The sequence below is a fragment of the Theobroma cacao genome, chromosome 8 (genome assembly GCF_053813885.1).
Source record: "Theobroma cacao isolate CCN51 chromosome 8, ASM5381388v1, whole genome shotgun sequence".
Lineage (NCBI taxonomy): Eukaryota > Viridiplantae > Streptophyta > Magnoliopsida > Malvales > Malvaceae > Theobroma > Theobroma cacao.
In genome coordinates this window covers 13,759,062-13,903,240 of record NC_142646.1, presented here as the reverse complement: position 1 = coordinate 13,903,240, position 144,179 = coordinate 13,759,062, and the positions used below count along the sequence as shown (strand labels likewise).

At 34.6% G+C, this 144,179-nt stretch overlaps 2 long non-coding RNA genes across 2 annotated transcripts in view; one reads left to right on the top strand and one right to left on the bottom strand.

The window, feature by feature from the left end:
* Positions 1 to 1,550, top strand: part of LOC148761225 (uncharacterized) — a 1,733-nt gene extending 183 nt beyond the window's left edge. Inside the window, exons 2-3 of the long non-coding RNA XR_016027819.1 lie at positions 545 to 624; positions 1,480 to 1,550. This is a non-coding gene — a long non-coding RNA (uncharacterized LOC148761225). The remainder of the gene's footprint in view (positions 1 to 544; positions 625 to 1,479) is intronic.
* A 36,842-nt stretch (positions 1,551 to 38,392) lies between these two features.
* Positions 38,393 to 121,968, bottom strand: LOC148761224 (uncharacterized). The gene is made up of 3 exons (XR_016028033.1): positions 121,861 to 121,968; positions 39,455 to 39,534; positions 38,393 to 38,586 (listed from the first exon to the last, which is right to left on the bottom strand). It is a non-coding gene; the product is annotated as an uncharacterized LOC148761224 (long non-coding RNA).
* Positions 121,969 to 144,179: the final 22,211 nt, after the last annotated feature.

Genomic DNA, 144,179 nt, shown 5'->3' with positions numbered 1-144,179 from the left:
AATTCAATTCTGAAAAAATGGGTTAGGAGAGAGAAAGTTGTTAGATTAATTTGATTTTAAGTTATGTTAGTGTGTTAAGTTAGTTTAGCATATTTAGGAACAAAACAACAAGAAAAGAATTTATTTTCCTCCATTACCATTATTGGCCAAATTTTCTAGGGGAATATTGGCTTATGATCTTGATGTTTATTTGAGGAATTATGATGAATAATGATGAATTATGAGCCTAGAAAAATAATGGAAAATTTTGGAGCAAAAATACAATTTTTACCCACTAGGGGTGTTTTAGTAATTTGCTACTGAGACTGATAAATTGAATCTCATTCACAGTCATGGAGGTAATTTAGTTATAATTGGAGTGTAGAAAGTAAGAAGAATTGATTTGGAGTTAAATTGGAGATAATAGGCCGAATTAGGTCAACACCGCATTTAAGCGGTTGTCGGATAAGTTGTATATCATATCATGCATTTATACCGAGCCTGAATTGATTTTATAATGGTCAAGTATTGATGTGGTAAATTATGTATTGTACATTGTGGATAGGTGGTGAACAAAGTACACTGGTAAAAGTACAGAGATTGTGCTTGGAGACTGAGATTAGGAGTACATCGACTCCTAGAACTGTGAGTGAACTTATTATCGTCTTAATTATCTAGAGTAGTTTTATACAACTGTGTGATTTTATGAAAAATGAGTTTAAATGGTAAATTGCTATGTTTTAAGAGAAATTATGATTTTATAAATTTTCTGGAAAATCGAATATTGGTTTTGAAAATAGAGTAATTGGAGACTGCTAGTTTGTGTTGCAAATTTATGGTTTTGAATTGAATGGCTTATGATAATAAATGAGCATGAATGGCTAAACTGATTTTGGTGTTAGAATTATTTATACTGTGTATTCAGCCTTGAGAGGCTAGGTTGCAATAAATTGCCATGTCATGCTAGAATGAATTTTATTGATTGGTGGATTATATATTAATTATTTACTGCAGAGGGGGTTCCGTGGACCAGCCTATTAGAGGGACACGGTAAACTCCATTATATTATTACCTCGAACGGAGAGGCGCGTAGGGTATCTCTTGGGGTATAGCTTAGGGTTCACTTCACGCCAAACCACCACGTGAAGGGGAACTCAGCCAACGTCAAGCAACAGCTGTATTTTTCTCAAACTAAAATATGTTTTAAGTGTATATAAGATTTTAACAGCCTTGGCGGACTCGGTTAGATGCCCTGCGTAAGGTATCACCGAGTATGAGTTTTGGCACGAGCCAAAGTTTTAAGAAATTCATAAGCCAAGTTGATTTCTCGATTTTTATGGATTGATTTTATTTGGTTGAAATGAGTTGAAAGGTAATGAAATTACAGTATGATGATTTATTTTAATTGTCTCCATTTACTCGACTTTAGATAGTTTAGATGGTATCTATTTACTCACTGGGATTTTATAATCTCACCACCCTCATTTCCTCACATTTCAGGCTCAGGGAATTCCATAGTTAGCTGACTTTGACAAGGACTTTCATTTGGACTCGAATCGGTAAAAGCTGTAGGTTTTCAGCTTCCGATGCATTTTGGTTAAATGTAGGCCCACGTGTCACTGTAAAATAAATTTTATGCTTTGGTTATTTGCTTTATAGTATATATAAATATAATTAACTTTTACGCTATAAGAATTATGTACCGATAGTTTTATGAAAATTATTTTATAAGAAAATAGTTTATTTTATTGAATATTTTTATTATATTCAAATGGTCAAATTTTCACTTCAAATGAACGTTTTAGATATTTAATTTGTTTTTAAATCATTAAATATATATTTTCAGCTTACTTACTACATTTTTAGCAAGTTTCGAGGTTTTCGAAAAAAATAACGAAAATGCCCCTATGAGCTAGAAAAAAAAATATGTTATGTTATAATTTGAAAATGATTTGTAATCCTTCGTATTTTGATATTTGATAACTATTGCTCACTAGGAAAGTACGAAAGCTTATACGAGAGCCTTGCGAGGTTTCGATCGACATTCGGGGTGAAGAATGTTTGTCGAGGCTTCGCGGCGGTTGTCACGGGCTCGATGGGGAGTTTCGGGTCGTGACAATTTAGATTGGTATCAGAGCATTGTTTAAAGATCAGAGATTTTGATTTTAAAGTTTTGGATTTTAAAGTTTTTGATTTTAAGGTTGTTTTAAGGAATCTACACTAACACTGCGTGGCCCCAAGTCCAGTTAAGTTAAGATAAGTTAAGTTAAGTTAAGTTAGGTTAAATTGAATAGAATGCATGCATCTACATATAGAAACCTACCTACTTTTGGAATACATGAATGATTAAGCAATTATTATTTGATTGCATATAGGTTTTGAGGTGCACTGGTGATATACACACCATGTCTAGAAGACGTGGTAGTCCCGATACCTCTCATAGTGATAGCGAGGGATATCTAGATTCTACGGCTAAAAGCAAATGATGCCCTGATCTAGGTGATTCGGAAGGTGGTCCGTCTCGAATTCCTGATAATAGAATTCCTCCGAACTTAGCAGAGCGGGTTCATAATAAGGAAAGTTTTGAGAATAGCGAGAATTTTGAAAGTGATAGTAGCTCCAATATTTCGAAAACTAAAAGAGATTTTCTTTTGAAACAATCTGAAGAGTACCATAGAGAACATACGAGGAAGGCAATTGCAAGGAGAGATATTCGTCTTAAGAAGGGGGTAAACGTTGTACGCCATTTTCCTCCTGGATGTGGAAGAAATGCTGCATCGGTGAGTGCCGAGAAAATTAGGAGAAGACAACAAGCTTGGATTGAAAAGCAAAGAAAAAAATCTCAAGAGGAGGAAAACCCGGAAGAGGATCTTTAGGAGGACTCAGAGTAGAATCTTTCGATAAGATCAGATTAAGATGATGATCCCAAGGACATGTAATATTTTCATAGGATTTTACACTACCTTAACTCTAAGTAGATGTTGTGTAAAAGAGATAATAATTATCTGTACAAAGAAGTAAAAATAGTTTGGCTTTTAAAGTATAGGACTAGAATGTATTATAAAATGGCTATTTAAGTAACTGAAGGTATATGGGAATCTTTAGTATGATAGGGATAAATTGGTAATATAATTATTGAGGAAGGTTATAGAAGGAAGCAATAAGGTTATAAATGACATTCGAAATGGATAATGTGATTACGTTAATAATTGTAATTTAAGCATGAAGGGGATTATTCAGTGATGTTATGACACTATGAGGTAATAGTTGGGCACAAATATAACCCAATGAAGTTAAATTATGGAATATGGGGAATATAAAATTTTGATTCAGTAAAGATTGCGAGAATAAAGTGAGGAGAAAGCTGGGCTATTTTCATAGTTAATTATACCGAAAGTCAATAAAATTATTGGAGTATAAGACAAAGAAGATAATTGGATAGGGATGACAATAAATTTGAAGAAAGTTGTAGATAGTAGGCAACTTATGTGTGGAGTGGTATATGTATTTTGAATTTATTACACTGTATGGAAAGGATGTTTTGAGGTGGAATTTTATGAATGTTGATAAACGTCAAAAGATGACATGAGATGAAAGTATTAATCTGGCTTAGTGTGTATGACAAGAAAATAGAAGGTACCTATACTTATGGAACTCATGATATATATCTAGAAGGGAAACCACTGGTTGAAAATGATTGATGTGGTGACTTTGAATGCAGACAAATAGCTTTGATGAGAAAATTTCCAATAGCTACAGTACTTTAGCATTGACTGTTCAACACTGTAATGCTTCGAATACCTGACGCTTATGATGCATGAGTAAGATGGGAGTGACACGATAATGAGCTTACAAATTGAATTTTGGTTGTTGGTCATTATGTTTTGTTATCTGGGAGTCTTAAATATTTTGGAGAATGTTTACCCAAATGAATTAAAAAACTTCTTTATTGCCTTATATATAGGCATATAATTAAAAGAAAAAAATTTGAAAGATTCTTGAGATGACTATATTGGGATGAGATACCAAGTAATGAAAGTGTGAAGGAAGAATTACGAGACTGGTACAGAAAATCAGTTTATATAGAATATCATTACGAGAATTTGTAATATCTGTTTTGATACAGTAAAATGACAAGAGTTAGGAACAACATGAGGCTAATTGTGTGACACCCTAGAAACGTATGAAGATGAGTTAGGGATTGAATGGATGAGTACGTATTTATATATCTTTAAGAGTAAGTGTTTTAGGAATACATAAACATCTTTGAGAAGAGATTCTAATCATACACAGCAAGTATGAAACGTAAAATTTTTAAAACTTGCTGAGAAGCCTAACGGCTAAATCACAAGTTAAGGGATCACATGTTGTGAGACATAAGTTTAAGATAGATATTCCCAAGGAAATACTCAAGAGAAGTTTTGCTCTGGATCTCGTTAAAGCAAGCTCTAAGTTATGTGATTATAAAAAAGAAGCTGTAAGCTGAGAGTGATATTAGTATTAATATTGAAAAATACTTGAGGAGAATCTAGTTTTAAGTTTTACAATTTCAAGTACAATTTATAAATTAGTTAAGGAAGAATGATGTTATGTTCATATGAAGGAGTGGAACAAAGGATGATAGAAGTTGACCTTGAAAATGAAGTCAGATAATGAAACTTTCCTAATATATTATGGAAATTAGAATTTGAAAATGCTTAAGGTATACATGATTCAAATGGGTTCGAGTCTTAAGTGACAAATCATTATCGTATTGCAAGAAAGATACAAGGTAATATAGAGGCATGAAAGATGATTAAGGACAAAAGGATGACTCTTAGGAATTGTGGTATTGCATGAGATGCAATGATCAAGTTGAGATAAATCTTTGAGGCATCAATAGGATTATAAAGCATACACGCATAATAGATTATAATTCAATGGAGATGACATTGTGATGAATGATATATAGTATAAGGAAAATCAAACATATGGTTGGAAATGATATGAATGATATGAAGTTATACACAAGTATAATAAGAAGGTTGACATGCACTATAAGAATTATTATATTGAAACTAGGATTGGGATGCAGATGAATAAAGGGGGAATGTAGTCCAAAACATGTGGATTCCTATATATATAAAGAGAGATGTTGACATTTGAAAATGCATGTATATATGTATATATGAAATTGATAATTTTACTAACTGAAGTGAAGAATGGTTCTCGGTAATTGGGAGATTTTGAAATAGTGTCCAGAGAGGTTAGTGAGCTAAAGTGTTAACGGACATGTAATGAACGATTAAAGTTATGAATGACTTTGAAGGTAAACCTTGAATTGTTTAAGTTCTTAATGGAACACTATTAAAGGAAGGGTATGGACCAATATAAGATGGATGAATCAAGGTTGAGAAATTTGGTACGAAGCGAATTAATAAAATGATGATTAGGTATACATAAGTAAGTATGATATGTGATCGAAATCAGTATAATTGAGGTGCAGTTATGGTTCAAATTTAATAATGGTGATAAAGGCATGCTTAGTGTCTCGATATAAGAGATCATGGTTGTGAAAAGTATTACTAATTCAGTTCCAAAGGATGATAATTGCCATAAATAAAGCATTTAATTGAACTGAAGGTGAACGAGGGAAATAAATTGAATATCCCTATAGAAGGAACAAGGAGTAGGATCACAGAAGGAGATTGATAACGCAACATCAACGAGAATTCGAGGACGAATTCTATTTAAGTGGGGGAGATTGAAATACCCCATACTTTGATATGGTGATAAATAAAGTTGATCGAATGCAAATTGAGGTCAATTAAAATATTTAGAACTGATAAAAGACGAAAGGAGTAGTTTAGGATAAAATATTCCGTAAGTGAGAAAATAACAATAAAATAATAATAATTTTATCGGAGGAGAATTTGTGAGATAAAAGGCGATTTGGAAGTCAAGTGAGGCATAATAAGGTATTTTGGGTACCAAGGAGACAAGATAAAATTTTTAGAATAAAATAATATTTTATTAATAAAATAATATTAAAATATTAATATTTAGTCGGATGTCGAAGTCAATCAAGAAGAAGGATCATATGGTTGATCCAAGTGGGGAAGAAGATGACAAGCCCGACTCTATAAAAATATTTATCGTGACATACATGTGATGGATAGCATGTTTGCATGCTAGGAGAGTCCCAAAAAATTTACAAAAGTCGGTATTGTAGCTAGAAGTACAATAAAGTTGATTTAAGCCTCGAACTAGATCAAATAGAGAATTTACGATGAAATTAAGAATTTTAAAGTCGCAGAATGGTTTAATATGGTGATTCGGAGTTCCAGAATCAATTTGGAGTCAAATCGAAATTTTCGCTATCTAGGGGCAAAATGGTCATTTGCCACCTGGGGACAAAATGGGAATTTTAGAAAAGATTTTTTTGGCCCCATTTGACTTATTGGAGTATAATTTGACTTATTGGAGTAAGATTTGAGGTTTAGAAGTGAAAAATTTTAATTTCGCTATAATTTGGAGTAAAAGGGTAAAATGGTAATTTTGCCACCTCAGGGGCAAAATTGTAATTTTGCACCACCAGGACATTTTTCCAGCACATGGTCTTCCTTTATCCTCATTTTGACCATTGACTAATTGTGTGGTGGAGATAAAAAAGATTAAAATTTTAAAAATTTTAAAAACGGGCCAATGACATGATGCCATGTGTCATACCTTTATTATTTTATTATTTCTTTATAAAAAGGCATAAAATCAGCCCATCTTCCACCCCATGGCCGGCCAAACCAGCAAGAAGAGAGAGAAAACAAAAACAAAACCCTAGAGAGAGAAAATCAAAGAAAAAGTGTGAATTTTCAAGGAAATTAAGTGAAAAAGGTGAGATTTTTCTATTAAGCTTGAGTTTTCTTATTCCCAAGCATTTCTCTTTATTTTCCATGATTAAATTACATGTTTTCATGATGAATTCAATTCTGAAAAAATGGGTTAGGAGAGAGAAAGTTGTTAGATTAATTTGATTTTAAGTTATGTTAGTGTTTTAAGTTAGTTTAGCATATTTAGGAACAAAACAACAAGAAAAGAATTTATTTTCCTCCATTACCATTATTGGCCAAATTTTCTAGGGGAATATTGGCTACTGATCTTGATGTTTATTTGAGGAATTATGATGAATAATGATGAATTATGAGCCTAGAAAAATAATGGAAATTTTTGGAGCAAAAATACAATTTTTACCCACTAGGGGTGTTTTAGTAATTTGCTACTGAGACTGATAAATTGAATCTCATTCACAGTCATGGAGGTAATTTAGTTATAATTGGAGTGTAGAAAGTGAGAAGAATTGATTTGGAGTTAAATTGGAGATAATAGGCCGAATTAGGTCAACACCGCATTTAAGCGGTTGTCGGATAAGTTGTATATCATATCATGCATATATACCGAGCCTGAATTGATTTTATAATAGTCAAGTATTGATGTGGTAAATTATGTATTGTACATTGTGGATAGGTGGTGAACAAAGTACACTGGTAAAAGTACAGAGATTGTGCTTGGAGACTGAGATTAGGAGTACATCGACTCCTAGAACTGTGAGTGAACTTATTATCGTCTTAATTATCTAGAGTAGTTTTATACAACTGTGTGATTTTATGAAAAATGAGTCTAAATGGTAAATTGCTATGTTTTAAGAGAAATTTTGATTTTAAAAAATGATTTTATAAATTTTCTGGAAAATCGAATATTGGTTTTGAAAACAGAGTAATTGGGGACTACTAGTTTGTGTTGCAAATTTATGGTTTTTGTCACGACCCGGAACCTCCCTCAAGCCCATGACAATCGCCGCGATGTCCCGATTGACACTCATTATCCGGAATGCCAACCGGAACCCCGCAAGGCTTACATATCAGTTTCTTTCCTTTCCTGTGAGCAATCATTGTTAAATATCGAGTTTTTAGAGAATATATACTATTTTAGATCAAAAACAATCAAAATAAAATTTTCGCCGCACAGGGGTATTTTGGTCATTTTTTTCTCAAAAATTTCGAAACTGGCTAAAACGTAATATACAAGTACAAAACACATAATTCATATTCAAAATGAGTTTAAAAGTCTAAAATCTTCATTTAAAACGAAATTACGGTTATTTGAATATAATAAGAAAATAAAAGAAATATTAAGGAAAATATTCTATTTTCTTATAAAACAATATTTATAGAGTTATACGTGAATAATTTTTATAGCGTAAAAGCTAAATAAATTTATACATACTAAAATACAGTAAGCCAAAATATTTAATTTAATTTACAATAACAAGAGGGCCCCCGAATAAACAGAAGTAAAGAGGACTGTGAACCTACGATTTGGAAAATGCAGATCCAATGGTAGTCCTCGATGAGATCAGCTATCTACAGTCTATACTGAACCTGAAATGGGTGGAAAGAAGTTGGGTGAGATTTTGCAATCCCAATGAGTAAACAGACATTATCATAAATATCTAAAGGCGAGTAAAATGGAGGCAAGTTTAAACAATAAATTTCAACCCATTTCATAATGTTTTCAATTTATTTCTTAAACAATAAAATATTTGTAATTTACCAAAACAATTGTTAAGGCTTATGTCTTTTATGAAAACAAGGCTCAAGCCAAAACTAATCCTCGGGGATACCTTGGCCGAGGCATCTAACCGAGTCCGCCAAGGGTGTTAAAATATTCACACGTGAAACACATTTTTTTTTTTTTTAAAACCAGCCGTTCTTTGGCGTTGGCCGAGTTACACATTCACGTGGGGGTTCGACGTGAAGTGAGCTCTAATACTACCCCAGGAGTTACCCTCCTCGCCTCTACAACCGGAGTAACTATATAACTGGGTTTACCGTGCCCCTCTAATAGGCAGTCCACGGAAACCCGTCACTGTAGTGACTAACCCACCAATTTTAATAAAATTTCGATAGTATAACGTGGCTTTTATTTATTTATCCAGCCTGCATAGTAAAACAACTTACATAAATTTGCCAATGTATTCACAAAATATAGCCACATATACTCATTTCTCATAAGCCATTCCTAGGAAAATATATATTTTTCAAGTCAATTTGTAGCCTCCAATTACTCAATTTCATAATCAATACAATATATTTTTATTTGTCACATTTATTCCTAAAACATCAAAAATCCTGTTTTAATCTCGTTCTCATTTCATAAAATACATAAAGGGCATTTAAAATAAACTCTAGATAATTTACAATAATAATAAGTTTACTCACCGTTTGTACAAACTAAAAGCTTTCTAAGCGCCCCGATCACTACTCGTCGGGTACGACTTCTTTGCCTTTTCCGGAAGGCTCTCCTCCTAGACATATTACAAAAATTTACACAATTCATCACATTGATGCTAAATCACTATATAATTAACTTAAATCCTATACTAATGCATGGTATGAAATGCAATAGCCTAAAACGGCTTAAACACGGTATTAACCTATTTTTGGCACTTTGCTCGATAAATTGCTAACGTGCTCCATTTTAGCTCTACATCATCCCATTCTCTCTCCAACATTTCTAACCATTAAATATCAGCCAATAACCTTCTAAAAACAACAAAATCAGCTCACTCCCTTCCTTGAAAAATTCGGCCAAAAATTGGACATTAACTCGGTTAATTTTCTACTTTGTTTTTCTATCACGTTTAATCGTTTTTCATCATTTTCTCTTCATTTTCCTTAGAATAAAATCAATTCATCATCATTGTACAGCATTGAGCATCCAGCCAAGAGTGGGTATTGTGAAAATTTACTGATTTCTTGCCCAATTTAATTTCTAAACACATTTAACTAACTAAAACTATCAATTTAACTAAAAATCAAAACCTAAAAATTCCAAAATTCCCCCCCTTGAATTTCGACCAGCACATGGTGTCACTCTTGGATCTCTCTCCTCAAGCATGCCCAATTGAAATAAAGGCATAGGAAAGGTAGAAATCAAGCTAAAATCAAAAAATCTTACCGTTAGACGCGTAAACGGTCAAGATTCACGATTTCCCCTTTGAATTTTCTTGTTTCTCTTTGGTTTTTCTTTTTTTCTTCCTTTCCTCTCTATTTCCTCTCTTGTTCTTCCTTATGGCCAGCCAGCACTTAAAATGGGGTTTAAATGGGCTGCCTTTTCATTAAAATAATATTATATCATTAAAAAATACCACGTGTCACTTTCCCATTGGCCCATTTTTAAAATTTCATCCATTTGTTTCCAAATTTTCACCATACACTTGTCCCATATATTCATAGCTTAGATAAAATTCTCAGACTTATCCAAAGTCTCGGTGGAGTAATTTTTGAAATTTACATTTTTGCCCCCATAAAAGTGAAAAATTACATTTTTGCCCAAAAAACTGAAAAATTGCCCATAGATATATTTTTCATCCCTTATACTCATACCATTCTCCAATTTGTCAAATTTGATCTAAATTCTCTCAAAATCTCAAATTTTATCCTCGGGGTGATAAAATTACGATTTTTGCCCCTATACTCCAGAAATCACCAGAATTAAACTTTTTCACTTCCTATCATTAAATTATACTCCAAATAGTTAATCTTGGTCAAAAATTTCACTCCCTGATCAAATTATTATCTTAGGTGGCAAAATGACGACTTTTGCCCCTAAACATCAAAATTTTCGATTTTACCCCAAATGAACCATCGAATTCCGAACAATCATTTTTAGTCATTCCTTGACTATAAAATATTAAATTTCATCCTACAATTCCTATTTGAACTAGTTCGAGGTTAAATCAACTCAAGTGTACCATTAGGTACAATACCGAGTTTCGTCTATTCTTAGGTGCTTTTCCTAGCATAATAACATGCTACTAGTGCATGTATGTCATGACATGTGTTTATAGTGTCAGGTTTTACACTATGTGCTTGGGGTGATTTGAGCTTATACATTATCCCATATCATACATTACAAGCTAATTAAAGTCCTATTGATCCTGGATTTAGTGATAGTCTACATTAGTGGAGAAAGAGATGAAAAGCAAACTTATGGAATTTAATTACTTATTTGAATTTTGCATGAATAGAAACTTATCCGGATTCTACAATGTCTAGGTGAGAAAATTGCACGCACACACAAAAATTCACTTAATGATAAGCTTGCATTTGAATTGAGACATAAACTTGAATAATATTTGTATGTGGATTAGAGTTATGAATATGGAGTAACTTTTAAGGATACTAAAGGTAATTAATGAAATGGTGCAATTGAACTCTAGTTAAATGTTTTCATGTTTAGGTTATTGCATTTAGTTCCTTGTTTTGCTCAAGGACTAGCAAAATTTTAAGTTTGCAGGTGTGATAACTATGTTATATAGAGTTATTTCAACACATTTTGGGGGCTTAAGTAACTAGATCTTTGAGTTTTAGGTTCAGATTTGAGAATTATAGTTGTTTTTCTAAGTTCACTTAGATTACATGTTAAACAGTTAAATTAAGTTATTCTAGTTTAATTTCACTTTATTTTGCTTTAATTTACTTTAAGAAGAGTTAATGTCGATTTCTCTCATGGTTTTGTGCAGGACATGTGATGAGCAAGGTGAAATTGAGTTATGATAGCATATGTGAAGTTGTCACTCATACATATTGTAGTAATTTAAAGATAACTTGAGTTGCAAAAGTCCAATTGATCTAATTTTTTATTCAATGGAAAGCTAAGAGAATGGGATACAACTTTTATGTTTAACACTTTGCCCAGTTCAAACTAGATCAAGGTGAAAATCACGCCCAAAAATGATAGATAGATGTAGTTCTACACAAAAGGCAACATGGAGACTAAGGTCGCAGCGGTGAGTTACTCATGGCCGTGGTGCTGAAGGAACCACCACTGTAGCACTGGAAGATTATGGTCACTGTGCTGGGATGGAAAGGTGCACCATACTAATGGCTGAGAGCAAGCCACTACGGTGCCACCAAGGCATGTCATGGCACTAAGAAGTTAAGGCCATGATGCCACCCCGGTTTCCAAAATTAAAAAGTATGACAGGTAATTGGAAAGTAAGGCACCTTACGCATATTTAAAGGACTTTTTGAGAGTATTCAGAGGGGAGAGATGGTAGTAGCTTTTCTGGAGAAAGAGAGCTAAGAATCAAGCAAGAATTCAAGAGCAATAGAGAGCATTTCAAGATCAACCAAGCTTCGACATTAGTTTATTTCTCTCTTTTGTGTTATTCTTATTTTCTTGTTCTGAATTCATAGCTAAATTTCTTTGGATAGTGTTTTATTTAGATATTATGAACTAATTTGCTTATCTAGGATTATGGTGGATTTCAACATGTAGTTTGAATACTTGCTTTTCTACTATTTATCATGAATGGGTATCATTTTACATACACAAATCTATTCTTAATGCCTTTAATTGCCTGATCAATAATTAATTGATTTGTGAATCTAATTGAAACTTGACAGAGATATTTTAGGTTAGACTAAGATTTAAATAGTGTATGTTCACGTCACTTAGGTGATTTGATATTCAAGTAGACATACACCAATTGCCATACATAGCCAAATTAGGACACTTGCTTAATGAACTTAATTTAATTGATTCCTATAAACATATAGTGAACTAATTAAGTTAGGTATTTGTGCAAGCATCTCGACGGAGACTTGTCCATAGCTTTGGATTCTAAGTTAGTAAAACAACCCAAGAAAGATAAATAACAAGGAAAACTGGTATCATATGAAATGTTGAATGAGCCCATAATCTCGAGTCTTTAATGTACTTTTTTTTACAACATATTTAATTTTTGCTAATTAATTTAGTGTTGATTTTTTAATTTTTTTATTAGCTTTTCAATTTTCGGTTAGCTTAAATAAGATTAATTTGCTATATAATTTTAGTACTTACTGAAACTTTAGAAACAAATCCTTGTGCGAACGATAATCTAAATTTACTGTCTATGTTACTTGTTCGACGCGTACACATGCGTCTGTAAAATGACAACATTTAGTGAAAATGTTAGGTAATTGGTCTTTTGTACCTACATATTTAAGAACAATATCCTTTTTTTGAACATGGTCTCTAATGAAATGGTGTCTTATCTCTATGCCTTTTGTTCAAGAGTGATGGATGGGGTTCTTTGTAAGATGTATGGCACTAGTGTTATCATATTTAACGAGAATTCTTTTCATACCTAGTCCATATTCTTCTAATTGTTGCTTCATCCGTAGTACTTAAGCACAACAACTTCCTGTAGCCATATACTCAGCTTCGATTGTGGATTGATGTGACACCCAGTACCCTCGTATAGAAGTCAATATGACCTTATCAACGAGACAAACGATCAACGGATGCTAATTTAATTGCCAAAGGATGGAGACAGGTGAAAAGAGTATTTTAAGATAAAATATTTCGCATGCAAAAAAATAATAATATTTTTATCAAGGAAGAATTTGCGAGATAAAAGATGATTTTGATGTGAATCAAGGCAAAGTAGGATGTTTTGGAGCCCTAGAAGGCTAGTGGAAAATTTTGGGATAAACTAATATTAAAATATTAGTATCTTATTCGGTGTCGAAATTTTCCATGAAGGAGAAATACATGATCAATCTAAAGGGGGGGGGGGGGGGAAAGAAGAACGAGGAAATTTCAGAAAAAAATGACGTTAATGGGGCCTACTTGTCTTTATTAAATAAAGATAGCGCGGGTAAATAAATATTTAAATATTAAGGAGATACCGCGTTGAAGTGAAAACTTTATATTTTGTTTTCACACATGTAAAGGAAGAGAAATAGAAGGAAATTAAAATTAAAAGATTGTGGGAGGATACAATTAAAAAGGGTGAAAACCTTGGAGGGCAAAATAGTAATTTTGCCATTAGTTTGGTCAAAGCTTGGTGGTCAAAATCTTCATCGAAGTTGAAATTAGTGTACAACTAATTTTGAGTTCATTTTTTTTTAATTCCATGTATGGAAACAGTTTTCCATATATGAAAAGTCTTTACTAATCAGTATTAGTAATATTATCCATTCCTAATCTCATTAGGATTAGAATTAAAACATTATTACAAATTAAAATTTTTTTAATTTGTAATCTTTAAACGTTTTAAGTAACTTTTACTAATCCTTTTAAATTAAAGATTATGTGTCTTCAATTATCTAATCTCATTAGATAATTTAAATATAATATTTAAGACAACATTATCTTTAATTATATTTAAGTGTCCTATTCAAATTTCACTTCTAAATGAAGGAAATTAATTCATGATATTTATCTTGTCCATATTTATCACACTCACACATTTGTAGGAATCAAATTCCTAAATTTATGGATGTGATTAATTAAATCCTAATATCCTTATTTTAAGGAATCAAATTCCCTAATTTAAATATATCAACATTTATCTTTGTGGAACTTTTCCATAAGATATTATTTAGTAAATTAGAGTTTTTAATTGCACCAATTTAGGCTGCAAATATGGACACTAAAATCCCAAAAACCATGACTTTACAAAATTCTGGCAGCAGTGTACCAGTCACAGTTTTATGGCTTGATGCGGCATCAAATCAGGGAATTTAATTCCCAAATTTTAAACATGGTCAGCTAACATATGGAACCTTTCCATATTAAAATTTCATAATTTTTGGACTTGATTTAGCTGGTCAAAACCCCAAAAAAACGCAGCCTATGTATCCTGTACATAGCTGCAGTTTTTGGGTTGCATATGTGGCATTATGATGGCATAAATCAAGCGATTAAATCCCTTAATTTTAGTGATCTTTCCAGGCATCTTTTGAACATATTCAAACTTAAAAATTTATCCAAAAAGGTACAACAATTGCACAATTTTAGGACTCTTTGAAGATGATTTTCTCAGCAAAATCATGACCTGAAACTATTGCTGGCAGCAATGGTTTCAGCCATGATTTCATGGCCTTTCCTTCACCATTTTCAGCTGGTAATTAATCATATTGAAATAATTTCAATGTAGATTACTTCCAAATTTTTTCAGAATTTTTGGAGGCTTTTAGACCCCTGTTAAAAACTGAAAATCAAACCACATACAAATCTGGACAGAATCAAATTCTATCACCAAACCGCATGTTGTTTTCCATGAATTCAAATCCTTTTCTTGCCAAACTCGTTTGTGCATCTCATGCACATATTGTTCTGCAAAATTGAGACACTTAAACAATATTAGTTGCTGAAACAAATAAGTATTAAAAATCAAAACTCGAATATGTGATAAACTACTTTAAAACATAATCAAAATTTAACACTTACTTGCTCTCTTCCAAATCCCTCACATCCGATCAGAATTGAAATTAACAATAACAAGACGTACCTTTGCATTAAAACAAGCCAAGGGAGGCTCTGATACCACTACTAGGAACGGCATGATTAGAGCATCAGTGCAGCGAAAAAAAATTGAAATAAAATAAAAAACCATGCCTCCTATCTTTGGATCACCTTGGTTGTTTAATGTAAAGTTAAGTACCACATAAAATAAAAAAAAAAGTTTTACCTTTCCAAATGATATCGTAATCAAATGGATTCCTTTTGGTGACAAAACGTGAACACCTTTTGTGTGAAAGACTCCCAGCCACTAAATCACTTGGCCTCCAATGATGCACACACGATTACAAAGGATCCTTCTCAAAGAGAGAGCTTTATGCCACGGGCTTGTGCTAGTAAGTGGACAACGATTTGTCCTCTTTTCTTCTTTGATTTCCAGCAAAGAATCAAAGGAGAAGTTTTCAAAAGAAAATAAACTTCTCAAAAGTGGCAGCACTCAAGAGAAAATCCCTTTTTTTTTTGTTTCCTTCTCCTTAAAAAAAAGAGTGGCTATAATGTGATATTTATATCTAGGTTTAACTTATTGAAATTTGCAAAATAAGTCCTTAATATTATAACAATTATAATATTTAACCAATACCTAATTAAATTCTTTTAATTAGGTCCTTAGTAGTTACAACCTAGAATTTGATTTAAGTCTAACTTAAATCATCACACTCTCAATTTAATCCAAATTGCAACCTTTGTGTGTGACCCATTAGGTTCCTAACATGCTGACAATGGAATTGAATTATAATATTATTAATTAATTAATTTAAATGAATCATATTCAATTTTAAATTAACTAATTCAATTCCATAGACCATGATTGGTATCTAGCAATGCATCATGGCCACCCAATTGTTAGGAGAGTCAAAGGATTCTTTAACAACCTTTCAGTGTAATTCATTCCCTCATCATATATCTTGAAGATGATAAGAGCTTGATGTAGTGCCTACTTTTATTGATCTCCATATTTGTTCTTACAGTTAGATCATTAGCTTTATGGAGACTTAAGAAACTCATTTCATAATCTCCTAATCACCTTGGCCAAGGATTTGATTAAGCTAATATCAACCAAGAAGTAATGAGATAAGAATCTTTTTATAAACAAAGCAAGCAATCCAACTACACAAGCGTAAACACACATTATTATTATTGCAAGCAATATAATCATATCAAAAATAAAATAAGAACCTATTAAGTAAGAAAAACCATACATTTATTTTGAGATTCTTATTTCGGACACCACCACACCAATGAATGATTTCTCGACCAAAAAAGTTTACCACTTATTCTTCAAAAATACTTTCAACTTGAACCTTGAGTGGACAAGGTGTGGAATGCAAGGCTACATGATGGCAACCGATTTTATTCTCTTTTCTTTGGAAAAGCTTAGAGGAGGAAAAGAGAAGAGATGGCTGAAACTTTTTTTTTTTTAAGAAAAAGTGCGTTCTCTGTATTTTCTTCCAATCTTTTCTCTTTTTATTAAAACTCTTGCTTCAAAGGTTTAATCAAAATGAAACACCTTTGAATCAATCTTGACCATCCATTTAGAGTTATGGAAGCATCAAACATGCTCCATAATTATCAAAATAAAAATTAAAGAATAAATAATTTAATTTTTTAATTATCATTTAGAGTTCTTGATAAAATAAAACTCTTTATTGAATAATAACTCTTATTTTATTATTATCCATCTTTATTTAAAAAGAATTAATAATAAATAAAAGAGTAATAATCAAACATAGAGTCTTCTTTTATCAACATGGATGTCTAGATTCATTTTGCAAGAATCCTCCTAAAATTATCTTAATTTAAGACAACTCTTGTATGTAATTAAGACAAAAAAATATTTTATCTTGTTTAAACTGAGACAAATATGTTTTCTTGTCTAAATTGAGACAAATATGTTTTCTTGTCTAAATGAAGCCAAAAATGTTAAAGCTGTCATTTTGTACACAATTTAATTAAACAAATTAAAAAATGCATTCCAACTTAAACAAGTTGAATTCTACGAAGCTAAGTGGGGAATCTATTTGGACATAGATATTCCAAGCTCCAATAAACTTAGAATTATTCTTAATCTCATTAAAAATAATTCAAGCTTATTAAGCTGAAATCACTCCACAATAGATTCATGGTTGCACTCTTGGATTAACTATAATTACAACAATTCAATACTTGATATTAATTGTTAGTTGTCCAATTGCAAATCTTATATTGTGAACCCTCATAACCATCTAATGACAAAAAGTGAAATTACCATTTTACCCTTTATGTCAATTTTGTCCCCTAGTCTCAAATTTCATCCAATTAGTGATTCAATACTCTAGATCTAATCTTTTGAGTATCTAGATGTGATGAGTAGCTAATTCATCAATCCATTGGCCCAGATTAATCACCAATATTCTTGAAATCACTAGAAGTGATGTTAATGCTATGAACTCCATTATCTGGATATATGTTCCCAAATGTTTATCTCGATTATAATCCCAAACTACGGAGTCTAGATCAACACTTTATGATGATCATGCTCATGGTAAATCAAAGATTATAAGGAGATTAAACACGAGTCCACTATCCATCAGGATTTCGGTTTTACTATAAGCAAATGCATAAGTGTGAGATCAAGACTTAGGTAACGGTAAAACTTAAATTTGATTCTCACATTGTAAAGCCCGATCTTATAAACTACTATTCATGACATACATGTGATGATAGCATGATTACATGCTAGGAGAGTCCCGAAAAATTTACAAAAGTCGGTATTGTACCTAAAGGTACAACAAAGTTTATTTAATCCTTGAACTAGATCAAATAGGAATTTTAAGGTGACATTATGAGTTTCACAGTTCATGGATGACTTAAAATGGCAATTTGGAGTTTGAGGATTAATTTGGAGTCAAATCGGAATTTTCACTAATCAGGGGTAAAATGGTCATTTGCCACCTAGAAACAAAATGGAAATTTTAGAAAAGAATTTTTTTGGCCCCATTTGATTATTGGAGTATAATTTGACTTATTGTAGTATGATTTGAGGTTTAGAAGTGAAAAATTTTAATTTCGGTATAATTTGGAGTATAGGGGTAAAATGGTAATTTTGTCACCTCAGGGGCAAAATTGTAATTTTCCACCACCAGGATATTTTTTCCAGCACATGGTCTTCCTTTATCTTCATCTTTGACCCTTGACAAAACATGTGGTGGAGATAAAATGTTTAAATTTTTAAAATTTTAAATATAGATCAATTAGAAAATGCCATGTGTCAAGCTTCAGATATTTTATTATTTAACTTAAAAATCAGCACAAATCAGCCCATTATTCCCTAAATATTCGGCCAATCAAGGAAGAGAGGGAAAGAAAGGAAAAACAAAACCTAGGTGAGGAATTTCAAGAGAAAAAGTGTGGAAAATCAAGGAAAACAAGTGAAAAAGGTAGAATTTTTGAACTTAAGCTTGAAATCTATTTTCCTTAAGCATTTCTCTTCATTTTCCATGCTCAAATTGCATGTTTTTATGATGAATTGTTGGCTGATCAAAATGGGTTAGGAGAGAGAAAGTTGTTGGATTTATTTGATTTTAATTTATGTTAGTGTTTTTAGTTAGTTTAGCATATTTAGAAACAAAACAACAAGAAAAGAATTTATTTTCTCCCACAACCATTAATGGCTGAATTTACCATGTATTGAGTGAGGATGAGTTTGATTTTTATTCTAGTAGAATTGGTTAAGAAATGATGAATTATGAGCCGAGAAAAATAATGAGAATTTTCGGGGCAAAAATATGAATTTTTACCCACTAAGGGTATTTTCATAATTTAGTATCGACACTGATAATTTGCACCACACTGAGGGACATTAAGTTAATTTGGGTGCAATTGAGGTATAGAAACTGAAAAGAATTAAATTGAAGTTTAAACGGATGCGTTAGCAATTTAATCGATTGATAAGACGAATTAGGCCAATACTGAGTTTAGATAGTTACCAGTGCATTTTTGCATTCCATATCATGCATTGGTAGTCGAAATTAGTTTAATTTTGATTTAGTACCAACTTGGTGAAATTCTCGATTTTGTACTGTGTCAAGGTGGTGAGTCCTCCGATAAAGGTAAGAAAATTGCATCCGAGGACCAGTAGACAGAGTGCTTCGAAAGTCTGCATTCTAGACATTGTGAGTAAACTTACTGTCATTTTAATTATCTAGGGTGGTTTTTAGATGCTTTCATGAATTGTATGGAAAAAGGAATTTAAAAAGGTAAATTTTCATGTTTTATGAATAAATGAGTTTCAATGAAATTAATTTATAAATTGTTTTGGAATTAATAATGATTTTGAAAAATAGAGCACACAGAGACTGTTAATTGTGGCAATTTGATTGTTTAAATTGACTGGCTTATGATAAATCGAGCATGATTGGCTAGTTGGCAATTGTATTGAAATGCGAATTGTTTGGTTGCCTTGAAAAATTGCGAATTATAAAATTGCCATATCATGTTATTGAGTTTTATTATATGGTGGATTATATATTAATTAATCACTGCAGTAGGGGGTTTCTGTGGACCAGCCTTTTAGAAGGGCACAGTAAACCCCATTATATTCTTACCTCGAATGGAGAAGGCCGTAGGGTATCTCCTGGGGTAAAGTTTAGGGTTCACTTCACGCTAAACCACCACGTGAGGGGGAACTCAGCTAACGCCAAGGAACGGCTATGTTTTCAAAACAAAAACATGATTTATGTGAAATATGAATTTTAATAGTCTTGGCGGTCTCGGTAGGATGCCTCGGCCAAGGTGTCCTCGAGAATGGATTTATGGCACAAGCCTAGATTTTTATGAGATTCATAAGCCTTTTTACGTGTTTTGAACAAAATGTGTTCTAATGCTATAACCCAGTTTATGATGATTTACTTTATTGTCTCCATGTACTCAACTCTAGATGTTTATGATGATGTCTGTTTACTCATTGGGATTTTATAATCTCACCACCCTCCTTTCCACCCATTTCAGGTTCAGTATAAACTGTAGATAGCTGATCTCATCGAGGACTACCGTTGGATCTGTATTTTTCCAAACCGTAGGTTCACAGTCCTCTTTACTTTTGTTTATTCGAGGACCCCTTTGTTATTGTAAATTAAATTAAATATTTTGGCTTACTGTATTTAAGTATGTATAAATTTATTTAGCTTTTACGCTATAAAAATTATTCACGTATAACTCTATAAATATTGTTTTATAAGAAAATAGAATATTTTCCTTAATATTTCTTTTATTTTCTTATTATATTCAAATAACCGTAATTTCGTTTTAAATGAAGATTTTAGACTTTTAAACTCATTTTGAATATGAATTATGTGTTTTGTACTTGTATATTACGTTTTAGCCAGTTTCAAAATTTTTGTAAAAAAATGACAAAAATACCCCTGTGTGGCGAAAATTTTATTTTGATTGTTTTTGATCTAAAATAGTGTATATTCTCTAAAAACGTGATATTTAACAACAATTGCTCATAGGAAAGGAAAGAAACTGATATGTAAGCCTTGCGGGGTTCCGGTTGGCATTTCTGATAATGAGTGTCAATCGGGAAGTCGCGGCGATTGTCATGGGCCTGAGGGAGGTTTCGGGTCGTGACACACATGATTCCAACTCATGTTATAGTGTCATTACTCGAAGTTAACCATTTCGATGATTTGAGACTCATCATTCCTTTGAATTGATTCACATTCATTTTATTGGAAGTAATCTGGACACTACAGCCTTAACATAATAAAGTGACTAGCTTTATTATATGGCTGTGAACAATTTTTTAGATTCAATTAAAATACATGTCTTCTATGTATGACTCTTCATACAAATGTATTTTAATATCTCAATAGAATCTTGGTACCTTAATAACTAGATAATGAATGCTTACTAAAACAAACTCTTCGTCTTGTTATCGAAATGTACTTTCATTACAAATAAATTTAATGAATTTAAGCATGAGAATATACTTGCTTTCCAGGGCACCATATTCTCAAAATTCCTAACAATCTCCCACTTTTATATTTTTATTTTTATTGAGGATGAATTAGCAAGATAAAAAGTGATTCGGAAGTGAATTGGGGCATAATAAGACATATTTTGGTTCTAAGGAAACAAGTGGAAAATCTTGGAATAAAATAATATTTTATTAATAAACTAATATTAAAATATTAATATTTTCTTTGATGTCAAAATTAGTCATGAAGGAAGAGTATATGGTCAATCTAAGTGGGGGAGAAGAAGAACAAGGGAAATTCAGAGAAAAACGACATTAGTGGTGCTCGCGTGTCTCTATTAAATAAAGCTAGCACATGTAAGTATATATATAAATATTATGGTGATACCGCGTTGAAGTGCAAACTTTATATTTTATTTTTACAAGTGTAAAGGAAGAAAAATAGAAGAAATTGGAATTAAAAGATTGTTGGGAGGACTAAATTAAAAAGGGGAAAAACATGGAGGGCTAAATGGTAATTTTCCATTAACTTGGTCTAAGCTTCCAAAGGAAGCTTTGACTTTTTTCTTCTTTTTCCATGGCTGATCCCTATCTCCCCAAAAGGCATTTTTCTTCTTCATCTTCTTCCTCCAACAACATTTTCCTATCTCTACCATAAAAATCAATTTTTTTTCATTTTCTTTTCCTTTCGTTTCTTTTCTTACTTCTTCCTTTTCCTATCTCCTTATGCACCAAACCCACAACTTTCAACCCCATTTTTTAGCACAACCAAGCCCTAGGAGAGAGAAACTCTTAAAACTAGCTCAAAAGCTCTTGAAGAAATTCTTCTCATTTTAATCCTGACCAAGGAAAATTAACTACGAGTCCGCCAAGGTGAGTAATGGGTTAAGGCTAATTTTTAAGTTTGTTAATAATAGCTAATAATTAGATCTATGGGCTGTTTTATTGTTAATGGTTATATTGTGGTGAAAATGTGATTATTTATTACTAGTGTGATTAGAATAGTGTAAATAAATGGCTAGCTAATGACTTGAATGTTAGCTTTGTAACTTTACAAGTAAATTAATACTTGGAATGGGAATTAGGGCCTGTTTTGATGGGTGGAGATTGTTGGAGGGAGAAATGATTAATAATTGTGGTAATTCATGGTTTAACTAGTGGTAGGGATGACTAGTTTAATAAAGTGCATCGTGTTGGTGTGAGATGTCACTAAGGGAATTAGTTAAGTTTGGAATTATGAATTTTAAGGATGATATAGGTGTTGGAAAATGGAAGTGATAAAGGAAGTGTTATGAAATTTGTTGTAGTTAGTATTAGGTTGTCTAGTCAAATGCTAATTGAAAAACTAGTTAGGAAAAACTAGTAAAGTTGATTTAGGAAATAGCCTTTGGATTTATATTCATGCAAATTGGGTTGCTTGTGATGCTATTGTGTGTGATAGGTTCCAACGAGACCCCACATCTCCACTTGGAGCATTAGTTGAAGTTAGAGTCGATCAAAAGAATCAACAAAGACAAGTGAGTGACCTTGCATTTAAAATGTTTTGAACAAATGTGCATACATTTGAATAAAGTATTTGAATATTCTCGGTTGACTCTTTTAAAAAAATTATGCACGGGAACAAGCCTTTCACAAGTGATATTTCTATATTGTTAAACGTAATGTGACGAATCACATGTTTGAAATATTATGTTGAATTGTCAATTGAATTTTGGCACGTGATGCATTGGAAATTTTGTGATGTTTTATACCAATGGCATAGTAGTTAATATTATTCTCTTGAATATCGGACTGTGCAACTATGTGTATAACCAATATAATAATGAACTTTGTGGAATGTATTATTCTGCAAAGATTATTGTTATATGTTGTTTTGTCAAGCCCGACCTTATAAAATACTTGTCATGTCATTCATATGATTGACAATATGCTTGCATACTTGAAAAGCCCCGAAAGAAAAATCGTTAAAAGACGACAATGTACCAAATGGTACAATTAAGTTAATTTAAGCCTCGAACTAGATCAAATAGAGAATTTAAAATGAAATTAAGAATATTAAAGTCCCAGAATGGTTTAATATGGTGATTTGGAGTTTGAGAATCAATTTGGAGTCAAACCGAAATTTTTACTGTCCAAGGGTAAAATGGTCATTTGCCACCTAGGGACACAATGGGAATTTTTAGACAAGAATTTTTTTTTTGAGCCCCATTTGACTTATTGGAGTATAATTTGAGAGTTTGGCAGTGAAAAAGTTTAATTCCAGTGATTTCTAAAGTGTAGGGGTAAAATCGTAATTTTACCACCCGCGGAAAAAATTTGAGATTTTGAGAGAATTTAGATCAAATTTGACAAATTGGAGAATGGTATGAGTATAAGGGATGAAAAATATGTCTATGGGCAATTTTTCAGTTTTTGGGGCAAAAATGTAATTTTTGACTTTTACGGGGGCAAAAGTGTAAATTTTAAAAATTACTCCACCAAGACTTTGGATAAGTCTGAGAATTTTATCTAAGCTATGGATATGTGGGACAAGTGTATGGTGAAAATTTGGAAACAAATGGATGGCTAAAATTTAAGGAATTAATAAAACATTAAAAAAATGAATAAAATAATATTATATTATTTTAGCCTTTAAAAAGGTAAAAATTCCAGAATTCTCATCTTCTTCAGCTGTCCAAACCAGGGGAGAAAAGGGGGAAAAAAACAAATAAGAACCCTACCTGAAAATTTGGGAAAAATCAAGAGAAATCAAGAAATCAAGCGTTGAAAAGGTAAATTTCATTGATTTTCCTTGTGATTTTCACTACCCATGCATTTTTTTTCTCATTTTCATGCAAAATTAGAAAGTGGGTATGGACACCCATGCTGGCCAAACCTCCATGGATGAGTTTTGAGCTTGATTTTTGGTTGATTATAATTGAATTAAGTGATTTTAGTTAAGTTATATTGAAATATAGCAAAAATAAGCTAGAGATATAATTTTCTCCCACTGAAACCCATTATGCTGAATTTTATAGGGGAATATTGGCTGCTGATCTTGATGTTTATTTGAGGAATTATGATGAATAATGATGAATTATGAGCCTAGAAAAATAATGGAAATTTTCAGAGCAAAAATACAAATTTTTACCCACTAGGGGTATTTTCGTAATTTTCTATCGAGACTGATAATTTGCACCCCACTGAGGGACATTAAGTCAATTTGGGTGCAATTGAGGTATAGAAACTGAAAAAAATTAATTTGGAGTTTAAACGGACGCGTATATCGATTTATCGGGTAAAAGACCGAAATAGACTAACATCGCATTTAGGCAAAATTTTAGACATTTTTGCATTCCATATCAAGCATTAGTAGTCTAAATTAGTTTAATTCCAATTTAGTACCAATGTGGTGAATTTCGCTGATTTTGTACTGTGTCAAGGTGGTGAGTCCTCCGATAAAGGCAAAGGAATTGCACCCGAGGACCAGTAGTCTGAGTATTTCGAAAATCCCCACTCTAGACATGGTGAGTAACCTTACCATCATTTTAATTATCTAAAGTATGTTTTTATTCGGTTTTGGTGAATTTTATGAAAATGAGTTGAAATGGTAAATTTTTATGTTTTGTAAACAAAATGAGTTTAAATGAAAATATTTTATAAATTGTCTTAAAACGAAATAACGATTTTGAAAATAGAGTAATTGGAGATCATTGATATGTTGTAAATTTAAAATTGAATTAATGGCTTATGTTATTATATTGGCATGACTGGCTGGGCTGTGTTTTTTATGAATTGTATGAATTGCTTTATTTTACCCTTGCAGGCTGGGTAGTGATATATTAGCCCTGTCATGCTGTCAAAATTTTATTGTATGGTGGGTTTGACCTGCTGCAATGGGCTGGATTTTGTGGACTAGCCTATTAGAGGGGCACAGAATCCTGTTATATTTTTACCTCGGTTGGAGAGGCGAGTAGGGTAACTCCCGAGGTATAACTTTTAGAGTTCACTTCACGCCAAACCACCACGTGAAGGGGAACTCGGCCAACGCAAAGGAATGGCTATGTTTTGAAAATAAAAACATGACTTTCTAATAGCCTTGGCGGACTCAGTTGGGATAGCCTTCGGCCAAGGTATCCCAGATAATTGAGTATGATAATAATTTTTGGCATGAGCCAAGCTTTTTAAGAAATTCATAAGCCATACTGATTACTTGCTTTAAATAAATTGATTTGATTTGGTTGAAATAAGTTGAAGGATGATAAATCATAGTTTGATGAAATGTTTTAATAGTCTCCTTTTACTCGATTGTAGATATTTTGAGTGATGTTTGTTTACTCACTGGGATTTTATAATCTCACCACCCTCATTTCCACCCATTTCAGGCTCAGAATAGATTGTAGATAACTGATATCGGCGATGATTACAGTTGAACTTGCCACATCCAAAGACTGTAGGTTCATTTCTTTTGATACTTTTGGTCATTCGTGGGCTCACGTGTCACTGTAAATTAAATTCTATACTTTGGTTATCTGTATTACAGTATGTAAGAATTTATTTTGCTTTTACGCTATAAAAATTATTTATGCATTGTTCTTAAAATATCGTTTTATGTGAAAATTGAATATTTTATTTAATATTTTTATTTTATTATGACAGTCATAATTCCATTTTAAATGAATGTTTTAGACATCCAAAATTATTTTTGATTATGAAATATGTGTTTTCCACTTACATATTATATTTTTAGATGATTTTGAGATTTTTGGGATAAATTACCAAAATACCCCTATGAGACGGAAATTATTATTTTATTTGTTTAAGTTGGAAGCAGTTTAAAATGTTTTAGAATGTGGTATTTGGAAACAGTTACCCACAGGGGAAATGAGAAGCTGATATTAAAGCCTTGCGGGGTTCTGGTTGACATTCCGGGTAATGAATGTCGATCGAGACGTCGCAACGGTTGTCACGGGCTCGATGGGAGTTTCAGGTCGTGACATGTTTTGTGTGATATGCTTTAAAAGATAATATTGAATGATAATTATAGCCATACGTGTGCGGTATGGGAGTGCACATAACAATGACGGTGGTGTGTGGTGTGGGAGTGCACACGATGATGATATTGTCGTGTGCTGTGTGGGAGTGCACATAATAGGGACGTGGTGTGCGGTGCAGGAGTGCACACGATGATGATGATATTTACCATGTGCGGTGTATGAGTGCACATGAGCTGAGTTGAGGTTTGTGGGTGTATGTGCGGAGCTGTGGTGGTTAGTGTGGGGATGACCTTGAGGTATGTTTGAATTATCTAGATAGTTATATATACATAATGTATACATGAATTCTTACATGCATGTGCACCTGTCTTGTAGAGTAGAGATGTTTGGAAATATAATGTGATTGAATTGTATATTGAAAGTTGATATTCTTAAATGTTTCCAAAATGAGTTAAATGATATCAGAGCATCGAGTTGGTTTTCGAAGAATAAATGGTATTGTTTTTAACATAAATGCATCGTGTTTTCTTTAAACCTTTCGTATCGTTGCTTGTTCCCTTCCTATGTTCACTCACTAGATTTATACTCATTCTTTTCAACTTCATGTTTTAGTTTTCAAGTCCAAAGGTAATTGGATTCCTAGGTAAAGGGACTTCCTCATATTCATCCTTTAGTAGGTTTACTATGTCACTCGATGATAGTACCCATGTTCAGAGTCACTCCACTGACGGTCAGGGTCTTTGTATTTGTACGTGCATACTTGATGTGAATAGCTAAGATTTATTTGGCAAACTATCTATGTAAATTTTGATTGATGATGCCGTTATGAGCGTATACTTGGGTTTCCTTAATTGTTTCCGAAGAAATTATCATTTGAACAATATGAATTATAGATCTTAAAAAAATATGGACGGTAGATGGACTGATGTGCAGGTTCACATAGAAAGGCTTGCTTGGGCCTAATGGGGTGTGCCTATTGGGCCCTTGCACCAGTCATGGCCTGGAAACTAGGTTGTGACAACCTTTTTGGGTAATTTTTGATGTTTGGATATGTTAAAAAGATGCTTAGAAAGATTACTAAAATTAAGGGATTTAATCCCTTGATGTATGCCACCATAATGCCATATATGCAACTAAAAAACTGCAGCTATGTATAGAATACATAGGCTACAGTTTTTTGGGGTTTTGACCAACTAAATGAAATCCAAAAATTATGAAATTTTAATACGAAAAGGTTCCATATGTTGGCTGACCATGGTTAAAATTTGGGAATTAAATTCCTTGATTTGGTGCTGCATCAAGCCACAACAATGCTGCCAAAATTTTGTAAAGTCATGGTTTTTGGGATTTTAGTTTCCATATTTGCAACCTAAATTGGTGCAATTAAAAATACTAATTCACTAATCAATATCTTATAGAAAAGTTCCAGAAAGATAAATTTTGATATATTTAATTAGGGAATTTGATTCCTTAAAATAAGGATATCAAAATTTAATTAATCACATCCATAAATTTAGGAATTTGATTCCTACAAATATAGGAGTGTGATAAATATGGACAAGCTAAATATCATTAATTAATTTCTTTCTTTTAAGAAGTGAAATTCAAACAGGACACTTAAATATAATTAAAGATAATGTTGTCTTAAATATTATATTTAAATGATCTAATGAGATTAAATAATTGAAGACACAATCTTTAATTTAAAAAGATTAGTAAAAGTTACTTAAAACATTAAAGATTGCAAATTAAAAATGTTTTAATTTGTAATAATATTTTAATTCTAATCCTTGTAAGATTAGTAATGGATAATATTACAAATACTAATTAGCAAAGACTTTCTATATATGGAAAATTGTTTCCGTACATGGAATTAAAAATGAACTCTAAATTAGTTGCACACTAATTTCGGATGCCTCATATGATTAACAATTACAGTAAGACATAGTTTTAATTTTATGTTCATGTGGATGGATGAATGTGGATGATTATGGACTAGGCCAAATATAATTGTGGATGTATGGTTAAATTTTATCATGGTATTTATTTATTAAATAGGGTCTACGTACCTTACCTTTCTCTTGATTTTCAAGGATTATAAAATTCTTTTCTCTCTTAAATCCCCTCGGATGTACCACAAGGTTTCTTTACTAAAATGTAATTAGTTACATATAAGTGTAGAATTAGGATTAGTTTAGGAGTTATTTTACAATTCAAAGATGAAGACCTAAAGGCACAATGAAGATACAAGGAGGAAGATTACAATATGTTGTATGTTATCACCTAGGTTTGACCAAGCTAATTTCCTTTGATGGCTCAAGGAAATTAGTATAGATAAAGTCCATAATCGTCGAAAGTAGAATGCATGCGATATATTTATTTTATGCCATTTAATAAATGCTATGTGATGCAAAGTAGTATGCATGAGATAGATTTATTTTACATAATTAATAAATACCATGGATGCAAAGATGAGACCTTAACTAAGTCAAAAATAAAAAATCCCTCAATAAATATTGAGTCACATGCCACGCATGATTAAGTTGCCTTCCACCATATACCAAGATAACTCGGCTGCTCTTTTAATTGAAGACTTGTTGAGCACAAATAAGGTCACACTTTTACACGAGTATGTTTGAGTTATTGGTGGATTTTATTCAACTAGTTTCATAAAATTCAGATGCTTGGAAACTTGATTGTTATGGAAACTAGAGGCAATGGCTAAGTGAAACATATATGATATGTTTAGGCAATGTATTGTCACTTAGCTGATCTAGGAGTTGTATAGAGATACAATTGGTAAGCTCAATTACCTAGCTAATCCACCTATCATGGTTTGTTGAGCACACTCAATGTCATGATTAGAATGGATAGGGATCCTGCCCACTAATAGAATCCTTGTATAGATCTCTTGAGGTGATATGGAGGGTTATCATCTTGAAGAAAATAATGGGAGCAATCAATTTAAGATTTACTATTTCATCTTAATTGATTATAATACATGATTACTCATAAACGTTCTTTAAATGTCTAGGTTGTTAGAAGGCAAATACACATTACTTTGCTCGACATACTTGATGTCATCATGAAATTTGGGCCAAAATATTTAGACTAATATATCAGGTTGAGAAACTATAAAGCCCGACCTTATAAAATACTATTCATGACATACATGTGATGATAGCATGATTGCATGCTAGGAGAGTCTCAAAAAATTTACTAAAGTCAGTATTGTACCTAGAGGTACAACAAAGTTTATTTAATCCTCGAACTAGATCAAATAGGAATTTTAAGGTGAGATTAAGAGTTTCACAGTTCATGGATGACTTAAAATGGTAATTTGGTGTTTGAGGATCAATTTGGAGTCAAATCGGAATTTTCACTAATTAGGGGCAAAATGGTCATTTGTCACTTGGGGACAAAATGGGAATTTTAGAAAAGATTTTTTGACCCCATTTGACTTATTGGAGTATAATTTGACTTATTGGAGTATGATTTGAGGTTTAGAACTGAAAAATTTTACTTTCGGTATAATTTGGAGTAAAAAGGTAAAATGGTAATTTTGCCACCCTAGGGGCAAAATTGTAATTTTCTATCATCAGGATATTTTTTCCACCACATGGTCTTCCTTTATCTTCATCTTTGACCCTTGACTAAACATGTGGTGGAGATAAAATGTTTAAATTTTTAAAATTTTAAAAATGGACTAATTAGAAAATGCCATGTGTCAAGCTTAGGATATGTTATTATTTAACTTAAAAATCAGCACAAATCAGCCCATTATTCCCCAAATATTCGGCCAATCAAGGAATAGAGGGAAAGAAAGGAAAAACAAAACCTAGGTGAGGAATTTCAAGAGAAAATGTGTGGAAAATCAACGAAAACAAGTGAAAAAGGTAGGATTTTTCAACTTAAGCTTGAAATCTATTTTCCTTAAGCATTTCTCTTCATTTTCCATGCTCAAATTGCATGTTTTTATGATGAATTGTTGGCTGATCAAAATGGGTTAGGAGAGACAAAGTTGTTGGATTTATTTGATTTTAATTTATGTTAGTGTTTTTAGTTAGTTGAGCATATTTAGAAATAAAACAACAAGAAAAGAATTTATTTTCTCCCACAACCATTAATGGCTGAATTTACCATGTATTGAGTGAGGATGAGTTTGATTTTTATTCTAGTAGAATTGGTTAAGAAATGATGAATTATGAGCCTAGAAAAATAATGGAAATTTTCGGAGCAAAAATGTGAATTTTTACCCACTAGGGGTATTTTCATAATTTGCTATTAGGACTGATAATTTGCACCACACTGAGGGACATTAAGTTAATTTGGGTGCAATTGAGGTATAGAAACTGAAAAGAATTAAATTGGAGTTTAAACGGACGCGTTAGGAATTTAATCGGGTGATAAGACGAATTAGGCCAATACCGGGTTTAGATAGTTACCAGTGCATTTTTGCATTCCATATCATGCATTGGTAGTCTAAATTAGTTTAATTTTGATTTAGTACCAACTTGGTGAAATTCTCGATTTTGTACTGTGTCAAGGTGGTGAGTCTTCCGATAAAGGCAAGGAAATTGCATTCGAGGACCAGTAGACAAAGTGCTTCGAAAGTCTGCATTCTAGACATTGTGAGTAAACTTACTGTCATTTTAATTATCTAGGGTGGTTTTTAGATGCTTTCATGAATTCTATGGAAAAAGGAATTTAAAAAGGTAAATTTTCATGTTTTATGAATAAATGAGTTTCAATGAAATTAATTTATAAATTGTTTTGGAATTAATAATCATTTTAAAAAATAAAGTACACGGAGACTGTTAATTGTGACAATTTGATTATTTAAATTGACTGGCTTGTGATAATCGAGCATGATTGGCTAGTTGGCAATTGTATTGAAATGCGAATTGTTTGGTTGCCTTGAAAAACTGCGAATTACAAAATTGCCATATCATGTTATTGAGTTTTATTCTATGGTGGATTATATATTAATTAATCACTACAGTAGGGGGTTTCTGTGGATCAGCCTTTAGAGGGGCACGGTAAACCCCATTATATTCTTACCTCGAACGGAGAGGCGCGTAGAGTATCTCCTGAGGTAAAGTTTAGGGTTCACTTCACGTTAAACCACCACGTGAGGGGAAACTCAGCCAACGCCAAGGAACGGCTATGTTTTCAAAACAAAAACATGATTTATGTGAAATGTAAATTTTAATAGCCTTGGTGGTCTCGGTAGGATGCCTCGGCCAAGGTGTCCCCGAGAATGGATTTATGACACAAGCCTAGATTTTTATGAGATTCATAAGCCTCTTTACGTGTTTTGAACAAAATGTGTTCTAATGCTATAACCCAATTTATGATGATTTACTTTATTGTCTCCATGTACTCAACTCTAGATGTTTATGATGATGTTTATTTACTCATTGGGATTTTATAATCTCACCACCCTCATTTTAACCCATTTCAAGTTCAGTATAGACTGTAGATAGCTGATCTCATCGAGGACTACAGTGGGATCTGCATTTTCCAAACCGTAGGTTCATAGTTGTCAAACCCTGCTTTGTAAAATAATTATAATGTCATTCACATGCTCGATAGAATGTTTGTATATTTAGGAAGTTCGAGAAATCGTTAAAAGACAATATTGCCCCTAATGGTACCATTAAGTCGATTAAGCCTCGAACTAGTTCACATAGGAATTTTAAGGTCAAATTAAGAGTTTCACAGTTCAGGGATGACTCAAAATGGTAATTAGGAGTTCGAGGATCAATTCGGAGTCAAACTAGAATTTTCACTATCTAGGGGTAAAATTGTAATTTTTCCACTCGCGGATTAAATTTGAGATTTTGAGAGAATTTAGATCACATTTGACAAATTGGAGAATGGTATGAGTATAAGGGATGAAAAATATGTCTATGGGCAATTTTTCAGTTTTTGGGGTACAAATGTAATTTTTCACTTTACAAGGGCAAAAGTGTAATTTTTAAAACATTTACTCTACCAAAACTTTGGAAAAGTCTAGAAATTTGATGGAAGACATGGATAAGTGAAGAGGATTGAGTGCTAGAAAAAGAAAGTCAAAAAGATGGCTAGAAAAAACTAAAATAATAAAATATTCAAAAGGTAAATAAAATAATAATATTTTATTAAGCCTATTAAAAGGCTTGAAAATTCCAGAATTCTTCATTGGGATGGTCAGCCAAAACCAGCAGGAGAGAGAGAGAAATAAGAACAAATCCTAGAGTGAGAAAATTCAAAGAAAAAGTGTGATTTTTCAAGGAATCAAGTGTTTAAAGGTATGATTTTTCAAGCTTAGCTTAAGATTTATCATTTCCATGCATTTCTCCTTATTTTCCATGGTTAAATTATGTGTTTTGATGATGGATTCAAATCTGATCATATGGGTTTAGAGAGAGAAAGTTGTTAGATTAATTTGATTTTGAACTATGTTAGTGTTTTAAGTTAGTTTAGCATATTTAGAAACAAAACAACAAGAAAAGAATACATTTTCCTCTATTATCATTATTGGCTGAATTTTCTAGGGGAATATTGGCTGATGCTCTTGATGTTTATTTGAGGAATTATGATGAATAATGATGAATTATGAGTCTAGAAAAATAATGGAAATTTTCGGAGCAAAAATATGAATTTTTACCCACTAAGGGTATTTTCGTAATTTGCTATCGAGACTGATAATTTGCACCACACTGAGGAACATTAAGTCAATTTGGGTGCAACTGAGGTATAGAAACTGAAAAAAATTAATTTGAGATTAAATTGGATGCGTTAGTAATTAATCGGGTAATAGGCCGAATTAGGTCAGCACCGCATTTAAGCGGTAGTCGGATAAGTTGCATGTCATATCATGCATATATACCGAGCCTGAATTGATTTTATAATGGTCAAGCATTGATGTGGTGAATTATGTATTGTACATTGTGGATAGGTGGTGAGCAAATTACACTGGTAAAAGTACAAAAATTGTGCTTGAAGACTAGGATTAGGAGTACATCGACTCCTAGAACTGTGAGTGGACAACTTATCGTCTTAAATATCTAGAGTTATTATACTTGTTTTGTAAAACCCAACCCTATAAATACATGTCATGACATACATGCACTGAGTAGCATGTTATTATGCTAGGAAAGCACATAAGAAAAGACGAAACCCGATATCGTACCTAACGGTACACTTGAGTTGATTTAACATCGAACTAGTTCAAATAGGAATTGTAGGATGAAATTTAATATTTTATAGTTCAGGAATGACTAAAAATGATTGTTCGGAGTTCGAGGGTTCATTTGGGGTAAAATTAGAAATTTTGATATTCAAGGGCAAAATCGTCATTTTGCCACCTAAGATAATAATTTGATCATGGAGTGAAATTTTTGACCAAGATTAACTATTTGGAGTATAATTTAATGATAGGAAGTGAAAAAGTTTAATTCTGGTGATTTTTGGAGTGTAGGGGCAAAATCGTAATTTTGCCACCCATGGACAAAATTTGAGATTTTGAGAGAATTTTGATCAAATTTGACAAATTGGAGAATGGTATGAGTATAAGGGATGAAAAATATGTCTATGGGCAATTTTTCAATTTTTGGGGCAAAAATGTAATTTTTGACTTTTACGGGGGCAAAAGTGTAAATTGCAAAAATTACTCCACCGAGACTTTGGATGAGTCTGAGAATTTTATCTAAGCTATGAATATATGAGACAAGTGTATGGTGAAAATTTGGAAACAAATGGATGAAATTTTAAAAATGGGCCAATGGGAAAGTGACACATGGCATTTTTTTAATGAAATAATATTATTTTAATGAAAAGTCAGCCATTTAAACCCAAATTTTGAGTGCTGGCCGGCCATAAGGAAGAAAAACAGAGGAAATAGAGAGGAAAGGAAGAAGAAAAGAAAAACCAAAGAGAAACAAGAAAATTCAAAGAGAAATTCGCGGTTTTCGACCGTTTACGCGTCTAACGGTAAGATTTTTCGATTTTAGCTTGATTTCTACCTTTCCTATGCCTTTATTTCCATTTATCATGCTTGAGGAGAGAGATCAAAAAGTGATATCAAGGGCTGGACGAAATTCTAGGAGAGAGAAATTGAAATTTTTAGGTTTTGATTTTTAGTTAAATTGATAGTTTTAGTTAGTTAAATGTGTTTAGAAATTAAATTGGGCAAGAAATCAGTAAATTTTCACAATACCCACTCTTGGCTGAATGCTCAATGCTGTACAATGATGATGAATTGATTTTATTCTAAGGAAAATGAAGAGAAATGATGAAAAACGATTAAACGTGATAGAAAAACAAAGTAGAAAATTTACCGAGTTAATGTCCCATTTTTGGCCGAATTTTCCAAGGAAGGGAGTGAGCTGATTTTGTTGTTTTTAGAAGGTTATTGGCTGATATTTAATGGTTAGAAATGTTGGAGAGAGAATGGGATGATTTAGAGCTAAAATGGAGCGCGTTAGCAATTTATCAGGCAAAGTGCCAAAAATAGGTTAATACCGCATTTAAGTCGTTTTAGGCTATTGCATTTCATACCATGCATTAGTATAGGATTTAAGTTAATTATATAGTGATTTAGCATCAATGTGATGAATTGTGTAAATTTTTGTAATGTGTCTAGGAGGAGAGCCTTCCGGAAAAGGCAAAGAAGTCGTACCCGACGAGTAGTGATCGGGGCGCTTAGAAAGCTTTTATTTTGTACAAACGGTGAGTAAACTTATTATTATTGTAAATTATCTAGAGTTTATTTTAAATGCCCTTTATGTATTTTATGAAATGAGAACGAGATTAAAACGAGATTTTTGATGTTTTAGGAATAAATGTGACAAATAAAAATATATTGTATTGATTATGAAATTGAGTAATTGGAGGCTACAAATTGACTTGGAAAATATATATTTTCCTAGGAATGGCTTATGCGAAATGAGTATATGTGGCTATATTTTGTGAATGCATTGGGAAATTTATGTAAGTTGTTTTACTATGCAGGCAGGATAAATAAATAAAAGCCACGTTATACTGTCAAAATTTTATTAAAATTGGTGGGTTAGTCACTGCAGTGACGGGTTTCCGTGGACTGCCTATTAGAGGGGCACGGTAAACCCAGTTATATAGTTACTCCGGTTGTAGAGGCGAGGAGGGTAACTCCTGGGGTAGTATTAGAGTTCACTTCACGTCGAACCCCCACGTGAATGTGTAACTCGGCCAACGCCAAGGAACGGCTGGTTTTAAAAATAAAAATGTGTTTCACGTGTGAATATTTTAACACCCTTGGCGGACTCGGTTAGATGCCTCGGCCAAGGTATCCCCGAGGATTAGTTTTGGCTTGAGCCTTGTTTTTATAAAAGACATAAGCCTTAACAATTGTTTTGGTAAATTACAAATATTTTATGGTTTAAGAAATAAATTGAAAACATTATGAAATGGGTTGAAATTTATTGTTTAAACTTGCCTCCATTTTACTCGCCTTTAGATATTTATGATAATGTCTGTTTACTCATTGGGATTGCAAAATCTCACCCAACTCCTTTCCACCCATTTCAGGTTCAGTATAGACTGTAGATAGCTGATCTCATCGAGGACTACTATTGGATCTGCATTTTCCAAACCGTAGGTTCACAGTCCTCTTTACTTTTGTTTATTCGGGGGCCCTCTGGTTATTGTAAATTAAATTAAATATTTTGGCTTACTGTATTTCAGTATGTATAAATTTATTTAGCTTTTACGCTATAAAAATTATTCACGTATAACTTTATAAATATTGTTTTATAAGAAAATAGAATATTTCCCTTAATATTTCTTTTATTTTCTTATTTTATTCAAATAATCGTAATTTCGTTTTAAATGAAGATTTTAGACTTTTAAACTCATTTTGAATATGAAATATGTATTTTGTACTTGTATATTACGTTTTAGCCAGTTTTGAAATTTTTGAGAAAAAAATGACCAAAATACCCCTATGTGGCGAAAATTTTATTTTGATTGTTTTTGATCTAAAATAGTATATATTCTCTAAAGACTCGATATCTAACAATGATTGCTCACAAGAAAGGAAAGAAACTGATATGTAAGCCTTGCGGGGTTCCGGTTGGCATTCCGGATAATGAGTGTCAATCGGGACGTCGCGGCGATTGTCATGGGCCTGAGGGAGGTTCCGGGTCGTGACATGTTTGATGTTTTTATTGAATGGTGAGCTTAAATTATAAAATATTATGTTTTCTAATTAAAATGTTTTTTTTAATAAAAATGAGATTTATATTGGTTTTGAAATCAAATATTGTTTTGGAAAAATTGAGTATATGGAGACTGTGTTGAAATTTATGATTTTATATGTTATTGAAATTGTGGCTTATGACACTATGGTAGCATGATGGCTAAATTTTTGGGTTTGGCATGAAATATATGAATAGTTTTGGATTGGTCTCAATAGACTGGATTACATTTTATTCGCCATATTATGCTACTGAAATTTTTATGAGTTTGGTGGTATATTAAACGATCACTGTAGTGGTGGGGGTTTCCGTGGACTGCCTATGAGAGGAGCACGGTAACTCAATTATATATTTACCTCCGAGGGGAGATGTTGGGTGAAGTATCTCCTGAGGTATGATTTGAGTGCACCTCACGTTTGGGCCACCACGTGAGAATGAGACTCAGCCAATGCCAAGGAACGGCTATGTGTCAGATGTGAAAACATGTTTATGGGTATGGGTCATTGAACAGCCTTGGCGGTCTCAGTGGGATAAAGGTACCCGCGAGAATGATATTGGCAGGGGCCAAGTTTAAGAAATTCATAAGCCGAGAAATTTTGATGAAAAGAAATTATTTGGTATAGATTGAAACAAAATTTGTGTTATGAACATTATTGTGATATAACATTTTTATATTGTCTCCATCTACAAGGCTTTAGATGCTTTTGATCGTAATGGTTTACTCACTGGGATTATTTAATCTCACCCCTCTTCCTATCCATTTTTCAGGCTTAAGACAATTTGTTGATAGTTGATTAAGACGAGAATTAATCTCAGAGTTGCATTTTAGAAAGTAAAGGTTCGTAGCCCTACATCTTCTTTGTCAGTTGGGGGCCCACGTGTCACTGTAAAAGTAATTTTATTCTTCAGTTATTTGATTTAAAGTATGTATGAATATATTTAGCTTTTACACCATGTTTTTGGCTAGTTTCGGTATTTTTGAAGAAAAATGACGAAAATGCCCCTGTGAGCCAAAAAGTAATATTTTATTGTTTTGATTTGGAAATGACTTATGATTTTTTTGAAATGTGAGATTTAATAACTGTCGCTCACTAGGGAGATGCGGAAGCTGATGCTAAGTCTTGCGGGGTTTCGATCGGCATTCGGGGTAATGAGTGCCTATCGGGACGTCGCAGCGGTTGTCACGGGCTCGATGGGAGTTTTGGGTCGTGACAATAGTCCTCTTTACTTTTGTTTATTCGGGGGCACTCTTGTTATTGTAAATTAAATTAAATATTTTGGCTTACTGTATTTAAGTATGTATAAATTTATTTAGCTTTTACGCTATAAAAAATTGTTCACGTATAACTCTATAAATATTATTTTATAAGAAAATAGAATATTTTACTTAATATTTCTTTTATTTTCTAATTATATTCAAATAACCATAATTTCGTTTTAAATGAAGATTTTAGACTTTTAAACTCATTTTGAATATGAATTATGTGTTTTGTACTTGTATATTATGTCACGACCCGAAACTCCCCATCGGGCCCGTGACAACCGCCGCGAGGCCTCGACAGACATTCTTCACCCCGAATGTCGATTGAAACCTCGCAAGGCTTAGCATCAACTTCCGCATCTCCCCGGTGAGCAACAGTTATTAAATCTCGCATTTCAAAAAAATCATAAGTCATTTTTAAATAAGAACAATAAAATATTATTTTCTGGCTCACAGGGGCATTTTCGTCATTTTTGTCGAAAACCTCAAAATTTGCTAAAAATGTAGTAAGTAAGCCGAAAATATATATTTAATGATTTAAAAACAAATTAAATATCTAAAACGTTCATTTGAAGTGAAAATTTGACCATTTGAATATAATAAAAATATTCAATAAAATAAACTATTTTCTTATAAAATAATTTTCATAAAACTATCGGTACATAATTCTTATAGCGTAAAAGTTAATTATATTTATATATACTATAAAGCAAATAACCAAAGCATAAAATTTCTTTTACAGTGACACGTGGGCCCACATCTAACCAAAATGCATCGGAAGCTGGAAACCTACAACTTTTACCGATTCGAGTCCAAATGAAAGTCCTTGTCAAAGTCAGCTAACTATGGAATTCCCTGAGCCTGAAATGTGAGGAAATGAGGGTGGTGAGATTATAAAATCCCAGTGAGTAAACAGATACCATCTAAACTATCTAAAGTCGAGTAAACGGAGACAATTAAAATAAATCATCATACTGTAATTTCATTACCTTTCAACTCATTTCAATCAAATAAAATCAATCCATATAAATCGAGAAATCAACTTGGCTTATGAATTTCTTAAAACTTTGGCTCGTGCCAAAACTCATACTCGGTGATACCTTGCGCAGGGCATCTAACCGAGTCTGCCAAGGCTGTTAAAATTTTGTATACACTTAAAATATATTTTAGTTTGAGAAAAATACAGCCGTTCCTTGGCGTTGGCTGAGTTCCCCTTCACGTGGTGGTTTGGCGTGAAGTGAACCCTAAGCTTTACCCCAGGAGATACCCTACACGCCTCTCCGTTCGAGGTAATAATATAATGGAGTTTACCGTGCCCCTCTAATAGGCTGGTCCACGGAACCCCCTCTGCAGTAAATAATTAATATATAATCCACCAATCAATAAAATTCATTCTAGCATGACATGGCAATTTATTGCAACCTAGCCTCTCAAGGCTGAATACACAGTATAAAAAATTCTAACACCAAAATCAGTTTAGCCATTCATGCTCATTTATTATCATAAGCCATTCAATTCAAAACCATAAATTTGCAACACAAACTAGCAGTCTCCAATTACTCTATTTTCAAAACCAATATTCGATTTTCCAGAAAATTTATAAAATCATTTTATAAAATCACAATTTCTCTTAAAACATAGCAATTTACCATTTAAACTCATTTTTCATAAAATCACACAGTTGTATAAAACTACTCTAGATAATTAAGACGATAATAAGTTCACTCACAGTTCTAGGAGTCGATGTACTCCTAATCTCAGTCTCCAAGCACAATCTCTGTACTTTTACCAGTGTACTTTGTTCACCACCTATCCACAATGTACAATACATAATTCACCACATCAATACTTGACCATTATAAAATCAATTCAGGCTCGGTATATATGCATGATATGATATACAACTTATCCGACAACCGCTTAAATGCGGTGTTGACCTAATTCGGCCTATTATCTCCAATTTAACTCCAATTCCATCCATTTCAATTTCAATTATCCAATTATATCCACAATACCTCAATGACTGTGAATTTGGTCCAATTTATCAGTTTGGACTATAAATTACGCTTTTACCCCTAGTGGGTAAAAATTTCAATTTATTGCACCGAAAATTCCCATTTAATTTCCAACCTCATAATTCATCTTTTTTCATCATAATTCCTCAAATAAACATCAAGATCATCAGCCAATATTCCCCTAAAAAATTTGGCCAATAATGGTAATGGAGGAAAATAAATTCTTTTCTTGTTGTTTTGTTCCTAAATATGCTAAACTAACTTAAAACACTAACATAACTTAAAATCAAATTAATCTAACAACTTTCTCTCTCCTAACCCATTTTTTCAGAATTGAATTCATCATGAAAACATGTAATTTAATCATGGAAAATAAAGAGAAATGCTTGGGAATAAGAAAACTCAAGCTTAATAGAAAAATCTCACCTTTTTCACTTAATTTCCTTGAAAATTCACACTTTTTCTTTGATTTTCTCTCTCTAGGGTTTTGTTTTTGTTTTCTCTCTCTTCTTGCTGGTTTGGCCGGCCATTGGGTGGAAGATGGGCTGATTTTATGCCTTGTTATAAAGAAATAATAAAATAATAAAGGTATGACACATGGCATCATGTCATTGGCACGTTTTTAAAATTTTAAAATTTTAATCCTTTTTATCTCCACCACACAATTAGTCAATGGTCAAAATGAGGATAAAGGAAGACCATGTGCTGGAAAAATATCCTGGTGGTGGAAAATTACAATTTTGCCCCTGGGGTGGCAAAATTACCATTTTACCCTTTTACTCCAAATTATACCGAAATTAAAATTTTTCACTTCTAAACCTCAAATCTTACTCCAATAAGTCAAATTATACTCCAATAAGTCAAATGGGGCCAAAAAATATTTTCTAAAATTCCCATTTTGTCCCCAAGTGGCAAATGACCATTTTGCCCCTAGATAGCGAAAATTCTGGTTTGACTCCAAATTGATCCTCGAACTCTGAATCACCATATTAAACCATTATGGGACTTTAAAATTCTTAATTTCATCGTAAATTCTCTATTTGATCTAGTTCGAGGTTTAAATCAACTTTGTTGTACGTCTAGGTATAATACCGACTTTTATAAATTTTTTTCGGGACTCTCTTAGCATGCAAACATGCTATCCATCACATGTATGTCATGACAATTATTTTTATAGAGTCGGGCTTGTCATCTTCTCCCTCACTTGGATCAACCATATGATCCTTCTTCTTGATTGACTTCGACATCCCACTAAATATTAATATTTTAATATTATTTTATTAATAAAATATTATTTTATTCTAAAAATTTTATCTTGTCTCCTTGGTACCCAAAATACCTTATTATGCCTCACTTGACTTCCAAATCGCCTTTTATCTCACAAATTCTCCTCCGATAAAATTATTATTATTTTATTATTATTTTCTCACTTGCGAAATATTTTATCCTAAACTACTCCTTTCGTCTTTTATCACTTCTAAACATTTTAATTGACCTCAATTTGCATTCGCTCAACTTTATTTATCACCATATCAAAGTATGGGGTATTTCATATTACATTTTAGCCAGTTTCAAAATTTTTGAGAAAAATGACCAAAATATCCCTGTGAGATGAAAAATTAATATTTTATTTGTTTAAAGTTGGAAACAGCTTAAAATCTTTTAGAACACGATATTTGACAATGGTTGCTCACAAGGGAAAAGAGAAATTGATAGTAAAGCCTTGCGGGGTTTCGGGTTGACATTCCGGGCAATGAGTGTCTATCGGGACATCGCGGCGGTTGTCACGGGCTCGAGGGGAGTGCCGAGTCGTGACAAAAACATTCTCAAATATCTATTAAGAATAAATTGCATTAAGGAAGATATCCTTGCCTTCTTGACAAGGTCAAAGAATGGGAAACTTGTAGAACATTCACCTTTGACCATGTATATGATTGAAGTAAATCTATCTACTATTGATCCATCATCATGGGTATTAGAAATTGGATGTGGGTCACACTTGTGTAATGACATGAAGGTGCTGGAAATAATTAGAAGATTAACGAAGGGAGAGGTGTTTCTGAAAGTAGGAAATGGAGCAAAGGTTGCTACATCAGCTATAGGGATAGTTACCATACCTTTACCTTCTAGGTTGATCTTGGAATTAAGAGACTACTACTATTGTCACGACCCGATTTTTGAGCCGTGACCGGTGCATGGGCCCAATGGACTTAGCCCACTTAGCCTAAGCAAGCCTATTTATATAACCTGTCCATCATTCCATCATAAGTTATTAAAGTCACATTTCATAATTTCAATTCAAAATAATGCTAACCATTGCCATCTCGTAGTAGCATTTTCGATCAAATATACATACATTGTCTTGTAATGATGATCAATCGGGGACAGATGGAACTTGTGATGATTCCATCTCCAAGCAGTTCATTACCAGATCATGTCCATGATTAGTGCCTTGATATGGAATGTAAGGGGAGTGGAAGGTAAAGTAATCCAAAGGCGAATAAAAAAACTTCAGTTGATGCACCAAATAAAGGTTTTAGTGTTTTGAAACCGATGGTAAGTGTAGCAAGGATTGATTTTTTAGAAGGAGATTGGGATTTTATGGGGCGACTTTTAATTGCTCTCAAAAAATCTGGATTTTTTAGACGGATGGAATTATTTGCACAACCAGGTTTGACCATCCCCAATGTCTGCATGTCCAACTTTAATTTCCGTGGCTTCCTTTTTCCATTCAAGCTTCCTTTGTTTATGCAAAATGTACTAGATTGGAACGGATAGCTTTATGGGATTTTTTGAGATTCATGGCAGATGAAGTACAGGGTCCTTGGCTGGCTGGAGATGACTTTAACGTGATTTTAAAAAGGGAGGAAAAACTTTTTGGTGCAGATCCACATACAGGTGCCATGGAAGATTTTGCAACTGCACTACTTGACTATGGTTTGATTGATGCAGGTTTTGAAGGTAATAAATATACATGGACTAACTCTCATATGTTCCAAAGATTAGATAGGGTTGTTTACAACTTATAGTGGGGTTCCCATTTTTCTACCACTCGGGTCCAGCACTTAAACCATGATGGTTCGATCATTGCCCGATATTAATTTCATGTTCTGACTATAATATGCAGCATCCTTCCTCCTTCAGATTTCTTCATTGTTGGGTGAAACATCATGTCTTCTTGGATTTTGTTACAAACAACTGGAAATTACCAATGCAGGAAAAAGGTATGAAGGCTTTTTGGATGAAACAGCAGAGGCTTAAAAAGGGTTTAAAAGGCTGGAATAAATATGTGTTTGGGGATATTTTTAGTAATCTTCGAGCAGTAGAGAAACAAGCAGAGGACAGTGAAAAGTGCTTCTAGGCTGACCCATCCCTTGCAAACCGAGCCAACATGAATGTTTCTTATGCGAGACTAAATCATTTGCTTGGTGTGGAAGAAGCATATTGGCAGCAAAAGTCAAGGGTTAGGTGGTTAGTTGAAGGGGAAAACAACATTCGATTTTTTCACATGCGTATGCAGAAAAAAAGAGTGAAAAATTCGATATTTCGAATTCAAACTTGTGATGGGTCAATAGTGGAGGAGCAAGAGCTTATTAAATCTTCTACAATGGCCTATTTTGCCAACCTCTTAAAGGCGGACAGCTGCGATATCGCCAGGTTTAATGCTTCATTAATTCCCTGTTTATTAACTGATCGAGATAACAATTTTTTATGTGCAGTGCCTACACTCTCTGAGGTTAATGAGGCAGTGTTTACGATTGATAAAAATAGTGTGGCGGGTCTGGATGGGTTTTCCTCTCTCTTTTATCAACATTGTTGGAATATAATTACGAATGACCTTCTCAATGCTGTTCAGGATTTTTTTTAGAGGAGCAAGGATGCCACAAGGAGGTACTTCGACAACCTTGGTTTTTTTACCAAAAAATCGAGATGCAATGCAATGGAAGGATTTCCATCCAATTAGCCTATGCACTGTCCTCAACAAAATTGTCACCAAGTTATTAGCAAATCGGTTGTTTACAGTATTGCCTTCCTTGATATCTGAAAGCCAGAGTGGTTTTGTGAAAGGTAGACTAATCAGTGATAACATTCTTTTGGCCCAAGAGTTGATTGGTAAACTAGATCAAAAATCGAGAGGAGGTAATGCTGTCTTAAAACTTGATATGATGAAAGCTTATGAACGATTAAACTGAGATTTTTTATATTTGATGATGGAGAAATTCAGATTTAATGCTTAGTGGATAGATATGATTAAACGCTGCATTTCGAACTGCTGGTTTTCTTTATTGCTTAATGGGAAATCAATTGGGTACTTTAAATCAGAGAGCGGTTTACGACAGGGAGATGCAATTTCACCATTATTATTCATTCTTGCTACTGAATATTTATCTCGTGGCTTAAATAATTTATTCTCTCAATTCTACTCATTGCATTATCAATCTGGATGTTCTATAAATATCAGTCACCTTGCCTTTGCGGATGATGTCATAATTTTTACTAATGGAAGCAAAACAGCCTTGCAGAAAGTGTTAATGTTTTTGCAAGAGTATGAACAGAATTCAAGGCAGAAGCTTAATCTCAACAAAAGTACCTTCATCACAGCCAATAGTTTATCTAGTTCGAGATGCCAGATTATAACTCAAGCCACAGAATTTCAACAATCAAAACTACCCATCACATATTTGGGAGCTCCTCTCTAGAAAGGACCAAAGAAGGTGTTGCTGTTTGATTCACTTATTAATAAGATCCGAGATCGCATTACGAGATGGGAGAATAAAACTTTGTCTCCAGGTGGGCGCATTACTTTATTAAGAAGTGTTTTGTCATCTTTGCCAATTTATTTGCTTCAAGTGCTTAAGCCTCTTGTGATTGTTGTTGAACGAATTGAGAGACTTTTTAATTCCTTTATTTGGGGAGGTTCATTGGATAGTAAAAAGATGCACTGGACAGCATGGGGACAAATAGCACTACCTTGTTCTGAAGGTGGGTTGGGTATTCGTAATTTGACGGATGTTTTTGAGGCTTTCACTACAAAACTTTGGTGGAGATTCCAAACTTGTAATAACTTGTGGACTCGATATATGAGAGCTAGATACTGTACTGGCCAACTTCCTCACACAGTGACACCCAAACCACATGATTCACCTATATGGAAGAGAATGATCATTGGGAGAGACACAACAGGCAGCAGATAAGGTGGCGGGTTGGGAAAGGAGATTTATTTTTCTGGCACGATATTTGGTTTGGAGATGACCCATTGGTAAACTATTTCCCTACATTTTCTAATTCCATGATTAAAGTTCATTATTTTTTTCATGATAATGAGTGGGATGTAAACAAGTTGAGAGCTGTATTGCCAACTAATGTTGTGAATGAGATATTGAAGATCCCTATAAGTCATACACAGAATGATGTGGCATATTGGGCTTTAACGCCAAATGGAGATTTTTCTACCAAGAGTGCATGGGAACTACTTTGCCAAAGACAACCTAGTCATCCATTAGGTAAGTTTTTTTGGCACATAAGCATCCCACTTACTGTCTCATTTTTCTTATGGCGTTTAGTGAATAATTGGATTCCTATGGAGTTACGGATAAAATGAAAAGGCTTCCAATTAGCATCAAAATGCCTTTGTTGCTAGTCGGAGGAGACGGTTATGCATGTATTTTGGGATGGTTCGGTTGCACAACAGGTTTGGAATTATTTTGCTAAATTCTTTCAAATCTATGTTACTAATCCTAATAATGTTATGCAAATTATTCACTCTTTGGTATTACTCTGGGGATTACACTAAACCTGGACATATTCAAGTATTATTGCCTTTGCTGATTTTTTGGTTTCTTTGGGTTGAGAGAAATGATGCAAAGCATAGAGGTCTTGGAATGTATCCAGATAGAGTTATTTGGCATATTATGAAAATGTTACGCAACTGTTTCAGGGTAATTTGTTACGCTAGTGGCAATGACGAGGTGATCTGGATATTGATACACATTGGGGTTTTCGTTTTGAGCGAAAGAATCAGGTTCCGTCAAAAATTATTTACTGGCATCGACCATTTATTGATGAGTTTAAGCTGAATGTCGATGGGAGTTCCAAAGATGCCTTTCAGAATGCTAGTGGTGGTGGACTTCTTAGAGACCAAACAGGTAATATGATTTTTGTTTTTTCTAAAAATTTTGGACCTTATAATTCATTGTAAGCAGAGTTAATGGCACTACATCGAGGACTGCTTTTATGTATTGAGTACAATGTATCTAAAGTTTGGATAGAAATGGATGCAAAGGTAGTTGTACAGATGATACAGGAGGGCCATCAGGGTTCATCTCAGACTCGATATTTGTTTGCCTCCATCCAAAAATGCTTGAGTACCATTTCTTTTCAGATTTCACATATTCACAGAGAAGGGAACCAGGCTGCAGACCATCTTTCCAACCAGGGGCATAAGCATCAAAACCTGCAGGTATTTGCACAAGCAGAAGGTAAGCTTAGAGGAATTACCTTATGTACGATTCAAATAAATGTAAAGGAGTAGTACTTCTAATTTATTTGTATTCGTTTTCTTTCAGTAATCATTTAAACTCTTGTAATAGGAAAGTGTTTCAATTTTATGTTTGCATCCACAAATATGCACATAAAATTACATTTTCCTCACTAGGTGTCTTTTTTAACTCTTCTCAATCTCATGTAATTATGGAGGTTAGGTTTATGTCCCCTTCCCTATTGTACTTAATTTTCTTGATAATTAATAAAATTTTAACATGGTAGCTGGGCCCTGCGGGAACTTCCGACATAAAAAATATATGTATACATTGTTTAAAACATATATCTTAATATTTTACATCGAGTTTGTCTATACACAACAAAAAGGGATACTCGACTTCTAGCGGAGAGACTCGACGAAAGTTCTACTATTGAATGTCGAGATACCTACCAAGGAAACAAATCTACAAGGACAGCTCGACCTAGTTACCGACTGCCTCCTGATCCGAAAACAAGAAGTTGAAAACGATGAGTATAAACCTAACAAAGGAAGGGAACATGTAAACAATAAGGAACGTTTAAAGAAATCATGATGCACTTATTTAAAAAACAATACAATTTAGTTTGGTTCTTATTAAAACCCCTCATTAAACTGTTGATGAGTTAATCCCTTGATGATGAAAGATCCATACACAACAAAGAATTTGAAGAATGAAAGCTTTAGTAATATTCAAGCAAGTCAAATGAAACGACGGGTCCTCGCTGTAGCGAAATTTCGCTCAAATTGTCAACTGGCCGAAGGTTTCTCAAGTGGCTGAGGGTTTCTCACCAAACCCCCTCATTTCCAACTTAATTAATATATTCCTTGATGTTAGAGGTCCATGCTGTAAAACCCGACCCTATAAACACATGTCATGACATACATGCACTGAGTAGCATGTTATTATGCTAGGAAAGCACCTAAGAATAGACGAAACCCTGTATCGTACCTAACGGTACACTTGAGTTGATTTAACCTCGAACTAGTTCAAATAGAAATTTTAGGATGAAATTTAATATTTTATAGTCTAGGAATGACTAAAAATGATTGTTCAGAGTTCGAGGGTTCATTAGGGGTAAAATTGAAAATTTTGATGTTTAGGGGCAAAAATCATCATTTTGCCAGCTAAGATAATAATTTGATCATGGAGTGAAATTTTTGACCAAGATTAACTTTTTGGAGTATAATTTAATGATAGGAAGTGAAAATTTTCTATTCCGACAACTTTCGAAACATAGGGGCAAAACGGTAATTTTATCGTCCCGGGGTAAAAATCATAATTTTCACCACCCAAAACTTGTCAAAATCATAGGATTTATTTATTTTTGGTATGAAAAGCTATGGTATGTTAAGTGGTGAAAAATTGAAGTTTAAAAGACGAAATTTAAAAAATAGGCCAATGGGAAAGTGACACATGGCACTTTTTAATGATTTAATATTATTTTAATGAAAAGTCAACCCATTTAAACCCCATTTTAAGCGATGGCCGGCCATAAGGGAGAATAAGAGAGAAAATAGAGAGGAAAGGAAGAAAAAAAGAAAAACCAAAGAGAAACAAGAAAATTCAAAGGGGAATTCGCGTTTTTCGCCCGTTTACGCGTCTAACGGTAAGATTTTTTGACTTTAGCTTGATTTCTACCTTTCCTATGCCTTTGTTTCCATTTAGCATGCTTGAGGAGAGAGATCTAAAAGTGACATCAAGGGCTGGCCAAATTTCAAGGGGGGAGAAATTGAAATTTTTAGGTTTTGATTTTTAGTTAAATTGATAGTTTTAATTAGTTAAATGTGTTTAGAAATTAAATTGGGTAAGAAAGCATTAAATTTTCGCAATACCCACCCTTGGCCGAATCTGCAATGAGGTACAATGATGATGATCTGATTTTTATTCTAAGGGAAATGAAGAGAAAATGATGAAAATTGGTTAAATGTGATAGAAAAACAAAGTAGAAAATTTACCGAGTTAATGTCCCATTTTTGGCCGAATTTTCCAAGGAGGAAAGTGAACTGATTTTGGTGATTTTAGAAGGTTATTGGCAGATATTTAATGGTTAGAAATGTTGGAGAGAGAATGGGACGATTTAGAGCTAAAATGGAGCACGTTAGCAATTTATCGGGTAAAGTGCTAAAAATAGGTTAATATCACGTTTAAGTCGTTTTAGGCTATTGCATTTCATACCATGCATTAGTATAGGATTTAAGTCAATTATATAGTGATTTAGCATCAATGTGGTGAATTGGGTAAATTTTGCAATGTGTCTAGGAGGATAGCCTTCCGATAAAGGCAAGGAAGTCGTACCCGACCAACAGTGATCGGGGCACTTAGGAAGCATTTCATCTGTACAAACGGTGAGTAAACCTATTATTATTGTAAATTATCTAGAGTTTACTTTTAAATGCTCTTTATGTATTTTATGAAACGAAAATGAGATTAAAACGAGATTTTTGATGTTTTAGAAATAAATGTGACAAATAAAAATATATTGTGTTGATTATGAAATTGAGTAATTGGAGGCTACCAATTGTCTTGAAAAATACATTTTCTTATGAATGGCTTATGATATATGAGTATATGTGGCTATATTTTATAATTGCATTGGGAATAGAATGTAAGCTGTCTTTTACTATGCAGGCTGGATAAATAAATAAAAGCCACGTTATACTGTCGAAATTTTATTAAAATTGGTGGGTTTAGTCACTGCAGTGACGGGTTTTCGTGGACTGCCTATTAGAGGGGCATGATAAACCCGGTTTCATAGTTACTCCGGTTGTAGAGGTGAGGAAGGTAACTCCCGGGGTAGTGTTAGAGTTCAATTCACGTCGAACCCCCACGTGAATGTGTAACTCGGCCAACGCCAAGGAACAGCTTGTTTTCAAAACTAGAATGTGTTTAACATGTAAATATCTTAGCAACCTTGGCGAACTCGGTTAGATGCCTCGGCTAAGGTATCCTCGAGGACTAGATTTTGGCTTAAGCCATGTTTTTAATAATGGTTATAAGCCTTGACAACTGTTTTGGTAAATTACAAATGTTTTATGGTTTAAGAAAGAAATTGAAAACCTTATGAAATGGTTTGTGATTTGTTATTTAAACTTGCCTCCGTTTTACTCGCCTTTAGATATTTATGATAATGTCTGTTTACTCATTGGGATTGCAAAATCTCACCCACCTCCTTTCCAAACATTTCAGGCCTGTGGTAGCTTGTAGATATCCGATTTTGTCGAGGATTCCAGTTGACATCTCTATCTCACAGACAATAGGTTACTATCACCAACATTTGGTGTAGTTGTGGGCCACTTGTCATTGTAATTATTATTGTACATTATAACTTTGTAAATTATAGTATGTATGAATTTATTTTGTTCTCACGCTACAAAAATTATTTATGTATAGTTCTATAAAAATTGTTTTATAAGAAAATGAAATATATTATCAAATATTTTTATTTAGTCTAGTTAGCCAATTTTTCACTCTAAATGGATAATTTAGATTACAAAAAATTTATTTTAAATCGGCAGTGGATATTTTCTACCATACGTTGTATTTTTATCAGGTTTCAAAATTTTTTGGTAAAAATGACCAAAAGACCCATATGTGGCGAAAATTTTATTTTGATTGTTTTCGATCTAAAATAGTTTATATTTTCTTAAAACTCGATATTTAACAACGATTGCTCACAAGAAAGGCAAAAAACTAATTCGTTAGCCTTGCGGGGTTCCAATTGGCATTTTGGATAATGAGTGTTAGTCGGGACGTCACGGCGATTGCATGGGCCCGAGAGAGGTTCCAAGTCATGACACATGCTCAACCACGATGTGAAAGAAATGGAAAATGTGGCAAAAACCAACAAGGTAGCATGTTGGACAAAAAGTTTTTAGCTACTGCGAGAATGCTTTCTTGCTACAGCGAGATTCAGGCGGCCAAAACAGAATGTTTCTCGCTGCAGCGAGAATGGAGCGAGTTGCAGGTAGTAGAAACAGAATGTTTCTCATTGCAGTGAGAATCAAGCCAATGTAACCCTCCAAACCCGAGAGTTTTTCGCTACAGCGAGAAACAAGACATCAACAACAAATTCTCATTCTCTCAAGAAAAGGCCATTTAGCTGCAAAGACAAAATCTACTTGAACATGCTTAGAATTTCTCAAGGTTTAACATGCAATAATCACATGTATTACAACCTTATACCATACTCATGAACTTTCTATAACACACATAGTTATATATATACACATCATCATGTATACCATCCCACCATCATAGCTCATGTGCACTTCCCACTCGCACATAGTTGGGTCATCATCAGTTCATGTGCACTCCCACACACACATAGCTGGGTCATCATTATCTAAAAAAAAAAAAATAACATCCAATGCATATTGTGATAACACATGAACCATTATATGGAACACTTTCACAAGATAGAAACATTCACCAAAGGCTTGTTCCCTAGGTAGATTTTTTTTTTTTAGGAAAGGTTGGATAAAATCATTCAAATGTTTTGTGCAAATACATTCACATTCCCAAAATAATTTTGAAATGCAAGTTCACTCACCGGTATTCATTAAATCTTTACTCAACTTCAACTTCCTCTAATGGTCCAAATGGGGTGGTAGGGCTTCGTTGGAACCTATCATCACATTAGCATCATCACCATCAACCCAACTTGGCATTAATACTATTCCAAAACTATTTTCTAAATTGAGTTCTACTAGTCATTCCTACTAGCGTCCAACTACCATTAAATGGTTATTATTTGCACTACTCTAGCCACACTAAAAATGATTAAACAATCTCAACAATTAAACACTCACAAATCAAATTACTAGACATTATCAATAACTAAAAATAAATTTTAATTCACTACTCACCTTGGTAGCTTTGTAAATTTGAAATTCTTTCCAATAATTTTCAAGCTATTATAGAAACTCCTTCTTTCTCTCTCTAAAACACCTAGTTAGTGAGAAAGAATATGGAAGTAATACTTTTCAAGGGTTTTAAAGTGAGAGAGTGAAAGAGCACAAAGGTTCTATGAAAGGGTACACAAAAGCATGAAAAGTGGAGCTAGCTTGAGAGAGTTATGGAAGCTTGAAGAAAACACCCATGGAGGATGAAGAAACGTGAGAAGGAAGAAGGAAGAAGAAGAAGCTGCTGGAAGAAAAGGATATTTATAGCTAGAACTTATCCAATTTCCATTTAAATTATGAAAATGCCCTAAACAAGTTAGCTTGCTCTTCTCCAATTTTTTGTGCAATCTTTTTATTCTTTTTAGACTGAAACAAAGTCTAAAATGGTTTAGAAATACTCGGGTTCACGAAAACATAAAAACTTTTTTTGTCTTGAGATGGAAAAATGACCATTTTGCCTTTACCTTGGAAATCATCATTATTTTTATTTCCTTCATCATTTACCCTTATTGTTATCATTCATTTATGCGTTAGACTTACTTAGGCCTTAATATTGTTTGGAAGCATACTTCGAGGGGCTCACTAAGGAAATGATGAAATTACCCCTAGTCCAGGTTATCACGTCTACACCTAGTTACGAGGCTATAGAGGTCAAGGTCTCACAACTATGTTCCTTTCGTATCTCGAAATACCATATCTATGTCATACATGGCATTATATGATGATATTGAATTTTGCATTAAAGGCAATTGTTGTTCTTTCTCGAAGGGAGATACGCATAATGGTGCAGGGACACATTCGAACAGTCTCTATATTTTTTATCCTAAAAAACCCATACTCAATATAAAGGTCAAGAAAGTAAAGAAAGATGATCCAAAACTATCTTACATCTGGCACTATAGGCTTAGACACATCAATGAGACTCGCTTAACCAAGTTACACAAACAAGGTTATATCGATCCATTTAATTATGAATTTTATAGAACGTGTGAGTGTTGTCTCCTTGGTAAGATGACTAAGTTGCCTTTCACCGAGAAGGGTGAATGAGCTGGGGTGTTACTAGGACTTGTGCATTCAAATGTATGTGGTTCTATGAATACTAATGCTAGAGGAAAATACTCTTACTTCATCACCTTCACAAATGACCATTCTCGCTATGGTTATGTATATTTGATGAAATATAAGTCTGAATCCTTTGACAAGTTCAAAAACTATAGAGCAAAGGTTGAGAAACAAACTGGGAAGAGTGTTCTCACTCTTAGATCTAATTGAGGAGGAGAATATCTTAGCCAAGAGTTTCAGGGTTATCTAAAAGAGAATGGGATTTTCGCATAATGGTCTCCTCCAAGGACTCCACAACACAATGGGGTGTTTAAGAGAAGGAATCAAACATAATTGGACGTGGTTCGATCCATGATGAGTCATGTAAATCTTCCTATATCTTTTTGGGGATATGCCTTAGCAACTGCTGCTCGCGTACTGAACCAAGTTTCTACCAAATCAGTTGATAAAACACCATATGAGATATATAGTGGGAAAAGGCCCAACTTGTCGTATGCTAGGATTTGGGGATGTATTGCTTATGTGAAGCGTACAATGTCTGATAAGCTAGGAGCGAGATTAAACAAATGAAAATTTGTGGGATATCCTCAAGAAACACACTGATATTATTTCTATAATCCCATTAAGCAAAAAGTGTTTGTCTCAAGGCTTGCCACTTTGCTTGAGAAAGAGTTCTTAGATGAAAGGCTAGTGGGAGTAAAGTTGTACTCGAAGAAGTTCTAGACCCATAAATTGACATTCCATTGGAACTTAGGCTTGAGATTGTGACATTTGATGTACAACCACAATCTCAATAGGCATAACCATTTAAAAGATCTTATCGGATACGTCAAGCTCTAGAGAAATATGGATTTCTCTTAGAAAATGATGCATTGCCCATAAATGATGAGCCTACAACTTATAAGGCGGCAATGTTGGACATCGATTCTGATAAATGCTATAAGCCATGAAATCTAAAATGGATGCCATGGATACCAACCAAGTATGGACTTTGGTGGATCCACTTGAAGGGATAAAACCTATTCGATGCAAGTGGGTCTTTAAGAGAAAGATCGATGTAGATGGCAAGGTGCAAACCTTTAAAGCTAGACTAGTAACAAAAGGTTACAAACAAAGACAAGGTATTGACTTAAAAAAAAACTTTTCACCAATTGCTATGCTTAAATCCATTAGGATTTTGCTTGCAATTGCTACATACCATGATCATGAAATTTGGCAAATGGATGTAAAAACTACATTCCTTAGTGGAAACTTGTGAGAGGAAGTGTACATGACATAACCTAAAGGTTTTATATCTAATGCTAATGCTAAAAGATGTGCAAGCTTCAAAAGTCCTTTTATGGACTTAAGCAAGCTTCTTGGAGTTGGAACATCTGTTTTGATGAAGCTGTAAAAGGGTTCGACTTCATCAAAAATGAGGATGAACCATATGTATTTACAAAGGCTAGTGGGAGTGCCATTCCTAGTGCTCTATGTTGATGACATATTGCTAATAGGAAATGATATACCATTGCTACAATTTATAAAGATTTGGCTGTCCAAACAATTCTCAATGAAGGATTTAGGAGAAGTAACCTCGATTCTTGGAATGAAGATCTATAAAGATAGATCTAAAAGGTTGCTAGGTCTCTCTTAATCCACATAAATAGATAAGGTGCTAAAGAGGTTTAGCATGATGGAGTCCAAGAAGGGACAGTTGCTTATGTTGCTAGGCATCTATCTTTCCAAGGACATGTGTCTAAAGAATCAAGAGGAGAGAGATCGCATAGATAAGATCCTATATGCTTCAACAATATGATCTATCATGTGTACGATGCTTTGCACTAGATATCTTATGCTCAAAGTGTCACGAGCAAATACCAAGTTAATCCTGGTGAAGGTCACTAGATAGTTGTGAAAAAAATCCTGAAGTACTTACGAAGAACTAAGGATGTATTTTTGGTTTATGGAGGAAGCGAACTCCAAGTAAGGGGTTATACGGATGCATGCTTTCAAACATACAAAGATGATAGCAAGTCACAAAATGGATATATGTTCACACTCAATGAAGGTGCAGTGAGTCGAAAAAGTTCCAAACAAGAGATGATTGTGGATTTTACAACCGAGGCTGAATACATCTCTGAATCTGAGGCAGCGAAAGAGGCAGTTTGGATTAAGAAATTCATTACTAAATTGGATGTGGTTCCTAGCATTGTTGATCCAATACTTATGTATTGTGATAACAATGGAGCCATTGCACAAGTGAAGGAAGCAAGGTCTTATAAAAAATCCAAACATCTATTACAGCGTTACCATGTGATCAGGGAGATCATTGGAAGATGAGACATTTTCATAGAACGTATACCCACTGAGGATAATATTGCTGATCCTCTCACTAAAGCACTGTCCCAACAAAAGCATAATTGTCATATTGAGAACATTGGTATTAGATACATAGGCGATTGGCTTTAGTGTTAGTGGGAGATTATTAGCATAAGCCCTACAAGCCAATCTATGTTTGTATGGAAATTGTAATTTTAAGTTATTCATGTATGACATTTTGTTATTTATAATAACATTGAGGTAGTTCTTATTGACTCCATATGTTTGTGATGATAACAAAACATTCTTCATGCATTAATGTCTATCCTCACTATTTAAGTGTGCAAGATTTAATTTTATACCCCTAACAAAGCTGTTAATTAAAAGCAAGTCAAGGAGCTTGCTAAGTTTAATGAAGAGTTAATCAGTTAAGAGAGAGCAAGTAATAAACAAAAACAGAACCTTAATAACTAATTAACAAGGGACCTTAATCAATTAAGGCATGGCTATGTGATAAGCTGAAGTAAAACAGAAATATGCTAATCGATTTAAGAGGTCTGGTTAATCGATTAAAGCACAAGGTCCTAGTATGTTCAAGTGCCAAAAACAAGTTTGGAAAGATAGTTGACTATTGACAGGAGCCAAAATGGAGAAGTTCAAAATTTGAAGATCTTTTAATCAATTAAAGCTGATTTTAATCGGTTATGGTTGAAGGAAGTAAAGCCTCAATCAGTTAAGGAAGAGCCAACCAACTAGAGAAAGACTATTATCTAGAGAAGTGAAAATAGAAAGTTTGTAACTAGTTAGAGCCTATCATAACCAGTTAGAGGAAGTCTACTGAAAAAGAGACGTTTGAAGACAGAGAACTCTTAATAGGTTAGAGCCTCCTGTAATCGGTTAGAGTAAAGAACACAATAACAAGACAGTGCAAGGCAGAGAAGCTGTAATCGGTTAGAGTAAAGAACACAATAACAAGACAGTGCAAGGTAGAGAAGCTGTAATCGGTTAGAGCTACCTGTAACCGGTTAGTCGAAGTCTGTTTTCCTTTTTGAAGTTAAGCACTATAGAACAAAATAACAGCTAGAAGTGCATTATAATTGTTTCTGACTACTAAAAACTGTCTCTAATAGTAAAATATGACTCTTAAATATAAAAAGAAGCTTCAAAGGTCAAAGAAGATAAATCTGAAGATAAAATAGCTACTTTAAGCAAAAAGTCAAACATATTTCACCAAAAAACACTTGTTCTACATTTTATATTTAGAAAAAGTGTTTGAGCTTGATTGTAATCTGTCCAGACTTGTAAAGGTACTTAGTTATGCTTCCTTTTCTTCTTTTTATTAGAAAATTAGAGTGTGGGAAGCACTCTAAAGCTTGTTGTAAGAGATTAGAGCTTGTGATAGAAGCTCACCTTGTAAAAGCTTGATGGAAGCTATTAATTCCACCGGTATAGTGAAGTTGGATTGAAAATCCTTGATTTGGAGATCAAGGTAGTGGATGTCGATCAAGGGTATCGAACCACTATAAATACTCTTGCATTGTCCACTTCTCTTTACCTTTCTTTACTTGGTGTTTTATAATTCTAATAAGTTATAGTCCTTCCCTTCATCTTGTTGATGAAAAGCTCTTCAAGCTCTAAAGGGCTGAACAGAAATTTTTAGTGTTATTTACCTCCCTCTAGCACTCCAACAGGACCAACAAGTGGTATCAAAGCCATACCCTCAACACTAAGGCTTAACATCCTTAGGGAAGATCCACATGGCTTTGCAAAAAGTTAGTTGTTGCTAAGGGTCAATCCACAAATAGGCCTCTTCTATTTGATGGATCAAATTATGCCTATTGAAGCACTAGGATGACCATATATATTAGAGCCCTTGACTATGAATGTGGGATGTTATTACGGAAGGACTTTATGTTCCCACCTCACCTAGTTTTGTTACTGGTGAGAAAATGCCTAATCTTAGAGCTGAATGAACTGAGGCCAAAGTCAAAAAGGTCCAAACAAATTTTAAAGCCATCAACACCCTTCATTGTGCACTTACTCTTTTAGAATTCAACAAAATCTCTAGTTGTACCACAACCAAAGAGATTTGAGAAAAACTTAAAGTCATTCATGAGAGGACATCACAAGTAAAGGAGTCCAAAATTGCCTTACTCACCCATAATTATGAAATGTTTAAGATGGAATCGGGTGAAGATGTCACTACCATGTTTGATAGGTTTACCAATATTAAAATCAAGCTCAATCAACTTGGTAAAACCATTCCTGAACATGAGCGAGTAATCTTTAGATGCTTCCCTAAAAGCTGGAAACCCAAAGTCACAGCTATTCGAGAGGCTAAAGATCTCAATGTGGTCACACTTGATGAAATTTGTGGCTCACTACTCATAAAAGAACTTGAAATGAAAAAAGAAAAATAAAAGGAAAAGAAAGAATCCAAAGAAAAGAAGAAAAATTTGGCACTCAAGATTAGTTTACTTGAGAAGGAGTTAGAAGAGCTATCAAGTGATGATGAAAAAGAGCAAGCCATGATGGCCAGACGATTTAGAAAGCTAATGGGACAAAAAGGTAAAAAGTTTAGAAGAAAAAATTATAAAAAGGATAAAGGTTCCTCTTGGAAAAACAAACACAAGGGTGATTTCAGCATGAAAGATGAGATGGTGTGTTTTGAATGCAAAAAACTAGGACACTTCATATCAAAATGCCCATTGCTCAAAGAAGAAACCTCAAAGAAAATGAAGAAACCCAAAAAAGCAATGGTGGCAGCAACATGGTCTGATAGTAATTCATCAAGTTCAGAAGAGGAAAAAGAAGATTGGAAGAAAGAGCCAATTTTTGCATGATGGCAAAGGAAGAATAAATTAAGGTAACTTTTAATTCATGTGATATTTCCTATGATGATTTGCAAGATGGATATGACTGTCTATATGCTGAATTTGAAAAAACTTGCTCTAAAATATAAGACTATGAAGAAAAAGGCTATTGCATTGAATGAAGAATTAGAGAAAATCAAGCATGAGTACAACTTTAGTTTTTATCAAAGGAACATGCTTCAAATTGAACTAGAACAATCCAAAACTAATTTTGAATTCTTGAAGCTTGAATTGGAAAGAAAAAGTTTTGAATTACAAAGAGTTGCTGATGAAAATGCTACACTTAAAGTTAATAAAGAAGAAAGACTAAAATTGAAATCAAAAGATGAAGAAGAGCTTAAAAGAAAAACAAGCCTTAGAAAGAAAATTAATGTTGTCTCATGTCACTATTATATGTGTGGTAGGAAAGGTAATTTGTTCTATGAATGTTTTCATTCTAATAGAATCTTCCCCAAAACCAAATGAGTTTAGGTTTCAAAAGGATCCCATGTGATTGCTAACCCCCAAGGACCCATCAAAATATGGGTACCTTTAAAGAAAAATTGAAAATTTGTTTTGTAGGTTGAGTAAGGACAAAAAGATCAATGTTTTGAAGCTCAACCAAAGAAAAAGTAGCCTTGGTACTTGGACAATGGCTGCTCGAGACACATGACCGACAATGAAAACTTACTTACTAACCTTGATAAGAAGAAGTGTGGTAATGTTTCTTTTGGTGATGACTCCAAGGGTATTATCCAAGGAATTGGAACAATTGGTAATACATGTCAAGTAATTGATGTTAACACTAACAAAGTAGCATTCATTGGCAAAAGAATTAAAAATATGTATGTCATTTTCCTTAATGAAATTATGTCACAACCCAAATCTTGAGCCATGACAAGTGTGTGGGCCTAATGAGCATAGCCCACTAAGCCTAAGCAAGCCTGTTTATATGATCTTGTTCATTATTCTATCAATCAACATCATCATTCCTAAAGCCACAATTCTTAATTGTCAACTATAAGTATTTCAGTACTATATCATGGCAATCAAATACTTATATTTGTATCATCCCAAAAATAATGTCATCCATTGCCAACTCATAGTGGACTCATCAATCAAAATATACATATATTTTTTATAACATAAGTCTTAGCAATTTACATTAAGTGTACATGTACACATGTAAAAGACCTTTGACTACCAGCGAAGTGACTCTCGGTATGGTACGGCTACTAAATGCCATGGTACCTACCAAAAGGCGAATACAAGTGGACACCTCAATCTAGGTCCCAACTGCCTCTGAATCTGAAAACATGAAGTTAAAAATAGTGAGTATAAACCCAGTGAGTGAACATAGGAAGGGAACAAGCAAACAATACGGGAAGTTTTAGAAAACATGATGCACTTATGTTGAAAACAATGCTATTTAGCTCAATTCCTTGTTAAAACCCCTCAATTCAACCCTTGATTATTTAATGCCTTAGTATTGAAAGATCCATGACCAACAATGAAGTTAAAGAGTGAGTACATGCACCAGATTTCCAACAAGACGGATAGTTTCTTGCTGCAACGAGAATACAACTTCGCTGCAGCGAAAATCAAAGTAGGAAACCACTCGAGAGTTTCTTGCTGCAATGAGAACGAAAACCAAGAGCTAGGTTAAGCCCCAATGTCAATCCTGACTTTATAAATACTTGCCATGTCATTCATGTGATTGACAATATGCTTGCATACTTGGAAAACCCTGAAAAATCGTCAAAAGTTGGTAGTGTACCTAGTAGTGCAACTAAGTTGAATTAAGCCTCGAACTAGTTCAAATAGAGATTTTAAGATGAAATTGAGAAGTTTAAAACCCCAAAATGACTTAAAATGGTGATTCGGAGTTCGAGGATCGATTTGAAGTCAAATTAGAATTTTCATGACCTAGGGGCAAAATGGTCATTTTGCCACCCGAGGTTAAGATGTGAGTGTTGGATGAAATTTTTGACTAAGATTGATCATTTGGAGTATAATTTGAGTTTGAGAAGTGAAAAATTTTAATTTTGACATTTTTTCTAGCATAAGGGTAAAATAGTCATTTTGCCACCCTATGGGCAAAATTATAATTTTACACCACCCAACACTTGTCCAACACATGAATTTCACCCATTATTATTATGGATAATTGAGGAATTTTAAATGGTGGAGAGAGATTGCTTAATGGGTAAGTATGACACATGGGCCAATGGAATGGTGACATGTGTCAAATTTTTATCCATTTATTATTTGGCTTAAAAATCAGCACAAAATCAGCCCATTTCTCTCCATATGGCCGGCCAAAGGAAGAACAAAGGAAGAAAAGAAGAACAAAAACCCTAGGTGGAAAAATTCAAGGGAAAAGTGTGAAAATTCAAGGAAACAAGTGAAAAAAGGTAAGATTTTTCAATTCTAGCTTGTGTTCTACCTTTCCTATGCATTCTTTTTCATTTTTCATGGTTGAGAATCAAGTTTGCATGAGGATATCCTTGCTGGCCGGACATGGGGGGAGGAGTTTTGATGTTTGATTTGGTTAGATTTCAATGTATTTTAGTGTTTTAAGTTGATTGGTGATGTGTAGCATGAAAATCAAGCAAGAAAAATTCATGTTCTCCCATCACCCATCATTGGCCGAATTTTCCATGTAAAGTGTGGATGGTGGATTTGATTTTATTTCAAGTGAATTGGTTAGGAAATGATGAATTATGGTGAGAAAATCAAGTAGGAAAAATCATAGTGTTGATGCACCCATTATGGCCGAAATTCCCAAGAGAAAATGTGAAGATGATTTTGCTAAATTTTATGCTATTTGACTTATGTTTGATGGTTTGGAGAATTGGAAGAAAAAATGGAGTTAATTGGAGTTGAATTGGACACATTGGCCAATTAATCGAGTGATAGATCGAATTAGGCCAATACCGTTTTATTTAGGTACACAATTGAATTTGTGTAAAACACCGTGCTTAGATGATAATCCGAACAATTTGCATTCCATTTCATGCATCCATATAGTTTTATAACGGTTTAACACCAATGTGGTAAATTGCTTGATTGTGCATTATGTCTAGGTGGTGAATCCTCCGATAAAGGCAAAGAAATTGAACCTGAGGATCGATAATCAGAGTACTCTAAAAATTCAACTCCCAAAATAATGAGTAACCTTATGATCATTTTAATTATCTAAAGTGGTCTTTTTATTCGATTTTGTGAATTTTATGGAAAATGAGTTAAATGATTAATTTTTAGATTTTATAAGCAAAATGTGTTTAAATGAAATGATTTTATAAATTGTCTTGAAGTTGAATGATGGCTTTGAAAATAGAGTAATTGGAGACCATTTGATGTATTATGAATTGATGGTTCTAATTGATTGGCTTATGGCAATATTGGCATGAATGGCTGAATTGGTATTTGTGTTGAAAATGTATAAACTGTTGTTTGCCTTGATAGGCTGGATAATGATAAAATTGACATGTCATGCTGTTGAATTTTTATTGTATGGTGGGTTTAGCTTGCTACAGTGGGCGGGTTCTATGGACCAGCCTATTAGAGGGGCACGAAATCCGGTTATATAGGTACCTCGGTTGGAGAGGCACGTAGGGTATCTCCTGAGGTATGGTTATCGTGATGATGAACTCCGCTAACGCCAAGGAACGACTGTGTTTTTCAAACTAAAAATATGTTTATGTGTATACGAAACTTTTTAACAGCCTTGGCGGACTCGGTTAAATGCCTCGGCCAATGTATTCCCGAAAATGATTCTGGCAGAAGCCAAGCTTTTAAAATACTCATAAGCCATGTTGATTATTTAAATGAAATGAATATTTATGTTATGAAATACATATTGAGATGGAATATTTTAATCGTCTCCACTTACTTGACTTTATATATTTTGGATGATGTTTGTTTACTCACTAGGATTATATAATCTCACCACCCTCCTTTCCACCCATTTTAGGCTCAGAATAGGCTGTAGATAGCTGATTTCATCGAGGCTACCATTGGATTTGCATCCTCCAAACTGTAGGTTCATAGTCTCCCTTACTTTTGGTTATTCGGGAGCCCACTGGTTATTGTAAATTAAATTAAATACTTTGGCTTACTGTATTATAGTATGTATTAATTTATTTTGCTTTTAGGCTGCAAAAAATTATTTACGTAAACTCTAAAAATATTGTTTTATGAGAAAATAGAATATTTTATTGAATATTTCTTTTATTTTTTTATTATATCCAAATAATCATAATTTCATTTTAAATGAAGGTTTTATACGTTTAAACTTATTTTTGATTATGAATTATGTGTTTTGTACTTCCATACTACATTTTTAGCTGGTCTCGAAATTTTCAAAAAAAATTGACCAAAATGCCCCTGTGAGACAAAAATCATTTTTTTATTGTTTTAAGTTGGAAATAGCTTAAAATCTATTAGAACATGATATTTGGCAACGGTTACTCACAAGGGAAATGAGAAACTGATATTAAAGTCTTGCAGGGTTCCGGTTAGCATTTCGGGTAATGAGTGTCAATCGAGACACCGTGGTGGTTGTCACGGGCTCGAGGAGAGTATCGAGTCGTGACACCCAAGCACCCGAGAGTTTCTCGCTATAGTGAAATTTAAGGTAGATGAAATTAGGGGGATTTTTACTACAATGAAGATCCGTTCCTGTTGCAACAAAAATCAATTTGAACGTATCTAACAATTTTCAACACTCAACATTCAATACAATCACATTTTATTTCCTTAACCTCTCTATAACATATATAACCATATATACAACTACTGGCCCCCCCAACTCATGTGCACTCCCACACCGCACATAGCTAGGTCATCATGTGCACTTCCTCACAGCACATTACAATATCATCGTCAGGTGCACTCCCACATCACACCTCACCATCATCGTCAAGTGCACTCCCACACCGTACACAGCCAAATATCATCAGGTGCACTCCCACACCGCACCACACCATTACCGTCATGTGCACTCCCACACTGCACACACACAGTTGTAGTTATCATGCAATGTTACCTTTCAAGGCATAACATACAGATCAACATGTAAACAAAAATCTTTACACATGATTACTTTTGTCACGACCCGGAACCTTCATCGGGCCCATGACAACCGCCGCGACGTCCCAATTGACACTCATTACCCGAAATGCCAATCAGAACCCCGCAAGGCTTACATATCAGTTTCTTGCCTTTTCTGTGACTAATCGTTTTTAAACATTCCATTTTAAACAATTTCCAGTAGTTTCCTGCTCAAGTAAATCAAAAGACAAAAATATTTTAAAAGGATTTATAGATAAATATCACTATTCAAAATATTGATTAAAATATAGTATTTTTTATATAAAACAATGTTTATAGAAACACGTGTAAGAAATCTTTTGTAACGTGTAAGTAAAACAAATTCACACATACAAAAATTTACAAAGTTATAATGTACAATAATGGTTACAATGACAAGTGGCCCAAAATACACCCAGTGTTGATGCTAGAAACCTATTGTCTGTGTGGGATGTCAACTGAAATCCTTGACAAAATAGGGTATCTACAAGCTACCACAGACCTGAAATGTTTGGAAATGAGGTGGGTGAGATTTTACAATCCCAATGAGTAAACAGACATTATCATAAATATCTAAAGGCGAGTAAAATGGAGGCAAGTTTAAACAACAAATCACAAACCATTTCATAAGGTTTTCAATTTCTTTCTTAAACCATAAAACATTTGTAATTTACCAAAACAGTTGTCAAGGCTTATAACCTTTATTAAAAACAAGGCTCAAGCCAAAACTAATCCTCGAGGATATCTTGGTCGAGGCATCTAACCGAGTCCGCTAAGGTTGTTAAGATATTCACACGTGAAACACATTTTTATTTTTAAAACAAGTCGTTCCTTGGCGTTGGCCGAGTTACACATTCATGTGGGGGTTCGACGTGAAGTGAGCTCTAATACTACCCCAGGAGTTACCCTCCTCGCCTCTACAATCGGAGTAACTATATAACCGGGTTTACCGTGCCCCTCTAATATGCAGTCCACGTAAACCCGTCACTATAGTGACTAACCCACCAATTTTGATAAAATTTCGACAGTATAACGTGGCTTTTATTTATTTATCCAGCTTGCATAGTAAAAACAGCTTACATAAATTTCCCAATGCACTTACAAAATATAGCCACATATACTTATATCTCATAAGCCATTCATAGGAAAATATATAATTTTCAAGACAGTTAACAGCCTCCAATTACTCAATTTCATAAACAACACAATATATATATTTTTTTGTCACATTTATTTCTAAAACATCAAAAATCCTATTTTAATCTCATTTTCGTTTCATAAAATACATAAAGAGCATTTTTAAAATAACTCTAGATAATTCACAATAATAATAGGTTTACACACCGTTTGTACAAACTAATTGCTTTTTAGGTGCCCCGATAACTACTCGTCGGGTACGATTTCCTTGCCTTTACCAGAAGGCTCTCCTCCTAGACACATTGCAAAAATTTATTCAATTCATCACATTAATGCTAAATCACTATATATTTGACTTAAATCCTATACTAATGCATGATATGAAATGCAATAGCCAAAAACGGCTTAAACGCGGTATTAACCTATTTTTGGCACTTTACCCGATAAATTGCTAACGCGCTCCATTTTACCTCTAAATCGTCCCATTCTCTCTCCAACATTTCTAACCATTAAATATCAGCCAATAACCTTCTAAAATCACCAAAATCAGTTCACTTTCCTCCTTGGAAAATTCGGCCAAAAATGGGACATTAACTCGGTAAATTTTCCACTTTGTTTTTCTATCACATTTAACCATTTTTCATCATTTTCGCTTCATTTCTCTTAGAATAAAAATCAGTTCATCATCATTGTACATCAATGGATATTCAGCCAAGGGTGGGTATTGTGAGAATTTCATGCTTTCTTGCCCAATTTAATTTCTATACACATTTAACTAACTAAAACTACCAATTTAACTAAAAATCAAAACCTAAAAATTTCAAAATCTCTCCCCTAGAATTTCATCCAGCCCTTGATGTCACTTTTAGATCTCTCTCCTCAAGCATGCTAAATGGAAACAAAGGCATAGGAAAGGTAGAAATCAATCTAAAGTCGAAAAATCTTACCGTTAGACGATTAAACGGGCGAAAAACGCGAATTTCCCTTTGAATTTTCTTGTTTCTCTTTGGTTTTTCTTTTTTTCTTCCTTTCCTTTCTATTTTCTCTCTTGTTCTCCCTTATGGCCAGCCAGCACTTAAAATGGGGTTTAAATGGGCTGACTTTTCATTAAAATAATATTATATCATTAAAAAAAATGCCACATGTCACTTTCCCATTGGTCCATTTTTTAAATTTCATCCATTTGTTTCCAAATTTTCACCATAAACTTGTCCCACATATCCATAGCTTAGATAAAATTCTCAGACTTATCCAAAGTCTCGGTGGAGTAATTTTTGAAATTTACACTTTTACCCCCGTAAAAGTGAAAAATTACATTTTTGCCTCAAAAACTGAAAAATTGCCCATAGACATATTTTTCATCCCTTATACTCATACCATTCTCTAATTTGTCAAATTTGATCTAAATTCTCTCAAAATCTCAAATTTTGTCCGTGGGTGGTAAAATGACGATTTTGCCCATACACTCCAGAAATCACCAGAATTAAACTTTTTCACTTCCTATCATTAAATTATACTCCAAATAGTTAATCTTGGTTAAAAATTTCACTCCATCATCAAATTATTATCTTAGGTGGCAAAATGACGATTTGACCCCTGAACATCAAAATTTTCAATTTTTCTCCAAATGAACCCTCGAACTCCGAACAATCATTTTTAGTCATTCCTTGAGTATAAAATGTTAAATTTCATCCTACAATTCCTATTTGAACTAGTTCGAGGTTAAATCAATTCAAGTGTACCGTTAGGTACAGTATCGGGTTTCGTCTATTCTTAGGGACTTTCCTAGCATAATAACATGCTACTCAGTGCATGTATGTTATGACATGTACTTATAGGGTCGGGTTTTACAATTCTACCCCCCTTAAAATAAAATTTTGACCTCAAAATTTCACTTACCAAATTTGACAAATAGATGTGGGTATTGGCTCCTCATCTGATGCTTTACTTCCCATGTCATTTCTTCCATTCGAGCATACTTCCACAATACTTTCACCATTGGAATGCTCTTGTTCCTCAACACTCGATCCTTTCGATCTAGAATACGTACCGACTGCACCTCGAACTTTAAATCTTCATGCAGTTCAATCGGTAGTGTCTCTAGAATATGGGAAGGATCGGGAACATACTTTTTCAACATCGAGACGTGGAAGACATTATGGATCCGATCTAACTCCGAGGGTAATTCAAGTTTGTAAGCTACTGGCCCAATCCTTTCAATGATACGAAAGGGTCCAATATACCTCAGGTTAAGCTTTCCCCGCTTCGCAAATCGAATCACACCTTTCATTATCCAACAAGATATCATAATTTACCATAATAATATAATCAAATAAAACTTAATACCACAAAGCATTCAAATTATTACCTTTCCAAGGAGACACCTTAAGAAAAACTCTATCATCGACCTCAAACTCCAAGTCTTTTCTCCGTTTATCTGCATAGCTCTTCTGCCTATCCTGGGCTACCTTTAGCCTCTCTCGTATAACCTTGATCTTGTCATTAGTTAGATCGATCAATTCCACACTAACTAACTTTCTTTCACCCACTTCATCCCAACAAAGTGGAGTATGACATTTCCTTCCATATAAAGCTTCGTACGGTGCCATACCGATGCTAGACCGGAAGCTATTGTTGTAAGCAAATTCCACTAATGGCAAGTGTCTATCCCAACTCCAAAGAAAATCCATGACACACACCCTCAACATATCCTCCATAGTTTGGATAGTCCTCTCTGACTGACCATCCTTCTATGGGTGAAAAGCAGTGCTAAATTTCAATTTGGTTTCGAGAGCTTCTTGAAATTTCGGCCAGAATCGAGAAGTGAATCGAGGATCTTGGTCTGACACTATAGAAACGGGAACTCCATGTAGCTTCACAATCTCATCTATATAGAGTTGAGCCAGCTTCTCAATAGAGTATGTACTATGGACAGCTAAAAAGTGAGCAGACTTAGTCAACCGATCTACGATCACCCAGATAGCATCCTTTCCCCTTTGTGTCCACGGCTGTCCCAAAACAAAATCCATAGTTACATGCTCCCATTTCCACTCGGGAACAGGTAAAGACTGAAGTGTAGCTGCTAGCCTCTGATGCTCCGCCTTAACTTGCTAACATACGAGACACTTGGCTACGAATTCTACTACGTCTCATTTCATACCCGACCACCAATAATTCTCCCTGATAGTCTTATACATCTTGGTGCTTCCGGGATGTAATGCATAGGCAGATGAATGGGCTTCTTCCATGATCACCTGTCTCAACTAGTTTCCCTTAGGAACACAAACTCGGTCTCTAAACATCAAGACGTTATTCTCTCTGAGTCTGAACTCACTAACTCCCCCATCGGTCAATTTTTGAATTTATTTCCTTAACTCATCATCAGACCTTTGAATGTCCTTGATCTGATTAAGTAACGAAGGTCGCACAATGAAGTTTGCCAATAAGGATCCATCCTCACCATTTCTCAACTGGACCCCAAGAGATTTCATCTCTAATAATGCTGAAAAATAACAACTCTGAAGTGCTGCTAAAGACGATAAAGACTTACGACTTAAGGCATCAGCTACAACATTCGCCTTTCCCGGATGATAGTCTATCACCAAGTCATAATCTTTTATCAACTCTAACCATCTCCTTTGCCTCAAATTAAGCTCCTTCTGAGTGAGCAAATATTTTAAACTCTTGTGATCTGTAAATATCCGAAAATGGTCACCATACAAGTAATGCCTCCAGATTTTTAAAGCAAACACCACTAGTGCTAACTCTAAATCATGGGTAGGGTAATTTGCTTCATGCTTCTTCAACTGCCGGGAAGCATAAGCTATTACTTTCTCATCCTGCATCAATACACACCCTAACCCCTACTTAGATGCATCACTGTACACCATAAATCCCTTGCCACTCATAGGAAGTGTTAAAACGGGAGCGGAGGTTAACCGGTTCTTTAGCTCTTAAAATCGATTCTCACAAACATCATCCCACACAAACTTAACTCCCTTAAGAGTTAGACGAGTCAAAGGAGCTGCTATTAAGGAAAACCCTTGAACAAACCTCCGATAATAACCGGCTAATCTGAGGAAACTACGAATCTCCGTCACTGTCTTTGGTTGCTCCCATTGTAAAATTGCCTCTATCTTCTTGGGATCAACATATATTCCAGCTCTCGATACTATGTGTCCCAAGAATACCACTTCCTGTAACCAAAACTCACACTTCGAAAACTTTGCATACAACTGTTTTTCCCGCAAAGTTTGTAATACTATACGCAAGTGGGCAGCGTGCTCATCATTATCTCTCGAGTAAACCAGTATGTCAGCAATGAACACAATAACAAACTTGTCCAAGTAAGGGTGGAACACCCTGTTCATGAGATCCATAAAAGCTGCCGGTGCGTTAGTTAACCCGAAAGGCATGACTAAGAACTCATAATGACCGTACCGAGTCCTGAACGCTATCTTGGGTACAACCTGTTCTTTAATCGTCAACTGATGATACCCAGACCTTAGATCAACCTTAGAAAACACTGTAGCTCCCTGTAATTGATCGAAAAGATCATCAATCCTCGGTAACAGATACTTGTTCTTAATAGTCATTTTGTTAAGCTGTCGGTAATCTATACATAACCGAAGTGTACCATCTTTCTTTTTCACAAATAAAACTGGTGCTCCCCACGGAGATATACTAGGGCGTATAAAACCCTTGTCCACTAACTCTTGCAATTGTACTTTCAACTCCTTCAACTCTGTCGGAGCCATTCTATATGGAGGAATAGAGATAAGTGCGGTACCCGAAAATAAATCAATAGTGAATTCGAACTCACGATCGAGAGGAAGTCCTAGTAATTCATCAAGAAATACATCAGAGAACTCACTTACTACGGGGACATTCTCTAACTTAGGTTCCTCCCTCGACATATCAATCACGTGAGCCAAGTATGCCGGATATCCCTTTCGCACCAATTTCAAAGCTTTGAGGGTCGAGATTACACAAAACGGTAATACTCGAGCTCCCCCATAAATACAACTTCTGCTCCCTCTAAACTCTGGAGAATCACTTCTTTATTAAAACAATCCACCTTTGCTCGATGAGTGGACAACCAATCCATACCCAAGATCAAATTAAAGTCCCGAATCTCCAAAGGGATTAAATCACCCATGAATTCTTCTTCCTCAACTTTAATACCACAGTCTCTATAATACGTATTTCTTACTAACCGTTCGCCTAGAGGAGTATGCATTATAATCTCTTCCTCTAATGGTGACAGGTTCCTATATGAGAATGATGCAAATGATATGCTCACGTATGATCTATCAGAGCCTGAATCTATCAAAACATGTGCATCTCTATCAAACACAATCATAGTACCTGTCACTGTGCTAGGTCAAACTCGGGCTTCATCCTCAGTCACTGCAAAGACCCTAGTTGAAATTTGGGGCTGCATATGGAAGATGGCTGCTCTAGGGTATTACTTCCCATGCCTGACCATATCACTGGGCCTTGTCTGGACTATGATCTCGAAGTGTCTCTCCGCTATATACTAAGACGAGTCTGAGGAGTAGAAGTAGTTATTGTACCCCGTCTCAACTGAGGACAATCTCTCTTGATATGCCCCTGTTGGCTACATTGAAAACACTTTACAAGCTGTCTACATGACCCAACATGAAATCTTCCATAATTACGGCATCTGTCCAATCCTCCTGAAGTCCCCCCCTGTCTACTCATCACTGGCTGATCAAATCTAGAAGATCTCGACTATGACTGTTGAGATGGAGGTTTAGTGGATGCCACAAACGCTGAGGTAGTACTTCCTGCAGTAGATGTCAAATCTCTACCTCTCTTTGAAGATTGACCCGAGAACGTAGGCGGATTCCTTCTCTTTACGAACTTAGCTCGGATCCGTCTATTCTTAGTGGCGAGCTTCTCAGCCCGTAAGGCCATCTGCACAACTTCCTTATATGACTCCTTACCAGTCACTATCATGCGCTCCCATATCTCATTACGGAATCCCTCCTCAAAGTAGTTTACTTGATCTTGCTCCAATCTCACCAACTCAGGTACATAAAGCATCAGCTCGTTAAAACGAGTTTCATACTCCTCAATGGTCAGGTTCCCTTGTTTCAAGCTCAAAAATTCTCTCTTTTTCTCTTTCTGATGAAAATAAGGATAGTACTGACCATCAAACTCTCGGAGGAAATCTGTCCAAGTCAGCGGTATAGGAGAGCGAGACTTTACTGAAATCCACCAAGTACGGGTTCTCTTCTCAAATAATCGTGTAGCCACCTTCAATTTCATCTCATCATCTAATCCCATATCTACTAGTGTCTCAGATACCTGAATAACCTAATCCTTAGCTACGGTCGCATCCAACTCACCAGTAAACGAGACGCAACCTAACTGTTTAGCTTCCTTCAATTTTTTAGAAATGGAGACGTCCGGTGTCTGGGGTGGAATAGGAGGTGGTAGTGCTAGGGCTGTTACAAGGGAAACAGCGAGTGGAACTGAACCAACTTGAGCCTGGCCTGCGAGAGCAGCGAGAAAAGTCGCTAATGCTTGAGCTGCCTCGAGTGTCATGGCAAGTACGTCAGGAGTAGCAACAGGTGGTGGAGGAGGTACTGGAATGTCCATAGACTCAGCAGTAGGAACTGCTCTAAAAGAAGACGCAGCTGACTCCTCTTCTATGGAATCCGGCTGACTTTGTCTAGGGCGACCTCTTCCCCTACCGATAGATCTAGTAATAAGTGGTAGCCCACGTCGAGAAGGCAGAATGATTTACAAAAAGAACGAAATTGGTTTAGACAACTTAAGACTCTATATGCAACTACATGCAACTAACTAATCTTAACTAGGCCACACTGACATTGTAAATTATTTTCAAAATAACTTTAAATCCAAGAACTTTAAAAATCAAAAACTTCTTTCAAAACTATAAGCTTTTAAACCAAAAGCTCTAATACCAACCGAATTGTCACGACCCGGAACCTTCCTCGGGCCCATAACAACCGCCGCAACGTCTCGATTGACACTCGTTACCCGGAATGCCAATCAGAACCCTGCAAGGCTTACATATCAATTTCTTGCCTTTTTTGTGAGCAATTATTTTTAAACATTCCATTTTAAACAATTTCCAGTAGTTTCCTGCTCAAGTAAATCAAAAGACAAAAATATTTTAAAAGGATTTATAGATAAATATCACTATTTAAAATATTGATTAAAATATAGTATTTTTTTATATAAAACAATGTTTACAGAAACACGTGTAAGAAATCTTTTGTAACGTGTAAGTAAAATAAATTCACACATACAAAAATTTACAAAGTTATAATGTACAATAATGGTTACAATGACAAGTGGCCCAAAATACACCCAGTGTTGGTGCTAGAAACCTACTGTCTATGTGGTAGAGATGTCAACTGGAATCCTCGACAAAATAGGGTATCTACAAGCTACCACAGACCTGAAATGTTTGGAAATGAGGTGGGTGAGATTTTGCAATCCCAATGAGTAAACAGACATTATCATAAATATCTAAAGGTGAGTAAAATGGAGGCAAGTTTAAACAACAAATCACAAACCATTTCTTAAGGTTTTCAATTTCTTTCTTAAACCATAAAACATTTGTAATTTACCAAAACAGTTGTCAAGACTTATAACCTTTATTAAAAACAAGGCTCAAGCCAAAACTAATCCTCGGGGATACCTTGGCCGAGGCATCAAACCGAGTCTGCCCAGGTTGTTAAGATATTCACATGTGAAACACATTTTTATTTTTAAAACAAGCCGTTCCTTGGCGTTGGCCGAGTTACACATTCACACGGGGGTTCAACATGAAGTGAGCTTTAATACTACCCCAGGAGTTACCCTTCTCACCTCTACAACCGGAGTAACTATATAACCGGGTTTATCCTACCCCTCTAATAGGCAGTCCACAAAAACCCCTCACTGTAGTGACTAACCCACTAATTTTAATAAAATTTCAACAGTATAACGTGACTTTTACTTATTTATCCAACTTGTATAGTAAAAATAACTTACATAAATTTCCCAATGCACTTACAAAATATAGCCACATATACTTATATCTCATAAGCCATTCATAGGAAAAGATATAATTTTCAAGACAGTTAACAGCCTCCAATTACTAAATTTCATAATCAACACAATATATATATATATATTTTTGTCACATTTATTTCTAAAACATCAAAAATCCTATTTTAATCTCATTTTCGTTTCATAAAATACATAAAGAGCATTTTTAAAATAACTCTAGATAATTCACAATAATAATAGGTTTACTCACCGTTTGTACAAACTAATTGCTTTTTAGGTGCCCCGATAACTACTCGTCGGGTACGATTTCCTTGCCTTTACCGAAAGGCTCTCCTCCTTGACACATTGCAAAAATTTATTCAATTCATCACATTAATGCTAAATCACTATATATTTGACTTAAATCCTATACTAATGCATGATATGAAATACAATAGCCAAAAACGGCTTAAACGCGGTATTAACCTATTTTTGGCACTTTACCCGATACATTGCTAACGCTCTCCATTTTAGCTCTAAATCGTCCCATTCTCTCTCCAACATTTCTAACCATTAAATATCAGCCAATAACCTTCTAAAATCACCAAAATCAGTTCACTTTCCTCCTTGGAAAATTCGGCCAAAAATGGGACATTAACTTGGTAAATTTTCCACTTTGTTTTTCTATCACATTTAACCATTTCTCATCATTTTCTCTTCATTTCTCTTAGAATAAAAATCAGTTCATCATCGTACATCAATGCATATTCCGCCAAGGGTGGGTATTGTGAAAATTTCATGCTTTCTTGTCCAATTTAATTTCTATACACATTTAACTAACTAAAACTACCAATTTAACTAAAAATCAAAACCTAAAAATTTCAAAATCTCTCCCCTAGAATTTCGTCCAGCCCTTGATGTCACTTTTAGATCTCTCTCCTCAAGCATGCTAAATGGAAACAAAGGCATAGGAAAGGTAGAAATCAAGCTAAAGTCAAAAAATCTTACCGTTAGACTCGTAAACGGACGAAAAACGTGAATTTTTCTTTGAATTTTCTTGTTTCTCTTTGGTTTTTCTTTTTTTCTTCCTTTCCTCTCTATTTTCTCTCTTGTTCTCCCTTATGGCTGGCCAGCACTTAAAATGGGGTTTAAATGGGCTGACTTTTCATTAAAATAATATTATATCATTAAAAAAATGGCACGTGTCACTTTCCCATTGACCCATTTTTAAAATTTCATTTATTTGTTTCCAAATTTTCACCATACACTTCTCCCACATATCCATTGCTTAGATAAAATTCTCAGACTTATCCAAAGTCTCGGTGGATTAATTTTTAAAATTTACACTTTTACCCCCGTAAAAGTGAAAAATTACATTTTAGCCCCAAAAACTGAAAAATTACCCATAGACATATTTTTCATCCCTTATACTCATACCATTCTCGAATTTGTCAAATTTGATCTAAATTCTCTCAAAATCTCAAATTTTGTCTACGGGTTGTAAAATTACGATTTTGCCCCTACACTCCAGAAATTACCAGAATTAAACTTTTTCACTTCCTATCATTAAATTATACTCCAAATAGTTAATCTTGATCAAAAATTTCACTCCATTATCAAATTATTATCTTAGGTGGCAAAATGACGATTTTGCCCCTATACACCAAAATTTTCAATTTTTTTCCCAAATGAGCCCTCGAACTCTGAACAATCATTTTTAGTCATTCCTTGACTATAAAATGTTAAATTTCATCCTACGATTCCTATTTGAACTAGTTCGAGGTTAAATCAATTCAAGTGTACCGTTAGGTACAATACCGGGTTTCGTCTATTCTTAGGGACTTTTCTAGCATAATAACATGCTACTCAGTGCATGTATGTTATGACATGTACTTATAGGGTCGGGTTTTACAACTTTTCACATAATATAGGAAATACATGAATTCATCACATTACACATTTCACAATGTAAGGACGTTCCATCAAAGGCTTGCTCCCATGCATATTTTAAAGAAAAGTCAAATAAAAATTTTTAAGTGATTCATTCAAATACATTTGCATTTATCCCAAAACATTTTAAATGCAAGTTCACTCACATGTCCTTTTTGATTCTTTAATCTACTCCAACTTCCACTAATACTCCAAGCGAAGATGTGGGGTCTTGTTGGAATCTTGTTGAACTTGTAGTTGAATCCTTTAGTAAGGATTAAAGAGGGAAAATTCTTTTAAGGTTTGTTCTCAAGCTAATTTGAAGAGCCTCTCTCTCTAAAATGTTCAGTTAGTGAGAGAAAGTGCAAAAGAAATACTTTTGAGGGTCTTTGAGGTGAAAAAGTGAAAGAGCACAAAAATCCCATGAAAAAGTGTACAAAATCATGAGAATTGGAGTTAATTTGAGAAAGTTATGGAGGTTTCAAAGGATGGCTTCCATGGAAGATGGAAAGCTTGAAATGGGGAGGAGAAATGGGAAGAAGAAGAAAAAGATGATGATGATGATGGAAGTGAGGAGAAAGTGCTGGAAAAATTAGATATTTATCCTAAAGTTGACTAAAGTTTCACTTATTTACAAAAATGCCATTACATAGCTGACTTTGCCTTCTTCTTCCCTTTGGCTCAAACTTTTTACCCTTTTGACATTGAGAAAAGGTCCACAATAGATTAGAGGTACTCGAGTTCATGAAAACTTAGAAATTTAGACTTGAGACCCAAAATGACCATTTTGCCCCTATCATGGAAATTATCATTATTTCTATTTTCTTCATTTATTTCATTATTATATACATCATTCATTTATTCCTTAGGCCTACTTAGGCCTTAATAATGTTAGAAAAACCCACTTCTAGAAGCTCACCAAGAAAATGACAGAACTACCCCTAATCCACGTCATCATGTCTACCTCCGTTACACATCTATGAAGGTCAAGGTTTCAAAAATTAAGACTAGTGAGTCATGCTTTATTGCCAATGATGTTTGTGATAGTTGGTTATGGAATAGAAGGTTAAGACATGATAGTATGCACTCAATTTCAAAACTTTTGAGAAAAGACTTGCTCATTGGACTTCCAAAGATATCATTTGAAAATGACAAGGTTTGTGATGCATGTCAATTTGGAAAACAAGTTAGAAGTTCCTTTAAATCCTAGAAAGTCATATCAACTTCTAAAGGAAGAAAACCAAATATTTCTCACTTAAGGAGTTTTGAATGCAAATGCTTTGTTTTGAATAATGGAAAACACACCTTGGAAAAATTTGATTCTAGGAGTGATGAGGCGATCTTCTGAGGCTATGCATTGAACTCTAAAGCATATAGAGTGTTTGACAAAAGAACTCTAGTTATAGAAGAGTCAATTCATATTGTTTTTGAGGATACTAATGTTGCACAAAGAAAGGTAGTGTTTGATAATGATGATGCAGATGACATTAAGAAGAAAATGGAGAAGATGAGCTCGGATAGCAAAAAAACTAATGAAAAGAGCTCAAAGGAAAAAGATGATGATAAACCACCATTAGAAGACTTACAAAGAGTTGAGGAACAACACAATGATCTTCCTATGAGCTGGAAATTTGTAAGTAACTATTCTCAAGAACTCATCAGTGGTGATCCCTCAGAAGGTGTTAAAACTAGAGGGGGATTAAGAGAAGCTTGTGAGTATCTAGCATTCATATCATAAGGGGAACCAAGGAACTTTGAGGAAGCTAAGAAGGAAGAGAGTTGGATGATTTCAATGCAAAAAGAATTGAGCTAATTTGAAAGAAACAAGGTTTGGACCTTAGTTCCAAGGCCAACCAACCATTCAATTGTTAGAACAAAATGCGTATTTAAGAACAAGATGGATGAGTTGGGAAATGTGGTAAGAAATAAGGCAAGGTTAGTTTCTTAAGGCTATAATCTAGAAAAAGGTATTGATTATGATAAAACTTTTACTCCCATAGCTAGACTAAAAGCTATTAGACTTTTACTTGCTTATGCATGCTTTATGAACTTTAAATTGTTTCAAATGGATGTTAAAAGTGCATTTCTTAATGGTTTTATACAATAAGAGGTATATGTTGAACAGCCTCCTAGTTTTGAAGTGTTTGATAAAATTGACCATGTATATAAATTGCATAAAGCTCTCTATAGATTAAAACAAGCTCCTAATGGTATGAAAGACTTTTTAAGGTTTTTATTGAAAAAGGATATTCTAGGGGAAGTGTTGATAATACTTTGTTTATTAAGAAAAATGAGACTGATTTGATTGTTGTTCAAATTTTTGTTGATGATATAGTATTTGGTGCTACTAATGAAAGGTTGTGTGAGAATTTTGCTAAAGAAATGCAAGGAAAATTTGTAATGACCATGATGGGAGAACTAAAGTTTTTCCTTAGTCTACAAATAAAGTAATGTGAAAATGGAATTTCATCAACCAAAGGAAGTATACCAAAGAAATGCAGAAAAAATTCAGTGTAATGAATATGAAGTCAATTGGAACTCTTATGGGCCTCTCAACAAAGCTTGACAAAGATGATTGTAGTACCTTGTACTTTGATATGGTGGGTAATAAAGCTTACGAATGCCAATTAAGGTTAATTACTTAGTTTAAAAAGTGATTCGAAAGTGAACTTGTGAAACCTCGACCTTTATAGACCAGTAACTAACAATAGACGTGATAACACGGACTAGGGATAATTTCGTCATTTCTCATGATGAACTCTTAGAAGTAGCTCTCAAATGTTATTAAGGTCTAAATAGACCTAAGGAATAAATGAATGATGGTAAAAATGAATGAAAAAGAAAGAAATATTGATAATTTTCATGGAAGGGGCAAAACAGTCATTTTTCATCTCGAGTCGAAATTTTTAAGTTTCGTGAACTCGAGTATTTCTAGACTCTTATGGACCTTGTCTCAGTGTCAAAGAAGTAAAAAGATTGTATAAAGGCAATGGAAAGACAAAATGACCTTGTTAAAGGCATTTTGGTAATTACATGAGAAAATAGATAAACATAAGGCATAAATATCTAACTTTCTAGCAAGTTCTTCAAATTTCCAGCAACTTCTTCTTCTTCTTCTTCTTCCTTTCTCATGTTTTCTTACCTTCCATGGGAGCTTGCTTTGAAACCTCCATAGATTTTCTCAAGTTAACCCTAATTTTCATGCTTTTGTGCACCTTTTCGCAAAGTCCTTTATGCTCTCTTACTCTTTCACCTTAAAACCCTCAAAAGCCTTTCCTTAATACTTTCTCTCACTAGTTGGACATTCTAGAGAGAGAAAGAGAGATTTTTCACAAGAATTCAAAAGCTTTTGAAAAATAATTCAATTACAAAGCTACCAAGGTGAGTAATGAAACTGAGTAGATTTTTTTTAGTTGTTGAGAGTGGCTAGTGGCTAGAATTGTGAGTGTTTTGTAGTTGAGGTGGTCTATTCATTTTAGTGTGACTAGAATGGTGAAAATAAATAGCCACTTAATGGTAGTTGGAAGCTAGCTAGGAATAGCTAGTAGAGCATGATTTAGGAGATAGCTTTTAGAAATATGGTTATGTGAATTCAGTTGATTTGTAATGCTATTGTGTGTGATAGGTCCCAACGAGACCCCACATCTCCATTCAGACCATTAGTGGGAGTTGGAGTTGATTTAAGAATCAACAAAGACATTGTGCGTGAACTTGCACTGAAAATATTTTAGGAATGTATTAGTATTTGGACAAAGCGTGTGAATGATTTTTATTTGATTGTTCCTTAAAGATTATGCATGGGAACAAGCCTTTATTAAAACGTTTTACATTGTGAGTGTGCAATATGATGAATCCTTATGCCTTATATGATGTTGATATAAATATATATGTTACGTATTGATAGTTAATATTGTGTAACAAATATAACCGTGCATGTGTGCGATGTGGGGATGCACATGCCGGTGATGACGAGGTGCAGAAGTGTGGATAGTGATGTTGATGTATGCGAGTAGGGAGTGCACACGATGATGTTGATGTGTGTGAGTAGGGAGTGCACACGATGATATTGCCTTGTGCTTGTAAGGAGTGCACATTGGCTGAGTGAGGTGGTGGTATTCGTGTTTATATATGTATATATACATGTGTAAGAGAAAGTTATGAATATAGTAGGTGGATGTAATGTATGTGAAATCTTGCATGTTGAACCTTAAAATCTTGCTAATTATCTTCAAATTGAATTGTATTGCAGCGAGAAACCTTTTGTCATGTTTACTACCTTGCTTGGTTTCTACCATATTTTCTACTTCTTTAACCTCACGGTTGATCATGGATTTTCAACATCAAGGGATTAGTTAATCAAGTTTGAAATGAGGGGTTTTAATAAGAATTAAACTAAATTGCATTATTTTTGAAGCTAAGTGCATCATGATTTTTAAACTTTCTTTATCGTCGCTTGTTCCCTTCCTATGTTCACTCACTGGGTTTATACTCATGTTTTTAAACTTCATGTTTTAGGTTTCTCAGTTAAAGGTAATTGGATTCGAGGACGAGGTGATCCTCCCTATCCTTTATCGGTAGGTGTGCCATGATACTAAGTGTTACCACCCACACCCAAAGTCACTCCACTGACGTTCAGAGTCTTTGAATGTGTACATGTAAACTGGATGTGATTTGCTAAGAATCATTTGGCAAAGTTTTTATGTATATTAAGATTGATGAATACCATTATGAGTATATACTTGGATTTTATGAATCGATTTCAATGAAGTTATTATTTGAACATTATGATTTATGGAACTTAAAAGGGAATATGGATGATAAAGGGGCTGACGTACAGGTTCATACGGAAAGGCTTGCTTGGGCTTAGTGGGCTATGCCCATTGGGTCCATGCACCGGTCATGGCCCGAAAATTGGGCTGTGACAATGATAAAGGAAAAGATGTGGACCAAAATCTCTATAGAGGTATGATTGGTTCACTTCTTTATCTTACTACAAGTAGAGCTTATATATTATTTAGTGTGTGCCTATGTGCAAGATTCCAATCATGTCCCAAGAAATCACATTTGACTGTAGTGAAAAAGAATTTTAGATATCTCTTGGATACTCAAAACTTATGCTTATGGTATCCAAAAGGTTCATTTTTTAATCATTTTGGCTACTCTGATACTGATTTTGCTGGTAGTAAAACTAATAGAAAAAGTACTAGTAGCACTTGTCAATTCCTCGGAAACATGCTTATGTCATGGTCTTTCCAAAAAACAAAATTCTGTGGCTCTATTAACTGCTAAAGCTGAGTATATATCACTAGGTAGTTGTTGTGCACAAATTCTATGGATTAGGCAGTAGCTAAATGATTTTGGAATAGCTATGCATAAAGTTCCCATATATTGTGATAATATAAATGCCATTAATATCTCCAAAAATCCTATTCAACATTCTAGGACAAAGCACATAGAAATAAGATATCATTTCGTTAGAGATCACGTGCTTAAGGGAGATATTGAAATAGATTTTGTAGATACCTTGCATCAATTAGCTGACAATTTCACAAAACCATTGAATGAAGAACATTTTTGTAGAATTAGGAGAGATTTAAGGATGATTGATGCTACTGAAATCTAAATTATGCAGAAGTAATGTCACGACCCGAAACTCACATCGAGCCCGTGACAACCGCTGCGACGTCTCGATCGACATTCATTACCCAGAATGTCAACTGGAACCCCACAAGGCTTTAATATCAGCTTCTCATTTCCCCTGTGGGTAATTGTTTCCAAATACCACATTCTAAAAGATTTTAAACTGTTTCCAACTTAAACAAATAAAATAATAATTTCCGTCTCACAAGGGTATTTTGGTCATTTATTCCAAAAATCTCAAAATCATCTAAAAATATAGTATGTAAGTGGAAAACACATATTTCATAGTCAAAAATAATTTTGGATGTCTAAAACATTCGTTTAAAATGGAATTATGAATGTTATAATAAAATAAAAATATTAAATAAAATATTCAATTTTCACCTAAAACGATATTTTAAGAACACTACATAAATAATTTTTATAGCGTAAAAGCAAAATAAATTCTTACATACCGTAATATAGATAACCAAAGTATAAAATTTAATTTACAGGACACGTGGGCCCATGAATGACCAAAAGTATCAAAAGAAATGAACCTACAGTTTTTGGATGTGGCAAGTTCAACTGTAATCCTCGTCGATATCAGTTATCTACAATCTATTCTGAGCCTGAAATGGGTGGAAATGAGGGTGGTGAGATTATAAAATCCCAGTGAGTAAACAACCATCACACAAAATATCTAAAGTCGAGTAAAATGAGACTATTAAAACATTTCATCAAACTGTAATTTATCATCTTTCAACTTATTTCAACCAAATGAAATCAATTTATTTAAAGCAAGTAATCAGTATAGCTTATGAATTTCTTAAAAAGCTTGGCTCATGCCAAAAATTATTATCATACTCAGTTATCTAGGATACCTTGGCCGAGGGCTATCCCAACTGAGTCCGCCAAGGCTATTAGAAAGTCATGTTTTTATTTTGAAAAATATAGCCATTCCTTGGCGTTGGCTGAGTTCCCCTTCACGTGGTGGTTTGGCGTGAAGTGAACTTTAAAGTTATACCTCGGGAGTTACCCTACTCGCCTCTCCAACCGAGATAAAAATATAACAGGATTTCGTGCCCCTCTAATAGGCTAGTCCACAGAACCCAGCCCATTGTAGCAGGTCAAACCCACCATACAATAAAATTTTGACAGCATGACAGGGCTAATATATTACTACCCAGCCTGCAAGGGTAAAATAAAGTAATTCATATAATTCATAAAAAACACAGCCCAGCCAGTCATACCAATATAATAACATAAGCCATTAATTCAATTTGAAATTTACAACGTATCAGTGGTCTCCAATTACTCTATTTTCAAAATCGTTATTTCGTTTCAAGACAATTTATAAAATATTTTCATTTAAACTCATTTTGTTTACAAAACATAAAAATTTACCATTTGAACTCATTTTCATAAAATTCACCAAAACCGAATAAAAACATACTTTAGATAATTAAAATGATGGTAAAGTTACTCATCGTGTCTAGAGTGGGGATTTTCGAAATACTCAGACTACTGGTCCTCGGGTGCAATTCCCTTGCCTTTATCGGAGAACTCACCACCATGACACAGTACAAAATCGAGAAATTTACCACATTGGTACTAAATTGATATTAAACTAATTTAGACTACTAATGCTTGATATGGAAAGCAAAAATGTCTAAATTTTGCCTAAACGCAGTGTTAGCCTATTTCGATCTTTTACCCGATAAATCGATATACGTGTCCATTTAAACTCTAAATTAATTTTTTCATTTTCTATACCTCAATTGCACCCAAATTGACTTAATGTCCCTCAGTGTGGTGCAAATTATCAGTCCCGATAGCAAATTAAGAAAATACCCCTAGTGGGTAAAAATTTGTATTTTTGCTCCAAAAATTCTCATTATTTTTCTAGGCTCATAATTCATCATTATTCATCATAATTCTTCAAATAAACATCAAGATCAGCAGCCAATATTCCCCTAGAAAATTCGGTATAATGGGTTTCAATGGGAGAAAATTATATCTCTAGCTTATTTTTGCTATATTTTAATATAACTTAACTAAAATCACTTAATTCAATTAAAATCAACCAAAAATCAAGCTCAAAACTCATCCATGGAGGTTTGGCCAGCATGGGTGTCCATACCCACTTTCTAATTTTGCATGGAAATGAGAAAAAAATGCATGGGTAGTGAAAATCACAAGGAAAATCAATGAAATTTACATTTTGAATGCTTGATTTCTTGATTTCTCTTGATTTCCCCCAAATTTTCAGGTAGGGTTCTTATTTGTTTTTTTCTCCCTTTTCTCCCCTGGTTTGGACAGCTGAAGAAGATGAGAATTCTGGAATTTTTACCTTTTTAAAGGCTAAAATAATATAATATTATTTTATTCATTTTTTTAATGTTTTATTAATTCCTTAAATTCTAGCCATCCATTTGTTTCCAAATTTTCACCATACACTTGTCCCATATATCCATAGCTTAGATAAAATTCTCAGACTTATCCAAAGTCTTGGTGGAGTAATTTTTTTAAATTTACACTTTTGCCCCCGTAAAAGTCAAAAATTATATTTTTGCCCCAAAAACTAAAGAATTGCCCATAGACATATTTTTTATCCCTTATACTCATACCATTCTCCAATTTGTCAAATTTGATCTAAATTCTCTCAAAATCTCAAATTTTGTCCGCGAGTGTCAAAATTACGATTTTGCCCCTACACTCTAGAAATCACCGAAATTAAACTTTTTCACTGCCAAACCCTCAAATTATACTCCAATACTCAAATCATACTCTAATAAGTCAAATGGGGCCAAAAAAATTCTTTTCTAAAAATTCTCATTGTGTCTTTGGGTGGCAAATGACCATTTTGCCCCTGGACAGTAAAAATTCTGGTTTGACTCCAAATTGATCCTCGAACTCCAAATCACGATATTAAACCATTATGGGACTTTAATATTCTTAATTTCATTTTAAATTCTCTATTTGATCTAGTTTGAGGTTTAAATTAACTTAATTGTACCATTTGGTACATTGTCGTCTTTTAACGATTTTTCTTTCGGAGCTTTCCAAGTATGCAAGCATATTGTCAATCATATGAATGACATGGAAAGTATTTTATAAGGTCGGGCTTGACAACACTACCCCCCTTAAAATAAAATTTTGACCTCAAAATTTCATGTACTGAACTCAAAGAAAAGGTGGGGGTATTGTTTTCTCATCTAATGCTCGACTTCTTATGTCCTCCCCTTTGTAGGGAATTTCGATTTGTTCACCTCATTTACCTTCAATTCAACTCAAGTACTTCGCTTATGTCTATTATTATCCTTTAAAATCAGATCAACAATAACCTTCACAATTATGATCTCTTATATCGAGACCAAGCATGCTTCTATTACTATCATTAAGCTTGAACCATAACTCCATCTCAATCATACCAATTTCGATCGCATTTTCTTCTTGTTTAGGTATACCAATCACTATCTTATTACTTCATTCCATATCAAACTTCTTGACTTTCATTCATTCATCCTATCCTCATACACTATTGTGTAGTTTACAATATCATTAACACGCCATACTCATTCCTGTACATATCCTCAGCGTTCGGGAAAATTAATGACTTTAATTATTTCTACATATTTCATGTTTACTTTGCATTTAGGAAATTTCAATCTTCTCAATCCTATTAATCCATGTCATATGGCTTAATCGTACTATAGATTATATTCCCTTAACTATTTCTCCAAAATTCCTTAGGTCACCATAAATCGTCTTCTGATAAGATTTTTAATCGTTACATTATCTATACAACTCATCAAATATATTGAGTTCAAATCTCGAACCACTAAAACCATTATTCATTTAGTTGGGTACATCACTACTCCACACATACATATACATGTACATTCAAATGTCTATATTCCTCATTATGTATACGAGTCTCTGTTTTCAAATGCCTTCAAACTAATTTCTCTTAATTCATTCCCATCCACAATCAAGATTCAATAGAATGATCTTCATAATTCATACAAATTCTCATCATGCCTGTGCATAGTTCCTCATCATTTATATACTTATATTCTCTTCTTATCATTTCCAATTATATGCTTAAGTTTCCTTGTACTGTATATCATTGCATCACAATGTCATCTCCATTGAATTACAATCTATTACGCGTGTATGTTTTATAATCCCATTGGTATCTCAAAAATTTATCTTGACTTGATCATTACATCTTATGCAATACTACAATTCCTAAAAGTCATCCTTATTCCTCGATTATCCTTCATGTCTCCTATATATTGTATCCTTATTGCATTTCGATATTGATTGGCACTTAAAACTCAGATTCATTTGAATCATGTATGCCTCACGAATTTTCGAATTCCAATTCCCATAATATATTAAGAAAGTTTCATTATCTGACTTCATTATCAGGGTTAACTTCTATCATCCTTTATTCCACTCTTTCATATGAATATAACATCATTCTTCCTTAACTAATTTACAAATTGTACTTGAAATTACAAGACTTGAAACTAAATTCTCCTCAAGTACTTTTTAATGTTAATACTTATACCACTCTCAGCTTATAGCTTCCTTTTTATAACTACATAACTTAGTGCTTGCATTCACAAGATCTATGGCAGAACTTCTCTTGAGTATTTCCTTAGGGATATTTATTTTAAATTTATGTCTCACAACATATGATCATTTAACCCATAACTTAGCCATTTGGCTCCTTAGCAAGTTTCAAAGTCACGCATCTTATGCTCATCATGTATAACTTATAATTCTTTCTCAAGGGCATTTAAACATTCTTGAAACACTTAATAACTTATTTACTCTTTTATACACCAAGTATATCATTTCCATAAAGGCATGCCCAACTACTCATGCTTCAATTTATCTCCATGGGTTTCTAGCATGTCACCTAGTTTACTTGTGTTGTTACTAACCCTTTCCTTTCAACAAGGTCAAGACAAGATTAGTATATTCTCATAACAATATTCTATATAAACTCATTTGCTATATCATTATTGAAATCTTTATTTACATTTTCCTCACTTTGTATTGACATCTCTTATCAGTATCTCATACATTCATCTAACCTTTCGCTCGCTTCCTCTTTAGTCTTTAACAAGACTAAATCTCTTGTCTTCTTTATTTCTTAAGATTTGACTTCAGTCATCATATTATTCATCTTAACATTCCACATGTTAATTTATTTTTATGCAGCCATCTCAAAAATTCTCTAACTTTTCATTCTCTTACATGCCAATATATATAAGGCAATAAAAAAAAAACTCTGCAATTTCACTCATCATCTTTATCTTAATACCTCCCAATGCACTTAAGACTCCAAACAACAAAGCTTAGCATGAAAACCAATGACCATTCTTCAACTCGTGAGTTTCATCTTCATGCCACTCTCAATTTGCTCTGCTTTCTAGCCATTAGGGGTTCTTAATGTGACAGCGTTTGATAGTCAGTACTGTGGCGTTGCAACGGTTTGAATTCACTTTATCTTAGCAACTCTTCCACCTTTAAAGCTACTACCTCAATTATTCACAATCGTGTGGCTTCCCTTCGAGTCTATACCACAATTAGCAAGACTAACTTTCTATCACAAGTGTGCGATCAAAACATTGATTTAACGTATTTATTTTGCCACTAGCATTCATATATCTTTACCATAACATTTAATACAAGTTTGCTTAAGCAAAAATCTCCAAATTTATTCATAGCTACATGTATCTCAAATTGCTCATCACTTATCATCAGTCAATAAATCCCACTCGAAAATACCCTTTCCACATTGTATAGTGATTTCACCATATAGCATCACTACACGATGTTCCTCCATTCTACTATCACGCATACTCCATAGAAATTAATTAAAAGATTTACGTACCTTAACTAATGCTAATTCCATTTAATCATATCTTAAATACTTCAAACTTGTAAATTACAACTCCAAATGTATGTCCATATATTGATAATCTTTATATATTTCATGATCATGAAAACTACAACTTACAAATTAGCTTTCTATCATATGTACTTTATTAGAGCACTAATTTCAACATATTTAATCTACCCTTGGTGGTATGTCAAAATCATCCCTGTCTCAGTTGCAATCCAGAGGAATCTCTCCTCTGCATATTCGTATGAGCTGCTGGAGATGGAGTAGCTACTGTAGCCCGTCCTAACTGTGGGCAATCTCTCCAAATGTGACCCTATTGATCACAACGAAAACATCGTGCAGGCCCTCTGCACGGCCCAACATGATAATTCCCACAATTCTGCATCTACGTGAACTTCCTGAAATAGAGGAGTCTTTGCCCCTTTTTGGTGGCTGACTAGACGATACACTCAGATTTCTCCTTTTTGCTAACTCAGCTCGCAGACTCCTATTTTCATTCGCAAGCTTCTCAGCTCTTAAAGCCATTCGCACCACCTCTTTAGCCACAGTTGCATCCGACTCACCCATAAAAGAAACACAACTATGTTGCCTAGCCTCTTTAAGCTTCTTAGAATCAGAAACATCTAGCACTGGTGGTGGGACAGGAGGTGGGGATGGTGGTACTGAAGGAGTAGCTAGAGGAACTATAGGAAGAGCTTGACCAGCCTGAGCCTGGCCAACAATAACAGTAAAGAAGGCTGCTAATGCCTGAACTACCTCAAGAGGCATAGCAGAAATACTAGTAAGTGGCAGAGGAGGTGGAGGATGTGGAGGAGTCTCGGTCTGTTCAGCAGCAGGTGCTGCCAGAATGGTGGATGCAATCGATTCCTCCTCTATTGCACCTAACTAACGACGTTGGAAACGACCTCTTCCCCTCCCAGCTGATCTAGTGAAAGGTGGTTGTTCGCGTCGAGGAGACATAATAATCTATCAGAGGGAACAAAGTGAGTTTAGGCAACCTCAGGCTTTATATGCTTATGCATGTATTTTATTCAACCTAACCTAACTTAACTCGGGGCCACACTGACACTGTAAATTTTTAAAACAGCTTTAAAATAACTTTAAACTCAAAACTCAAATCTTTAAAACCAACAGCTCTGATACCAACTGAATTGTCACGACCCGAAACTCCCATCGAGCCCGTGACAACCGCCGCGACGTCTCGATTGACATTCATTACCCGGAATGTCAACCGAAACCCCGCAAGGCTTTAATATCAGCTTCTCATTTCCCCTGTCGGTAACTGTTTCCAAATACCACATTCTAAAAGATTTTAAACTGTTTCCAACTTAAACAAATAAAATAATAATTTCTGTCTCACAGGGGTATTTTGGTCATTTATCCCAAAAATCTCAAAATCATCTAAAAATATAGTATGTAAGTGGAAAACATATATTTCATAATCAAAAATAATTTTGGATGTCTAAAACATTCGTTTAAAATGGAATTATGACTGTTATAATTAAATAAAATATTCAATTTTCACATAAAACGATATTTTAAGAACACTACATAAATAATTTTAATAGCGTAAAAGCAAAATAAATTCTTACATACCGTAATACAAATAACCAAAGTATAGAATTTAATTTACAGTGACACGTGCGCCCACGAATGACCAAAAGTATCAAAAGAAATGAACCTACAGTCTTTGGATGTGGCAAGTTCAACTGTAATCCTCGTCGATATCAGTTATCTACAATCTATTCTGAGCCTGAAATGGGTGAAAATGAGGGTGGTGAGATTATAAAATCCCAGTGAGTAAACAAACATCACTCAAAATATCTAAAGTCGAGTAAAAGGAGACTATTAAAACATTTCATCAAACTGTAATTTATCATCTTTCAACTTATTTCAACCAAATGAAATCAATTTATTTAAAGCAAGTAATCAGTATAGCTTATGAATTTCTTAAAAAGCTTGGCTCATACCAAAAATTATTATCATACTCAGTTATCTAGGATACCTTGGCCGAGGGCTATCCCAACTGAGTCCGCCAAGGCTATTAGAAAGTCATGTTTTTATTTTGAAAATATAGCCATTCCTTGGCGTTGGCCGAGTTCCCCTTCACGTGGTGGTTTGGCGTGAAGTGAACTTTAAAGTTATACCTCGGGAGTTACCCTACTCGCCTCTCCAACCGAGGTAAAAATATAACAGGATTCCATGCCCCTCTAATAGGCTAGTCCACAGAACCCAGCCCACTGCAGCAGGTCAAACCCACCATACAATAAAATTTTGACAGCATGACAGGGCTAATATATTACTACCCAGCCTGCAAGGCTAAAATAAAGCAATTCATATAATTCATAAAAAACACAGCCCAACCAGTCATGCCAATACAATAACATAAGCCATTAATTCAATTTTAAATTTACAACGTATCAGTGGTCTCCAATTACTCTATTTTCAAAATCGTTATTTCGTTTCAAGACAATTTATAAAATATTTTCATTTAAACTCATTTTGTTTACAAAACATAAAAATTTACCATTTGAACTCATTTTCATAAAATTCACCAAAACCGAATAAAAACATACTTTAGATAATTAAAATGATGGTAAGGTTACTCATCGTGTCTAGAGTGGGGATTTTCGAAATACTCAGACTACTGGTCCTCGGGTGGAATTCTCTTGCCTTTATCGGAGGACTCACCACCTTGACACAGTACAAAATCGAGAAATTTACCACATTGGTACTAAATTGAAATTAAACTAATTTAGACTACTAATGCTTGATACGGAATGCAAAAATGTCTAAATTTTTGCCTAAACGCAGTGTTAGCCTATTTCGATCTTTTACCCGATAAATCGATATACGTGTCCGTTTAAACTCTAAATTAATTTTTTCATTTTCTATACCTCAATTGCACCCAAATTGACTTAATGTCCCTCAGTGTGGTGCAAATTATCAGTCCCGATAGCAAATTAAGAAAATACCCCTAGTGGGTAAAAATTTGTATTTTTGCTCCAAAAATTCTCATTATTTTTCTAGGCTCATAATTCATCATTATTAATCATAATTCCTCAAATAAACATCAAGATCAGCAGCCAATATTCCCCTAGAAAATTCGGCATAATGGGTTGCAATGGGAGAAAATTATATCTCTAGCTTATTTTTGCTATATTTCGATATAACTTAACTAAAATCACTTAATTCAATTAAAATCAACCAAAAATCAAGCTCAAAACTCATGCATGGAGGTTTGGCCAGCATGGGTGTCCATACCCACTTTCTAATTTTGCATGGAAATGAGAAAAAAATGCATGGGTAGTGAAAATCACAAGGAAAATCAATGAAATTTACATTTTGAATGCTTGATTTCTTGATTTCTCTTGATTTCCCCCAAATTTTCAGGTAGGGTTCTTATTTGTTTTTTTCTCCCTTTTCTCCCCTGGTTTGGACAGCTGAAGAAGATGAGAATTCTGGAATTTTTACCTTTTTAAAGGCTAAAATAATATAATATTATTTTATTCATTTTTTTAATGTTTTATTAATTCCTTAAATTCTAGCCATCCATTTGTTTCCAAATTTTCACCATACACTTGTCCCATATATCCATAGCTTAGATAAAATTCTCAGACTTATCCAAAGTCTTGGTGGAGTAATTTTTTTAAATTTACACTTTTGCCCCCGTAAAAGTCAAAAATTATATTTTTGCCCCAAAAACTAAAGAATTGCCCATAGACATATTTTTTATCCCTTATACTCATACCATTCTCCAATTTGTCAAATTTGATCTAAATTCTCTCAAAATCTCAAATTTTGTCCGCGAGTGTCAAAATTACGATTTTGCCCCTACACTCTAGAAATCACCGAAATTAAACTTTTTCACTGCCAAACCCTCAAATTATACTCCAATACTCAAATCATACTCTAATAAGTCAAATGGGGCCAAAAAAATTCTTTTCTAAAAATTCTCATTGTGTCTTTGGGTGGCAAATGACCATTTTGCCCCTGGACAGTAAAAATTCTGGTTTGACTCCAAATTGATCCTCGAACTCCAAATCACGATATTAAACCATTATGGGACTTTAATATTCTTAATTTCATTTTAAATTCTCTATTTGATCTAGTTTGAGGTTTAAATTAACTTAATTGTACCATTTGGTACATTGTCGTCTTTTAACGATTTTTCTTTCGGAGCTTTCCAAGTATGCAAGCATATTGTCAATCATATGAATGACATGGAAAGTATTTTATAAGGTCGGGCTTGACAACACTACCCCCCTTAAAATAAAATTTTGACCTCAAAATTTCATGTACTGAACTCAAAGAAAAGGTGGGGGTATTGTTTTCTCATCTAATGCTCGACTTCTTATGTCCTCCCCTTTGTAGGGAATTTCGATTTGTTCACCTCATTTACCTTCAATTCAACTCAAGTACTTCGCTTATGTCTATTATTATCCTTTAAAATCAGATCAACAATAACCTTCACAATTATGATCTCTTATATCGAGACACCAAGCATGCTTCTATTACTATCATTAAGCTTGAACCATAACTCCATCTCAATCATACCAATTTCGATCGCATTTTCTTCTTGTTTAGGTATACCAATCACTATCTTATTACTTCATTCCATATCAAACTTCTTGACTTTCATTCATTCATCCTATCCTCATACACTATTGTGTAGTTTACAATATCATTAACACGCCATACTCATTCCTGTACATATCCTCAGCGTTCGGGAAAATTAATGACTTTAATTATTTCTACATATTTCATGTTTACTTTGCATTTAGGAAATTTCAATCTTCTCAATCCTATTAATCCATGTCATATGGCTTAATCGTACTATAGATTATATTCCCTTAACTATTTCTCCAAAATTCCTTAGGTCACCATAAATCGTCTTCTGATAAGATTTTTAATCGTTACATTATCTATACAACTCATCAAATATATTGAGTTCAAATCTCGAACCACTAAAACCATTATTCATTTAGTTGGGTACATCACTACTCCACACATACATATACATGTACATTCAAATGTCTATATTCCTCATTATGTATACGAGTCTCTGTTTTCAAATGCCTTCAAACTAATTTCTCTTAATTCATTCCCATCCACAATCAAGATTCAATAGAATGATCTTCATAATTCATACAAATTCTCATCATGCCTGTGCATAGTTCCTCATCATTTATATACTTATATTCTCTTCTTATCATTTCCAATTATATGCTTAAGTTTCCTTGTACTGTATATCATTGCATCACAATGTCATCTCCATTGAATTACAATCTATTACGCGTGTATGTTTTATAATCCCATTGGTATCTCAAAAATTTATCTTGACTTGATCATTACATCTTATGCAATACTACAATTCCTAAAAGTCATCCTTATTCCTCGATTATCCTTCATGTCTCCTATATATTGTATCCTTATTGCATTTCGATATTGATTGGCACTTAAAACTCAGATTCATTTGAATCATGTATGCCTCACGAATTTTCGAATTCCAATTCCCATAATATATTAAGAAAGTTTCATTATCTGACTTCATTATCAGGGTTAACTTCTATCATCCTTTATTCCACTCTTTCATATGAATATAACATCATTCTTCCTTAACTAATTTACAAATTGTACTTGAAATTACAAGACTTGAAACTAAATTCTCCTCAAGTACTTTTTAATGTTAATACTTATACCACTCTCAGCTTATAGCTTCCTTTTTATAACTACATAACTTAGTGCTTGCATTCACAAGATCTATGGCAGAACTTCTCTTGAGTATTTCCTTAGGGATATTTATTTTAAATTTATGTCTCACAACATATGATCATTTAACCCATAACTTAGCCATTTGGCTCCTTAGCAAGTTTCAAAGTCACGCATCTTATGCTCATCATGTATAACTTATAATTCTTTCTCAAGGGCATTTAAACATTCTTGAAACACTTAATAACTTATTTACTCTTTTATACACCAAGTATATCATTTCCATAAAGGCATGCCCAACTACTCATGCTTCAATTTATCTCCATGGGTTTCTAGCATGTCACCTAGTTTACTTGTGTTGTTACTAACCCTTTCCTTTCAACAAGGTCAAGACAAGATTAGTATATTCTCATAACAATATTCTATATAAACTCATTTGCTATATCATTATTGAAATCTTTATTTACATTTTCCTCACTTTGTATTGACATCTCTTATCAGTATCTCATACATTCATCTAACCTTTCGCTCGCTTCCTCTTTAGTCTTTAACAAGACTAAATCTCTTGTCTTCTTTATTTCTTAAGATTTGACTTCAGTCATCATATTATTCATCTTAACATTCCACATGTTAATTTATTTTTATGCAGCCATCTCAAAAATTCTCTAACTTTTCATTCTCTTACATGCCAATATATATAAGGCAATAAAAAAAAAACTCTGCAATTTCACTCATCATCTTTATCTTAATACCTCCCAATGCACTTAAGACTCCAAACAACAAAGCTTAGCATGAAAACCAATGACCATTCTTCAACTCGTGAGTTTCATCTTCATGCCACTCTCAATTTGCTCTGCTTTCTAGCCATTAGGGGTTCTTAATGTGACAGCGTTTGATAGTCAGTACTGTGGCGTTGCAACGGTTTGAATTCACTTTATCTTAGCAACTCTTCCACCTTTAAAGCTACTACCTCAATTATTCACAATCGTGTGGCTTCCCTTCGAGTCTATACCACAATTAGCAAGACTAACTTTCTATCACAAGTGTGCGATCAAAACATTGATTTAACGTATTTATTTTGCCACTAGCATTCATATATCTTTACCATAACATTTAATACAAGTTTGCTTAAGCAAAAATCTCCAAATTTATTCATAGCTACATGTATCTCAAATTGCTCATCACTTATCATCAGTCAATAAATCCCACTCGAAAATACCCTTTCCACATTGTATAGTGATTTCACCATATAGCATCACTACACGATGTTCCTCCATTCTACTATCACGCATACTCCATAGAAATTAATTAAAAGATTTACGTACCTTAACTAATGCTAATTCCATTTAATCATATCTTAAATACTTCAAACTTGTAAATTACAACTCCAAATGTATGTCCATATATTGATAATCTTTATATATTTCATGATCATGAAAACTACAACTTACAAATTAGCTTTCTATCATATGTACTTTATTAGAGCACTAATTTCAACATATTTAATCTACCCTTGGTGGTATGTCAAAATCATCCCTGTCTCAGTTGCAATCCAGAGGAATCTCTCCTCTGCATATTCGTATGAGCTGCTGGAGATGGAGTAGCTACTGTAGCCCGTCCTAACTGTGGGCAATCTCTCCAAATGTGACCCTATTGATCACAACGAAAACATCGTGCAGGCCCTCTGCACGGCCCAACATGATAATTCCCACAATTCTGCATCTACGTGAACTTCCTGAAATAGAGGAGTCTTTGCCCCTTTTTGGTGGCTGACTAGACGATACACTCAGATTTCTCCTTTTTGCTAACTCAGCTCGCAGACTCCTATTTTCATTCGCAAGCTTCTCAGCTCTTAAAGCCATTCGCACCACCTCTTTAGCCACAGTTGCATCCGACTCACCCATAAAAGAAACACAACTATGTTGCCTAGCCTCTTTAAGCTTCTTAGAATCAGAAACATCTAGCACTGGTGGTGGGACAGGAGGTGGGGATGGTGGTACTGAAGGAGTAGCTAGAGGAACTATAGGAAGAGCTTGACCAGCCTGAGCCTGGCCAACAATAACAGTAAAGAAGGCTGCTAATGCCTGAACTACCTCAAGAGGCATAGCAGAAATACTAGTAAGTGGCAGAGGAGGTGGAGGATGTGGAGGAGTCTCGGTCTGTTCAGCAGCAGGTGCTGCCAGAATGGTGGATGCAATCGATTCCTCCTCTATTGCACCTAACTAACGACGTTGGAAACGACCTCTTCCCCTCCCAGCTGATCTAGTGAAAGGTGGTTGTTCGCGTCGAGGAGACATAATAATCTATCAGAGGGAACAAAGTGAGTTTAGGCAACCTCAGGCTTTATATGCTTATGCATGTATTTTATTCAACCTAACCTAACTTAACTCGGGGCCACACTGACACTGTAAATTTTTAAAACAGCTTTAAAATAACTTTAAACTCAAAACTCAAATCTTTAAAACCAACAGCTCTGATACCAACTGAATTGTCACGACCCGAAACTCCCATCGAGCCCGTGACAACCGCCGCGACGTCTCGATTGACATTCATTACCCGGAATGTCAACCGAAACCCCGCAAGGCTTTAATATCAGCTTCTCATTTCCCCTGTCGGTAACTGTTTCCAAATACCACATTCTAAAAGATTTTAAACTGTTTCCAACTTAAACAAATAAAATAATAATTTCTGTCTCACAGGGGTATTTTGGTCATTTATCCCAAAAATCTCAAAATCATCTAAAAATATAGTATGTAAGTGGAAAACATATATTTCATAATCAAAAATAATTTTGGATGTCTAAAACATTCGTTTAAAATGGAATTATGACTGTTATAATAAAATAAAAATATTAAATAAAATATTCAATTTTCACATAAAACGATATTTTAAGAACACTACATAAATAATTTTAATAGCGTAAAAGCAAAATAAATTCTTACATACCGTAATACAAATAACCAAAGTATAGAATTTAATTTACAGTGACACGTGCGCCCACGAATGACCAAAAGTATCAAAAGAAATGAACCTACAGTCTTTGGATGTGGCAAGTTCAACTGTAATCCTCGTCGATATCAGTTATCTACAATCTATTCTGAGCCTGAAATGGGTGAAAATGAGGGTGGTGAGATTATAAAATCCCAGTGAGTAAACAAACATCACTCAAAATATCTAAAGTCGAGTAAAAGGAGACTATTAAAACATTTCATCAAACTGTAATTTATCATCTTTCAACTTATTTCAACCAAATGAAATCAATTTATTTAAAGCAAGTAATCAGTATAGCTTATGAATTTCTTAAAAAGCTTGGCTCATACCAAAAATTATTATCATACTCAGTTATCTAGGATACCTTGGCCGAGGGCTATCCCAACTGAGTCCGCCAAGGCTATTAGAAAGTCATGTTTTTATTTTGAAAATATAGCCATTCCTTGGCGTTGGCCGAGTTCCCCTTCACGTGGTGGTTTGGCGTGAAGTGAACTTTAAAGTTATACCTCGGGAGTTACCCTACTCGCCTCTCCAACCGAGGTAAAAATATAACAGGATTCCATGCCCCTCTAATAGGCTAGTCCACAGAACCCAGCCCACTGCAGCAGGTCAAACCCACCATACAATAAAATTTTGACAGCATGACAGGGCTAATATATTACTACCCAGCCTGCAAGGCTAAAATAAAGCAATTCATATAATTCATAAAAAACACAGCCCAGCCAGTCATGCCAATACAATAACATAAGCCATTAATTCAATTTTAAATTTACAACGTATCAGTGGTCTCCAATTACTCTATTTTCAAAATCGTTATTTCGTTTCAAGACAATTTATAAAATATTTTCATTTAAACTCATTTTGTTTACAAAACATAAAAATTTACCATTTGAACTCATTTTCATAAAATTCACCAAAACCGAATAAAAACATACTTTAGATAATTAAAATGATGGTAAGGTTACTCATCGTGTCTAGAGTGGGGATTTTCGAAATACTCAGACTACTGGTCCTCGGGTGGAATTCTCTTGCCTTTATCGGAGGACTCACCACCTTGACACAGTACAAAATCGAGAAATTTACCACATTGGTACTAAATTGAAATTAAACTAATTTAGACTACTAATGCTTGATACGGAATGCAAAAATGTCTAAATTTTTGCCTAAACGCAGTGTTAGCCTATTTCGATCTTTTACCCGATAAATCGATATACGTGTCCGTTTAAACTCTAAATTAATTTTTTCATTTTCTATACCTCAATTGCACCCAAATTGACTTAATGTCCCTCAGTGTGGTGCAAATTATCAGTCCCGATAGCAAATTAAGAAAATACCCCTAGTGGGTAAAAATTTGTATTTTTGCTCCAAAAATTCTCATTATTTTTCTAGGCTCATAATTCATCATTATTAATCATAATTCCTCAAATAAACATCAAGATCAGCAGCCAATATTCCCCTAGAAAATTCGGCATAATGGGTTGCAATGGGAGAAAATTATATCTCTAGCTTATTTTTGCTATATTTCGATATAACTTAACTAAAATCACTTAATTCAATTAAAATCAACCAAAAATCAAGCTCAAAACTCATGCATGGAGGTTTGGCCAGCATGGGTGTCCATACCCACTTTCTAATTTTGCATGGAAATGAGAAAAAAATGCATGGGTAGTGAAAATCACAAGGAAAATCAATGAAATTTACATTTTGAATGCTTGATTTCTTGATTTCTCTTGATTTCCCCCAAATTTTCAGGTAGGGTTCTTATTTGTTTTTTTCTCCCTTTTCTCCCCTGGTTTGGACAGCTGAAGAAGATGAGAATTCTGGAATTTTTACCTTTTTAAAGGCTAAAATAATATAATATTATTTTATTCATTTTTTTAATGTTTTATTAATTCCTTAAATTCTAGCCATCCATTTGTTTCCAAATTTTCACCATACACTTGTCCCATATATCCATAGCTTAGATAAAATTCTCAGACTTATCCAAAGTCTTGGTGGAGTAATTTTTTTAAATTTACACTTTTGCCCCCGTAAAAGTCAAAAATTATATTTTTGCCCCAAAAACTAAAGAATTGCCCATAGACATATTTTTTATCCCTTATACTCATACCATTCTCCAATTTGTCAAATTTGATCTAAATTCTCTCAAAATCTCAAATTTTGTCCGCGAGTGTCAAAATTACGATTTTGCCCCTACACTCTAGAAATCACCGAAATTAAACTTTTTCACTGCCAAACCCTCAAATTATACTCCAATACTCAAATCATACTCTAATAAGTCAAATGGGGCCAAAAAAATTCTTTTCTAAAAATTCTCATTGTGTCTTTGGGTGGCAAATGACCATTTTGCCCCTGGACAGTAAAAATTCTGGTTTGACTCCAAATTGATCCTCGAACTCCAAATCACGATATTAAACCATTATGGGACTTTAATATTCTTAATTTCATTTTAAATTCTCTATTTGATCTAGTTTGAGGTTTAAATTAACTTAATTGTACCATTTGGTACATTGTCGTCTTTTAACGATTTTTCTTTCGGAGCTTTCCAAGTATGCAAGCATATTGTCAATCATATGAATGACATGGAAAGTATTTTATAAGGTCGGGCTTGACAACACTACCCCCCTTAAAATAAAATTTTGACCTCAAAATTTCATGTACTGAACTCAAAGAAAAGGTGGGGGTATTGTTTTCTCATCTAATGCTCGACTTCTTATGTCCTCCCCTTTGTAGGGAATTTCGATTTGTTCACCTCATTTACCTTCAATTCAACTCAAGTACTTCGCTTATGTCTATTATTATCCTTTAAAATCATATCAACAATAACCTTCACAATTATGATCTCTTATATCGAGACACCAAGCATGCTTCTATTACTATCATTAAGCTTGAACCATAACTCCATCTCAATCATACCAATTTCGATCGCATTTTCTTCTTGTTTAGGTATACCAATCACTATCTTATTACTTCATTCCATATCAAACTTCTTGACTTTCATTCATTCATCCTATCCTCATACACTATTGTGTAGTTTACAATATCATTAACACGCCATACTCATTCCTGTACATATCCTCAGCGTTCGGGAAAATTAATGACTTTAATTATTTCTACATATTTCATGTTTACTTTGCATTTAGGAAATTTCAATCTTCTCAATCCTATTAATCCATGTCATATGGCTTAATCGTACTATAGATTATATTCCCTTAACTATTTCTCCAAAATTCCTTAGGTCACCATAAATCGTCTTCTGATAAGATTTTTAATCGTTACATTATCTATACAACTCATCAAATATATTGAGTTCAAATCTCGAACCACTAAAACCATTATTCATTTAGTTGGGTACATCACTACTCCACACATACATATACATGTACATTCAAATGTCTATATTCCTCATTATGTATACGAGTCTCTGTTTTCAAATGCCTTCAAACTAATTTCTCTTAATTCATTCCCATCCACAATCAAGATTCAATAGAATGATCTTCATAATTCATACAAATTCTCATCATGCCTGTGCATAGTTCCTCATCATTTATATACTTATATTCTCTTCTTATCATTTCCAATTATATGCTTAAGTTTCCTTGTACTGTATATCATTGCATCACAATGTCATCTCCATTGAATTACAATCTATTACGCGTGTATGTTTTATAATCCCATTGGTATCTCAAAAATTTATCTTGACTTGATCATTACATCTTATGCAATACTACAATTCCTAAAAGTCATCCTTATTCCTCGATTATCCTTCATGTCTCCTATATATTGTATCCTTATTGCATTTCGATATTGATTGGCACTTAAAACTCAGATTCATTTGAATCATGTATGCCTCACGAATTTTCGAATTCCAATTCCCATAATATATTAAGAAAGTTTCATTATCTGACTTCATTATCAGGGTTAACTTCTATCATCCTTTATTCCACTCTTTCATATGAATATAACATCATTCTTCCTTAACTAATTTACAAATTGTACTTGAAATTACAAGACTTGAAACTAAATTCTCCTCAAGTACTTTTTAATGTTAATACTTATACCACTCTCAGCTTATAGCTTCCTTTTTATAACTACATAACTTAGTGCTTGCATTCACAAGATCTATGGCAGAACTTCTCTTGAGTATTTCCTTAGGGATATTTATTTTAAATTTATGTCTCACAACATATGATCATTTAACCCATAACTTAGCCATTTGGCTCCTTAGCAAGTTTCAAAGTCACGCATCTTATGCTCATCATGTATAACTTATAATTCTTTCTCAAGGGCATTTAAACATTCTTGAAACACTTAATAACTTATTTACTCTTTTATACACCAAGTATATCATTTCCATAAAGGCATGCCCAACTACTCATGCTTCAATTTATCTCCATGGGTTTCTAGCATGTCACCTAGTTTACTTGTGTTGTTACTAACCCTTTCCTTTCAACAAGGTCAAGACAAGATTAGTATATTCTCATAACAATATTCTATATAAACTCATTTGCTATATCATTATTGAAATCTTTATTTACATTTTCCTCACTTTGTATTGACATCTCTTATCAGTATCTCATACATTCATCTAACCTTTCGCTCGCTTCCTCTTTAGTCTTTAACAAGACTAAATCTCTTGTCTTCTTTATTTCTTAAGATTTGACTTCAGTCATCATATTATTCATCTTAACATTCCACATGTTAATTTATTTTTATGCAGCCATCTCAAAAATTCTCTAACTTTTCATTCTCTTACATGCCAATATATATAAGGCAATAAAAAAAAAACTCTGCAATTTCACTCATCATCTTTATCTTAATACCTCCCAATGCACTTAAGACTCCAAACAACAAAGCTTAGCATGAAAACCAATGACCATTCTTCAACTCGTGAGTTTCATCTTCATGCCACTCTCAATTTGCTCTGCTTTCTAGCCATTAGGGGTTCTTAATGTGACAGCGTTTGATAGTCAGTACTGTGGCGTTGCAACGGTTTGAATTCACTTTATCTTAGCAACTCTTCCACCTTTAAAGCTACTACCTCAATTATTCACAATCGTGTGGCTTCCCTTCGAGTCTATACCACAATTAGCAAGACTAACTTTCTATCACAAGTGTGCGATCAAAACATTGATTTAACGTATTTATTTTGCCACTAGCATTCATATATCTTTACCATAACATTTAATACAAGTTTACTTAAGCAAAAATCTCCAAATTTATTCATAGCTACATGTATCTCAAATTGCTCATCACTTATCATCAGTCAATAAATCCCACTCGAAAATACCCTTTCCACATTGTATAGTGATTTCACCATATAGCATCACTACACGATGTTCCTCCATTCTACTATCACGCATACTCCATAGAAATTAATTAAAAGATTTACGTACCTTAACTAATGCTAATTCCATTTAATCATATCTTAAATACTTCAAACTTGTAAATTACAACTCCAAATGTATGTCCATATATTGATAATCTTTATATATTTCATGATCATGAAAACTACAACTTACAAATTAGCTTTCTATCATATGTACTTTATTAGAGCACTAATTTCAACATATTTAATCTACCCTTGGTGGTATGTCAAAATCATCCCTGTCTCAGTTGCAATCCAGAGGAATCTCTCCTCTGCATATTCGTATGAGCTGCTGGAGATGGAGTAGCTACTGTAGCCCGTCCTAACTGTGGGCAATCTCTCCAAATGTGACCCTATTGATCACAACGAAAACATCGTGCAGGCCCTCTGCACGGCCCAACATGATAATTCCCACAATTCTGCATCTACGTGAACTTCCTGAAATAGAGGAGTCTTTGCCCCTTTTTGGTGGCTGACTAGACGATACACTCAGATTTCTCCTTTTTGCTAACTCAGCTCGCAGACTCCTATTTTCATTCGCAAGCTTCTCAGCTCTTAAAGCCATTCGCACCACCTCTTTAGCCACAGTTGCATCCGACTCACCCATAAAAGAAACACAACTATGTTGCCTAGCCTCTTTAAGCTTCTTAGAATCAGAAACATCTAGCACTGGTGGTGGGACAGGAGGTGGGGATGGTGGTACTGAAGGAGTAGCTAGAGGAACTATAGGAAGAGCTTGACCAGCCTGAGCCTGGCCAACAATAACAGTAAAGAAGGCTGCTAATGCCTGAACTACCTCAAGAGGCATAGCAGAAATACTAGTAAGTGGCAGAGGAGGTGGAGGATGTGGAGGAGTCTCGGTCTGTTCAGCAGCAGGTGCTGCCAGAATGGTGGATGCAATCGATTCCTCCTCTATTGCACCTAACTAACGACGTTGGAAACGACCTCTTCCCCTCCCAGCTGATCTAGTGAAAGGTGGTTGTTCGCGTCGAGGAGACATAATAATCTATCAGAGGGAACAAAGTGAGTTTAGGCAACCTCAGGCTTTATATGCTTATGCATGTATTTTATTCAACCTAACCTAACTTAACTCGGGGCCACACTGACACTGTAAATTTTTAAAACAGCTTTAAAATAACTTTAAACTCAAAACTCAAATCTTTAAAACCAACAGCTCTGATACCAACTGAATTGTCACGACCCGAAACTCCCATCGAGCCCGTGACAACCGCCGCGACGTCTCGATTGACATTCATTACCCGGAATGTCAACCGAAACCCCGCAAGGCTTTAATATCAGCTTCTCATTTCCCCTGTCGGTAACTGTTTCCAAATACCACATTCTAAAAGATTTTAAACTGTTTCCAACTTAAACAAATAAAATAATAATTTCTGTCTCACAGGGGTATTTTGGTCATTTATCCCAAAAATCTCAAAATCATCTAAAAATATAGTATGTAAGTGGAAAACATATATTTCATAATCAAAAATAATTTTGGATGTCTAAAACATTCGTTTAAAATGGAATTATGACTGTTATAATAAAATAAAAATATTAAATAAAATATTCAATTTTCACATAAAACGATATTTTAAGAACACTACATAAATAATTTTAATAGCGTAAAAGCAAAATAAATTCTTACATACCGTAATACAAATAACCAAAGTATAGAATTTAATTTACAGTGACACGTGCGCCCACGAATGACCAAAAGTATCAAAAGAAATGAACCTACAGTCTTTGGATGTGGCAAGTTCAACTGTAATCCTCGTCGATATCAGTTATCTACAATCTATTCTGAGCCTGAAATGGGTGAAAATGAGGGTGGTGAGATTATAAAATCCCAGTGAGTAAACAAACATCACTCAAAATATCTAAAGTCGAGTAAAAGGAGACTATTAAAACATTTCATCAAACTGTAATTTATCATCTTTCAACTTATTTCAACCAAATGAAATCAATTTATTTAAAGCAAGTAATCAGTATAGCTTATGAATTTCTTAAAAAGCTTGGCTCATACCAAAAATTATTATCATACTCAGTTATCTAGGATACCTTGGCCGAGGGCTATCCCAACTGAGTCCGCCAAGGCTATTAGAAAGTCATGTTTTTATTTTGAAAATATAGCCATTCCTTGGCGTTGGCCGAGTTCCCCTTCACGTGGTGGTTTGGCGTGAAGTGAACTTTAAAGTTATACCTCGGGAGTTACCCTACTCGCCTCTCCAACCGAGGTAAAAATATAACAGGATTCCATGCCCCTCTAATAGGCTAGTCCACAGAACCCAGCCCACTGCAGCAGGTCAAACCCACCATACAATAAAATTTTGACAGCATGACAGGGCTAATATATTACTACCCAGCCTGCAAGGCTAAAATAAAGCAATTCATATAATTCATAAAAAACACAGCCCAGCCAGTCATGCCAATACAATAACATAAGCCATTAATTCAATTTTAAATTTACAACGTATCAGTGGTCTCCAATTACTCTATTTTCAAAATCGTTATTTCGTTTCAAGACAATTTATAAAATATTTTCATTTAAACTCATTTTGTTTACAAAACATAAAAATTTACCATTTGAACTCATTTTCATAAAATTCACCAAAACCGAATAAAAACATACTTTAGATAATTAAAATGATGGTAAGGTTACTCATCGTGTCTAGAGTGGGGATTTTCGAAATACTCAGACTACTGGTCCTCGGGTGGAATTCTCTTGCCTTTATCGGAGGACTCACCACCTTGACACAGTACAAAATCGAGAAATTTACCACATTGGTACTAAATTGAAATTAAACTAATTTAGACTACTAATGCTTGATACGGAATGCAAAAATGTCTAAATTTTTGCCTAAACGCAGTGTTAGCCTATTTCGATCTTTTACCCGATAAATCGATATACGTGTCCGTTTAAACTCTAAATTAATTTTTTCATTTTCTATACCTCAATTGCACCCAAATTGACTTAATGTCCCTCAGTGTGGTGCAAATTATCAGTCCCGATAGCAAATTAAGAAAATACCCCTAGTGGGTAAAAATTTGTATTTTTGCTCCAAAAATTCTCATTATTTTTCTAGGCTCATAATTCATCATTATTAATCATAATTCCTCAAATAAACATCAAGATCAGCAGCCAATATTCCCCTAGAAAATTCGGCATAATGGGTTGCAATGGGAGAAAATTATATCTCTAGCTTATTTTTGCTATATTTCGATATAACTTAACTAAAATCACTTAATTCAATTAAAATCAACCAAAAATCAAGCTCAAAACTCATGCATGGAGGTTTGGCCAGCATGGGTGTCCATACCCACTTACTAATTTTGCATGGAAATGAGAAAAAAATGCATGGGTAGTGAAAATCACAAGGAAAATCAATGAAATTTACATTTTGAATGCTTGATTTCTTGATTTCTTGATTTCTCTTGATTTCCCCTAAATTTTCAGGTAGGGTTCTTATTTGTTTTTTTCCCCCTTTTCTCCCCTGGTTTGGACAGCTGAAGAAGATGAGAATTCTGGAATTTTTACCTTTTTAAAGGCTAAAATAATATAATATTTTTTATTCATTTTTTTAATGTTTTATTAATTCCTTAAATTCTAGCCATCCATTTGTTTCCAAATTTTCACCATACACTTGTCCCATATATCCATAGCTTAGATAAAATTCTCAGACTTATCCAAAGTCTTGGTGGAGTAATTTTTAAATTTACACTTTTACCCCCGTAAAAGTCAAAAATTATATTTTTGCCCCAAAAATTGAAAAATTACCCATAGACATATTTTTCATCCCTTATACTCATACCATCCTCCAATTTGTCAAATTTGATCTAAATTCTCTCAAAATCTCAAATTTTGTCCGCGAGTGGCAAAATTACGATTTTACCCCTACACTCTAAAAATCACCAAAATTAAACTTTTTCACTGCCAAACCCTCAAATTATACTCCAATACTCAAATCATACTCCAATAAGTCAAATGGGGCCAAAAAAATTCTTTTCTAAAAATTCCCATTGTGTCTTTGGGTGGCAAATGACCATTTTGCCCATGGACAGTAAAAATTCCGGTTTGACTCCAAATTGATCCTCGAACTCCAAATCACCATATTAAACCATTATGGGACTTTAATATTCTTAATTTCATTTTAAATTCTCTATTTGATCTAGTTCGAGGCTTAAATTAACTTAATTGTACCATTTGGTACATTGTCGTCTTTTAACGATTTTTCTTTCGGAGCTTTCCAAGTATGCAAGCATATTGTCAATCATATGAATGACATGGAAAGTATTTTATAAGGTCGAGCTTGACAATTAATGATGTTTGTAATGATATATATTGCATGATGATAACGTCTATTGCTTGGTGTGATTGATTAGTGAATATTTTTTGTTAGCTAAAAGACCCTACATGAAAGATGAGATTCATTCTAATCAATTAAGGATTTCCCTAATTAATTAAAACAGTTCTATGTTATGGGGGTTAACCTGAGTTAATGAGGTAATAATCAATTAGCAACTCCCTTCACCGATTAATGCAAGTCTAGTAGTTAAAGGGCTACCAAGTCAGAGAAACATAGCAATTGATTAAGATTTCCTCTAATTAATTAAAGGATAACTATGAAAGAAAAAAGATATCGCACAGGAATTTTTCAAAATAAAAAAAAAAACTGGGTAGGTGATACAGGACAGTTCCCACTCAAAACGTGCAACGACCTCTCCCCGGTCGCTACCGACGTCCAAGACTTCCGAAAAAGACCCACCAAGTCTCGAACAAGCCTGTCTAAAATTTGCTCGTTAATCCACTACATTCAATCACCATATAATATTGATACTTTCATATACTAAATTGAACCATAAATATAAAAATCAATACAAACTTTTTCCTTTTATTCGTAAGTATATGCATTAAAATCTATAATCTCCAAATTAATGCTTATATAAAAATTTAGAATTCGTTTACAACTTAATAAATAAAATGCTACGACTTGACCTCTAATAACGGAGTGACTCGGAATAAAATGCTAGGAGATGCCTTTACCTATTCACGGCGGACTGAACACGTCACTGACTACACGCTAGGCTGATCCCTATCTGCAAAAGGGGAAATAAAAGGGTGTAAGTCTCATAGACTCAGTGATAATCATAGACTCAGCAAGTAGGGCGTAGATGAGAAAACAAGCAAACGGTAGATCAGTTGAATATAAAAATGCAAGATTATAAAAGCAATTCGTTTCAAACGAGGGTTTGTGCCTTATATAGAAATCGAGAATTTCTTATAAAGTATCAATAATCGAGGTAATAAAATTTTTCGCATCAAAATATATTAATAATCATTTTCGAATCAAATCAATAAAATTTAGCAAGCTCCCGCGAAACCAAATAATATTTAAAATCATGCCCAAATCATAACTCGCCCCATATGCGAGGAATTACAGATTCATTTCACAGATAAACATATAGGGGAGCTGGGAAAAATCGTTTAATTCCATTTTCACCATGCAGAGAAATATAATTCATAATATTAAAACTTATTTCAACTCATATAAAACCATTACATTTTTGTCAAAAACAAACAACTTGGCTTATGACTTTCTTAGAAACCTGACTTGTGTCAAAATCATTCTCATACTCGGTTGTCAGGGATACCTTGGCCTGGGGTTATCCCTATCGAGTCCGCCAAGGCTGTTAAAAATTCATGTACACATAAACATGGTTTTATTTTGAAAACATAGTCGTTCCTTGGCATTGGCTGAGTTCACCCTCACGTGGTGGTTTAGCGTGAAGTGAACTCTAAAGTTGTACCTTGGGAGTTACCCTACACGCCTCTCAAACAGAGGTAAGAATATAACGGGGTTACCGTGCCCCTTTAATAGGTTGGTCCACGGAACCCGCCCACTGCAGCAAGCTAAACCCACCATATAATAAAATTTGCAATAGCATGACATGGCAATTATTTTATTTTATAGCCTCTCAAGGCAAATCAACAGTTCATACATTTTCAGCACATTTACCAATCCAGCCAATCATGCCCACATTATCATAAGCCATTCGATTCAAAATACAATTTATAACACAACAAGTAGCAGTCTCCAATTACTCTTGAATTTCTTGGTTAAAATGAAATCACCTTTTAAAAGAATTCAAATTTGATCTTCAAGGGGATACTTTAAATCTTTCTCAAAATATCGGTCCCCACATCACATTAAAACTCTCTTTTCGTAAAATGTTCATTGTAAATATTTGCATAATATTTTGTATCAAAATAGCATGGTGAATATGTAATAAATTTCATGAATGCACACCACACAAACAATAAGGCACAATTTCCCTTTATGTAAATCTTTTCGAAAAGCTTGTTTCCCGATTTAAAACACTTTACATCTAATATATATATACATATATATATATATATATATTTCAAATGATTTCTAAAAATAACTTACACCCACAATTTCTTAAAATTCTATTAACGCATGCTTTCCATAAATTTTGCACTTCACGTAAAATATACGTACATGTATATATATACGGAATTTTTAAAATTAACACCCCCTACTCACCTCATAATAGTGGGATATTACTTCACTATTGATTCGTACGCGTATATAATTATTCCTATTTGTCAGTCACATACTTTGTTTGGCACGCCTCTACGACAAACTTTCCTAGCAACAATTTAAACTCAGTATACTTAATCACACATTTGTATGGGTAGCAACTTAATTAAAAATTCCTTAAGCAACTTGCATATTTTTTATCCAAAATATGCATAATATTAAACTACCATTAAACTTTAAAATATAACATTAACTTACCATTGGGCCTTTTTCATTTGTTTATGACCTTTGGGACCTTTCCATGGGCTTCTCCATTTTTCCTATTTGGGCTAAGCCCATTTATTTTTATTTCCTATTGGGCCATGCCCACTTATTTTCTATTGGGCCATGCCTATTTATTTTCTATTTCTTTTCTTTTCTTTTTCTTTCTTTTTCTTTCTTCCACATTTCTTCTTCTTTTTTTTTTCTCCAGCCCGTCACTCCCTTCAGCATCGTGGCTTCCTCTTTTCACCACCGTGGCTTCCTCTCTTCCTTTCCTCTCAAAATTGGTCACCAAAAACCTCATTTTCTCACCCTTTTTGCTGCCATTTGCTGCTCTAAAATCAGCAGATTTCCAGCTTAAATTTCTAGCAACAAAACTTCTTAATTTTGGCAGCACAAAGCTGTCCAATTTTCCTACACAAACTACCAGCAAACAGCTTCAATTTTTTTGCACAAATTGGCAGCAAACAGCTCAAAATTTCAACAGCCAAAGTTGTCCTTCAATGGCAGCAAAAACCTCTAAAAATTTCCAGCAACATAACCTCAAAATTCAATAGCAAAAACCTTGAATTTTCAGCACCAAAATCCCTCTAAACAGCACCAAATTTTCTCTCTCAAAGTGCAACAAAAATCAGCTTCTTACCTCACAAACTTTTAGCTTTCTTCTTTCTCCAAAAATTGCACCAAAAGCTCTCTTTTTCCTTCCTCAAAGTGCAGCAAAACCGTTCTCTTTTCTCTTCCCGTCCCACGGTTCTTTCTTTCCTTTATTTCTCTTCTCCCACTCTCAACCGACTTCCTTTGCTTTTTCTTTTTTATCTCTTTTTCATTTCTTTCATCTCACATGGTCGGCCCCACCATCATTTCTACATTCTTCTATTTTCTTTTCTTTGTTTTTTTTTTTTTTTGTCTTTCTTCCTTTCTTTTGCTTTTATTGTTGTCTTGCTTGTTTTTACTCACATGGGATTGAAATTGAAAGTAAAAAAAACTTGTGCACCTTTTCCATCCGTCACACACTTTTCTTTCTTTTGTTTTTATTCTCATTCCATTCTTGACTCATGTGGCCACTCATGTACATATAATAATACTGTTTGACTTTTCAACATCTTTTTTTCATGATTTTATCATCCATTTTATTTTCATAATATTTTTATTTCTTCAAAATAATAAAATTTACATATTATGCCTTAACTTTATTTTATTTAATACACCTCCCTCAAATTTTCATATTTTAAAATTAATTCTTCCGACACGTGTAAAAATTCTAATTTTCTTCTATCTTCCTTTTCTTATACGTGTATAATCAAAATATCGATATCGCATTTCAACGCGGTGTCACCATTATATTTAAATATTTACTTACCTGCATTAGCTCGATTTAATAAAATCACGCTGACACAATTATCGTCGTTTTCCTTCAAAATTCTTCTTTACTTCTTCTCCCCCACTTAAATTAGTCATATTCTATTTTTCATGACTAATTCCGATAACATATAAAATATTAATATTTTAATATTATTTTATTGAATAAAATATTATTTTATTCCAAAATTTTTCACTTGCCTTCTTTGCTCCCGAAACACATCATTAAATCTCAGTTTACTTTCGAATCATCCTTTAGCTTACTAATTCCTCTCCAACGAAAATATTATTATTTAATTATTGTTTCTGCACACCGAAGCATTTTATTCTTGGACACTCCTTTCATCCTTTATCGCTCTTTAGCACGCTAATTCACATCAAACGATCATTCGTTTGACCAATAAGGTCTTATTTATGTCCAACGAGGGTGCGGGGTATTACAATATCCCCCACTTAAAAATAAATTCATCCTCGAATTCTAACCATCATACGGTGAACAATCAAAATTCTAAAATTCTTCTACATCACTTTCGTTGGACATTCTCCATATAAGATCTCGATCTTATGATTTAAATCAATTTTCAATCTTTATAGAAAACTCGGCAATGTCATATTACTTTTATTTATAAGTACCACACTTCTCGAATTAAATCGATATTATTCTTCCTCTTATAAAGAGAAATTAAATATATCATCAATCCTAGTCACACCTCCATCAAATCATTCTTAAATCATCAATTATGCATGTTTACATAGCCATCTACAATTTCCTCTACCTTGATTCTTTATCAAACCATCCGACATTCAAACATTTATCCAACCATTGACTACGGGACTAACTTGTCAACCTATCTTTATTTCGGTTTACACACTTCCATACCATTTCCATGCGAGCATTTCATAATACTTAAAGATCAAGACATATTTTATTTATTTCAGATATATTTAACATCAGAGATGATTCAAATCTAATAACCATTAGTAACTATATTCTCGAAAGTAAAACTCCAGTACTTTCATGATCGAGTGCTCGCTAGATAATTTCAACTTATACCACAAGACATTTCAATAATTAACGATATTCTTGTATATATCTTTATAATCTTAATCAATCTCTTTAATCAATAGCTAATTTATTCATCATCAACTGCATACAACATATCTAACTTGAAATTCCTCAAATTTACTCTAAATGCCAAATCTCACGGACTCATTACCAAAACCTTTGGTAGTATATGAATATTCAAAATCTCAAATCATCTTCTCTTCCTAAATGGATTTTTATAATTCCTGTAACGTATTTCTATTCCTTCACTAAGGGTAATATTGTCACGACCCGATACTCCCCTCGAGCCCATGACAACTGTCGCGGTGTCCCGATAGGCACTCATTACCTGGAATGCCAATTGAAACCCCGCAAGGCTTTAATATCAGTTTCTCATTTTTCCTTGTGAGTAATCATCGCCAAATATCACATTCTAAAAGATTTTAATCTATTTCCAACTTAAAACAATATTTTTAGAACACTGCGCAAATAATTTTTATAGCGTAAAAGCAAAATAAATTTCTACATACAGTAGTACAGATAACTAGAGTAGGAAATTTAATTTACAATGCCATGTGGACCCCCAAATGATAAAAATGAACGAAGGCTGTAAACTTACAGTTTTTGAGGAAGTAAAGCCAACTGTAGCCTTTGACGATATCAGCTATCTACAACCTATACTGAGCCTGAAATGGGTGGAAAGGAGAGTGGTGAGATTATAAAATCCCAATAAGTAAATAGACATCATCATAAACATTTAGAGTTGAGTACATGGAGACGATAAAATAAATCATCGTAAACTGGTTCACAGCATTAGAACACATTTCATTCAAAATACGTAACGAGGCTTATGAATCTCATAAAAACTAAGCTTGTGCCATAAATCCATCCTCAGGGACACCTTGGTCGAGGCATCCTACAGAGACCGCTAAGGCTATTAAAAATTCACATTCCGCATAAAACACATTTTTCGTTGGACATCACAGCCGTTCCTTGGCGTTGGCTTAGTTCACCATCACATGGTGGTTTGGCGTGAAGTGAACTCAAATATCACCTCAGGAACTACCCTACGCGCCTCTACAACCGATGTGAGCACATATAAACCAGGTTACCGTGCCCCTCTCATAGGCTGGTCCACAAAACCCGTCTATTGCAGTAAGCTAATAATTATCCCACCAATTAATAAAATTCAATAACATGATATGACAATTGTCACGACCCGGAACCTTCCTCAGGCCCATGACAATAGCCGCAACGTCCCTGATTGACACTCATTATCCGGAATGCCAACCGGAACCCCGCAAGGCTTACATATCAGTTTCTTTCCTTTCCTATGAGCAATCGTTGTTAAATATCGAGTTTTTAGAGAATATACACTATTTTAGATCAAAAACAATCAAAATAAAATTTTCGCCACACAGGGGTATTTTGGTCATTTTTTTCTCAAAAATTTCAAAACTGGCTAAAACATAATATACAAGTACAAAACACATAATTCATATTCAAAATGAGTTTAAAAGTCTAAAATCTTCATTTAAAACGAAATTACGGTTATTTGAATATAATAAGAAAATAAAATAAATATTAAGGAAAATATTCTATTTTCTTATAAAACAATATTTATAGAGTTATACTGAATAATTTTTATAGCGTAAAGGCTAAATAAATTTATACATACTGAAATACAGTAAGCCAAAATATTTAATTTAATTTACAATAACAAGAGGGCCCCCGAATAAACAAAAGTAAAGAGGACTGTGAACCTACGGTTTGAAAAATGCAGATCCAATGGTAGTCCTCGATGAGATCAGCTATCTACAGTCTATATTGAACCTGAAATAGGTGGAAAGGAGTTGGATGAGATTTTGCAATCCCAATGAGTAAACAGACATTATCATAAATATCTAAAGGCAAGTAAAATGGAGGCAAGTTTAAACAACAAATTTCAACCCATTTCATAATGTTTTCAATTTGTTTCTTAAACCATAAAATATTTGTAATTTACCAAAACAATTGTTAAGGCTTATGTCTTTTATTAAAACAGGGCTCAAGCCAAAACTAATCCTCGGGGATACCTTGGCCGAGGCATCTAACCGAGTCCGTCAAGGGTGTTAAAATATTCACACGTGAAACACATTTTTATTTTTAAAAACCAGTCGTTCCTTGGCGTTGGTCGAGTTACACATTCACGTGGGGGTTCGACGTGAAGTGAGCTCTAATACTACCCAGGAGTTACCCTCCTCGCCTCTACAACCGGAGTAACTATATAACTGGGTTTACCGTGCCCCTCTAATAGGCAGTCCACGGAAACCCGTCACTGCAGTGACTAACCCACCAATTTTAATAAAATTTCGACAGTATAATGTGGCTTTTATTTATTTATCCAGCCTGCATAGTAAAATCAACTTACATAAATTTTTCAAATGCACTCACAAAATATAGCCACATATACTCATTTCTCATAAGCCATTCCTAGGAAAATATATATTTTTCAAGTCAATGTGTAGCCTCCAATTACTCAATTTCATAATCAATACAATATATTTTTATTTGTCACATTTATTCCTAAAACATCAAAAATCTCGTTTTAATCTCGTTCTCATTTCATAAAATACATAAAGGGCATTTAAAATAAACTCTAGATAATTTACAATAATAATAAGTTTACTCACCGTTTGTACAAACTAAAAGCTTTCTAAGCGCCCCGATCACTACTTGTCGGGTACGACTTCTTTGCCTTTTCTGGAAGGCTCTCCTCCTAGACACATTACAAAAATTTACACAATTCATCACATTGATGCTAAATCACTATATAATTAACTTAAATCCTATACTAATGCATGGTATGAAATGCAATAGCCTAAAACGGCTTAAACGCGGTATTAACCTATTTTTGGCACTTTGCTCGATAAATTGCTAACGCGCTCCATTTTAGCTCTAAATCATCCCATTCTCTCTCCAACATTTCTAACCATTAAATATCAGTCAATAACCTTCTAAAAACAACAAAATCAGCTCACTCCCTTCCTTGGAAAATTCGGCCAAAAATGGGATATTAAGTCGGTTAATTTTCTACTTTGTTTTTCTATCACATTTAATCGTTTTTCATCATTTTCTCTTCATTTTCCTTAGAATAAAATCAATTCATCATCATTTTACAGCATTGAGCATCCAGCCAAGAGTGGGTATTGTGAAAATTTAATGATTTCTTGCCCAATTTAATTTCTAAACACATTTAACTAACTAAAACTATCAATTTAACTAAAAATCAAAACCTAAAAATTTCAATTTCTCTCCCCTAGAATTTCGTCCAGCCCTTGATATCACTTTTTGATCTCTCTCCTCAAGCATGCTAAATGGAAATAAAGGCATAGGAAAGGTAGAAATCAAGCTAAAATCGAAAAATCTTACCGTTAGACGCGTAAACGGTCGAAAACCGCGAATTTCCCTTTGAATTTTCTTGTTTCTCTTTGGTTTTTCTTTTTTTCTTCCTTTCCTCTCTATTTCCTCTCTTGTTCTTCCTTATGGCCGGCCAGCACTTAAAATTTGGGTTTAAATGGGCTGACTTTTCATTAAAATAATATTATATCATTAAAAAAAATGCCACATGTCACTTTCCCATTGGCCCATTTTTAAAATTTCATCCATTTGTTTCCAAATTTTCACCATACACTTGTCTCATATATTCATAGCTTAGATAAAATTCTCAGACTCATCCAAAGTCTCGGTGGAGTAATTTTTGAAATTTACACTTTTACCCCCGTAAAAGTCAAAAATTACATTTTTGCCCCAAAAATTGAAAAATTGCCCATAGACATATTTTTCATCCCTTATACTCATACCATTCTCCAATTTGTCAAATTTGATCTAAATTCTCTCAAAATCTCAAATTTTGTCCGTGGGTGGCAACATTACGATTTTGCCCCTACACTCCAAAAATCACCAGAATTAAACTTTTTCACTTCCTATCATTAAATTATACTCCAAATAATTAATCTTGGTCAAAATTTTCACTCCATGATCAAATTATTGTCTTAGGTGGCAAAATGACGATTTTACCCTTGAATATCAAAATTTCTAATTTTACCCCAAATGAACCATTGAACTCCGAACAATCATTTTTAGTCATTCCTGGACTATAAAATATTAAATTTCATCATACAATTCCTATTTGAACTAGTTCGAGGTTAAATCAATTTAAGTGTACCGTTAGGTACAATATCGGGTTTCGTCTATTCTTAAGTGCTTTTCTAGCGTAATAACATGATACTCAATGCATGTATGTCATGACATGTATTTATAGGGTCGAGTTTTACAATTCTACCCCCCTTAAAATAAAATTTTGACCTCAAAATTTCAGTTACCAGATTCGACAAATAGATGCGGGTATTGGTTCCTCATCTGATGCTCTACTTCCCATGTCATTTCCTCCATTCGAGCACTTTTCCACAACACTTTGACCATTGAAATACTCTTGTTTCTCAGTACTCGATCCTTTAGATCCAAGATACTCACAGGTTGTACCTCGAACTTCAAATCGTCATGCAACTCGATCGGAGGTGCTTCGAGGACGTGAGAGGGATCTGGTACATATTTCTTAAGCATGGAGACATGGAAAACGTTGTGGATCCGATCTAACTCCGGAGGTAATTCTAACCGATAAGCCACTAGTCCAATCCTTTCAATGATTCGGAATGGTCCAATATATCTCGGGTTGAGCTTTCCCCTCTTCGCAAATTGAATCACACCTTTCATTATCCAATAAAACATCATAATTTATCATGATAGTATAATCAATAAGATTTAATACTTCAAATTATTCAAATTATTACCTTTCTAAGGAGAAACCTTAAGAAAAACTTTATCATCGATCTCAAACTCCAAGTCTTTTCTCCGTTTATCTACATAGCTCTTCTGCCTATCCTGGGCTACCTTTAGCCTCTCTCGTAGAACCTTGATCTTGTCATTAGTTAGCTCGATCAATTCCACACTCACTAACTTTCTTTCACCCACTTCATCCCAACAAAGTGGAGTATGACATTTCCTTCCATATAAAGCTTCGTATGGTGCCATACCAATGCTAGACTGAAAGCTATTGTTGTAAGCAAATTCCACCAATGGCAAATGTCTGTCCCAACTCCCAATAAAGTCAATGACACAAGCCCGTAACATATCCTCCAAGGTCTGGATAGTCCTCTCTGACTGACCATCCGTCTGTGGGTGAAAAGCAATGCTAAATTTCAATTTGGTTTCGAAAGCTTCTTGAAATTTCGGCCAGAATCGAGAAGTGAATCGAGGATCTCGGTCTGACACTATAGAAACGGGAACTCCATGTAGCCTCACAATCTCATCTATATAGAGCTGAGCCAGCTTCTCAATAGAGTATGTACTATGGACAGCTAAAAAGTGAGCGGACTTAGTCAACCGATCTACGATCACCCAGATCGCATCCTTTCCCCTCTGTGTCCGCGGCAATCCCAAAACAAAATCCACAGTTACATGCTCCCATTTCCACTCGGGAACAGGTAAAGACTGAAGTGTACCTGCTGGCCTCTGATGCTCCGCCTTAACTTGCTGACATACGAGACCCTTTGCTACGAATTCTGCTACATCTCGCTTCATACCTGGCCACCAATAATTCTCCCTGATAGTCTTATACATCTTGGTGCTTCCGGGATGTAATGCATAGGCAGATGAATGGGCTTCTTCCATGATCGCTTGTCTCAACTGGTTTTTCTCAGGAACACAAACTCGATCTCTAAACATCAAGACGTTATCCTCTCCAAATCTGAACTCACTGACTCCCCCATCGGTCAGTTTTTGAATTTCTTTTCTTAACTCATCATCAGACCTCTGAATGTCCTTGATCTGATTAAGTAACGAAGGTCGCACAATGAAGTTTGCCAATAAAGATCCATCCTCACCATTTCTCAACAAGACCCCAAGAGATTTCATCTCTATTAATGCTGGAAAATAACAACTCTGAAGTGCTGCTAAAGACGATGAAGACTTACGACTTAAGGCATCAGCTACAGTGTTCGCCTTTCCCGGATGATAGTCTATCACCAAGTCATAATCTTTTATCAACTCCAACCATCGCCTTTGCCTCAAATTAAGCTCCTTTTGGGTGAGCAAATATTTTAAACTCTTATGATCCGTAAATATCCGACAATGCTCACCATACAAGTAATGCCTCCAGATTTTTAAAGCAAACACCACTGCTGCTAACTCTAAATCATGGGTAGGGTAATTTGCTTCATGCCTCTTTAGCTGTCTAGAAGCATAAGCCACAACTTTTTCATCCTGCATCAATACGCACCCTAACCCCAACTTTAAGGCATCACTATATACTACAAATCCCTTACCATTAACAGGAAGTGTTAAAACGGGAGCGGAGGTTAACCGGTTCTTTAGCTCCTGAAATCGATTCTCACAAATATCATCCCACACAAACTTAACTCCCTTACGAGTTAGACGGGTCAAAGGAGCTGCTATTAAGGAAAACCCCTGAACAAACCTCCGATAATAACCGGCTAATCTGAGGAAACTACGAATCTCCGTCACTGTCTTAGGTTGCTCCCATTGTAAAATTGCCTCTACTTTCTTAGGATCAACATATATTCCAGTTCTCGATACTACGTGTCCCAAGAATACCACTTCCTGTAACCAAAACTCACACTTCGAAAACTTTGCATACAACTGTCTTTCCCTCAAAGTTTGTAATACTATACGCAAGTGGGCAGCGTGCTCATCATTATCTCTTGAGTAAACCAGTATGTCATCAATGAACACAATAACAAACTTGTCCAAGTAAGGGTGGAACACCCTATTCATGAGATCCATAAAAGCTGCCAGTGCGTTAGTTAACCCGAAAGGCATGACCAAGAACTCATAATGACCGTACCGAGTCCTGAACGCAGTCTTGGGTACATCCTGTTCTTTAATCCTCAACTGATGATACCCAGACCTTAGATCAACCTTAGAAAACACTGTAGCTCCTTGTAATTGATCGAAAAGATCATCAATCCTCGGTAACGGATACTTGTTCTTAATGGTCATTCTGTTAAGCAGTCGGTAATCGATACATAACCGAAGTGTACCGTCTTTCTTTTTCACAAATAAAATCGGTGCTCCCCACGGAGATATACTAGGGCGTATAAAACCCTTGTCCACCAACTCTTGCAATTGTACTTTCAACTCCTTCAACTCTGCCGGAGCCATTCTATATGGAGGGATAGAAATAGGTGCGGTACCCGAAAGTAAATCAATAGGGAACTCAAGCTCTCGATCAGGAGGCAGTCTCGGTAAATCATCAGGAAATACATCAGGAAACTCACTTACCATTGGGACATCCTCTAACTTAGGTTCCCCCTTTGAAGTATCGATCACGTATGCCAAATAAGTTGAATACCCTTTCTGCACTAATTTCGAAGCTTTGATGGCCGAGATTACACAAGACGGTAATACTCGACGTTTCTTTACAAACACAATCTCTGCTCCCTCCGAATTTCGAAGAACAACTTCCTTTCGGAAACAATCCACGTTCGCTCGATGTGCAGTTAACTAGTCCATACCCAATATTAGATCAAAATCTAGGATCTCTAGAGGAATTAAGTCACCCCTAAATTCTTCCTCGCCTACCCTTACCCCACAGTCTCTATAACAACTGTTTCTAACTAGCTTTTCTCCTAAAGGGGTGTGAATTATAATTTCTTCCTCTAATGGTGACAAGTTTCTATCAGCAATTGATGCAAATGTGGTGCTCACATAAGACCTATCTGAGCCAGAATCTATCAAAACATAAGCATCTTTATCAAATAAAGACATAGTACCTGTCACTGCTCCAGGTCGAACCTGTGCCTCATCTTCCGTCACAGCGAAAACTCTTGTCGAGGTACGAGTCTGTGGTTTCGAAGGTGGATGTGCCGGGGTATTACTCTCCACACCGGACCGTATGGCCACTCCCTGTCTCGGTGGCAACCCAGAAGAATCTCTCCTCTGTATATCAGTGCGAGCTGGTGAAGATGATGCAACTACCGTGGCTCGTCCTAACCGTGGGCAATTACTCCTAATATGACCCGTCTGTCCACATTGGAAACATCTCGTTGGCTCTCTACATAACCCACTATGATATTTCCCACAATTTCTGCATCTGTCAGAACCTTCGAAACTCTTCCCAGAACCAGTCATAGCAGATCTGCTAAACCTTGAAGGTCTCTGTTGTGATGGTGGAAATGGAGGTCGAGGAGATGTCACGAAAACAGAAGTAGTACTCCCTGAAATCGCTGAGTCCTTGCCTCTTTTTACTGGCTGACTAGAAGACATACCAGGATTCCTCCTTTTTGCAAACTCAATCCGAATCCTCCTATTCTCAGTCGCAAGCTTCTCAGCTCGTAAAGCCATCTGTACCACCTCCTTATACGGCTCCTTACCAGTCACTGTTATCCGCTCTCTAATCTCATTACGGAGCCCTTCCTCGAAATAACTGGCCTGATCCTGCTCAGATTTCACCAGATCCGGCACATATAACATTAACTCTTTAAAACGAGTCTCGTACTCCTCTACAGTTAGATTCCCCTGTTTCAAACTCAAAAATTCTCTCTTCTTTTCTTTTTGATGAAAATAAGTGAAATACTGACCATCAAATTTCCTGAGAAAATCGAGCCACGTCTGAGGAGTAGTGGAACGGGACTTCACTGAATTCCACCAAGTACGAGCCCTCTTCTCTAATAATCTCGTAGCCACCATCAGCTTCATGTCGTCGTCTAATCTCATATCAGAGAGAGTCTCTGAAACCTGATTAATCTAGTCCTTTGCCACAGTGGCATCCAACTCACCCGTGAAAGACACACAACCGAGTTGTCTAGCCTCCTTTAGCTTCTTGAAAATGGATACATCTTCTACCGGTGGTGGAACTAAAGGAGTAACTGGTGGTACTATAGGTGGAACTTGACCAGTTGGAGCTCCACCAGCCATTGCGGTAAAGAAAGCTGCCAATGCCTGTGCTGCCTCAGTAGGCATGGTGGGAATACCCGTAGGTGGTGGAGGAGGTGGAGGATGTGGAGGACTATCGACCTGCTTAGCAGTAAGTGCTGCCCGAATGGTAGACGCAGCCGATGCTTCCCCTACTGCATCTAGCTGATGACGTTGGGAACGACCTTTTCCCCTCCCAACTGATCTAGTGAGAGTTGGGCGTCCGCGTCGAGGAGGCATAATAATTTATAAGAGAAAACGAGCAAGCTTAGGGAACCTTAGGCTCTATATGAAAATGCATGCATTCTATTCAACCTAACTTAACTTAATCCGGGGCCACACTGATATTGTAATTTTTTTTTTTAAACCACTTTAAAACCAAAAACTCTTATCTTTAAAACCAAAAGCTCTTATCTTTAAAACCAAAAGCTCTGATACCAATAGAATTGTCACGACTAGAAACCTCCTTCAGGCCCATGACAATCGCCGCAACGTCCCTGATTGACACTCATTATCCGGAATGCCAACCGGAACCCCGCAAGGCTTACATATCAGTTTCTTTCCTTTCTTGTGAGCAATTGTTGTTAAATATCGAGTTTTTAGAGAATATACACTATTTTAGATCAAAAACAATCAAAATAAAATTTTCGCCACACAGGGGTATTTTGGTCATTTTTTTCTCAAAAATTTCGAAACTGGCTAAAACGTAATATACAAGTACAAAACACATAATTCATATTCAAAATGAGTTTAAAAGTCTAAAATCTTCATTTAAAACGAAATTACGGTTATTTGAATATAATAAGAAAATAAAATAAATATTAAGGAAAATATTCTATTTTCTTATAAAACAATATTTATAGAGTTATACTGAATAATTTTTATAGCGTAAAGGCTAAATAAATTTATACATACTGAAATACAGTAAGCCAAAATATTTAATTTAATTTACAATAACAAGAGGGCCCCCGAATAAACAAAAGTAAAAAGGACTGTGAACCTACGGTTTGAAAAATGCAGATCCAATGGTAGTCCTCGATGAGATCAGCTATCTACAGTCTATACTGAACCTGAAATGGGTGGAAAGGAGTTGGGTGAGATTTTGCAATCCCAATGAGTAAACAGACATTATCATAAATATCTAAAGGCGAGTAAAATGGAGGCAATTTTAAACAACAAATTTCAACCCATTTCATAATGTTTTCAATTTGTTTCTTAAACCATAAAATATTTGTAATTTACCAAAACAGTTGTTAAGGCTTATGTCTTTTATTAAAACAAGGCTCAAGCCAAAACTAATCCTCGGGGATACCTTGGCCGAGGCATCTAACCGAGTCCGCCAAGGGTGTTAAAATATTCACACGTGAAACACATTTTTATTTTTAAAAACCAGCCGTTCCTTGGCGTTGGCCGAGTTACACATTCACGTGGGGGTTCGACGTGAAGTGAGCTCTAATATTACCCCAAGAGTTACCCTCCTCGCCTCTACAACCGGAGTAACTATATAACTGGGTTTACCGTGGCCCTCTAATAGGCAGTCCATGAAAACCCGTCACTGTAGTGACTAACCCACCAATTTTAATAAAATTTCGACAGTATAACGTGGCTTTTATTTATTTATCCAGCCTGCATAGTAAAATCAACTTACATAAATTTTCCAAATGCACTCACAAAATATAGCCACATATACTCATTTCTCATAAGCCATTCCTAGGAAAATATATATTTTTCAAGTCAATTTATAGCCTCCAATTACTCAATTTCATAATCAATACAATATATTTTTATTTGTCACATTTATTCCTAAAACATCAAAAATCCCATTTTAATCTCGTTCTCATTTCATAAAATACATAAAGGGCATTTAAAATAAACTCTAGATAATTTACAATAATAATAAGTTTACTCACCGTTTGTACAAACTAAAAGCTTTCTAAGCGCCCCGATCACTACTCGTCGGGTACAACTTCTTTGCCTTTTCCGGAAGGCTCTCCTCCTAGACACATTACAAAAATTTCCACAATTCATCACATTGATGCTAAATCACTATATAATTAACTTAAATCCTATACTAATGCATGGTATGAAATGCAATAGCCTAAAACGGCTTAAACGCGGTATTAACCTATTTTTGGCACTTTGCTCGATAAATTGCTAACGCGCTCCATTTTAGCTCTAAATCATCTCATTCTCTCTCCAACATTTCTAACCATTAAATATCAGCCAATAACCTTCTAAAAACAACAAAATCAGCTCACTCCCTTTGTCACGACCCGAAACTCCCCATCGGGCCCGTGACAACCGTCGCGAGGCCTCACAGACATTCTTCACCCCGAATGTCGATTGAAACCTCGCAAGGCTTAGCATCAACTTCCACATCTCCCTAGTGAGCAACAGTTATTAAATCTCGCATTTCAAAAAAATCATAAGTCATTTTTAAATAAGAACAATAAAATATTATTTTCTGGCTCACAGGGGTATTTTCGTAATTTTTCGTCAAAAATCTCAAAACTTGCTAAAAATGTAGTAGGTAAGCAGAAAATATATATTTAATGATTTAAAAACAATTAAGTATCTAAAACGTTCATTTGAAAGCAAATTGTTGACAACTAGTACTATTCAAAAATAATAAATAAAATATTCTATTTTCTCATAAAATAAATTTTTATAGAAATATTCGTAAATAATTTTTCGCACATGAAAGTAAAGTAAAAATTGTATGAATAGAAATACAGATAACCAAAATATATGTTTTGATCTGCAATGACACGTGGGCTCCAATTGACCAAGAGGATGTAAGACTGTGAACTCTTACTTTCTATAATGCAGTTTCGAGCTTAGTTCTCGTCTTACTCGACTATCTACAAACTGTCCTGAGCCTGAAAAATGTATAGGAAGAAGGGGTGAGATTTTATAATCCCAGTGAGTAAACAGATACCATCTAAAGTATCTAAAGTCGAGTAAATGGAGACAATTAAAATAAGTCATCATACTGTAATTTCATTCCCTTTCAACTCATTTGAACCAAATAAAATCAATCCATATAAATCGAGTAATCAACTTGGCTTATGAATTTCTTAAAACTTTGGCTCGTGCCAAAACTCATACTCGATGATACCTTGCGCAGGGCATCTAACCGAGTCCGCCAAGGCTATTAAAATTTTGTATACACTTAAAATATATTTTAGTTTGAGAAAAATACAGTCGTTCCTTGGCGTTGGCTGAGTTCCCCTTCACGTGGTGGTTTGGCGTGAAGTGAACCCTAAGCTTTACCCTAGGAGATACCCTACGCGCCTTTCCGTTCGAGGTAATAATATAATAGAGTTTACCGTGCCCCTCTAATAGGCTGGTCCACGGAACCCCCTCTGTAGTAAATAATTAATATATACTCCACCAATTTAATAAAATTCATTCTAGTATGACATGGCAATTTATCGCAATCTAGCCTCTCAAGGCTGAATACACAATACAAATAATTCTGACACCAAAATCAATTTAGCCATTCATGCTCATATATTGTCATAAGCCATTCAATTTAAAACCATAAATTTACAACACAAGCAGACAGTCTCCAATTACTCTATTTTCAAAACCAGTATTCGATTTTTCAGCAAATTTATAAAATCATTTTATAAAACCACAATTTCTCCTAAAACATAGCAATTTACCATTTAAACCCATTTTCCATAAAATCACACAGTTGTATAAAACTACTATAGATAATTAAGACGATAATAAGTTTACTCACAGTATTAGGAGTAGAAATACTCCTATCTTCCGCCCTCGGGTGCAGTCTCTTACCCGAAACAATTGACTCACCACCTATCCATAGTCCATGACACAAAATTCAATAAATTGTGTCAATTTATCATAAATTATTTCAGGCTCTTATCCATGCGTATGCACTAGATAGGATTTGAAATGTCTAGACAATCGCTTAATTGCGGTGTCTGACCTAACTCGCCTATACACGGTGTAAATTCCTAAAATCCCCAATTCGACTCCAATTCCATCCATTTCAGTTTCAATTATCCAATTATATCCACAATACCTCAATGACTGTGAATTTGGTCCAATTTATCAGTCCGGACTATAAATTACGCTTTTACCCCTAGTGGGTAAAAATTTCAATTTATTGCACCGAAAATTCTCATTTAATTTCCAACCTCATAATTCATCATTTTTCCACCCAATTCTCTTAAAATAAAGTCAACCTCATCCTCACATACCATTGGCTAGATTCGGCCTAGGGAAATTCATGGAGAAGATAAATATTTTTCTTGTTGTTTTACTCATAAACATGCTAAACTAACACTAAACACTAACATAGCTCAAAATCAAATTTATCTAACAACTTTCTCTCTCTAAACCCATATGACCAGAATTCAAATCATCCTCAAATCACATGATTCAACCATGAAAAATGATGGAAAATGCATGGGAAAGGTAAAACACAAGACAAATTTAAGAAATGTTACCTTTTTTTCACTTGATTTTTGAATTTCCACCTATTTTCCCTTTAAATTTCTTAGCTAGGGTTTTATTTTCTCCTTTCTCTCTCTTGTTTCTTGCTTGGCCGAATGTTGAAGAAGAAGAATGGGTGGGCTGATTTTTTTATGCCTTTTTTATTGTTTAATGAAATAATATTATTTTATTCATATTTTAAATATTTTATTAATTCGTGTTTTTTTCTAGCCATCCATTTGTCCTACTTTTTCCACCATGCATTCCCTTTGACTTATCCAAGTCTTAAGTGAAATTTTCAGATTTTTCCAAAGTTTTGGTGGAGCAAATTCTTCAAAATTACACTTTTGCCTTCGAACTTTTCAAAAATTACATTTTTACCCCAAAAATTGAAAATTTGCCATAATGCATAATTTGCACTCCTCATACTCATTTCACACTCCAAATAATTAAATTTGATCAAAATCCTTTCAAAAATTAAATTTTCGATTCCATATGGTAAAATTACCATTTTACCCTTTTACTCCAAATTATACTGAAATTAAAATTTTTCACTTCTAAACTTCAAATCTTACTCCAATAAGTCAAATGGGGCCAAAAATCTTTTCTAAAAATTTCTATTTTGTCCCCAAGTGGCAAATGACCATTTTACCCCTAGATAGCGAAAATTTTGATTTGACTCCAAATTGATCCTCAAACTTTGAATCACCATATTAAACCATTCTGGGACTTTAAAATTCTTAATTTCATCATAAATTCTCTATTTGATCTAGTTCGAGGCTTAAATCAACTTTATTGTACCCCTAGGTACAATACCGACTTTTGTAAATTTTTTGGGACTCTCCTAGCATGCAAACATGCTATCCATCACATGTATGTCATGATAAATATTTTTATAAAGTCGGGCTTGTCATCTTCTCCCCCACTTGGATCAACCATATGATCCTTCTTGATGACTGATTTCGATATCCGACTAAATATTAATATTTTAATATTATTTGATTAATAAAATATTATTTTATTCTAAAAATTTTATCTTGTCTCCTTGGTACCCGAAATATCTTATTATGCCTCACTTTCGGAATATTTTATCCTAAACTACTCCTTTCGTCTTTTATCACTTTTTAAACATTTTAATTGACCTCAATTTGCATTCGATCAACTTTATTTATCACCATATCAAAGTATGGGGTATTTCACCCTTCCTTGGAAAATTCGGCCAAAAATGGGACATTAAGTCAGTTAATTTTCTACTTTGTTTTTCTATCACATTTAATCGTTTTTCATCATTTTCTCTTCATTTTCCTTCGAATAAAATCAATTCATCATCATTGTATAGCATTGAGCATCCAGCCAAGAGTGGGTATTGTGAAAATTTAATGATTTCTTGCCCAATTTAATTTCTAAACACATTTAACTAACTAAATCTATCAATTTAACTAAAAATCAAAACCTAAAAATTTCAATTTCTCCCCCCTAGAATTTCGTCCAGCCCTTGATATCACTTTTTGATCTCTCTCCTCAAGCATGCTAAATGGAAATAAAGGCATAGGAAAGGTAGAAATCAAGCTAAAATCAAAAAATCTTACCGTTAGACGCGTAAACGGTCGAAAACCGCGAATTTCCCTTTGAATTTTCTTGTTTCTCTTTGGTTTTTCTTTTTTTCTTCCTTTCCTCTCTATTTCCTCTCTTGTTCTTCCTTATGGCCGGCCAGCACTTAAAATTTGAGTTTAAATGGGCTGACTTTTCATTAAAATAATATTATATCATTAAAAAAATACCACATGTCACTTTCCCATTGGCCCATTTTTAAAATTTCATCCATTTGTTTTCAAATTTTCACCATACACTTGTCTCATATATTCATAGCTTAGATAAAATTCTTAGACTCATCCAAAGTCTCGGTGGAGTAATTTTTGAAATTTACACTTTTACCCCCGTAAAAGTCAAAAATTACATTTTTGCCCCAAAAATTGAAAAATTGTCCATAGACATATTTTTCATCCCTTATACTCATACCATTCTCCAATTTGTCAAATTTGATCTAAATTCTCTCAAAATCTCAAATTTTGTCCGTGGGTGGCAACATTACGATTTTGCCCCTACACTCCAAAAATCACCAGAATTAAACTTTTTCACTTCCTATCATTAAATTATACTCCAAATAGTTAATCTTGGTCAAAAATTTCACTCCATGATCAAATTATTATCTTGGGTGGCAAAATGACGATTTTACCCTTGAATATCAAAATTTCTAATTTTACCCCAAATGAACCCTCGGACTCCGAACAATCATTTTTAGTCATTCCTGGACTATAAAATATTAAATTTCATCCTACAATTCCTATTTGAACTAGTTCGAGGTTAAATCAATTTAAGTGTACCGTTAGGTACAATATCGAGTTTCGTCTATTCTTAGGTGCTTTTGTAGCGTAATAACATGTTACTCAATGCATGTATGTCATGACATGTATTTATAGGGTCGGGTTTTACAACAATTATTGTAATTCACAACCTTTCAAGGCAAACAAACAATCTGTATTTCAATACAATTGCCAACCAGCCAATCATGCCCGATTTATCATAAGCCAAACAATTTCAACAATCAAATTGCAACAAATAGCAGTGCAAAACCCGACCCTATAAATACATGTCATGACATACATGCATTGAATAGCATGTTATTACGCTAGAAAAGCACCTAAGAATAGACGAAACCTGATATTGTACCTAACGGTACACTTAAATTGATTTAACCTCGAACTAGTTCAAATAGGAATTGTAGGATGAAATTTAATATTTTATAGCCCAGGAATGACTAAAAATGATTGTTCGGAGTTCGAGGGTTCATTTGGGGTAAAATTAGAAATTTTGATATTCAAGGGCAAAATCGTCATTTTGCCACCTAAGATAATAATTTGATCATGGAGTGAAATTTTTGACCAAGATTAACTATTTGGAGTATAATTTAATGATAGGAAGTGAAAAAGTTTAATTCTGGTGATTTTTGGAGTGTAGGGGCAAAATCGTAATTTTACCACCCACGGACAAAATTTGAGATTTTGAGCGAATTTAGATCAAATTTGACAAATTGGAGAATGGTATGAGTATAAGGGATGAAAAATATGTCTATGGGCAATTTTTCAATTTTTGGGGCAAAAATGTAATTTTTGACTTTTACGGGGGCAAAAGTGTAAATTTCAAAAATTACTCCACCGAGACTTTGGATGAGTCTGAGAATTTTATCTAAGCTATGAATATATGAGACAAGTGTATGGTGAAAATTTGGAAACAAATGGATGAAATTTTAAAAATGGGCCAATGGGAAAGTGACATGTGGCATTTTTTTAATGATATAATATTATTTTAATAAAAAATAAGCCCATTTAAACCCAAATTTTAAGTGCTGGCCGGCCATAAGGAAGAACAAGAGAGGAAATAGAGAGGAAATGAAGAAAAAAAGAAAAACCAAAGAGAAACAAGAAAATTCAAAGGGAAATTCACGGTTTTCGACCGTTTACACGTCTAACGGTAAGATTTGTCGATTTTAGATTGATTTCTACCTTTCCTATGCCTTTATTTCCATTTAGCATGCTTGAGGAGAGAGATCAAAAAGTGATATCAAGGTCTGGATGAAATTCTAGGGGCGAGAAATTGAAATTTTTACGTTTTGATTTTTAGTTAAATTGATAGTTTTAGTTAGTTAAATGTGTTTAGAAATTAAATTGGGCAAGAAATCATTAAATTTTCACAATACCCACTCTTGGCTGGATGCTCAATGCTGTACAATGATGATGAATTGATTTTATTCTAAGGGAAATGAAGAGAAAATGATGAAAAACGATTAAACGTGATAAAAAAACAAAGTAGAAAATTAACCGAGTTAATGTCCCATTTTTGGCCGAATTTCCAAGGAAGGGAGTGAGCTGATTTTTTGTTTTTAGATGGTTATTGGCTGATATTTAATGGTTAGAAATGTTGGAGAGAGAATGGGATGATTTAGAGCTAAAATGGAGCGCGTTAGCAATTTATCGGACAAAGTGCCAAAAATAGGTTAATACCGCTTTTAAGCCGTTTTAGGCTATTGCATTTCATACCATGCATTAGTATAGGATTTAAGTTAATTATATAGTGATTTAGCATCAATGTGATGAATTGTGTAAATTTTTGTAATGTGTCTAGGAGGAGAGCCTTCCGGAAAAGGCAAAGAAGTCGTACCCGACGAGTAGTGATCGGGGCGCTTAGAAAGCTTTTAGTTTGTACAAACGGTGAGTAAACTTATTATTATTGTAAATTATCTAGAGTTTATTTTTAAATGCCCTTTATGTATTTTATGAAATGAAAACGGGATTTTTGATGTTTTAGGAATAAATGTGATAAATAAAAATATATTGTATTGATTATGAAATTAAGTAATTGGAGGCTGCAAACTGACTTTAAAAATATATATTTTCCTAGGAATGGCTTATGAGAAATGAGTATATGTGGCTATATTTTGTGAGTGCATTTGGGAAAGTTATGTAAGTTGATTTTACTATGCAGGCTGGATAAATAAATAAAAGTCACGTTATACTGTCGAAATTTTATTAAAATTGGTGGGTTAGTCATTGCAGTGACGGGTTTCCGTGGACTGCCTATTAGAGGGGCACGGTAAACCCAGTTATATAGTTACTCCGGTTGTAGAGGCGAGGAGGGTAACTCTTGGGGTAGTATTAGAGCTCACTTCACGTCGAACCCCAACGTGAATGTGTAACTCGTCCAACGCCAAGGAACGGCTGGTTTTTAAAAATAAAAATGTGTTTCACGTGTGCATATTTTAACACCCTTGGCGGACTCGGTTAGATGCCTCGGCCAAGGTATCCCCGAGGATTAGTTTTGGCTTGAGCCTTGTTTTAATAAAAGACATAAGCCTTAATAATTGTTTTGGTAAATTACAAATATTTTATGGTTTAAGAAATAAATTGAAAACATTATGAAATGGGTTGAAATTTATTGTTTAAACTTGCCTCCATTTTACTCGCCTTTAGATATTTATGATAATGTCTGTTTACTCATTGGGATTGCAAAATCTCACCCAACTTCTTTCCACCCATTTCAGGTTCAGTATAGATTGTAGATAGCTGATCTCATCGAGGACTACCATTGGATCTACATTTTCCAAATCGTAGGTTCACAGTCCTCTTTACTTCTGTTTATTCGGGAGCCCTCTTGTTATTGTAAATTAAATTAAATATTTTGGCTTACTGTATTTCAGTATGTATAAATTTATTTAGCTTTTACGCTATAAAAATTATTCACGTATAACTCTATAAATATTGTTTTATAAGAAAATATAATATTTTCCTTAATATTTCTTTTATTTTCTTATTATATTCAAATAACCGTAATTTCGTTTTAAATGAAGATTTTAGACTTTTAAACTCATTTTGAATATGAATTATGTGTTTTGTACTTGTATATTACGTTTTAGCCAGTTTCAAAATTTTTTAGAAAAAAATGACCAAAATACCCCTGTGTGGCGAAAATTTTATTTTAATTGTTTTTGATCTAAAATAGTATATATTCTCTAAAAACTCAATATTTAACAATGATTGCTCACAGGAAAGGAAAGAAACTGATATGTAAGCCTTGCGGGGTTCCGGTTGGCATTCCAGATAATGAGTGTCAATCGGGACGTCGCGGCGATTGTCATAGGCCTAAGGGAGGTTCCGGGTCGTGACAACGGTAAACCCAGTTATATAGTTACTCCAATTGTAGAGGCGATGAGGGTAACTCCCGGGGTAGTATTAGAGCTCACTTCACGTCGAACCCCTACGTGAATGTGTAACTCGGCCAACGCCAAGGAACGACTGGTTTTAAAAATAAAAATGTGTTTCACGTGTGAATATTTTAACACCCTTGGCGGACTCGGTTAGATGCCTCGGCCAAGGTATCTTCGAGGATTAGTTTTGGCTTGAGCCTTGTTTTAATAAAAGACATAAGCCTTAACAACTGTTTTGGTAAATTACAAATATTTTATGGTTTAAGAAACAAATTGAAAACATTATGAAATGGGTTGAAATTTGTTGTTTAAACTTGCCTCCATTTTACTCGCCTTTAGATATTTATGATAATGTCTGTTTACTCATTGGGATTTTATAATCTCACCACCCTCCTTTCCACCCATTTCAGGTTCAGTATAGACTGTAGATAGCTGATCTCATCGAGGACTATCATTGGATCTGCATTTTCCAAACCGTAGGTTCACAGTCCTCTTTACTTTTGTTTATTCGGGGGCCCTCTTGTTATTGTAAATTAAATTAAATATTTTGGCTTACTGTATTTCAGTATGTATAAATTTATTTAACTTTTACGCTATAAAAAAATTATTCACGTATAACTCTATAAATATTGTTTTATAAGAAAATAGAATATTTTCCTTAATATTTCTTTTATTTTCTTATTATATTCAAATAACCGTAATTTCGTTTTAAATGAAGATTTTAGACTTTTAAACTTATTTTGAATATGAATTATGTGTTTTGTACTTGTATATTACGTTTTAGCCAGTTTCGAAATTTTTGAGAAAAAAATGACCAAAATACCCCTGTGTGGCGAAAATTTTATTTTTATTGTTTTTGATCTAAAATAGTATATATTCTGTAAAAAATCGATATTTAACAATGATTGCTCACAGGAAAGGAAAGAAACTGATATGTAAGCCTTGCAGGGTTCCGGTTGGCATTCCGAATAATAAGTGTCAATCGGGACGTCGCGACGATTGTCATGCGCCTGAGGCAGGTTCCGGGTCGTGACAAGCAGTCTCCGTGTACTCTATTTTTTCAAAATCATTATTAATTTCAAAACAATTTATAAATTAATTTCATTGAAACACATTTATTCATAAAACATTAAAGTTTACCTTTTTAAATCCATTTTTCCATAGAATTCATGAAATCATCTAAAAACCACCCTAGATAATTAAAATGACAGTAAGTTTACTCACAATGTCTAGAGTACGGATTTTCGAAGTACTCTGACTATTGGTCCTCGGATGCAATTTTCTTGCCTTTATCGAAGGACTCACCACCTTGATATAGTACAAAATCGAGAAACTTACTACATTGATACTAAATCAAAATTAAATTAATTTAGACTACTAATGCATGATATGGAATGCAAAATGCACGGGTAACCATCTAAACCCGATATTGGCCTAATTCATCCTATCACCCGATTAATTGGCCAACGCGTCCAATTTAGCTCCAAATTGCTCCATTTCTTTTCCAATACCTTAATTCACCAAACATAAGTCAAATAACCTAAAATTTGACAAAACCATCTTCATTTTTCTTCTTAGAATTTTCGGTCAATAATGGTGCATTAACACCGTGATTTTTGCTACTACTTTTTCACACCATAATTCATCATTTTCTAACCAATTCTCTTAAAATAAAAATCAAATTCATCCTCACTCAATACAAGGTAGGTTCGGCCATTGATGGGTGATGGGGAAAATGAATTCTTTTCTTGTTGTTTTGCTTCTAGACATGGTAAACTAACTAAAAACACTAACATAACTTGAAATCAAATCAATCCAACATCATTCTCTCTCCATACCCATTCGGCCAACCATGAATTCACCATGAAAACATGAAATTTAACCATGAAAAATAAGGAGAAATGCTTAAGGAAAATAGATTTCAAGTTTAAATTGAGAAATCCTACCTTTTTCACTTGTTTTTCTTGATTTTTCACACTTTTTCTCTTGAAATTCTCCACCTAGGGTTTGTTCCTTCTTTGTTTCTCTCTTTTCCCTTCTTGACCGAATATTTGGAGAGAAATGAGAGGTTTATAGGCTGATTTTTAAAGGAAATAATAAAATATTCTAAGCTTGACACATGGCATGTTTCCATTGGTCCATTTTTAAAACTTTAAAAATTTTAAACTTTTTATCTCCATCACATATATTTTCTCACTTATCCATAACATAAAAAGTCAATGGATGAATTCTATGAGCATGACAAGTGTTGGTAGTGTAAAATTACAATTTTACCATTGGGGTGGCAAAATTACCATTTTACCCCAATGCTCCGAAAAATACCAGGATTACAATTTTTCACTTCTCAATCTCAAATCATACTCCAATAAGCCAAATGCGGTCAAATTATTTTTAAAAAAATTCCCATTTTGTCCTCGAGTGGCAAAATTACCATTTTACCCCTAGATAGTGAAATTTCTGGTTTGACTCCAAATTAATCCTCAAACCCCAAATCACCATTTTAAATCATTTCTGGATTGTAAAATTTTCAATTTCACCTTAAAATCTCTATTCGATCTAGTTTGAGGCTTAAATCAACTTTGTTGTACCTCTAGGTACATTACCGACTTTTGCAAATTTTTCGAGACTCTCCTAGCATGCAAACTTGCTATCCATCACATGTATGTCATGACAAGTATTTTATAAGGTCAGGCTTTACAAATATCATTTAATCAAACCATATCACCCTCGTTCTTTAAATATTCGTAACACAATTTATCCTTTGCCTATCCTTTTTAGGCGTTTTACCTTGATAATTATTTAAATAAATTGAAACTAATCAGGAAGGTATATTTCACAATTTATGTCATGTATTTACAAGCATATCGAGACCATAACTTCATCAGATTTAGATATCGGTGAGACAATCATTGCCTCAAACCACCATTTCCAAACATCCTTATATGTTTGCAATTCATCTTCATACTTATGTGACATATTAGTCACGAATCCCAACTTGACTATATAACCTTTTGCTCCTTGAGCTTTAATGTTTCTTATAGTGAAAGATTTCTTGAACTATATCATCAAGGTATCCACAGAGTGGATACAAGTTCATAACTTATAGTTCAATGCCGAAAGCGGTGAACACAATCTTATCATTAGAGTTCCACTCTTACCTACCAATCGTAACTCCCTTTGTTCATTTACTTGCACATTGTTTGGTTACTCACCAGCCATTGATGACCATCCAAGTTGGAACTTTTATAAATAGTCAAACTAGTGCATTCTCACACCTTTTCATACATTTCCAAAACCCTTAAACACTTCCGTTAATACAATCTCGTTGAAAGTTTAAATAATCAAAGGCTGATCTCTAAAGCCTTTCATAACCTTAACATTTCAATGTATGCTTATTAACATCCCACTTATCGGTTCCCAATAGACATTATTTTAAGATCCCCCCAAAGTGTTCATGTTATTAATCCGGACCATATTGAACTAACTTGGTATGATTACATTAATTATCCTTAAACTTCTTAAGTGCGATTGTAACAACATTCGTATTCTTCCATCGCTAACCCAATCACAATCTGGTATTCGCATATGCTTTATGATCTTATTGACTCTTTAGGTTCATCTTTATGAGATCACTGGATCTTATACAATATCACAATTCCTAAAAGTCATTCTCATTCTCATTTACCTTTTGTACTTCCATTGGATACATCTTTATTCATTTTGATATTAATTACTCACTTAAGATTTAGATTCATGGGAGTCATATGCACCTCTTGCATTTTTTAATTTCAATTTCTACATAAGGGGATTCTCATTAACCAATTTCATTATTGGGATTGCCTTTAATCATCCTTGTGTTATCACTTTACACCAATATACCATTACTTTCCCTTTAACGTCTACACAATCAACTCTGATATTTATAAAATTTAATATAGATTTTACTTAAATGTCCCTTGACATTATTGCCAATATTTAATTTCAACCTTGAGCTAATTCATGCACTAATAACTACAACCCAGCATAGTTCCATCAAACCTTGGGATCTCATCGTTACTTAATTATATTCAAAACCAGCTCCATTTAAGCTGCTATACACCACATATTCGCATTTAAAATAACTCAAAAGTTCAGCACTATTTATATATATAAGTAGAACAACTTAATCATCATAGTGCACTAACTTCCGTGCATGTGAGCATCAGTTTACATCTCCTTAATACTTAAATTTATAAACCTCGAGTGGATCTCAACGATCATTATTTATTCTAGTCAAAATATACCTCTTATTATCATTATCGTAGGTTCCCCTTTATATCGTCCTCAAATATCGTCCATAGTCAACAAATTTCTTTCCATTGACAATCATGGCTCAAGTTTTAACTCCACCAAGTGAATGAGTTATTACGAACTTATTAGTTCGACTTCACTTTCCTCCACTTTTGGTCGAAAGAGTATATCATCATATCACCCTTTCATTAGAAGCATTTACTTAAAATATTTCCAACAATAGTTCGTATCTCAGGTGGCATCTCAAACCCGGACATCGGTAATCAATTCTTGTTATTTAATCATCACTTATGATTACACAAGGTGGTTTTCTAAGATAAAGAGTCTACGCAGCCTCCTGTCTATAATTGGTGCTGCAGTCACTGACTATAAACAAAACTCTACGTCGACTCCACTACTCCGCTGTTTGACACAAGAATATCCTAAGACTCAACTAAACCTAGGGCTCTGATACCATTATTGCAAAGACCTCTCCCTAGTGGCTACAGGTGTCCAAGACTTTCGGAAAAGACCCACCAAGTCTCGAACAAGCCTGTCTAGAATTTGCTCGTTAATCCATTACATTCAATCACCATATAATATTGATACTTTCATATACTAAATTGAACCATAAATATAACAATCAATACAAACTTTTTCCTTTTATTCATAAGTATATGCATTAAAATCTATAATCTCCAAATTAATGCTTATATAAAAATTTAGAATTCGTTTACAACTCAATAAATAAAATGCTACGACTTGACCTCTAACAGCGAAGCGACTCGGAAAAAAATACTAGGAGATGCCTTTACCTATTCACGGTGGACCGAACGCGTCACTAACTATAGGCTAAGCTGATCCCAATCTGCAAAAAGGGAAATAAAGGAGTGTGAGTCTCATAGACTCAGTGATAATCATCGACTCAACGACTAGGGCGTAGATGGGAAAACAAGCAAACGACAGATCAGTTGAATATAAAAATGCAAGATTATAAAAGCAATTCGTTTCAAATGAGGGTTTGTGCCTTATATAGAAATCGAGAATTTCTTATAAAGTATCAATAATTGAGGTAATAAAATTTTCTGCATTAAAATATATTAATAATCATTTTCGAATCAAATCAATAAAATTTAGCAAGCTCTCGTGAAACCAAATAATATTTAAAATCATGCCCAAATCATAACTTGCCCCATATGCGAGGAATTATAGATTCATTTCACAAATAAACATATAGGGGAGCTACGAAAAACCGTTTAATTCCATTTTCACCATGCAGAGAAATATAATTCATAATATTAAAACTTATTTCAACTCATATAAAACCATTACATTTTTGTCAAAAACAAACAACATGGCTTATGACTTTCTTAGAAACCTGGCTTGTGCCAAAATCATTCTCATAGTCGGTTGTCAGGGATACCTTGGCCTGGGGCTATCCCAACCAAGTCTGCCAAGGCTATTAAAAATTCATGTACGCATAAATCATGTTTTTATTTTGAAAACATAGCCGTTCCTTGGCGTTGGCTAAGTTCACCCTCACGTGGTGGTTTAGCATGAAGTGAACTCTAAAGTTGTACCTCGGGAGTTACCCTACACGCCTCTCCTACCGAGTTAAAATATAACGGGGTTACTGTGCCCCTCTAATAGGCTGGTCCACGAAACCTGCCCACTGTAGCAAGCTAAACCCACCATATAAAAAAATTTCCAATAGCATGACATGACAATTATTTTATTTTACAGCCTCTCAAGGCAAATCAACAGTTCATACATTTTCAATACATTTACCAATCCAGCCAATCATGCCCACATTATCATAAGCCATTCAATTCAAAATACAATTTATAACACAACAAGTAGCAGTCTTCAATTACTCTTGAATTTCTTGGTTAAAATGAAATCACCTTTTAAAAGAATTCAAATTTGATCTTCAAGGGGATATTTTAAATCTTTCTCAAAATATCGGTCCCCACATCACGTTAAAACTCTCTTTTCGTAAAATGTTCATTGTAAATATTTGCATGATATTTTGTATCAAAATAGCATGGTGAATATGTAATAAATTTCATGAATGCACACCACACAAACAATAAGGCACAATTTCCTTTGATGTAAATCTTTTCGAAAAACTTGTTTCCCGGTTTAAAACACTTTACGTCTAATATATATATATATATATATATATATATATATATATATATGTTTCAAATGATTTCTAAAAATAACTTACACCCACAATTCTTTAAAATTCTATCAATGCATGCTTTCCATAAATTTTGTACTTCACGTAAAATATACATACATGTATTTATATACGAAATTTTTAAAATTGACACCCCTTACTCACCTCATAATAGTGGGATATTACTTCACTATTGATTCGTATGCGTATATAATTATTTCTATTTGTCGGTCACATACTTCGTTCGGCACGCCTCCACGATAAACTTTCCTAGCAACAATTTAAACTCAGTATACTTAATCACACATTTGTATGGGTAGCAACTTAATTAAAAATTCCTTAAGCAACTTGCATATTTTTCATCCAAAATATGCACAATATTAAACTACTCATAAACTTTAAAATATAACAGTAACTTACCATTGGGCCTTTTTCATTTCTTTATGACCTTTGGGCCCTCTCCATGGGCTTCTCCATTTTTCCTATTTGGGCTAAGCCCATTTATTTGTATTTCCTATTGGGCCATGCCCACTTATTTTCTATTGGGCCATGCCCATTTATTTTCTATTTCTTTTCTTTTCTTTTTCTTTCTTTTTCTCTCTTCCACGTTTCTTCTTTTTTTTTTCTCTAGCCTGTCACTCCCTTCACCACTGTGGCTTCCTCTTTTCCTTTCCTCTCAAAATCGGTCACCAAAAGCCTCATTTCTCACCCTTTTTGCTGCCATTTTCTGCTCCAAAATCAGCAGATTTCCAGCTCAAATTTCCAGGAACAAAACTTCTCAATTTTGGCAACACAAAGCTGTCCAATTTTCCTACACAAACTACCAGCGAACATCTCCAATTTTTTTCTGCACAAATTTGTAACAAATAGCTCAAATTTTGAGCAGCCAAAGTTGTCCTTCAATGGCAACAAACACCTCTAAAAATTTCCAGTAACATAACCTCAAAATTCAGCAGCAAAAATCTTGAATTTTCAGCACCAAAATCCCTCTAAAAATCACCAAATTTTCTCTCTTAAAGTACAGCAAAAATCAGCTTCTTACCACACAAATTTTCAGCTTTCTTCTTCCTCCAAAATTATAGTAAAAGCTTTCTTTTTCCTTCCTCAAAGTGCAGCAAAACCGTTCTCTTTTCTCTTCCTCTCCCACGATTTTTTCTTTCCTTTATTTCTCTTCTCCCACTCTTAACCGACTTCCTCTCCCCTTTTTCTCTTTTATCTCTTTTTCATTTCTTTCATCTCACATGGTCGACCCCACCATCATTTCTACATTTTTCTCTTTTGTTTTCTTTGTTTTTTTTTTTGTCTTTCTTCCTTTCTTTTGCTTTTATTTTTGTCTTGCTTGTTTTTAGTCACATCGGATTGAAATTGAAAGTCAAAAAAACTTGTGCACCTTTTCCATCCGCCACACACTTTTCTTTCTTTTGTTTTTGTCCTTATTCCATTCTTGACTCATGTGGCCACTCATGTACATATAATAATATTGTTTGACTTTTCAACATCTTTTCTTCATTATTTTATCATTCATTTTATTTTCATAATATTTTTATTTCTTCAAAATAATAAAATTTACATATTATGCCTTAACTTCATTTTATTTATGTCACGACCTAAATTTCGGGCCATGACCGACGTATGGGCCCAATGGACGTAATCCACTAAGCCCAAGTAAGCCTATTAATCTGACATGATTATCATTCCATCAAAACTGCTAAGTCACATTTCATAACTTAGAATCAAAATAATACACATTGCCATCTCATACTGGCATACCAAACAAGTGTATATACATTGTCTACAGCATGTATCTTAACAATTTACATTAGGTTCGTCTATACATAACAAAATAATACTCAACTTCCAGCGGAGGGACTCGGATGAATGTACAGCTACTGAATGCTGAGACACCTACCAAAAGCTGGATACAAGTCTACAAGGACACCTCGTCCTAGTTACCGGCTGCCTCGTGATCTGAAAATATGAAGTTGAAAACGGTGAGTATAAACCCAATGAGTGAACAAGAAAAGGAATAAGCACACCATAAGGAATGTTTAATGAAATCATGATGCATTATTTTTCAAAACAATGCAATTTATTTTTGACCTTATTAAACCCCTCATGTAAACCCCACATGAGAAAAATCACTTATTGGAAGAAATCCATGCTCAACAAAGGATTTGGAGAGTGAAAACTTTAATAGCATTCATGCGAATCAAGTCAATAAATGATGGGTCCTCGCTACAGTGGAAAGGCATTCTCGCTGCAGCAAGATTTTGGTCATAAAACAGAAAGTTTTTCGCTACAGCGAGAAGCTACTGTACCTTCCTTGTTGCAGCAAAAATGGATTCTCGCTACAGTGAAAATGGATTCTCACTGTAGCGAGTTTCTGGCCAGCCTACCTTTTCAAAACCCGAGAGTTTCTCGCTACAGCGAGAATCAAAACATCCAAAAAAAAGGTTCCCTTTTCCCTTAAAACAAAGCCATCCTGCTAAATAACAAAAACAACATGTAACACATGCAAACTCTCAAATTTCAACAAATCAAATGCTCACATTTTTGCATTTACAACCATATACCATATATGTATATATATATAGATATCAATAATCATATACACCCTCCCATCATCATCATCCCATATGCAACGGCTTATGCGCACTCCTACTCGCACATAGCCAGGTCATCAACGGTTTATGTGCACTCCCACTCGCACATAGTCAGGTCAACAACGGCTTATGTGCACTCCTACTTGCACATAGCCGGGTCTACATCAACATACAAAGAAGCACCCAATGCATATCATGCTTACTATCATATTTTGATAACACATAGCACATTGTATAGCACATTTCCACAATATAGAATCACTTCACCAAAGGCTTGTTTCCAAGGCACATTTTCAAAGTCAAGTTAGATAAAATCATTCACATTCCCCAAAACAAGTTTGAAATGCAAGTCCACTCACCGGTATATTGTTGAGCTTAGATGACTCCAATTCCCCTAATTATCCAAATGGGATGATGGGGCTTCCTTGAAACCTACCATCACATTAACATCACCATTATGTTAATTCACATACTATAAACCCTAAAAGTTATCTCTTAGCTAGCCTTTAATTGCCACTTTAAATGGCTATCTATGTTCACTATCTAAATCACTATAAAATGAATGAACATCCTTAACAATAAAACAGCTCATAATCTAAATTACTAGCCATTATCCATAGCTAAAAACCAAGCTTAGTGCATCACTCACCCTAGGGTTCCTTTATAATTGAATTCTCTTCCAATAGCTTCCAAATCAATGGGGTAATTCTCTTTTTCTCTCTCTAGAATGCTCAACTAGTGAGAGAAAGTATGGAAATAAGATTTTTCAAGGGTTTTAAGGAGAGAGAGTGGAAGAATACAAGGGTTCTAGTCAAAAAGGCTCAAAAGTATGAAATTTAGAGCTAGAGAGAGAAAATTATACAAGCTCCACATCAAACTTCCATGGAGGTTGGAAACAACGTGAAAGAGAAGAAGAAGAAGAAGAAGACAAGCTACTGGAAAATGGGAGAAGAAGCTGTTGGAAACAAGATATTTATAGGCCAAACTTATCCATTCCCTTAAAATTATGAAAATGCCCTTGACTAGTTAGCTTGTTCTCATGCAACCCTTTGTGTAATTTTTTTACTCCTTTGATACCGGGAGAAGGTCCATAATGGTCTAGACATACTCGGGTTCATGAAAACTTAAAATTTTAACTCAAGGTGAAAATGACCATTTTGCCCTTACCATGAAAATTATTGAAATTTTGGTTTTCTTTCCATTTTCCCATTAATTTCACCATCCATTTATGCCTTAGGCCTACTTAGACCATAATATTGTTTAAAAATCTTACTTTTATGGGCTTACTAAGGAAATGATGAAACTACCCCTGATCAGGGATATCGCGTATACTTCCCTTTACAAGTCTACAAAGGTCAAGGTCTCACATTCTCCCCTACTTAAAGAAATTCGGTCCCTGAATTTTAATTCACTATAAGGTAATGTACCTCTAAGTATGAAAGAGATGGGGATACTTTGTTCGCATTTCCTCCTCGGCTTCCCACGTTACCTCTTCGCTAGTGTGATTCCGCCACAACACTTTCACTGATGCTACTTCCTTTGAACGGAGCTTTTTGACTTGTCGATCGAGGATAGTTACCGATTTCTCCTCATAAGTCAAATCATCTTTTAACTAAATGGTTTCACACCGTATTACATGTGATGGATCCGGGTTGTACTTCCTAAGCATGGACACGTGAAACATGGGGTGAATATTCGAAAGGTCTGGTAGTAATGCCAAACGATATGCCACTACTCCAACCTTTTTTAAGATCTTGAAGGGTCCTATATATCGAGGACTTAGCTTTCCTTTCTTACCAAACCTCATTACCACTTTCGTTGGTGAGACCTTCAAAAATACATGATCCTCCACCTGAAACTCTAAGTCTCTCCATCTATTATCAGCATATGACTTTTGTCTACTTTGTGATGATAACATCCACTGTCGAATCATATGTATCTTCTCAGTGGCGTCCTGCACCAACTCAGGGCCCAAAAGTTTTCTTTCTCCCACCTCTAGCCATCCAATAGGTGACCTACATCTCCATCCATATAATGCCTCAAATGGTGCCATTTGGATGCTAGTTTGGAAACTATTATTGTAGGCAAATTCTACTAAGGGTAGATATTGATCCCACCTAACCCTAAGGTCTATCACACAGGCCCTCAACATATCTTCCAATATTTGTATCGTCCGTTTAGACTGTCCATCAGTCTGAGGGTGGAAAGCTGTGCTAAAGTCCAACTTAGTGCCCAATGCTTCTTGTAACTTTCCCCAGAACCTACTGGTGAACTGCGCTCTTTTGTCAAATACTATAGAAATGGGGATACCATGCAATCGTACTATCTCATCCACATAAACTCAAGCGTATTGGGCAACCCAGTAAGTAGTCTTAACCGGAAGAAAATGGGCTGACTTTGTTAACCGGTCTACTACTATCCAAATTGAATCATATTTCCCATTGGTTCGAGGCACAGCTGTTACAAAGTCCATAGCAATATGCTCCCACTTCCATTCAGGCACTAGCAATGGTTGTAGTAGTCCCGTGGGACTTTGATGCTCAGCCTTAACCTGTTGACAAACTAGGCACTTGGAGACGAACTCAGCTACATCTCTCTTGAATCCTTCCCACCAATACACCTCCTTCAAATCTTGATACATCTTTGTAGCCCTTGGATGTACCACATAGGCTACTATGTGAGCTTCCTCCAATATTTCTCTCCTCAACCCGTCACCATCAAGCACATAAAGTCTGGTTTCGTAGCTCAACACTCCATCTGTGCCTTTGGTAAAAATATTTCCTTTCTTTCCCTAAGGATCCTCTAAGGACTTAGCCACAAACTCATCTTTACTTTGTGCTTTTTTAATCCGGTCCATTAAAATAGGCCTCACTTTAAAATGTGCTAGCAATGCATTTGCCTTTGCAACTTCCAAATGTACACCCATGTCTCCCAAGCTATGGATCTCCCTAACCAAGGATCTTCTATCTGTAGAAATATGTGCCAAGTTTCCCATTAATTTTCAACTCAAAGCATCCGCCACTACATTGGCCTTACCGGGATGGTAAAGAATAGTACAATCATAATCCTTTAGAAACTCCATCCATCTATGTTGCTATAAGTTAAGATCCCTCTGCTGAAATATGTACTTTAAAGTTTTGTGGTCCGTATATATCTCGCAAGTCTCACCATACAAGTAATGCCTCCAAATCTTTAAGGTAAACACGATCGTTGCCATTTCCAAATCGTGTGCGGGGTAATTCTGCTCGTTCCTTTTAAGTTGCCTAGATGCATACGCAATTACCTTCCCTTGCTGCATCAATACACACCCTAAACCAACCCGTGATGCATCACAAAATATCGTATAACCCCCTGTTCCTTGCGATAGGCTTAATACTGAAGCTGTAGTGAGACATGCCTTAAGCTTCTCAAAGCTATCCTCACAAGCATCAGACCACTCAAATTTTGTATCCTTACGTGTCAGCTTAGTCAGAGGGGCGACTATTTTGGAGAAGTCCTCCACAAAGCGACGATAATAGCTAGCCAAACCCACAAAGCTTTTAATCTCCATAACTGATGTTGGCCTTGGCCATTTTTCCACTGCCTCAACTTTCTTTGAATCAACTTGTACCCCATCCTTAGATACCACATGCCCCAAGAATGCAACGCTTTCAAGCCAAAACTTACACTTAGAGAACTTGGCATACAATCGATGTTCTCTCAAAATTTAGAGCACTATCTTAAGATGTTGCTCATGCTCCTCCCTACTCCTCGAGTAGATCAAGATGTCATCAATGAACACCACCACAAATTTGTCCAAATAAGGCTTGAACACTCGGTTCATCAAATCCATAAAGGCTGCAGGAGCATTCGTGAGCCCAAATGACATCACCAAGAACTCATAGTGCCCATACCTTGTTCAAAATGTTGTCTTGGGTATATCTTCATTCCGGATTCTCAGCTGATGGTACCCAGATCGTAAATCTATCTTAGAGAAACATTGTGTTCCTTGTAGTTGATCAAATAAATCATCTATCCTTGGAAGAGGATACTTATTCTTCACTATCACTTTATTAAGCTATCGATAGTCAACGCATAGCCTAAGTAACCCATCTTTCTTCTTCACAAATAGCACTGGTGCTCCCTATGGGGATACATTAGAACGGATGAAACCTTTATCCAACAAATCTTCTAATTGATCCTTAAGCTCTTTAAGCTCTACAGGTGCCATTCTATATGGGGGTATGGATATAGGTCTAGTGTCGGGAATTAAATCTATGCAAAATTCAATCTCCCGCTTGGGGAGCCAAACCTGATAGTTCCTCAAGAAATACATCCACGAACACCTTCACCATTGACACTTGACTTAAATCTCCAACCTTCGCCTGAGTATCCCTTATTACAGCTAAGTAACCTACACAACCTTGTCGTAATAATCTTCTAGCAGATAGGACCGATATCAAATTAGTTGGAGCATTACTCTTATCCCCCTAAATGCTAAATGATAGTTCACCGGGGAAATCAAATCTAACCAGTTTATGATAGCAGTCCACACTAGCATGGCAGGGTGATAACCAATCCATCCCCAAGATCACATCAAAGTCTAAGGTGTCTAACACCACTAGATTCACCGAAGTGTCTTTGTCCTTGACTCGCACTACACAGGACTCATATTCCCACTCAGCCACAAATACCTCTTTTAAAAGAGTAGACACCACTAATTGTTCCTCTCTCCTAACACGATCTTTACCCAACCGAGATGCAAAACGTAAAGAGATAAAAGAGTAGGTAGCACCAGGATCAAATAAGACTCGAGCATTCATATTACAAACCGAAAGTATACTTGAGACCACTGCATTAGATGTCTAGGCCTCCTGCTGTGTTAAAGCAAACACCCTTGCTTGGCCCCTACCCACAAAACGCTGATGTTTGGACCCAGATGGCCTGCCTTGAGAGGAAGTACTAGCACCTCTACCTTTGGATCCACTAGCTTCCCTATCAGACGAGGCGACGACTGAAGGAGCAGATGAAGCTGGCTGGGTGGAACCACGAGTAGAATCTTGTGATTGATGAGCCATCGGACAATCCCTCATGATGTGTCCAGGTTGACCACACCTGAAACAAACTCTCGTAGCACGAAGGCATCTTCCTCTATGTCGTCCCTCACAAGTATGACAAGGACGAATAAGCTGACTTCCCTGCCTTGAATATTGATGCCTTCCAGCACTAAAGGTTCTTTGTCCCGCCGCAATACTAGCATTAGGCGAGTCACTCCCCTATTGGGATAATCGTGAATCCCTCTGTGGACCCTGACAGCTAGAAGACGAAACACCACTACTAAAATCTCTACGGCCTTGATAACCCTCTGTCCTGGCCCTTTTTGCTCTATCCTTCACAGCCCTACTCTCACTAGTCCTCATCTCGATGCGTTGAGCACGATCCACTACTGCAGAATAGCTAGTGAAATCTTGGGATGCCACAGCCCTAACTAATGGCTCCACTAACCCATCCACAAACCTTTGAATCTTCATCTCCTTAGTAGAAACGAGATAGGGTGCATAGCGAGCCAACTGCGTGAACTTGATGTCATACTCAGACACCGTCATGCTCGAAGTCTGTACCAAAGTCTTAAACTCTCTAGCTCTGGCATTACGTACACTGAGTGGTAGGAATCGATCCAAGAAGGCTGCACTAAAATCACTCTAAGCCAATGGTGCTGCATCTGTCGGTCTACCTCTACACAAAGAGCTATACCATTCATGCGCCACATCCTCTAATCGAAAAGCGGCTAGCTCTACTGATCGGACACTAGAACATCCCAAAGCTTTACAAATTTTCTCCATCTTATCCAAGAAAACCTGGGGTTTCTCCGATGCATCAGACCCTGAAAATGATGGAGGCTTGAGCTTAAGAAAATCAGGAAGAGAAACATCTAGATGTCTTCTCTCAACCTCATAATGTTGGAGATCGGCCTGTTCTTAGGAGCTAGAGGATTCTTGTACTGTAGGTCTCCCCTCTACCGCCTTCTGTATATCATCCATAAGAGCTGCCATCATCTCTACAACCTGATTAACTCCCTGTAGGCTTGCAGCCAAGTCCTTAATGGTAATGCCCCCAGTGGGCTATCTATCCACATCGCCCGAGGACTGTCCCTCTTCCCGTCTACTCACGGGAGTATCTGCCCTCACTAACCTAGTGGCCCAGCCACGTCTACCCCAACCCCGTAGGGTGGATGCTTGTGGCCTATCTACCATCTCAGTAGGAGCATCTTGCTCCCCCATCCGTCTTGAGGCGGCTCATGTCTTAGACGGCATTCGTACCTAGATAAGACCAAACACCTGTTATTAAACACATTTATATTCATACTTAAGGCAAAAGGTGGTTTCTAAGATAGGAAATTTACGTGGTCACTTGGTTGTAAAATGTGCCGCGGTTCACACTTCACAACCAAAGTTCCCACATAAAGACCCGACTCTCCGCTAGACCAACAAAAGGAAGTCCTATGACCTAGACAAACTTAGGGCTCTAATACCAACTTTGTCACAACCCAAATTCTGGGCCATGACCGGCGCATGGGCCCAATGGATGTAATCCACTAAGCCCAACCAAGCCTATTAATCTAACATGATTATCATTCCATCATAACTGCTAAGTCACATTTCATAACTTAGAATCAAAATAATACTACACATTGCCATCTCATACTGGCATACTAAACAAGTGTATATACATTGTCTACAACATGTATCTTAACAATTTACATTAGGTTCGTCTATACACAACAAAATAATACTCGACTTCCAGAGAAGGGACTCGGACAAATGTACAACTACTGAATGCTGAGACACCTACCAAAAGATTGATACAAGTCTACAAGGACACCTCGTTCGAGTTACCGGTTGCCTAGTGATCTGAAAACATGAAGTTGAAAATGGTGAGTATAAACCCAATGAGTGAACAAGAAAGGGAACAAGCATACCATAAGGAATGTTTAACGAAATCATGATGCATTCTTTTTTAAAACAATGCAATTTATTTTTGACCTTATTAAACCCCTCATGTAAATCCCACATGAGAAAAATCACTTATTGGAAGAAGTCCATGCTCAACAAAGGATTTGGAGAGTGAAAACTTTAATAGCATTCACCAAATCAAGTGAATAAACGATGATCCTTGCTGTAGCGGAAAGGCATTCTCGCTGCAGCAAGAATGAATTTTTACTGCAACGACACTTGATTTAAATTATCAACCAACCGAGGGTTTCTTGACTGGCTGAGGGTTTCTCACCAAACCTCCTCATATTAAGCTTAATTCACTTATTCCTTAATGTTGGAAATCCATGCTCAAATATGATAGCAAAGAAGTGGAAAATAGGGCAACAATTGATCAAAATAAGGTGAAAAACAGAAGGTTTTTCGTTGCAGCGAGATTTTGGTCATAAAACAGAAAGTTTTTTGCTGCAGCGAGAAGCTACTGTACCTTCCTCGCTGCAGCAAGTTTTTGGCCAGCCTACCTTTTCAAAACCCAAAAGTTTCTCAC